This window comes from Gymnoscopelus braueri (genome assembly GCF_963280865.1).
Source record: "Gymnoscopelus braueri genome assembly, chromosome: 18".
NCBI classification, from domain to species: domain Eukaryota; kingdom Metazoa; phylum Chordata; class Actinopteri; order Myctophiformes; family Myctophidae; genus Gymnoscopelus; species Gymnoscopelus braueri.
Window position 1 is genome coordinate 6,768,916 of NC_137618.1, and position 121,896 is coordinate 6,890,811.

At 40.6% G+C, this 121,896-nt stretch overlaps 5 protein-coding genes across 5 annotated transcripts; 2 read left to right on the plus strand and 3 right to left on the minus strand.

Moving 5' to 3' along the window:
* Positions 1 to 37,950: 37,950 nt before the first annotated feature.
* On the plus strand, positions 37,951 to 50,077 carry LOC308105589 (uncharacterized protein). Its single transcript, XM_080456414.1, has 7 exons — positions 37,951 to 38,030; positions 40,447 to 40,988; positions 44,367 to 45,035; positions 45,978 to 46,076; positions 47,303 to 47,440; positions 47,835 to 47,936; positions 48,772 to 50,077. The coding sequence occupies exons 2-7, from the start codon at positions 40,898 to 40,900 to the stop codon at positions 49,647 to 49,649; spliced, it is 1,977 nt and encodes a 658-aa protein (XP_080312540.1). The 5' UTR covers positions 37,951 to 38,030; positions 40,447 to 40,897; the 3' UTR covers positions 49,650 to 50,077.
* A 3,837-nt stretch (positions 50,078 to 53,914) lies between these two features.
* Positions 53,915 to 58,438, plus strand: LOC308105847 (V-set domain-containing T-cell activation inhibitor 1-like; the record flags this gene model as incomplete). The annotated part of the gene is made up of 4 exons (XM_080456771.1): positions 53,915 to 53,946; positions 54,547 to 54,608; positions 56,236 to 56,601; positions 58,176 to 58,438. 4 exons carry the CDS (start codon positions 53,915 to 53,917, stop codon positions 58,436 to 58,438), a joined length of 723 nt encoding a protein of 240 aa, XP_080312897.1.
* Positions 58,439 to 69,100: 10,662 nt separating this feature from the next.
* On the minus strand, positions 69,101 to 70,627 carry LOC308105848 (T-complex protein 11-like protein 2; the record flags this gene model as incomplete). Its single annotated transcript, XM_080456772.1, has 1 exon — positions 69,101 to 70,627. One exon carries the CDS (start codon positions 70,625 to 70,627, stop codon positions 69,101 to 69,103), a length of 1,527 nt encoding a protein of 508 aa, XP_080312898.1.
* A 5,658-nt stretch (positions 70,628 to 76,285) lies between these two features.
* On the minus strand, positions 76,286 to 77,578 carry LOC308073516 (ATP-dependent RNA helicase DDX39A-like; the record flags this gene model as incomplete). The annotated part of the gene is made up of 1 exon (XM_080412449.1): positions 76,286 to 77,578. Exon 1 carries the CDS (start codon positions 77,570 to 77,572, stop codon positions 76,286 to 76,288), a length of 1,287 nt encoding a protein of 428 aa, XP_080268575.1. The 5' UTR covers positions 77,573 to 77,578.
* Positions 77,579 to 87,596: 10,018 nt separating this feature from the next.
* LOC308105849 (uncharacterized protein) lies at positions 87,597 to 98,737 on the minus strand (the record flags this gene model as incomplete). The annotated part of the gene is made up of 7 exons (XM_080456773.1): positions 98,708 to 98,737; positions 91,015 to 93,025; positions 90,749 to 90,912; positions 90,443 to 90,663; positions 90,161 to 90,290; positions 88,644 to 88,744; positions 87,597 to 88,269 (listed from the first exon to the last, which is right to left on the minus strand). Exons 2-7 carry the CDS (start codon positions 93,005 to 93,007, stop codon positions 87,597 to 87,599), a joined length of 3,282 nt encoding a protein of 1,093 aa, XP_080312899.1. The 5' UTR covers positions 93,008 to 93,025; positions 98,708 to 98,737.
* Positions 98,738 to 121,896: the final 23,159 nt, after the last annotated feature.

The following is a 121,896-nucleotide window of genomic DNA, read 5'->3' on the forward strand; positions in this document are numbered from 1 at the left end:
AGCTGGTCTGCACATGCCTTAAGGACCCGGCCTGGAATCCCATCAGGTCCGGCTGCCTTGTGGATGTTGACCCGTGCGAAAGCTGTACGCACTTCTCTCTCCGAGATGGTTAGAGGGTTCTCCTCTGCTGGTGCTGCTGATGGCCCCGCTTGGCTGCCGCGGTTGGGGTTTGACAGGCTTTTTATAAGCTCCTTGATCTAAGGTTTAACCACTTGAACCCCAGCATCCCTATGCTGGAGGGGGGGGGGGGGGGGGGCATTAAACAAAAAAAGCTGAGCTGGTGTAGAAAAACCCAAGTCAACCCTGCTAAACATTAGTATTAGTTCACTTAAGTATTTTTTTCACACTCTCAGAGAATATCTGTGGTCTTAATGGGCACATAATTACATAATTGATAAAGTTTTACATCAAAAGTCCAATCTTTATCACTTCCTGTCAAACTAAAACATAACATGACATTACATTGGCGTGTAAGCAGGTAGGGTTGTGAACCAATTATTCCAGAGCCATGTGACCTATAAGGCAGGAGTTTATCTCCCCCAGTCATGATGTACAAGTACAACCTCTGGACATGAGGCCAGCATGTCACAGGGACTTACCCCAATCCAACCCTTGAGTCTTTGGTATGACCCGGCCGGGTTATTGAACCCAGACCTCCCAATCTCAGGGCGGACTCTCTGACCAATTTTTATATATTATATTAAGCACTTGTCAAGTAGTCTTTCAAGCAGCTATGATTCATTAGCCTATGCTAGATACTAGTTGCCTGGTAAACCCCTCCCTCTGGAAAACTCATTTCCATTTGTTTTCAGAAGTGAGTCTGGCCTACAGGCCTGTCTGGGCGTTTCTCCACAGTTCATAACATGAACTGTCCTATCAGCTTTTTTGAGGCACGGAATTTACTTTTAAGATATCATTTGGATAGAATTTAGTTGTTTAACTTCATATATGTGGTCAATTAATCATATATGTGGTCAATTAATCATGACAGAGCCTATTTAAAAATAAAAGTTCAGAGAACCGGCAGGGGCGGGCAGTGACACGTATGTATCCGAATAAAGCAACATATTTTCGGCATAGCCCCTTCAAAAGTCCCCTTGCGTCATACTTGGCTGGGGATGGGAAAAATGAGCGGCTGAAGGGAAACCAACTGCTGATTGGCTGAAGGGGTTGTCAGTCAACTGTACTAATCCAGCCCAGCTCCCAAATTGCCCATACAGGCTGTAGACCAGACTCCTTCCTGAAATCAAATGCAAATGAGATTTCCGGAGGGAGGGGGGTTTACCAGACTAAGATACTAGAGGGCAGTGCCAATCTGAACAAAGAGGATGGCCGAATGGTGCGTTGGTGCATTAATTATGTTATAAACAATGCATTAACCTGCGTTTCCAAAAGCATGTGAGGTGAGAAATAGCCAATGTAGTAACATACACTCGATTCAGCTCTGCCTTGTTGCAGTGTGCAACGCAACGAGTTAGACATATGTACGCTGTGTGACTGATTTAAACACTCAGTTGTGATTGGCTCAGAGACACCCAGCCCCCGTTTCACTGGGAATTACGTTAAGATATGGTTGCAAAAAAACACATTTCAGCTGGTCTTTAAGTGGTTAACAACATTCAAATAAGTATATCTCCTTCAGCTATTTCCAGATTTCAGTGCAGTTTATGTCACTTGAAAGCTTACAGTCTGCACTTTAACAATCTGTACAAAACTGAAACATGACCATGACTTAAAGTACATTCTATTAGATGTGGAATAAAACTAGCTTGGTCTACTGGCAGCATGCACAAGAAATGTGGCGCTGATAGGTACGGTGGTTTGTGAAACTAGCCCCAGACACACAGACAGACTCACAGACTCATTTATAGACAAACAGGTCATACAAACCAGTTTTTGTAGATTTTAATTTACTACCCATTAACTTTCACCAGACATGTAAAACTTTCATGTTTGGAGGTGCTTCTGTTTCATAACGTCATGCACTTAGCGGCATGAGCTATGATTGGTCTACTTTGGAGGTGACATACATACATACATACATACATACATACATACATACTGTAGATACAGACACATCCAGTTGTAAATGGCTTGGCCTACAGCCCAACTTACTCCCAAATCAGAGCTCACATATGAATTGAACATAAAGACAAACCCTGTTCTATAGGAAACTCATTAGCGTTCTCTATGAATAGAAGAACGTGTATCTGAGCCTGTCTTGCATCTATTATTTTGGAGTGCCGCTTTTTCCACTTTGGTGGTATTGTTTTTAATGTACCTGTTCTATATGGCTTGGCCTATGGCCAAATTTCCTCTTTCGGGAACCAATAACACAGCAAAGACAACACACAAGCCCTTGTAGACGCACAGTCAGAAACTGAGCCATTTTGGGAGTTTCTGTATACCTGAGAGTGTACAAATTGAACCAAATGGTCCCTTACATGTCCATTTGGTTCCATTTGTACACTCCATCGTTAAATTAACGCTGGAGGGCTCCCTGTGTACATTTTATATCTGCAGTATGTGTACAAATTGGGTCCCTGGGCAGTAGACTACAGCTGGCTTAGGGTTAGGATGGAAACATGGCGGATGGAAATGTTTATTTACACTTCAGGAATCCAGTGTTTACTATCATGTAATTTTTCTGCTCCTAGACATCCTGCACATGGTTGTGTGTAAAGAGGAGGTTTCTCCTCAACAGGAGAGGAGCCCCAGTCTGCTCCAGGAGGAACCAGAGCCTCCACAGATTAAAGAGGAACAGGAGGAGTTACTTCAAAGACCAGAGGAGCGTGATGGGTCAACGTTGACATTACTAGCAGTGAAAGGGGAAGTTCATGATGAAGACATCTCTTCACACTGCTTTGAAATTGAAGTTGAGCTTGCATCTGAAGTCACTGAAGACAGTGATGATTGTGATGACAGTGATGATGATGAAAAACCTTTCCACTGTAAACATTGTGACAAGAGTTTCATTCAGTCTTCTGACCTGAAAAGACACGAGAGTATCCATACTGGAGATAAACCTTTCCACTGTAAAATTTGTGACAAGAGTTTCAGTCAGTCAGGTAACCTGAAGATACACCAGCGTGTTCACACTGAAGAAAAACCTTTCCACTGTAAACATTGTGACAAGAGTTTCAGTCTGTCAAGTAATCTGAAGACACACCAGCGTGTTCACACTGGAGAAAAACCTTTCCACTGTCAACATTGTAACAAGAGTTTCATTCAGTCTTCTGACCTGAAAAGACACGAGCGTATCCACACTGGAGATAAACCTTTCCACTGTAAAAATTGTGACAAGAGTTTCACTCAGTCAGGTAAACTGAAGACACACCAGCGTGTTCACACTGGAGAAAAACCTTTCCACTGTAAACATTGTGACAAGAGTTTCAGTCTGTCAAGTAATCTGAAGACACACCAGCGTGTTCACACTGGAGAAAAACCTTTCTGCTGTAAACTTTGTAACAAGAGTTTCATTCAGTCATCTTACCTGAAAAGACACGAGCGTATCCACACTGGAGAAAAACCTTTCTGCTGTAAACTTTGTAACAAGAGTTTCATTCAGTCATCTTACCTGAAAAGACACGAGCGTATCCACACTGGAGAAAAACCTTTCCACTGTAAAAATTGTGACAAGAGTTTCACTCAGTCAGGTAAACTGAAGACACACCAGCGTGTTCACACTGGAGAAAAACCTTTCCACTGTAAACATTGTGACAAGAGTTTCAGTCTGTCAAGTAATCTGAAGACACACCAGCGTGTTCACACTGGAGAAAAACCTTTCCACTGTCAACATTGTGACAAGAGTTTCCGTGAGTCAGGCCACCTGAAGACACACCAGACTAATTGTCACTGTTAACAGTGTGAGAAGAGTTTCAGTCAGTTAAGTGCTCTGACAAGATATCAGTGCATTCACACCCAGGGGGAGAAAAAAACTTTCCACTTTAAATCATCTCACTGGGAGGATCAAATTAAACAGCTGCATGTTGTCAGGGAGTTAGATAGACAAGCACAAATATCATGGAGATTTATAATGCTCCTGTCAATAGAAGTTTCCATTAGGACTCATCTTGTGGAGTCATTCTCCATCTCTTTTGTTTTTATTATTTTAAAACAATACAATCAGTTTAAGTCATTCTCCATCTCTTTTGTTTTTCTTATTTTAAAACAATACAAACAGTTTAGTGTTTATGGTAACTTTTTGTCTTTCTTCTTTTTACTTAAAGGTATTTCAAAGGTATTTCAAATTATTGTGGTGTTATTTATTTATATTATAAATGACCAAGTAAACCATATTGATTGTATAAGGTAGGACTGTTTTTCCAGATTTTGAGTTTTATATCATGATTTGATGTGATTGTGCTGTGTGCTATTACATGCTCAATGACTGGGGCACCATTTCTTTTTTTTTCCTACTCAATTTTTATCCCGCGATTTTGTAACCCTTATTTTTCACCCGGTGCCAATTTTCTAAGTGATCCTGGGCGCTACACTCCCCTCACTAGCCTAGGGAGGCCAGGGCCGAGCTCATTCCCTAGTTTCCCTAGTTGGAAGTAGCGTGTGGAAGGAACACGTTATTCCAACCAGTTCCCTTCCCCTCCATCAAGCGCCCCGGCTGTCATGGGGGGGGCGGTATAGCGACCAGGATTACTACATTTTTTTGTGAGGGTATTAACTACCCTGAGAGACACAGGGAGGACAAACAAACCACAAAAAGGCCCTTTCGCCAACCCCACCTAGGGTATGGGCACTGATGACGCGAAGGAGAAGACACGCCCCCAGTGCCCACAGCGTCCCCAGCGGGAATCGAACGCAGGACCTTCTAGCTGTGAGGCGACAGCGCCACCGTGGGTGCACCATTTCAATTACCTTTCTTATTTAATATCAGTTAACTGAGGCAAAAATATTTTGCATGTTTGTTTTATGAATTATGACAGTTATTGTTACAATTAATGAAATAGCTATGATTATTATTAAGTTGTATTACATTCTTAAATTGTGAATCTGAATCAGAATCAGCTTTATTGTCACATAACAGGTTTACACTACAGAAATAAAAAAAAGTGGGTGAAATAGTTTTTTCTGTCGTTTTTATTTCCATAGAAAAAATGAAAGGGAAGAAGAAGGGGGCAAGGGGGGGGAGAGATCAATCAAAGACACAAACAAATGATCTACATATTTACACATAGTACCTGGGGTAAGATATAAAGGTGTTTGAGCAATGAGCATAGCAGCAGATGTATACTGTATGATATACTATGGAGTGGACATTAAGGTCTGTCAAGTATGTCAATCAATCAAACAAACCATTTCAATAATTTTAATTATATGCTGGTTAACTGAGGGATGTATTTTTTATGATTTATGACTAATAATTACACCTAATGTAATGACTATGATCACTATTAAGTCATATTACATGATTAAGAGTGTGATGTGATAGCAAATGAAAGCCTGTGCAAAGCCTATAGCACACACACATATGTGCAATATGTTTTATTACTATGCTATAAGCCTAATGGATTATTATCAGGAAAGTGAAATATAAGCTATGATCTCTTAACATTACTATTTGGGATGTGTGGAAGAATTTAGTCTGCAGACACAATTCAGAATCAACTTTAGTGTCACATCACATGATTACATGTGATGTAAAAGAGTGGGTGAGATTATTTTTGTACAAGCTCTCAACATCTAGTTACAGGAAGAGTTAAAATAGAGAAAGAATATAGAAGAAAGGAACACATAAGTAAAAAAAAAAAAAAAAGACTAAACAGGAACATCTGTATGCATCTCTAGAAGTATACTGTTGACCAGTGACTCCAGGAAACAACACTGATGATGTGTCCAAGTCTGTGCATCAGTAGATGTTTTGTTAACTGAAATACTCTGGGAGTACCAGTGACCAGTGGGTGACGACCACGAAGAGTGTGGTGACATCTGGAGAGACAGAGGACAGAGGACGATGTCACCAGATGTGGTGACATCTGGAGAGACAGAGGACGGCCGGAGAGACGGCAACCCGGGGTGGAGAGGGTTGTCAGCCCAAACCACTTCTTCTGAGGGGAAGAACCCAAAGCAAGCTACTGTACATACTGAGGTAAAACCTGCAACATTCAAGAGGGTTTAGAAATCCATCAAGGCAGAATGAGATGTTTGAAAGCGGCAACGACGACACAAAGCACGGAAGTCACTTCTGGTCAGACGCAGGATCAAGCCTCAGATATACTCATTCCAACTAACTTCTCTCTGGCTTATAAAGCACTTTCACCTGCAATACCACATTGTCCCGTTTGGCATGGGGCGCTATTGAGCCAGTTTGTGTGCATGTTATCTCCTGGTTCTGTGTGGAAAAATAAAATAAAAAATGAGAAAAATAAATTAAAAAAAAAGAGAGGTAGGGGAGACTAAAAACACACAAAAAAGAAGAAAAAGTTAAAATTCATGGTGTAGTGTAGTCCTTTTAATATACCAACAGAGCCATATCTGCAGACAGGACTGATGACAAAGGATTGTGGGTGTGTTTTTATACCTTCTTGTGGCCCTACATCTTGGCACAGTATAATTTGAAATCTCATGATTAGTCACACTATTTTAGGTCAGCCTGACCCATTGCAATTCATCCATTACAATCAATCTATCTTACTGAACTGTTTCCTGTTTCCCAGAACATTCTGGTTCAATAACTTTGAAATAACTTGTGATAATCTTACTGTGTCACAGTCTGAATATACCATACAGTCTGAATTTATCATAGACATAGTTACATAGTTTGAAAATGATATGGGTAATAACATGTTTAATACAAGGTATGTGTTGCATCCTGTGACATGGTACTGTATATGTTAGTTTATGTTGTATCCTGCATTTCTATGAGACGTGACCAGACCTGTGCAGCATCAATGTGCACTGATGAAAGCTGTGGATGTAGGGCTGCAACTATCCATGACTTTCTAAGCAATTCATCTATATATCGATTTTCTGATTAATCAAATAATTGTAATAGTTTGTTTCTTAATGGGTTTTTTTTCAACAAATTGATTAAGGACATCAGCCCTATGTTATATTATGTTGCACAACAATGTTGTGTAAGACTTGTGAAAATAGCTGATCTACAAGCTCAAAACATGTGACGTGTTGTGAGCTTGTTAGATCTGCTATTTTCAATATTTTTGGATTTTGCCTATAATGAATGACATTATCCAAAATAGGGATTGATTATTGATTGGTTAATGTATTAAATTAATGGTTAACAATTATATATTTTATATATATAATTGTAATAATATATATAAATAATAATATATTATATTTTTTTATAATCATTTAATTTGATTTAGTTGGATGAACTGCTTTACTCCTATAGGTGGATGTTATCTTGTCCATTGGTTCTCAAAGTGGGGTCCGGGGACCCCCAGGGGTCCTTGAGGGAGTTCCAGGGGGTCCCTAGCTAAATGATGGACAGTTAGCGACCAAATGGACCCTTATGGGTCTGTAACTCTGAGAGTGTACAAATGAGTACACTCTCAGAGTTAAATTAACATTGATTTTACAATATGAATTGGGGTCCCAGAGATAGAAATGCCATTAAATGGGGGTCCTTGAAATTAAAATGGTTGAGAATCACTGCTAGAGCCGTAAAAATCTTCTCTTATGGGGGTCCCTGGCACGTCTTTTCAAATGGGGGTCCGCGGGCTAATAAGTGTCAATTTGGGGGTCCTTGACATGAAAACGTTTGAGAACCCCTGATCTACAGGTCAGGAGGTCACATAGTACTGTTACTGTATATAAACAGTGGACAGTACCCGAGACCAACGGTAGGGGGCAGCAACACACCAACTGGCGTCTAGACAAAGTGGTCGTCAGAAGAAGAACATACCCACAATGCAGTAGTGAAAACAACATGGTGTGTTGACTGACTGTTGTTGACACTTTAAAATACCATAGATTTATATCAAAGTAAAACACAAAGACAAGTAAAACGTGTCGTTTCTAAACAGTGTCGTCGTTGAGCAGCAGGAGGACGTTTGTTAGCAGCTCAACCACTGAAACACAGCAGGTAAAGATCAACTCATTCATGATGGCTTTCATTTGTATTTATTGACTCAATAATATGGAATATAAATCTAATTGCTGTTACTTGCTAGATTATAATTCATGTGATCATGAACGCATAACAACCAGTACTCAAAGCAGCTATACATACATTGTTTTGCTACATATGTTGTTGATTTAACTATTTTCAATGTAATGGTTAATCTCCATATAAGCCAGTGGTTTTGAAACTTTTTTCATGTCAAGGACCCCCAAATTGACACTTATTATCCCGCGGACCCCCATTTCAAAAGATATGCCAGGGACCCCCATAAGAGAAGATTTTTTACAGCTCTAGCAGTGATTCTCAACCATTTTAATTTCAAGGACCCCCAGTTTGACATGCATTAGGGCTACAGACCCCCATTTAATGGCATTTCTATCACTTGGACCGCAATTTATATTGTACAAATGGAACCAAATGGACCTGTTAGGGTCCATTTGTACACTCTCAGAGTTACAGACCCATAAGGGTCCATTTGGTGCCTAATCTATCATTTCGCTGGGGACCGCCTGGAACTCCCTCAAGGACCCCTGGGGGTCCCCGGACCCCACTTTGAGAACCAATGAACTAAGGAACCACACTTTGATTTGACTCACCCAGGAGGAGCGAAGTGGATGTTGAGGTTTTGGGCCTCAACATACACAAACACCGAACCAGGCCTGGAACTTTATGTTATAGGCTGCGTCCGAAAATATAGCACTGAGTGCACTGGCCAATACAAACGTATAGCCGCGTGCGCTCCCGGTGCGCATTTCCGAACGCACACTGGCTTGTTGTTATTATTTTTACCGGTTTAGGGTACTGTGTGTGTGTGTGTGTGTGTGATTATATGTGAGGTTGATGAATGATAACTAAATGTTTTATTGTATTGGTGATTTCCACAGAGCACCACAGGGAGAGATCTACGCTATCAAGGGAGATGGCCTCCAAAACATCATTAACATGGTCAGAGGAACAGCGAGAGATGGACCAGAGACATGGACTGTTTGATGCAATGCTGCAACCTGTAGTAAAGTTGTACAGGATAGGTATGTAGTGTTTTATTTACAGGTATTTAAACGTATAACACCTTTCCTTGAACAAAGACATAATTTAGAACGAAGAAAGTGAAGTTACAACTAAATAATGAAGAGTTGTATTGATTGATTGATTACTTTATTAACACCGATTTTTACTACAGTACATGTAGTACAGCCAGAAGTTATGATAAGTCCTTATTCAATTGCTTCAGCCAGGGACATTTCTATTAAACAGGAGGAACCTGAAGACCACCCACACCTCAGTAAGTATTGTCACTATACGATAATCTTGGCAAAAAATATAATATTCATAGCCTTCATTAATTATCACTCAATATTCCTTTTTAACATGTTTTATTCTCATTACAATATCCAAAAGCAGGTCCTCTTTTTCACAAATGCAAAAACGTTTCCACAAATGCAATACAAAAGAAAAACTGCACCAAATCGTACATTTTTCTACAGAGTGGCCGTAGACCAAAGCATCTAGAACAGGGTTTGTCTGTGACACTGCTCAAGCCGCTAAGTGCATGACGTCATGAAACGGAAGCACATGAGAGCCTGACATGCCTGGTAAAAGTTTGCTAGTAGGTGAAAACTATGAAAACTGATTTTATGGCGTGCCTCTGTAGCTGGTGAGAGGTCCAGAAATGGGTCTTTTAGTCACTGTGTGAGATAACAGATCTTTGACAAGCTTTTTAGAAGCTTCTTGATTTGAGGTGTAACCACTTCAACCCTTGCATCCCTGTACTGGGGGGCATTTGAAAAAATGCTGATCTACAAACTCTTAAGAGATTTGGTGTAGAGGGAAAAGAGAAAGGACTAAGTTCAGAGTTGACCCCTGCTCAACAATAGTGTGCGTTAACTAAGCATGTTTTGCACTCTTTCAGAGAATATCCGTGGTTGTAATGGGTACATAGTTGACAATAGATGCCAAAAAACAAATACATACATAATTGTTGAGAACTTCCTGTCAAACAAAAACATAACATGAGATTACATCGTTGGGTAAGTAGGTAGCCTTGAGAACCAATGATTCCCGAGCCATGTGGCCCATAGGGCAGGAGCTTATCTCCTGTTTCTGTGGCGTGAGGTGGCTTGATGTACAAGTATATCCCCCAGCCATGATGTACACAGGGACTTACCCCAATCCAACCCTTGATGCTGAGTGCCCAGCGGGGAGACATTGCGTCCTATTTATAGTCTTTGGTATGACCCGGCCGGGGTATTGAACCCCGACCTCCCAATCTCAGGGCGGACACTCTTAACCATGCCAATGAGCTGGGTTTTTTAATCAGCGGGTACTAACCAATTCTAGCATATTATAATAAGCACTTGTCAAGTAGTCTTTCAAACATCTTTGATTCAGTAGCCTATGCTAGATACTAGAGGGCAGTGTTACTCTGTTGAATCTGAACAAAGAGGGTGGCTGAATAGTGCGTTATTAATTGTGTGTGTGTGTGTGTGTGTGTGTGTGTGTGCGTACAATAAGAATATTGTGTAACTGGAGTTGTTACCTGAAAAAGGAAAACATGAACTATCAACCGTTCCAGACCACGACTGGAGCAGCATCAAAATACAGACAGGAGATCCCCCACGCGGGGACCTTTTAAACAAGCAACACACAGAAGCGTATAACTGTATATTTACTTGTGGCAACGAAAGAACAACCATGTGTTCTCCGTCATGGCGATTTCAGAGCAAATTCGACTATGTTAGCAGGCCCTTGGCCTTCAGGGAATTAACGGCTAATTTTTAGTCTAAGTCTGGTCACCATCCGTGAGTCCTTTAATAACTCGATCCTCTACCATAATACCTCGTCCCCGACTTAAGACAAATTATGGACCTGAGGATAACACGGTTATAAGAAAGGCAGGAGGCAGAGGGGCCCCCTATGCTCACTGGCCAGCTTCAACAGAAACATCCACTTGACCTTCACTCAGTCAAGCGTCCCCACTGAAACAACCTATCCTACTCCTCTGACTAGAGAAAATGCACTGAAGCTCATATGTTATACCAACCCATTACATCCCTATGGCCTGCCACTCAGAACTTCACTCACTCTTAAGTCCAGTCACACATAGGGTCAATGAGCCAACACATGCAAACCTTATCACTCTTTACGCCACCATGCCAATCCTCAGTACAACCTCACAGCACACTCTTATTGCGAAAACAATTCAATTCCCACAATTCATTGCATACCAAACATTGCACTACCAAAAACATTCATTAACACATCACTCCCAACAAGCTCTGTGTCAAACATTGGCATCAAACTTTGCATCAGTTACAAATCTCTACCTGTATGGGGTGTGTATTGAAAATGTGTGTGTGTGCCGTGGTGCAGGTTCAAGATCAACTTACCAGCAGGGGCTTCACGATCTCTCTTGAAGACGACCTAACCTGGTATCGTTTGTTTCACTAACTAAGAAGAAAGGAGAGGCGGACTGGAATGGACTTTTACACGCTTCTTATTTATTTACCAATATAGGCTTACTCTGATTCCAATAACAAAAAAGTTAAAAAGTTGCAAAAATTACAATCAAGTTTTACTTCATGTCATGTTTGATCAAAGAAAGCAAAAGGAATTTAAGGCAGGCACTTAATCAGAAAATATCTGTTATCCTCCTATCATTTCCAAAAAATTGAAGTACACAAACTCAAAACCTGTAAAAAGTTTGAAAAATGCAAAGCTATTCTAAAATAAGATAAATCGGAGGATCTCTGACAAAAAGATTAATTTTAATTTCTCTGTTCATCCCCCCTTACAAGTAAATTTGGAAAACCCAAGTATTTAATACTACCTGCTCAGTCTAAGACTGGCTGTGGATGCAAAGCAGGTTCCCCCCTTTAAGCACTATAGTAATTCATCTCTTCACCTCTCAGATTCTAAGTTTTTCTCCGTAAAATAATATTCAAGCCCGAGGTGTCCAGCATGCGCCCGTCCAGTCCGCAAGGTCCAGCAAAAAGAAGAGGCCGATCCTTTGTTCGAGCCCTTCTTTATACCCTAAAAACCAGACAGATGCCAGACGCTACCTCACAGGCACATCCTTTGATCCTCCTCTTCATCGTTGCTAAACTAATATTTATTACCCATACAAGGCCATGCGTGAAGCTTTCTATCGAACACAGCAAAAATTGTCATTATAAATCAACTTCCTCTTCCTGCTTTTGGGGTCTCACCACTACCCGGCATGACAGACATAAGAAACCATGTGAACACTCGATACATCACTTGTCTCTCAGTCATGTCTGGTCAACAGCATCTCCCTTAATTGTTGCAAAGCACGCACCTCACCCTCACATCTCATGCTATGCATAGAGCATCAGAGCTCACTCCCTCCTTGACAGGAAGGAAATGTATGCTTCTTGGCTCGGTGACAGGAAGGATGAAAGGCCTCTTGGCTCGCATACAAAAAGTTAACACCTTACATGTGGTGGACAGCTGGGCATATAGAAAAGAAGGCAGTCTGCAAAAAAGCATATCATTTGGTTGCATGTGAACAAGATGTAAATCTGCCACAGGTTGCATGCGAACACGATGTAAATCTGCCGACATGCAGAAGTCATATATCGCCATCCCCTCATGGAACAAAGAGCACAAAGCCTCACCACAAACGTCTCCACGCAACCTATCTATTTTTGCGTCTCCACGCAACCTAGGCCCTCTAAACACCCAGCAATTTTACTCAGACTTTGCAGATCGACCAGGTTAAATGTAACCATTCTACGACTATAAAGACCATAGAACCCAGACCGGTAGAAAACAATAGATCCACAAGCCCAAACTCCACACTCCTCACAATTGCCGAAAATAGCCGATCTACAAGCCTAAAAACACAAATGATTCATTTCGGCGAAAAACAGCCGATCTACCAGCTCAAAACCAACCTTTCAGAATTATCTTAAGACCACACTACTTGAGGCCAGTAAGGACACCATTTGCTAACAGGAGGAAACAACAATAATAATAACAATAATTAATTAAATTATTAATTTCCCACTAATAGCAAACAGGTGGAAAGAGAGCTATAAGGACCTCTCAAGCAGGGACATTATTCCTGCATTCCCCTGAATCATGACTTTTCAATGATTCACTTAACATTAAAAGATTAAATCTTTTTCTCGTGAACGGTATACTTAACTCAGACAAATACATTGTCGGTGCTTGCTTTAAGGACTTTCTCCTATTTTTTCTTTTATCGATTTTTAGCATTTTATCTCTTTTGTTACTTTGTTTTGTGCGGAGGCCTCCTAGCCAACCTTAGAGGTCAGCTAAAGTTTCCCTCCTAACAGGGCCTCTTGCTTTACTACTATTGTACTTTGTACATCTCTTCCCGTTACCTTCCATCAAAAACTCCCTCGAGGCCCCACCCCTGAATTTCACAGGAATATTTGGCTTAACGCCATCAATCGGACCTAGGTAGGTTTTGACATGGATTGTCTATATTTAGGACATAGTCAACAGAACATTTAGGATTAAGAGGGAACATTTTCTTTCAGAGAGAGGTTTACATTATATTCATAATATATCCACATAATATGCATGCTGGGCAACTGTGAAAAACGCAACTTGCCCAGTTGAGTGATTAACACAATAAGTTACTCCTTCTCTCATGTCTGTTATTTGTTGAAGTTGATTATAAAAGTTCTTAATTAATCCTAATCTCCTCTGGGATTTTTATTGTTTCTTTCCAGACTCTGTGGAGTCCAGACTGCAAGTGCAGATGAACTCTCCAGACCCAGCTGGACCCGTTTCAATGAAACAGGAGGAACCTGAAGGCCAGCCAGACCTCAGTAAGTTTCTGCCTTTTCCAGCTTTATTTGTCTTTAATTGTCATATACAACAGTTGCTAGCTGCACTATTCGCAGGGAATTATTATTGTGCTTCAACAGTGTGGAACCAGACAAAATGAAATGTGATATAGAGGTAATAGTAGTAACAAATTGGTCATATTGTGTTGTGGTGCACATGTAACATTTGATCTGCGTTGTGTTGTGGATTCATGAAGTTCCAGACCACTTCTCTCTCTTATTGACAGTTTATTCTGGTGAGAATACACACAAGTCTCTGGTCAGTCACTTCTTTTGGTGTTAAACCCGAGCCTCAGCACGTCTACAACAGAATTAACAACGTGACCAAAAGTAGTTTGTTGTAACCAGTATATTGTTCGGTTTGACAAAATGACTAATTGAAAACATGTGCAAAGCATCACTACTTCATGTAGGTACATTTAGCATGTTTAGGACAACCAGTATTCATCACGGTATCACAGTAAACATACAGACTCTTGTTGAAAATATAGTGCACTGAGGAACACATCTTTGGGCAAATCTCATTTAGACTGGCACCGCTCTAACATGGACGCCCATGTTGACCAATGAGGTGCTGCCCACGCCCACTAACCAATAAGAAATGCCCTTACTTAGGGAGCAAGTGGAACCCACTAAAACACACACACACACACACACACACACACACACACACACACACACACACACACACACACACACACACACACACACCACCATAGTACTGTACATCTTGAACAGTATTTCTTGTTGCTCCTCATCTACCCTCTGGAAACCAAAATATTTCCAAACAAATGCATTGCTTTTACTCTTCTTGTTGAGCAAAGGCTCTCTTTCATCATCTTGGCTACATCTGAACTAAAGATGTCACAGTCTAACTGAGATTAAGTTTGGGATTATAGGGAGGAGGATCGCTCATCCGTACTTAATCTACGTATGAACATAAATTGTAGCTTGGGGATGTAATTGGTGAAATTTCTACCGTAACAAATCAATGTCATTATCTTTGCATTCAAGGTTCATATGTTAGATAATATGACCCCGTTATTAAAGTCCTTATTCACTTGCTTCATTTCAGACCAGTGTGTGAAGTCCAGACTGCAGGTGAAGATGAACTCTCCAGACTCAGCCAGGGACATTTCTATTAAACAGGAGGAACCTGAAGACCACCCACACCTCAGTATGTATTTTCACTGTACGATAATCTTGGCAGAAAATATCATGACAATAATAACATCCAGATATTATAGGACCACAATGGAAACAAGTCCCCATGACTTTGTGCCTTTTAGCCTAAATGTTTTACTGTACCTCCATGCTTTTTACATTGTTTGACTAATGAAGTAATCAATCAATCAATCAATCAATCAACATCGATAGCCATCATTAAATATGTAATACTACAGAGTGGCCGTAGACCAAAGCATCTACAACAGGGTTTGTCTGTCACACAGCTCACAGCTCAAGCCGCCAAGTGCATGATGTTATGAAACAGAAGCACATCCAGACATGAAAGACAGAAATGCCTGGTTAAAGTTGGGTAGTAGTTGAAAACTATGACAACTTTTATGGTGTCTCTGTAGGAGGTGAGAGGTCTAGAAATGGGTCTGTGAGATATTTGACAGGCTTTTTATAAGCTTCTTGATCTGAGGTTTAACCACTTGAACCCCAGCATCCCTATGCTGGGGGGGGGGCATTAAACTAAAAAAGCTGAGCTGGTGTAGAAAAACCCAAGTCAACCCTGCTCAACATTAGTATTAGTTCAGTATTTTTTTCACACTCTCAGAGAATATCCGTGGTCGTAATGGGCACATAGTTGGATGCCAATAATTACATAATTGTTCAAGTTTTACATCAAAAGTCCAATCTTTATCACTTCCTGTCAAACTAAAACATAACATGACATCACATTGGCGTGTAAGCAGGTAGGGTTGTGAACCAATTATTCCAGAGCCATGTGACCTATAAGGCAGGAGTTTATCTCCCCCAGCCATGAAGTACAAGTACAACCTCTGGACATGACGCCAGCATGTCACAGGGACTTACCCCAATCCAACCCTTGAGTCTTTGGTATGACCCGGCCGGGGTATTGAACCCAGACCTCCCAATCTCAGGGCGGACTCTCTGACCGAGAGAAATTAGATGAGAGGGGAAATTATGGTGTCACAGCAGCACAGTGTAACAATAAATAAGTAAACAACAGACAAACAAAACACAACAAAACAGATGGACACAACATAGACCAGGGTCGACCACATGCATTTAGGGAGAGTTCTTAAGCATTGTAGAGTCTGATGGCAGTTGGCATGAATGAGAGTCTGTACCGCTCAGTGTGCATGTTCGGGGGGAGAGTGAGCCTCTGGCTGAAGGTGCTCACCCTATCCTGCAGCTCGCCATAGAGTGGGTGGGAGGGGTTAGCCAGGATGGAATTTAGTTTGTCCCTAATCCTCCTCTCTGCGACCGACTGCAGCCCTTCCATGCGGAGGCCAACCACAGAGCTGGCCTTCTTGATGATTTTATTGAGCCTGTTAAGCTCCCTAGCCTTGATGCCCCCACCCCAGCATACCACTGCATAAAATAAGATGCTGGCTACAACGGATTGATAAAACATAGACAATAGCCTACTACACACATTGAAGGACTTGAGCCTCCTCAGGAGGTACAGTCTGCTCTGTCCCTTTTTGTAGACAGCATTTTGTATATGTATTATATTAAGCACTAGTCAAGTAGTATTTCAAGCAGCTATGATTCATTAGCCTATGCTAGATACTAGTTGCCTGGTAAACCCCTCCCTCCCTCCGGAAAACTCATATCCATTTGTTTTCAGAAGTGAGTCTGGCCTACAGGCCTGTCTGGGCGTTTCTCCACAGTTCATAACATGAACTGTCCTATCAGCGTCCTCGCTCAATGTTCTGTGATTGACAGTGAAGTTTGGCCAATCAGGTGGCGAGTTTGAGTGAAACCGAATGGAACCGATTGCAGCCGACAAAAATGGAACGGGCCGCCATCTTGTGGTTTCGGTTTTAAAACTTTAAAACGCTCTCAAACTTATTTTTTGAGGCACGGAATTTACTTTTAAGATATTGTTTGGATAGAATTTAGTTGTTTAACTTCATATATGTGGTCAATTAATCATGACGGAGCCTATTTAAAAATAAAAATTCAGAGAACCGGCAGGGGCGGGCAGTGACACGTATGTATCCGAATAAAGCAACATATTTTCGGGATAGCCCCTTCAAAAGTCCCCTTGCATCATACTTGGCTGGGGATGGGGAAAATGAGCTGCTGATTGGCTGAAGGGGTTGTCAGTCAACTGTACTAATCCAGCCCAGCTCCCAAATTGCCCGTACAGGCTGTAGACCAGACTCCTTCCTGGAATCAAATGCAAATGAGATTTCCGGAGGGAGGGGGGTTTACCAGGCTAAGATACTAGAGGGCAGTGCCAATCTGAACAAAGAGGATGGCCGAATGGTGCGTTATTAATTATGTTATAAACAATGCATTAACTGTTTCCAAAAGCATTTGAGGTGAGAAATAGCCAATGTAGTAACATACACTCCATTCAGCTCTGCCTTGTTGCAGTGTGCAACGCAACGAGTTAGACATATGTACGCTGTGTGACTGTTTTAAACACTCAGTTGTGATTGGCTCAGAGCCACCCAGCCCCCGTTTCACTGGGAATTACGTTAAGATATGGTTGCAAAACAACACATTTCAACTGGTCTTTAAGTGGTTAACAACATTCAAATAAGTATATCTCCTTCAACTATCTCCAGATTTCAGTGCAGTTTATGTCACTTGAAAGCTTACAGTCTGCACTTTAACAATCTGTACAAAACTGAAACATGACCATGACTTAAAGTACATTCTATTAGATGTGGAATAAAACTAGCTTGGTCTACTGGCAGCATGCACAAGAAATGTGGCGCTGATCGGTACGGTGGTTTGTGAAACTAGCCCCAGACACACAGACAGATTCACAGACTCATTTATAGACAGGTCATACAAACCAGTTTTTGTAGATTTTAATTTACTACCCATTAACTTTCACCAGACATGTAAAACTTTCATGTTTGGAGGTGCTTCTGTTTCATAACGTCATGCACTTAGCGGCATGAGCTATGATTGGTCTACTTTGGAGGTGACATACATACATACATACTGTAGATACATTACATGGCATGCAGATTCATGCATGCATACATGCATACATGCGTATGCATACCTACATACCTGCATACATACATACATACATACCTACATACCTACATACATACATACATACATACTGTAGATACAGACACATCCAGTTGTAAATGGCTTGGCCTACAGCCCAACTTACTCCCAAATCAGAGCTCGCATATGAATTAAACATAAAGACAAACCATGTTCTATAGGAAACTCATTAGCGTTCTCTATGAATAGAAGAACGTGTATCTGAGCCTGTCTTGCATCTATTATGTTGGAGTGCCGCTTTTTCCACTTTGGTGGTATTGTTTTTAATGTACCTGTTCTATATGGCTTGGCCTATGGCCAAATTTCCTCTTTCGGGAACCAATAACACAGCAAAGACAACACACAAGCCCTTGTAGACGCACAGTCAGAAACTGAGCCATTTTGGGAGTTTCTGTATACCTGAGAGTGTACAAAATTGAACCAAATGGTCCCTTACATGTCCATTTGGTTCCATTTGTACACTCCATCGTTAAATTAACACTGTGTACATTTTATATCTGCAGTATGTGTACAAATTGGGTCCCTGGGCAGTAGACTACAGCTGGCTTAGGGTTAGGATGGAAACATGGCAGAAGGAAATGTTTATTTACACTTCAGGAATCCAGTGCTTACTATCATGTCATTTTTCTGCTCCTAGACATCCTGCACATGGTTGTGTGTAAAGAGGAGGTTTCTCCTCAACAGGAGAGGAGCCCCAGTCTGCTCCAGGAGGAACCAGAGCCTCCACAGATTAAAGAGGAACAGGAGGAGTTACTTCAAAGACCAGAGGAGCCTGATGGGTCAATGTTGACATTACTAGCAGTGAAAGGGGAAGTTTATGATGAAGACATCTCTTCACACTGCTTTGAAATTGAAGTTGAGCTTGCATCTGAAGTCACTGAAGACAGTGATGATTGGGAGGAGACCAGTGGAGGTCAGTCAGTGTTAAACACAGGGACAGGACTTACATGGGTGTGGGTAAACTGGAATAAAAGAGGTCGATGAAAAATACAATTAAATCAGAAATATTAACAGGGAAGCCGTAATGCTCCTAAACAACAGACTTGTTTGATGATGAAAGCTTTCAAGTTGTATTTGTACTCACCATTTTTAACCAGCCTCTCCCCTTCTCTCTTCCTCTCTCTCTCTCTCCCCCCCCTCTCTCAGCAGTGAGGTTCCAGTCTTCCCAGACTCAGTTCTTCTCCTGTTCTGAGTGTTCATACTCCTTCACATCTCAGCTCTTCCTCCATAAACACATCAGGAGTAAACACAACGACCTCTACCGGCAAATGCTGAGGAATGGACAGATCACCTCATCAGCATGTCAGCAAATAAACAGCCCGAAACAAGGAGATAGACCTTATCACTGTACATATTGTAACAAGACTTTCAGTGAGTGTGGTCACCTGAAGGTACACCAGCGTATCCACACTGGAGAAAAGCGTGTCCACACTGGAGAAAAACGTGTCCACTGTAAACATTGTGATAAGAGTTTCAGTAATCTGAAGACACACCAGCGTGTCCACACTGGAGAAAAACCTTTCCGCTGTAAACATTGTAACAAGAGTTTCATTCAGTCATCTGACCTGAAAAGACACGAGCGTATCCACACTGGAGAAAAACCTTTCCACTGTATAATTTGTGACAAGAGTTTCACTCAGTCAGGTGACCTGAAGACACACCAGCGTCTTCACACTGGAGAAAAACCTTTCCACTGTAAAAATTGTGACAAGAGTTTTACTCAGTCAGGTTACCTGAAGAAACACCAGCGTGTTCACTCTGGAGAAAAACATTTCCACTGTGAACATTGTGACAATAGTTTCTTTCTGTCATCTGAACTGAAGAGACATCAGCGTGTTCACACTGGAGAAATACTTTTCCACACTCAGTCAGGTGACCTGAAGACACACCATCATACCCACACAGGAGAAACACCTTTCCATTGTAAACATTGTGACAAGAGTTTCATTAAGTCATCTAACCTGAAACGACACGAGCGTATCCACACTGGGAAAAAACCTTTTCACTGTAAACATTGTAACAAGAGTTTCATTCAGTCATCTGAACTGAAGAGACATCAGCCTGTCCACACTCGAGAAAAACCTTTCTGCTGTAAACTTTGTAACAAGAGTTTCATTCATTCATCTGCCCTGAAAAGACACGAGCGTATCCACACTGGAGAAAAACCTTTCCACTGTAAACATTGTGACAAGAGTTTCAGTCTGTCAGGTGACCTGAAGACACACCAGCGTGTTCACACTGGAGAAAAACCTTTCCACTGTAAACATTGTGACAAGAGTTTCAGTCAGTCAGGTAATCTGAAGACACACCAGCGTGTTCACGCTGGAGAAAACTAATTGTCACTGTTAACAGTGTGAGAAGAGTTTCAGTCAGTTAAGTGCTTTGACAAGATATCGGTGCATTCACACCCAGGGGGAGAAAAAAAACGTTCCACTATAAATCAGCTCACTGGGAGGATCAAATTCAACAGCTGCATGTCGTCTGGGAGTTAGATAGACAAGCACAAATATCATGGAGATTTATAATGCTCCTGTCAATAGAAGTCTCCATTAGGACTCATCTTGTGGAGTCATTCTCCATCTCTTTTGTTTTTCTTATTTTAAAACAATCAGTTTAGTGTTTATTGTAACTTTTTGTCTTTATTTTTTTACTTGTATTTCAAAGGTATTTCAAATTATTGTGGTGTTATTTATTTATATTGTAAATGACCAAGTAAACCATATTGATTGTATAAGGTAGGACAGTTTTTCCAGATTTAGAGTTTTATATCATGATTTGATGTGATTGTGCTGTGTGCTATTACATGCTCAATGACTGGGGCACCATTTTTAAAAAAATTTGTAACCCTTATTTTTAACCCGGTGCCAATTTTCTAAGTGATCCTGGGCGCTACACTCCCCTCACCAGCCTAGGGAGGCCAGGGCCGAGCTCATGCCTCCTTCAATGCATGAGAGCCAACTGACCTTCTTGTCACCTGACAGGGGGGAGTTTCCCTAGGCCTAGTTGGACGTAGCGTGTGGAAGGAACACGTTATTCCAACCAGTTCCCTTCCCCTCCATCAAGGCTGTCATGGGGGAGGCGGTATAGCGTCCAGGATTACTACATGCTTTTGTGACGGTATTAACTACACTGAGAGACCACCTGATTCGGATGCTATCAATGCATTGAATGGGACATTATCACCTCTTATTAGACCTTTGAATGGGCGAAACAGGCGACATACTGCCCTTACCCGCGATTTATCAGACCATTCATTGGGTGTAATCAAGACATACTGACCTACCAACGGAGATGACTTAAATAGTTCAGTTTTGATTTCGGTTTTGGTTTCGGACCATGACGGAGGCGCGCAGTCGCAGTAGAACTGTCACCCCGTGAAGGACCACCGAGGGAGTTAAAGCGACCGAGTTGCCGTCCTGAACGGTGTGACGTTCGCCTGTGCCTACTCAGCGCCGTTCGAGTTATGTACCGATAGGCACAGAATCGTAAATATTGTTGTGGGGACTGCTCCGCCTCCAAGTAGGTCAGTAGCTCCTGATTACGCCCCATGAATGGTCTGACAAATCGCGGGTAGGTCTAAATCGCGCCTACTCGTCGCCTACTCGCCCATTCAAAGGTCTGATAAAACGTGATAATCTCCCATTCAATGCATTGATAGCATTCGAAGCCGGTGGAGAGACACGGGGAGAACATGCAAACTCCACACAGAGTAGGCCCTTTCGCCAACCCCACCTAGGGTATGGGCACTGATGACGCGGAGAAGACACGCCCACAGCGTCCCCAGCGGGAATCGAACGCAGGACCTTCTAGCTGTGAGGCAAAATACTTTGCATGTTTGTTTTATGAATTATGACAGTAATTGTTACAATTAATGAAATAGCTATGATCATTAAGTTGTATTACATTATTAAATTGTGATGTGAATCTGAATCAGAATCAGCTTTATTGTCACATAACAGGTTTATAGTACAGAAATAAAAAAAAGTGGGTGAAATAGTTTTTTCTGTCGTTTTTTATTTCCATAGAAAAAATGAAAGGGAAGAAGAAGAAGGGGTGCAAGGGGGGAGAGAGATCAATCAAAGACACAAACAAATGATCTACATATTTACACATAGTACCTGGGGTAAGATATAAAGGTGTGTGAGCATAGCAGCAGATGTATACTGTACATGATATACTATGGAGTGGAGTCAGTGGACATTAAGGTCTGTGAAGTATGTCAATCAATCAAACAAACCAACCATTTCAATCATTTTAATGATATGCTGGTTAACTGAGGGATGTATTTTTTGTGATTTATGACTAACTAGTAAAAGTGCTCCTCGGAGCACAGGTCTCCGCCAGGTCAGGTAAGTTATTGTGGCCTCCTGGTGGCGCTATAATAGGCCAATGTGAAAAGGGTGGCATTTCTTCCTCGGCCTAGTGGGAATGTGTGTGCAAATGTTCACGGAAATCGCACGCCGCGTTCATGATTTCAGACATTTTGTTCAAAACGGACCAATCCTGCAAACTTTGGAAGTCAACCTTAGTCAATCAGGATGGAATATGAAATATCGGACAGATGCGTCTTGATCACATGACTATAGAGATACTGTGTACCGATGTGCGTGATGTTTGGATAAAATCTGAAGGATTAATATCCAAAAATGTATTTGACATAAGTCGGCCTCCTGGTGGCGCTGTAAAAAGCAGATGTGAAAAATGCAGTGCAGATGTTTTTCCTTGACCTCTAGGGAGTAGGCGTGCAAAGTTTCACGCAGATCGGTGCAGTTATAGTTAAAAATGCAAATCGGCCTGTTATAGCGCCACCATGAGGCTGATGTGAAAAGTTTTAAGTGCCATTTCTTCCTCGGCCTAATGGGAATGTGCGTGTGCAATTTTATGCAAATGGCAAGCTGCGTTCATGATTTGAGGCAGTTTGTTCAAAACGGACCAATCCTGCAAACTTTGGATGGTAACCTTAGCCAATGAGGATGGAATATGGGAAATCGGACAGATCAGGGTTGATCACATGACTATAGAGATACTGTGTACCGATTTGCATGAGGTTTGGTTAAAAACTGTAGGAGTAATGGGAAAAAATGGGTTTTGCACAAATCGTGCAAAGTTTCACGCAGATCGGTGCAGTTATAGTTAAAAATGCAAATCGGCCTGTTATAGCGCCACCATGAGGCTGATGTGAAAAGTTTTAAGTGCCATTTCTTCCTCGGCCTAATGGGAATGTGCGTGTGCAATTTTATGCAAATGGCAAGCTGCGTTCATGATTTGAGGCAGTTTGTTCAAAACGGACCAATCCTGCAAACTTTGGATGGTAACCTTAGCCAATGAGGATGGAATATGGGAAATCGGACAGATCAGGGTTGATCACATGACTATAGAGATACTGTGTACCGATTTGCATGAGGTTTGGTTAAAAACTGTAGGAGTAATGGGAAAAAATGGGTTTTGCACAAATCGGCCTCCTGGTGGCGCTATAACAGGCCCATGTGAAAAATTTGAGGCAGAGGTTCTGAATTGGCATCCAGGGAGTGTGTGTGCACAGTTTCGCAGCGACCGGGCCAACAGTGCCGGAGATTTGGTGCTAACACACAGACAGGACACACGGACGGACGGACGGACGGACGGACGGACGGACGGACGGACACACGGACACACGGACGGACGGACAGGGGCGAAAACATACTCTCTCGCCATGCCTTTCGGCCTGGCGGAGACAATAATTACACCTAATGTAATGACTATGAAATATAAGCTATGATCTCTTAACATTACTATTTGGGATGTGTGGAAGAATTTAGTCTGCAAACACAATTCAGAATCAAATTTAGTGTCACATCACATGATTACATGTGATGTAAAAGAGTGGGTGAGATTATTTTTGTACAAGCTCTCAACATCTAGTTACAGGAAGAGTTAAAATAGAGAAAGAATATAGAAGAAAGGAAGAAGTAAAAAAAAGAAAAAAGACTAAACAGTTAGGAACAGCTGTATGCATCTCTAGTAGTATACTGGTGACCAGTGACTCTAGGAAACAACACTGATGATGTGTCCAAGTCTGTGCATCAGTAGCTGTTTTGTTAACTGAACTACTCTGGGAGTACCAGTGACCAGTGGGTGACGACCACGAAGAGTGTGGTGACATCTGGAGAGACAGAGGGCGGCCGGAGAGACGGCAACCCGGGGTGGAGAGGGTTGTCAGCCCAAACCACTTCTGAGGGGAAGAACCCAAAGCAAGCTACTGTACATACTGAGGTAAAACCTGCAACATTCAAGAGGGTTTAGAAATCCATCAAGGCAGAATGAGATGTTTGAAAGCGGCAACGACGACACAACGCACGGAAGTCACTTCTGGTCAGACGCAGGAGGAGCCAGGCCCGGAGGCAACCCACAGTGCCCAGAGCCTCCTAGTGTCGCCATCACCTGCTGCCAACAGCTCACCTGCTACCCTAAGCCCCCAAGAGACAGTGGGGGCAGTAGCATGCCACTTGGACACAGGTCGGTGTCTGATCAGCCTCGGTCGCGTTGCCTGAAGGAGGGTGCCTGTTGCAAGACCCAAAAAAAAATAGCAGATCTACAAGCTCACAACGTGTCGCGATGCGACGGGTTGTGAGCTTGTAGATCGACTATTTTCAAACAGCCTATGTATAAAATAGGGCTAAAGTGCTTAATGTATGTTTTATGATATAATAATTGATAATTGTAAAGTAACTAGTAAGTAAAGTTTTCAAATAATTGTAGTGGAGTAAAAGTAAAATATTTGCCTCTGAGATGTAGTGAAGTAGAAGTAAAAGTACTGAAAATTGGAAATACTCCAGTAAAGTAAAAATTCCTCAAAACTGTACTTAAGTACAGTACTTGAGTACATGTACTTAGTTACTTTACGCCACTGTGTCACAGTCTGAATATACCATACAGTCTGAATTTATCATAGACATATTGATATAGTTACATAGTTTGAAAATGATATGGGTAATAACATGTTTAATACAGGTATGTGTTGCATCCTGTAACATGATATATGTTAGTTTATGTTGTATCCTGCATTTCTATGAGACGTGATCAGACCTGTGCAGCATCAATGTGCACTGATGAAAGCTGTGATGGATGTAGGGCTGCAACTATCCATGACTTTCTAAGCAATTCATCTATAGATCGATCTTCTGATTAATCAAATAATTGTAATATTTGTTTCTTAATTATTATTTTTTTCAACAAATTTACTAATCAGGCCTATGTTATATTATTTTGCACAACAATGTTGTGTAAGACTTGTGAAAATAGCTGATCTACAATCTCAAAACATGTGACGTGTTGTGAGCTTGTAGATCTGCTATTTTCAATATTTTTGGATTTTACATTAGTGGGAAGATTTTGCCTATAATGAATGACATATCCAAAATAGGGATTGATTATTAATTGGTTAATTTATTAAATGAATGATTAACAATTATTTTTTTAATTTAATTTATTTAGTTGGATGTACTGCTTTACTCCTATAGGTGGATGTTCTCTTGTCTACAGGTCAGGAAGGTCACATAGTACTGTTACTATCAGGGGTCTTCAACGTTTTCAGGCCAAGGACCCCCTAGCTGAGAAAGAGATGAAGCAGGGACCCCCTCTATATTGTATAAAATTGTGTTTCAGATAAACGTTTGCTGCTTTTTTCCCTCTACACCTATAACTCTTTGCCAAAAAATAGCAGATCTACAAGCTCACAACGCCTCGCGCTGCGAGGAGTTGTGAGCTTGTAGATCTGCTATTTTTGTCTAAAGTTCTCATCAGAAAAGGGATGCTAGGGTCCAAGTGGTTCCTGTAAAAAAAAATATATATCACAAAGATTTGGCGGACCCCCTGTAGTAACTCTGAGGACCCCCTAGGGGTCCCGGACCCCCTGTTGAAGACCCCTGCTGTATGTAAACAGTGGACAGTACCCGAGACCAAAGGTAGGGGGCAGCAACACGCCAACTGGCGTCTAGACAAAGTGGTCGTCAGAAGAAGAACATACCCACAATGCAGCAGTGAAAACAACATGGTGTGTTGACTGACTGTTGTTGACACTTTAAAATACCATAGATTTATATCAAAGTAAAACACAAAGAAAAGTAAAACGTGTCGTTTCTAAACAGTGTCGTCGTTGAGCAGCAGGAGGACGTTTGTTAGCAGCTCAACCACTGAAACACAGCAGGTAAAGAGACACTCATTCATGTCTGCTTTCATTTGTATTTATTGACTCAATATGGAATATAAATCTAATAGGCTCTATTCACAGCAGCCATAATATGAAGACATTCACAGGTGTTACCAATGATACTAATGAAGGCTCTGTTCCATTCTGGTCAAACAGAGTCAGGGTGCTGATATTGTGTGCATGTTGGCTCACTGGAAACACTCTGCTACACCACAGTGGGTCTAAAGTTGGGGTCCAGGGACCCTCATGGGCTTCCAAATGGCCCCTTATGGGTGTGTAACTCTGAGAGTGTACAAATGTTTGTACACTCAAGAGTTATGGGGGTCGTGGAAACCACTGTGCTACACTAAATGGAACAGAGCCTTCATTAGTATCATTGTTAACATCTGTGAAGGAAGTGATAATATGGCTGCTGTGCATAGAGCCTATTGCTCATTGTTCTGATACATATGTTGTTGATTTAACTATTTTCAATGTAATGGTTAATCTCCATTATAAGCAATGAGGTGCAAACGTCGCTTGTACATGAGTAGCCTTGAATCAAGACGGTCATCGGTCATAATGATATGTCTTGTTGGAGTTATTTCAAAATATGGTTCACATGACGCTCGTCTGTCATGGTATGACAGTCATGTTTCAGGGCTATAGGTCCGGTTTCAAATATAAAGTGCTTATCTCATGGCCACGGATGTTGCAATTATGTTCGGGGCCTCAGAAGTTCCCGTATCTTCCGTATTGTTCAATAAATAGCATTTTAATCCGATCTGTGTCACATCTCCTTATTTTTCAACTGCGAGTCCCTATTAGTTGTGAGGTGTATTGCACTCTTAATACATTATAACTCTATGAGAAAAATGGCCACCGATCAGGATTAAAATGTTGATTTCCACAGAGCACCACAGGGAGAGATCTACGCTATCAAGGGAGATGGCCTCCAAAACATCATTAACATGGTCAGAGGAACAGCGAGAGATGGACCAGAGACATGGACTGTTTGATGCAATGCTGCAACCTGTAGTAAAGCTGTACAGGATAGGTATGTACTGTTTTATTTACAACCTCTAGTAAAGTTGTACAGGATAGGTATGTAGTGTTTTATTTACAACCTGTAGTAAAGTTGTACAGGATAGGTATGTAGTGTTTTATTTACAGGTATTTAAACGTATAACACCTTTCCATGAACAAAGACATAACTTGGAACGAAGAAAGTGAAGTTACAACTAAATAATGAAGAGTTGTATTGATTGATTGATTACTTTATTAACACAGATTTTTACTACAGTACATGTAGTACAGTCAGAAGTTATGATAAGTCCTTATTCAATTGCTTCATTTCAGACCAGTGTGTGGAGTCCAGACTGCAGGTGAAGATGAACTCTCCAGACTCAGCCAGGGACATTTCTATTAAACAGGAGGAACCTGAAGACCACCTACACCTCAGTAAGTATTGTCACTATACGATAATCTTGGCAAAAAATATAATATTCATAGCCATCATTAATTATCACTCAATATTCCTTTTTAACATGTTTTATTCTCATTACAATATCCAAAAGCAGGTCCTCTTTTTCACAAATGCAAAAACCTTTACACAATTGCAATACAAAAGAAAAACTGCACCAAATCGTACATTTTTCTACAGAGTGGCCGTAGACCAAAGCATCTAGAACAGGGTTTGTCTGTGACACTGCTCAAGCCGCTAAGTGCATGACGTCATGAAACGGAAGCACATGAGAGCCTGACATGCCTGGTAAACGTTTGCTAGTAGGTGAAAACTATGAAAACTGATTTTATGGCGTGCCTCTGTAGCTGGTGAGAGGTCCAGAAATGGGTCTTTTAGTCTGCTCTGTGTGAGATAACAGATCTTTGACAAGCTTTTTAGAAGCTTCTTGATTTGAGGTGTAACCACTTCAACCCTTGCATCCCTGTACTCGGGGGCATTTGAAAAAATGCTGATCTACAAACTCAACGCGTCTTAAGAGATTTGGTGTAGAGGGAAAAGAAAAACGACTAAGTTCAGAGTTGACCCCTGCTCAACAATAGTGTGCGTTAACTCAATCTGGGAACCCAGAACCAAATGAGAAGGAAAAACAGCGCCCTCTGCTGTTTGTATTATCTCACTTGGCTCTGGGACAATGATGACGTAGCACCAGTGCGCAAGAAAACCGGGGTTTTGGTCTGCCTTCAGCGTTTCACTTCCGGTGGTGCGACTATGTTTTCATTCCCACTAACAATATGTCTACACGGAACACTAACACCACTTCTCCCAGAGAACATGGATCGTTTTGGTTTTAAGCCCACTTGTTTCTATGATAAAAGAGAAAGTTAAAATGTGAATATCTTTTCGTGGTTTTGTCTGCTCCGTGGACGCTATTGTTAAATTAGTTTCGGTTGGTTTCGAGTGGGGAATGATCGGCGGACACGTAAATCCCGCCCACTACATTTGATTGGGTAAAGCGCGGCCTGCTTCCTGATCTGAAGGCACGCCCACTTGTAGCCCAGTGTGTACACGTTATGACGAACCTTCACGACAGATTCCAACGCAGAGCAGAATCTGTTCTTGAGAGATTAGCGTTAACTAAGCATGTTTTGCACTCTGTCAGAGAATATCCGTGGTTGTAATGGGTACATAGTTGACAATAGATGCCAAAAAATAAATACATACATAATTGTTGAGAACTTCCTGTCAAACTAAAACATAACATGAGATTACATTGTTGGGTAAGTAGATAGCCTTGAGAACCAATGATTCCCGAGCCATGTGGCCCATAGGGCAGGAGCTTATCTCCTGTTTCTGTGGCGTGAGGTGGCTTGATGTACAAGTATATCCCCCAGCCATGATGTACACAGGGACTTACCCCAATCCAACCCTTGATGCTGAGTGCCCAGCGGGGAGACATTGCGTCCTATTTATAGTCTTTGGTAAGACCCGGCCGGGGTATTGAACCCCGACCTCCCAATCTCAGGGCGGACACTCTTAACCATGCCAATGAGCTGGGTTTTTTAATCAGCGGGTACTAACCAATTTAAACATATTATAATAAGCACTTGTCAAGTAGTCTTTCAAACATCTTTGATTCATTAGCCTATGCTAGATACTAGAGGGCAGTGTTACTCTGTTGAATCTGAACAAAGAGGGTGGCTGAATTGTGTGTGTGTGTGTGTGTGTGTGTGTGTGTGTGTGTGTGTGTGTGTGTGTGTGTGTGTGTGTACACAATAAGAATATTGTGTAACTGGAGTTGTTACCTGAAAAAGGAAAACATGAACATTTAGGATTAAGAGGGAACATTTTCTTTCAGAGAGAGGTTTACATTATATTCATAATATATCCACATAATATGCATGCTGGGCAACTGTGAAAAAAGTAACTTGCCCAGTTGAGTGATTAACACAATAAGTTACTCCTTCTTTCATGTCTGTTATTTGTTGAAGTTGATTATAAAAGTTCTTAATTAATCCTAATCTCCTCTGGGATTTTTATTGTTTCTTTCCAGACTCTGTGGAGTCCAGACTGCAAGTGCAGATGAACTCTCCAGACCCAGCCAGACCCGTTTCAATGAAACAGGAGGAACCTGAAGGCCAGCCAGACCTCAGTAAGTTTCTCCCTTTTCCAGCTTTATTTGTCTTTAATTGTCATATACAACAGTTGCTAGCTGCACTATTCGCAGGGAAATTATTGTGCTTCAACAGTGTGGAACCAGACAAAATGAAATGTGATATAGAGGTAATGGTAGTAACAAATTGGTCATATTGTGTTGTGGTGCACATGTAACATTTGATCTGCGTTGTGTTGTGGATTCATGAAGTTCCAGACCACTTCTCTCTCTTATTGACAGTTTATTCTGGTGAGAATACACACAAGTCTCTGGTCAGTCACTTCTTTTGGTGTAAAACCCGAGCCTCAGCACGTCCACAACAGAATTAACAACGTGACCAAAAGTAGTTTGTTGTAACCAGTATATTGTTCGGTTTGACAAAATGACTAATTGAAAACATGTGCAAAGCATCACTACTTCATGTAGGTACATTTAGCATGTTTAGGACAACCAGTATTCATCACGGTATCACAGTAAACATACAGACTCTTGTTGAAAATAATAGTGCACTGAGGAACACATCTTTGGGCAAATCTCATTTAGACTGGCACCGCTCTAACATGGACGCCCATGTTGACCAATGAGGTGCTGCCCACGCCCACTAACCAATAAGAAATGCCCTTACTTAGGGAGCAAGTGGAACCCACTAACACACACACACACACACACACACACACACACACACACACACACACACACACACACACACCATAATACATCTTGAACAGTATTTCTTGTTGCTCCTCATCTACCTTCTGGAAACCAAAATGTGTCCAAACAAATGCATTGCTTTTACTCTTCTTGTTGAGCAAAGGCTCTCTTTCATCATCTTGGCTACATCTGAACTAAAGACGTCACAGTCTAACTGAGATTAAGTTTGGGATTATAGGGAGGAGGATCGCTCATCCGTACTTAAAGGAGAATTCCGGACAAATTAAGTGTTATCTTTGATGTCTCGTTACTCACCTACCGATGTGAAAAGTAGCGTTCTTTTTTTTCATATATTCCCCTGTCGTCATTTTTTAAACCCCCTCCGTTGTCATAATGGGAGCGCGTGGCTAAGGGAAATTCGTCTATTATAACCGACGCAAAGTTGTTTTTTTCACTACTAGTATTCATAGTAGAGTCTCATGATAGTCAAACATGCGTTGAAACTATCTGCGAGGCTGCCGTCAATGGCGAACGATTTAACACTGGTTGCTTGTTTCCAGATTCTGGCAACACGAGTTGCCAGGTTCTGGAAGAAACAAGCAACCAGTGTTAAATCGTTCGCCATTGACGGCAGCCTCGCAGATAGTTTCAACGCATGTTTGACTATCATGAGACTCTACTATGAATACTAGTAGTGAAAAAAACAACTTTGCGTCGGTTATAATAGACGAATTTCCCTTAGCCACGCGCTCCCATTATGACAACGGAGGGGGTTTAAAAAATGACGACAGGGGAATATATGAAAAAAAAGAACGCTACTTTTCACATCGGTAGGTGAGTAACGAGACATCAAAGATAACACTTAATTTGTCCGGAATTCTCCTTTAATCTACGTATGAACATAAATTGTAGCTTGGGGATGTAATTGGTGAGATTTCTTCCCTAACAAATCAATGTTATTATCTTTGCATTCAAGGTTCATATGTTAGATAATATTTGCAGACGCTTAGGCGTCTGCAAATATTATTGTTATTCTCCACTAGGTCTCTAGTTATTAAAGTCCTTATTCACTTGCTTCATTTCAGACCAGTGTGTGAAGTCCAGACTGCAGGTGAAGATGAACTCTCCAGACTCAGCCAGGGACATTTCTATTAAACAGGAGGAACCTGAAGACCATCCACACCTCAGTATGTATTTTCACTGTACGATAATCTTGGCAGAAAATATCATCATGACAATAATAACATCCAGATATTATAGGACCACAATGGAAACAAGTCCCCATGACTTTTTGTGCCTTTTAGCCTAAATGTTTTACTGTACCTCCATGCTTTTTACATTGTTTGAATAATGAAGTAATCAATCAATCAACATCCATAGCCATCATTAAATATGTAATACTACAGAGTGGCCGTAGACCAAAGCATCTACAACAGGGTTTGTCTTTCACACAGCTCACAGCTCAAGCCGCCAAGTGCACGATGTTATGAAACAGAAGCACATCCAGACATGAAATGTGTATATGTATCCGAATAAAGCAACCTATTTTCGGCATAGCCCCTTCAAAAGTCCCCTTGCGTCATACTTGGCTGGGGATGGGGAAAATGAGCTGCTGATTGGCTGAAGGGAAACCAACTGCTGATTGGCTGAAGAGGTTGTCAGTCAACTCTACTAATCCAGCCCAGCTCCCAAATTGCCCATACAGGCTGTAGACCAGACTCCTTCCTGAAATCAAATGCAAATGAGATTTCCGGAGGGAGGGGGGTTTACCAGGCTAAGATACTAGAGGGCAGTGCCAGTCTGAACAAAGAGGATGGCCGAATGGTGCGTTATTAATTATGTTATAAACAATGCATTAACTGTTTCCAAAAGCATTTGAGGTGAGAAATAGCCAATGTAGTAACATACACTCCATTCAGCTCTGCCTTGTTGCAGTGTGCAATGCAACGAGTTAGACATATATACGCTGTGTGACTGTTTAAAACACTCAGTTGTGATTGGCTCAGAGCCACCCAGCCCCCGTTTCACTGGGAATTACGTTAAGATATGGTTGCAAAACAACACATTTCAGCTGGTCTTTAAGTGGTTAACAACATTCAAATAAGTATATCTCCTTCAACTATCTCCAGATTTCAGTGCAGTTTATGTCACTTGAAAGCTTACAGTCTGTACTTTAACAATCTGTACAAAACTGAAACATGACCATGACTTAAAGTACATTCTATTAGATGTGGAATAAAACTAGCTTGGTCTACTGGCAGCATGCACAAGAAATGTGGCGCTGATCGGTACGGTGGTTTGTGAAACTAGCCCCAGACACACAGACAGACTCACAGACTCATTTATAGACAAACAGGTCATACAAACCAGTTTTTGTAGATTTGAATTTACTACCCATTAACTTTCACCAGACATGTAAAACGTTCATGTTTGGAGGTGCTTCTGTTTCATAACGTCATGCACTTAGCGGCATGAGCTATGATTGGTCTACTTTGGAGGTGACATACATACATACATACATACATACATACATACATACTGTAGATACAGACACATCCAGTTGTAAATGGCTTGGCCTACAGCCCAACTTACTCCCAAATCAGAGCTCACATATGAATTGAACATAAAGACAAACCCTGTTCTATACGAAACTCATTAGCGTTCTCTATGAATAGAAGAACGTGTATCTGAGCCTGTCTTGCATCTATTATTTTGGAGTGCCGCTTTTTCCACTTTGGTGGTATTGTTTTTAATGTACCTGTTCTATATGGGTTGGCCTATGGCCAAATTTCCTCTTTCGGGAAAACACAGCAAAGACAACACACAAGCCCTTGTAGACGCACAGTCAGAAACTGAGCCATTTTGGGAGTTTCTGTATACCTGAGAGTGTACAAAATTGAACCAAATGGTCCCTTACATGTCCATTTGGTTCCATTTGTACACTCATCGTTAAATTAACGCTGGAGGGGTCCCTGTGTACATTTTATATCTGCAGTATGTGTACAAATTGGGTCCCTGGGCAGTAGACTACAGCTGGCTTAAGGTTTGGATGGAAACATGGCAGATGGAAATGTTTATTTACACTTCAGGAATCCAGTGTTTACTATCATGTCATTTTTCTGCTCCTAGACATCCTGCACATGGTTGTGTGTAAAGAGGAGGATTCTCCTCAACAGGAGAGGAGCCCCAGTCTGCTCCAGGAGGAACCAGAGCCTCCACAGATTAAAGAGGAACAGGAGGAGTTACTTCAAAGACCAGAGGAGCCTGACGGGTCAACGTTGACATTACTAGCAGTGAAAGGGGAAGTTTATGATGAAGACATCTCTTCACACTGCTTTGAAAGTGAAGTTGAGCTTGCATCTGAAGTCACTGAAGACAGTGATGATTGGGAGGAGACCAGTGGAGGTCAGTCAGTGTTAAACACAGGGACAGGACTTACATGGGTGTGGGAAAACTGGAATAAAAGAGGTCCTAAACAACAGACTTGTTTGATGATGAAAGCTTTCAAGTTGTATTTGTACTCACCATTTTTAACCAGCCTCTCCCCTTCTCTCTTCCTCTCTCTCTCTCTCCCCCCCTCTCTCTCTCTCCCCCCCTCTCTCAGCAGTGAGGTTCCAGTCTTCCCAGACTCAGTTCTTCTCCTGTTCTGAGTGTTCATACTCCTTCACATCTCAGCTCTTCCTCCATAAACACATCAGGAGTAAACACAACGACCTCTACCGGCAAATGCTGAGGAATGGACTGATCACCTCATCAGCATGTCAGCAAATAAACAGCTCTACAACCAGCCCGAAACAAGGAGATAGACCTTATCACTGTACATATTGTAACAAGACTTTCATTGAGTGTGGTCACCTGAAGGTACACCAGCGTATCCACACTAGAGAAAAGCGTGTCCACACCAGAGAAAAACCTTTCCACTGTAAACTTTGTGACAAGAGTTTCATTCAGTCATCTGACCTGAAAAGACACAAGCGTATCCACACTGGAGAAAAACCTTTCCACTGTAAACATTGTGACAAGAGTTTCAGTCTGTCAGGTAATCTGAAGACACACCAGCGTGTTCACGCTGGAGAAAACTAATTGTCACTGTTAACAGTGTGTGAAGAGTTTCAGTCAGTTAAGTGCTCTGACAAGATATCAGTGCATTCACACCCAGGGGGAGAATAAAAACTTTCCACTATAAATCAGCTCACTGGGAGGATCAAATTAAACAGCTGCATGTTGTCAGGACGTTAGATAGACTAGCACAAATATCATGGAGATTTATTATGCTCCTGCCAATAGAAGTTTCCATTAGGACTCATCTTGCGGAGTCATTCTCCATCTCTTTTGTTTTTCTTATTTTAAAACGGTACAATCAGTTTAAGTCATTCATCTCTTTTTTTTTTCTTATTTTAAAACAATACAATCAGTTAGGTAGGACAGTTTTTCCAGATTTTGAGTTTTATATCATGATTTGATGTGATTGTGCTGTGTGCTATTACATGCTCATTGACTGGGGCACCATTTTGCGATTTTGTAACCCTTATTTTTAACCCAGTGCAAATGTTCTAAGTGATCCTGGGCGCTACACTCCCCTCACCAGCCTAGGGAGGCCAGGGCCGAGCTCATGCCTCCTTCAATGCATGAGAGCCAACTGACCTTCTTGTCACCTGACAGGGGGGAGTTTCCCTAGGCCTAGTTGGACGTAGCGTGTGGAAGGAACATGTTATTCCAACCAGTTCCCTTCCCCTCCATCAAGGCTGTCATGGGGGAGGCGGTATAGCGTTCAGGATTACTACATGCTTTTGTGACGGTATTAACTACCATGAGAGACACGGGGAGAACATGCAAACTCCACACAGAGTAGGCCCTTTCGCCAACCCCACCTAGGGTATGGGCACTGATGACGCGGAGAAGACACGCCCCCAGTGCCCACAGCGTCCCCAGCGGGAATCGAACGCAGGACCTTCTAGCTGTGAGGCGAAATACTTTGCATGTTTGTTTTATGAATTATGACAGTAATTGTTACAATTAATGAAATAGCTATGATCATTAAGTTGTATTACATTATTACATTGTGATGTGAATCTGATTCAGAATCAGCTTTATTGTCACATAACAGGTTTACACTACAGAAATAAAGAAAGTGGGTGAAATAGTTTTTTCTGTCGTTTTTATTTCCATAGAAAAAATTAAAGGGAAGAAGAAGAAGAAGAATGGGGGCAAGGGGGGAGAGAGATCAATCAAATACACAAACAAATGATCGACATATTTACACATAGTACCTGGGGTAAGATATAAAGGTGTGTGAGCATAGCAGCAGATGTATACTGTATGATATACTATGGAGTGGAGTCAGTGGACATTAAGGTCTGTGAAGTATGTCAATCAATCAAACAAACCAACCATTTTAATGATATGCTGGGTAACTGAGGGATGTATTTTTTTATGATTTATGACTAATAATTACACCTAATGTAATGACTATGAAATATAAGCTATGATCTCTTAACATTACTATTTGGGATGTGTGGAAGAATTTAGTCTGCAAACACAATTCAGAATCAAATGTAAATTTACATCACATGATTACATGTGATGTAAAAGAGTGGTCGAGATTATTTTTGTACAAGCTCTCAACATCTAGTTACAGGAAGAGTTAAAATAGAGAAAGAATATAGAAGAAAGGAAGAAGTAAAAAAAAAAAAAGACTAAACAGTTAGGAACAACTGTATGCATCTCTAGAAGTATACTGTTGACCAGTGACTCCAGGAAACAACACTGATGATGTGTCCAAGTCTGTGCATCAGTAGATGTTTTGTTAACTGAACTACTCTGGGAGTACCAGTGACCAGTGGGTGACGACCACGAAGAGTGTGGTGACATCTGGAGAGACAGAGGACAGAGGACAATGTCCCAGATGTGGTGACATCTGGAGAGACAGAGGACGGCCGGAGAGACGGCAACCCGGGGTGGAGAGGGTTGGCAGCCCAAACCACTTCTTCTGAGGGGAAGAACCCAAAGCAAGCTACATACTGAGGTAAAACCTGCAACATTCAAGAGGGTCTAGAAATCCATCAAGGCAGAATGAGATGTTTGAAAGCGGCAACGACGACACAACGCACGGAAGTCACTTCTGGTCAGACGCAGGAGGAGCCAGGCCCAGAGGCAACCCACAGTGCCCAGAGCCTCCTAGTGTCGCCAACACCTGCTGCCAACAGCTCACCTGCTACCCTAAGCCCCCAAGAGACAGTGGGGGCAGTAGCATGCCACTTGGACACAGGTCGGTGTCTGATCAGCCTCGGTCGCGTTGCCTGAAGGAGGGTGCCTTTTGCAAGACCCGAAACACCCAGTGACTCAGGAAACAACACTGATGATGTGTCCAAGTTTGTGCCTCAGTAGATGTTTTTCTAACCTATATAACATGTGTTAATATACCAACAGAGCCATATCTGCAGACAGGACTGATGACAAAGGATTGTGGGTGTGTTTTTATACCTTCTTGTCTTTTTTTCAACAAATTGATGAAGGACATCAGCCCTATGTTATATTATGTTGCACAACAATGTTGTGTAAGACTTGTGAAAATAGCTGATCTACAAGCTCAAAACATGTGACGTGTTGTGAGCTTGTAGATCTGCTATTTTCAATTTTTTTTAATTTTACATTAGTGGGAAGATTTTGCCTATAATGAATGACATTATCCAAAATAGGGATTGATTATTAATTGGTTAATTTATTACATTTATGATTAACAATTATTTCATGTACGAAAATGAATGATTAACAATATTGTTTTTGTATCATTTAATTAGATTTAGTTGATGAACTGCTTTACTCCTATAGGTGGATGTTCTCTTGTCTACAGGTCAGGAAGGTCACATAGTACTGTTACTATCAGGGGTCTTCAACGTTTTCAGGCCAAGGACCCCCTAGCTGAGAGAGAGATGAAGCAGGGACCCCCTCATATTGTATAAAATTGTGTTTCACTTTCAGATAAACGTTTGCTGCTTTTTTCCCTCTACACCTATAACTCTTTGCCAAAGGGATGCTAGGGTCCAAGTGGTTAATGTAAATATATATTTATCACAAAGATTTGGCGGACCCCCTGTAGTAACTCTGAGGACCCCCTAGGGGTCCCGGACCCCCTGTTGAAGACCCCCGCATATAAACAGTGGACAGTACCCGAGACCAACGGTAGGGGGCAGCAACACGCCAACTGGCGTCTAGACAGAGTGGTCGTCAGAAGAAGAACATACCCACAATGCAGTAGTGAAAACAACATGGTGTGTTGACTGACTGTTGTTGACACTTTAAAATACCATAGATTTATATCAAAGTAAAACACAAAGACAAGTAAAACGTGTCGTTTCTAAACAGTGTCGTCGTTGAGCAGCAGGAGGACGTTTGTTAGCAGCTCAACCACTGAAACACAGCAGGTAAAGAGACACTCATTCATGTCTGCTTTCATTTGTTTTTATTGACTCAATATGGAATATAAATCTAATTGCTGTTACTTGCTAGATTATAATTCATGTGATCATGAACACATAACAACCAGTACTCAAAGCAGCTATACATACATTGTTTTGCTACATATGTTGTTGATTTAACTATTTTCAATGTAATGGTTAATCTCCATATAAGCAATGAGGTGCAAAAGTCTCTTGTACATGAGTAGCCTTGAATCAAGACGGTCATCGGTCATAATGATGTGTCTTGGAGTTATTTCAAAATAGTCTTTGCACTTTCACACTTTGGGTCCGTTAGTACTAGCCTAGCTGTAGAATACAACTCTCGTAGACGTATGATTCTGACGTTTTAAATCTACGAGAGTTGTAGGGTTCACCGGGTGACCCCCCATGGACACAGGGACTTTCAGCACTATGCCCCGTAGACACTCCAAACATGTACAAATTGACAATAAAGGTGCTTACCCCCAAGCCCCAAATGTTAACTGTCTCTACGTGGTAGTAGTTTAATGTAATAATCCATATCTTTCAATAAAGAAGTGTTTTAATACCGTCTGTGGCCGATTCTGTCGGAAGTCTGTGGCGTTCGGCCACAGACGGCATTAAAACACTTCTTTATTGAAAGATATGGATTATTACATTAAACTACTACCCCGTAGCGAGAGTTAACATTTAGGGCTTGGGGGTAAGCACCTTTATTTTCAATTTGTACATGTTTGGAGTGTCTACGGGGCATAGTGCAGAAAGTCCCTGTGTCCATGGGGAGTGAACCCTACAACTCTCGTAGATTGAAAACGTCAGAATCATAAATACGTCTATGAGAGTTGTATTCTACAGATAGGTTCACATGATGCTCGTCTGTCATGGTATGACAGTCATGTTACTTTCAGGGCAATAGGTCCGTACATCTACTTAAACGTTCAGGTTTCAGATATAAAGTGCTTATCTCATCATGGCCACGGATGTTACAATTATGTTCGGGGCCTCAGAAGTTCCCGTATCTTCCGTATTGTTCAATAAATAGCATTTGAATCCGATCTGTGTCAGATCTCCGTATTTTTCAACTACGAGACCCTATTGGTTGTGAGGTGTATTGCACTCTTAATACATTACAACTCTGCGAAAAAAATGGCCACCGATCAGGATTAAAATGTTTTTTATTGAACAATACGGAAGCTACGGGTACTTTTGAGGGCCCGTACACAATTGAAACATCCGTGGCCATGAGGTAAGCACTTTATATTTGAAATCTGAACGTTTATGTAGATGTACTGACCCTAAGTGTGAAAGTACAAAGACTATTTTGAACCTTCTCCAAGACTGTTAGATAATATGTGAATATATGACAGCCTTGTGTCAAGGCTAGTACATGAGCACGATCTTTACTCTGTCCACAGTAATGTTAATGTGATTGTCAAGTGAAGTTACATTTGTCTAAACATTTGTCATGCTGTATACAGTGTTGCCAGATTTTGCGAGAGAAATAAGCAACCAGGTCTATGAAAACGAGCCTAAAAGAAACGATTAGGCCACAGTAAAGTAAACCTATATGCATATGGGACATGGACAAATTCATTAATTTTGGGGGTCCTTGCTTGACATGTTTGAGAACCACTGGTTTAAATAACATTAGGGAAGCAAGCCATAATAAGCAATTGGACTATAGAAAAAAACGACCAATATTTACAAGCGACTTTACAGAAAAACAAAAAGAGACAAAACAAGTCCAACGTCGCTTATAATATTAGCAGACATGGCACCACTGATCCTGTAGTGTGTCAGGCCTAGAATAGTCTCGCGTGGCCAGACTGTTGCCTCCCACAATTTTCAAATGTTTCCGGTCATACAGTCTGGGACTCGGAAGCTCTGATCATGATTAGAATATAAACCGGAGGTGAAGCTTCCTCCCCACTTCCGTTTCGTCTTTACAGTCGCGCAAATTTATCCGACTATAAATCAAAATAATTTAAATATATTTAGCTTGCTGCTTAGCAGAAATGGAAATTAAAAAAGAAAATGTAAAGATATTTTTAAATATATTTTCGTGAACGGAAGTGCCAGTTTCCTCAATCGGATTTCAGGAGTTCCAGACTCTATATAGCATTTGGAGATTGTGGAATAGTTGTCTGGCTACGCGAGACTAGGCCTAGAATGACCCATCTTGCCACAATAATTGACCAGCGCACTCATGGAGTGTACTTGAGTGTATGGGGACAGTCTCAAAGCAGACGCATGCCCCAACTATCTCCACACTTTCCACAAAAAAATCCTCAATATTCTGCCTGGAACACCAGCTGCTTCCCATACCGTTACTGTACTTGCACGATGTACAATTAATATGAAACGCATTATGACCCAATACTTATGCAAATCACTTCCGCAGGTAGTGCAACGTCAAAATCGTCTTTTGGACAACAGATCTACAAGCTTTTGGACAACAGATCTACAAGCTAACAACGCCTCGTTGCCTTGCAGATCTACTCCTAGCAGCCCCTCCCCTTGCAGAGAACACAGCACATCTACACAGCGGTCACAACCGCGAGTGAGGGAGAGAAAGACACACCCGGAGATGGAGAGAGGGAGGGAGAGAAAGACAGAGAGACAGAGAGACAACACAATACCTTTCCTCTACAGCGGCCAGAGCCGCGAGTGAGGGAGAGAAAGACACACCCGGAGATGGAGAGAGGGAGGGAGAGAAAGACAGAGATACAGAGAGACAACACGAAACTTTTCCTCTACAGCGGCCAGAGCCGCGAGTGAGGGAGAGAGAGACAGACAGACAGACAGGGGGAGAGAGAGAGAGTTAGACACGACACAAAACTTTGCGCGCAGCCATGGGACCACGCAAAAAAACTATGCTGGCCAAACGCACACGCAAAGCCATGAAACATCGTGTGGCTCGAGCAGCTGCAGCAGCAGCAACAGGTAATTATTTTCTTATTTCCTTGCTAAGAAATTACTTCAACGTGTGTGTGTGTGTGTGTGTGTGTGCGCGTGCGTGTTCTGATTGTGTCCACATGCACTGTTGTCGCAAAAACACAAAAACAGCGGCCATTTCCTCTGCGTCATCAGTGCCCATACCCTAGGTGGGGTAGGCGAAAGAGCCTTTCTGTGTGGAGTTTGCATGTTCTCCCCGTGTCTCCTAGGGTAGGTACCCTCATAAAAACATGCAGTAATCCTGGTCACAATACTGCCTCCCCCTGGCCAGCCGGGGCGCCTGATGGAGGGGAAAGGAACTGGTTGGAATAACGTGTTCCTTCCACGCGCTACGTCCTACCGGGGAAACTCTCCCCTGTCAGGTGATAAGAAGGTCAGTTGGCTCTCATGCATTGAAGGAGGCATGAGCTCAGCCCTGGCCTCCCTAGGTTAGCAGAGGGAGTGGGTGCCCAGGATTACATCACAATTGGCACTGGGTGTAAAAAATAGGTTACAAAATCGTGGGATAAAAATTTAAGTAGAAAAAAGAAAAGAAAAAAAGACCGCGTCCATTTTGACCAGATTGTACAGGGTCACACATTTCAGTATAACACCCGCCGCAGAAACCGAAACCGAAACATCACTCAGACAAGGTTGCCAGATTGTGCCAGAGAAATAAGCAACCAGGTATATGAAAACAAGTCCAAACGACTATAACTCACATGAGGCTGCCAGATTGTGCCAGAGAAATAAGCAACCAGCTCTATGGAAACAAGTCCAAAGGACTATAACTCACATGAGGTTGCCAGATTGTGCGAGACAAATAAGCCACCAGGTCTATGAAAACTAAAAAAATTGCCCCCCCCCACATCGATCGGATCGGACATCGGTATGTGTGTGTGTGTGTCTGTGTGTGTGTGCAGGGTTGGGAGGGTTACTTTTAAAAAGGAATCCCCTACAGTTACAGATTACTTAAATTTGTAGTCAGTAACGTAATCCGATTACTTATTATTAAAAAGTAACTACTAGTTACTTTTGGATTACTTTTAAGCAAAACAAGTTTTACCATTGATAGCAGGCCTGGAATTTCATCATTTTAGGGGCAAGGCCACTTGGCCTTTGGTGTTGTCCATTTTTTGAGGGCACAAAGGCCAAATATCAGGGCAAAAAGGCCATCAAATAAAACGATGATTTTTAAGTCTACGGAAATAATGAATTTAACTTAAAGTTGTACAATGCAGGTTCACAAATAACGATTTTTAGCAACCTCTGCTGGTCACTACCGTCACTGCATACAATTTTCTGTTGTCATCGATTACCCAGAATTCCATTTGTTTTCACCGGAAGCCGGAAGCGTTTCAAAAAGCGTTCTTTTAATTGTTTTATACTATCTGCGGATCGTTTCTCTTAGCCAGTGGAGCATTAGTTACCATGAGCTGTGTTTTCTTTTTCTGTTGTTTTTCGATCTTCCAATCCTACATTCTCTTAAAATCAGCGTGAGGTTCCTTTTTGTTATTAGCGCGGTAGTTCCTGGCCAAACAGGAAACCGGTGCGGTAGCTCCTGGCCAAACAGGAAACCGGTGCATTTTCCAGCCGGATGACGTCATTTTCGCGGGAGAGTCTCCCCCGACACCGTTCAATAGAAAATATATAAATAAAAGGCTTTCGGGGGTGAAATTCATGGAGTGGGTGTTGTGAAACATTTGCCACTCACAAAGGATATACAATTTAACTTTAGTTTTTGTTTTAAAGTTACCTAGTATTACTTTAAGGTTAAGGATGATTTAATTTGAATATAGTACAAGAATAGTGTAACTATCTGTGAAATATAACCCATTTATTTCATGAAATTATATATTGGGTTATAGCCTATTGGTCTCAATATTTGTCACATTCAGCCCTGGACTTCACTGACTGTAGGGGTCACATTAATCACATTAGAATCACAGTTTAGAAATGTTATGTATTTTCCCCTATTTGTTGTATTTTTTACTATTTAAAATATATTTTTTCTTCATTTTTAATAATTATAGCTTGTAGATTGGCTTTTTTCACCATTTGAAATTGTTTTAAAATAAAAGGAACCGTTTTCCCAACCGACAGTGACAATATTTAGCCTATATATGGTTCTGTATCAGTATATGAGTTAGTTTGAGCAGATTTCATTCTAATTGGCTACTATGACTGCCTATGAATTTCATGGGCCTGGGTAGGGCCACCTGGCCTGGCGGAGATCTGCCCTGTTGCAGCAGCACAGCAGGTGAAGGCAATTAACTTAAACGAGGAGCTGTGCAGCAAAAACGGCTCAATATTTCAAACTGTCACATTCTAGCTGCTGAAATAAACTTCCCATTTGGATCATTGTTGACACACGAAGAGAACACGGATGTTGTTTGCAAAAGGATTATTTATTTATTGTCCATCAGAGCGGTGAGATCACAGCTTCTCTGCTTTTGTATGATATTGATAGCCTAAACTTTGAATCTGTTTGCAGTTTTTTTTTTTTTTTTTTTTTTAAGATCCAAAATAATTTCGCGACCCCCACCGTCAGTGTCCCGCGACCCCAACTTTGGGAACCCCTGTTCTACACGGCTTGACCTAAAGCCTAATTTACCCAAATCAGAGCTGATGTGTGACGTTTTATGGTTTCATAATTTAAAGGTAGGGTAAGTGATATTTTTGGGTTAAAACAAAAGGTATTTTGTTAAAAGGTTAAAGCACTATATTGTGATAGTAATCATTGCTATAGAGTGTTTGTTCAGTAACAGGAGTCTCTCCAGCTCTTTAATAAACAGAAAATAAATTTTCCGGTAGGTGTCAAAATCTCAGCCAATCAGGAGAAAGTACCCATTTTTAAGCTTCATTTTTATAGTGTTCCAGTTCCAATTTTGCCTGCTCATTTCTTAGTGTCATCACTTCCAATTTCACTTGTTTAATCTATATCCTGATTGAGTTCTCTATCCTGATTGGATAACATTGGAAATGAAACTGAAACAAAAATGCATTTTCTGTTTTATAAAGAGCTGGAGAGACAAGGAGACTCCTTTTACTGAACAAACACTCTATAGCAATGAGTAATATAGAGCTATTTAACACTTATTTTAACCAAAGAAAATCACTTACCCTACCTTTAATGATTCAAGTTTGCTGTAACAACATTCACTTGTTTGGTAAAGTAACTAATATTTAAATTCAAATTACATTTCAAATTATATTTAGCTAAAACATGATTTTTCGGAATTTCAGAAACACCTGTAGTAACCTGTAGTTAGTAAATGTTTGGTCAATCTAAGTAGCTCATTTTGTACAGGGAACATGGACAATAGAAAAATAGATGTACATTTTAGGAATCCAGTATTCACGATCATGTTATTTTTCTGCTCCTAGACATCCTGCACATGGTTGCGTGTAAAGAGAAGGTTTCTCCTGAACAGGAGAGGAGCCCCAGTCTGCTCCAGGAGGAACCAGAGCCTCCACAGATTAAAGGGAAACTGGAGGAGATACTTCAAAGACCAGAGGAGCCTGATGATGATGAAGTTGATGCTGAAGACATCTCTTCACACTGCTATGAAGTTGAAGTCGAGCTTGAATCTGACACTGAAGTCACTGAAGACCGTGATGAAAAACCTTTCCAGTGTAAACGGTGTAACAAAAGTTTCAGCTTTTCATCTTATCTGAAAAAACACCAGCGTGTCCACACTGGAGAAAAACCTTTTCGCTGTAAACATTGTAACAAGAGTTTCAATGTGTCAGGTAACCTGAAGAGACACCAGCGTGTTCACACTGGGGAAAAACCTTTCCATTGTAAACATTGTGACAAGAGCTTCACTAAGTCATATGACCTGAAAAGACACGGGCGTCTCCACACTGGAGGAAAACCTTTTCACTGTAAACATTGTGACAAGAGTTTCAATATCTCAGGTAACCTGAAGAGACACCAGCGTGTTCACACTGGGGAAAAACCTTTCCATTGTAAACATTGTGACAAGAGCTTCACTAAGTCATATGACCTGAAAAGACACAGGCGTCTCCACACTGGAGGAAAACCGTACCACTGTAAGCATTGTGACAAGAGGTTCAATTAATCGTACACACACAATGTACACAAGCACCGAACCAGGCCTGAAACTTTGTTTTAGCTCAAAGTAATTTTTTGCTGCCATTTATGCTGGCTTTAGGGGACTGTGTGTGTGTGTGTGTGTGTGTGTGTGTGTGTGTGTGTGTGTGTGTGTGTGTGTGTGTGTGTGTGTTTGTTTATACAGTAAGAATGTTGTGTAACTTAGAGTATTGACCTAAAAGGGGGGCATTTAAGTGTAACTGTTGTGAACCTGAACAGTGTTTTCCTGAAAAAATAAAACTTGAATATTATATTTTCTTATTTTTTCATTTTCACAAATAATTGTTAAATAGAGGATTATTAAAAACAAACATGGAGGAAAGATAAGTATTATTCTACTAACCTTTAATATTATTAATATAAATCATTATTAAATAATTGAGGATTATTAAAAATAAAGACAAAAGTTTGTGAAAATTCATTATTCTACATAATATGCAAGACTTTAAACAAATACTTTGATCCTGGGCAACTTGAAGTGACAAAGGTTATGAATTATAATTGAAGTGTTTTATGAAAAAGTAACTTACCCAGTTGACAAGTTATGAACACAATAAGTTACTCCTTCCTTGTTGTATGTTATTGTTGAAGTTTAGAATTAGATGAGTTTCTCAACACATTGGCTGCCAAAGACGCAGATCTGCGTTCTAAAAAAAAATGTTTTGACCCAAAGACCAAGGAGATATGATTAATCGAAGATTTAAACTCCTATCCACTTCCTTGTTAACTTAAAACTTAAAAATTCTGTATCTCGGCTCCTGAGTACTTTTTTTTTCAATGAAAAATCTCTGCCAGGCAACAGCTAAAATCTGAAATAATTCTGGCTGTCAATGTGTTAATTAATACTAAACTCCTCTGGGATTTTAATTGTTTCATTCCAGACTCAGTGAAGTCCAGACAGCAGGTGCAGATGAACTCTCTAGACCCAGCCAGACCTGTTTCAATGACACAGGAGGAACCTGAAGACCAGCCAGATCTCAGTATGTTTCACTCTTTTTTCCCTTTTCTGAGCTTCAAGGTGTTTATTGTCACATACTAGTGCAATACATTTGCTAGTTGTACTATAATTTGGCTGTGAAATTATTTTCGCTTCCGTGTGGATTGAAATAAAATGTTTTTGCATTTGCAGCTCCATCCAGTCCTTGTTTAACTTAGAACTGAAAAAGGCTGGATCTCGCTTCCTAAGCACTTTTTTTTTACTTTGAAAAAAACTCTGGCACTGGGACAACATAATTCTGAAATAATTCTGGCAATTCTGGCACTCAATGAGTTAAATATCACTCAGTATTAATTTTTAACATGTTTTATTCTGATTACAATATCAAAAAGCACATCCTCTTTTTCACAAATGCAATACAAAAGTACTGGCCGTAGACCCAAAGCATCTAGAACAGGGTTTGTCTGTCACACAGCTCAAGCCCCTAAGTGCATGACGTCATGAAACAGAAGCATGTGACCTGAAGAGACACCAGCAGCTTGTCCACACAGGAGAAAACTCTTTTCACAAGAGACACCAGCTTGTCCACACTGGAGAAAAACCTTTCCATTGTAACAAGAGTTTCAATGAGTCAGAGAACCTGAAGAGACACCAGCGTGTTCACACTGGAGAAAAACCTTTCTACTGTAAACATTGTGACAAGAGTTTCATTCATTCATTTGACCTGAAGAGACACCAGCGTGTTCACACTGGATAAAAGCCTTTCCAGTCTAAACATTGTGACAAGAGTTTTAGAACATCAAATAATCTGAAGAGACACCAGTGTGTTCAGACTAGATAAAAGCCTTTCCAGTCTAAACATTGTGACAAGAGTTTTAGAACATCAAGTAATCTGAAGAAACACCAGCGTGTCCATGCGGATTTATATTATTATTAATCGGTATAGTTTGTATTAGCTCATCAGTACGGTTTATGAGGTATTCAGTGTGAACTGATCACTCTCAGTGCGGCTTTTGGGAAACTCAGAAATACTTTTGTCTCTGACCTTCAAGTCTTGTAGTGTGAGAGTGTGTCAGACTTTAATATTTTAAAAGCCTTTTCAACGTCTTGTAGTGTAAAAAAAGAAAGGAAATAAAAAATACTTTATTTTTTTAAAACACATTTAAAACTGAGATTGTAATGTAGCGCACTCTGCAATAGTTTAATTTGATTAAATGTGAGGTTGATGAATGGTAACTAAATCTTTTATTCTATTGGTGATTTCCACAGAGCACCACAGGGAGAGATCTACGCTATCAAGGGAGATGGCCTCTAAAAGATCATTAACATGGTCAGAGGAACAGCGAGAGATGGACCAGAGACTGTTTGATGCAATGCTGCAACCTGTAGTAAAGTTGTACAGGATAGGTATGTACTGTTTTATTAACAACCTGTAGTAAAGTTGTACAGGATAGGTATGTACTGTTTTATTAACAACCTGTAGTAAAGTTGTACAGGATAGGTATGTAGTGTTTTATTTACAACCTGTAGTAAAGCTGTATGAACTGTTTTATTTACAACCTGTAGTAAAGCTTTTTTGTTTTATTTGCAGGTAGTTAAACTTACAACAACTTTCTTATAACAAAGATATAACTTGTCTCTTTTCCTCTGTTATTATTTTAGAACGAAAAAAGTGAAGTTATAGCTAAATGATGAAGAGTTGTATTGATTGATTGATTACTTTATTAACAAGATTGTTACTACAGTACATGTAGTACAGACAGAAGTTATGATAAGTCCTTATTCAATTGCTTCATTTCAGACCAGTGTGTGGAGTCTAGACTGCAGGTGAAGATGAACTCTCCAGACTCAGCCAGGGACATTTCTGTTAAACAGGAGGAACCTGAAGACCACCAACTCCTCAGTAAGTTTCATGTGCTCTCTCTTTCTTTCGTTTTCTTGTTTCTTCTTCTTTTATTTCTGTTCTGTTGTAGGGCTGCCACAATGTCAATTTTCACCATACGATAATCATAGCACAACACATCTTGACAATGATGATATCCCAATATGTATAGCCATCATTACGATACCTCTAAAAAATATATGTATATATCTTTAACGTCCAAAAGCACATCCTCTTATGTGTGAATCAATGTAAAAAAGAAAAGAGAAAAAAAGGCAGCTTATAACTTGACAGGCCTTTTCTCAACTTCTTGATTTAATGTTCAACCACGTGAACTCTAGCATCCCTTTTCTGGGTGGAACAATAGAGGGTTAGCTCACTAAGTATAGAGGGTTTAAGTCATTCTATCAGATGTGAAAAATACTTCCTTGTGCAGACATTTTGCGATGATCGGTACAGCGGTTTGTCAAGTTCGCCCCGAACACAATGACAAACGGATTCAAAGACTCACAGAACCATTTCTAGATTTTAAACTATGACCCAATTTCATGGGTGGAGAAGTTTCTGTTTCTTGATGTCATGCAGGTAAAGGCACGATCTGTGATTGGTCTACCTATGAGGGGAAACACATGCAGTACGTACTGTACGTACAGGTGAACCCAGTTCTATACGGCTTGACCTAAAGCCTAATTTACCCAAATCAGAGCTGATGTGTGACGTTTCATGGTTTAACATTCTTTCATAATTTAATGATTCAAATTGCAGTAACAACATTCACTTGTTTGGTAAAATAATAGATAGAAAAATAGAATTTAGGAATCCAGTATTCACTATCATGTTATTTCTCTGCTCCTAGACATCCTGCACATAGTTGTGTGTAAAGAGGTTTCTCCTGAACAGGAGTGGAGCCCCAGTCTGCTCCAGGAGGAACCAGAGCCTCCACACATGAAAGAGGAACAGGAGGAGATACTTCAAAGACCTGAGGAGCCTGTTGCGTCAATGTTGACATTACTAGCAGTGAAAAGTGAAGTTGATGATGAAGACATCTCTTCACACTGCTCTGAAGTTGAAGTCGAGCTTGAATCTGACACTGAAGACAGTGATGATCGGGAGGAGACAAGTGGAGGTGTCCACACTGGTGAAAACCCTTTCCAGTGTATCAAGAGTTTCCGCCGTTTATATCATCTCAAGTTACACCAGTGTGTCCACAATGGAGAAAAACCTTTCCACTGTGAACATTGCGACAAGAGTTTCATTCAGTCATCTGAACTGAAGAGACACCAGCGTATCCACACTGGAGAAAAACCTTTCCACTGTAAACATTGTGACAAGAGTTTCAGTCAGTCAGGTGACCTGAAGAAACACCAGCGTGTTCACACTGGAGAAAAACCTTTCCACTGTAAACATTGTGACAAGAGTTTCAGTCGGGCAGATCACCTGAAAAAACACCAGCGTGTTCACACTGGAGAAAAACCTTTCCACTGTAAACATTGTGACAAGAGTTTCAGACAGTTAGTTCACCTAAAGACACACCAGCGTGTTCACACTGGAGAAAAACCTTTCCACTGTGAATATTGCGACAAGAGTTTCATTCAGTCATCTGGACTGAAGAGACACCAGCATATCCACACTGGAGAAAAACCTTTCCAGTGTGAACATTGCAACAAGAGTTTCAGTCAGTCACGTGACCTGAAGAGACACCAGCAGCTTATCCACACAGGAGAGAACTCTTGACACATTTTTAACAGTTTGAGAAGAGTTTCAGTCAGTTTAGTGCTCTGAAAAGACATCAGTGCATTCACACCAAAAGGGGAAAAAATAAAAAACGTTCCAATATAAATTACCTCACTGGAAGGATCCAATTAAACAGCTGTATGTTGTCAGGGAGTTGGATAGAGAGGCAAAACATGAATATTTATACTGCTCCTGTCAACAGAAGTTTTCATTAGGACTCAGCTTTTGGAGTCATCAGTGTATGATAACAGTAACTTTTACCTAGAGGTATATAGGTAAATTATTTTGGTGTTATTACTATAAATGACCACGTAAACCATATCAATTGTATAAAGTCGAACTGTTTTACTAGAATGTTATAGTTGTTATATTATGATTTAGATGATGTCATTTGCACGCACTGCAGACTCTAAGGGCCCTATTTTGCCTAATCTTAATAGGCATTTTTAATTACTAGAGTCGTCGGTCCCATTTATGCATTTCACCATATATGGGCGTAGCTGCTGGACAACCGGATCCTATATGCCTATGGGCGTATCGGGTTTATTTATGGTTAAGTCTGAGTCATAGTGACATGCTTATTTGCCTATAAGCATATACAGCCTATATATATATATATATATATATATATATATATATATATATATATATATATAGATATTTATTTTTTATTTTTATTTTTTTGTGGTTCTCTGAGTTATAGTGACATGGTCGTGATCCTGCCTATACTGTATGCCCGTATCAGGTTTGTTTATGGTTGAGTCAGAGTGACGTGGCCGGAGTCCGCCCGCCCACCCTTCTTTAGCCACTTTTAACATAGGATTTAAAAAAGCATTTTGAAATACTGAATTTAGCCGATCTACATTGATGCATTGTGATCTTGTAGATCGGTTATTGCCTAAGCAATCCTGGGCGCTACACTCCCTCTGCCAGCCTAGGGAGAGCCTACAGCCGAGCTCATGCCTCCTTCAATGCATGAGAGCTAGCAAGCCGCTTCTTTTCACCTGACGGGGGGGGGGGGGGGGCGAGTTTCCCTGGTTAGACGTAGCGCGTGGAAGGAACACGTTATTCCAACCAGTTCCTTTCCCCTCCATCAGGCGCCCCGGCTGACCAGGGGGAGGCAGTATTAGAGACCAGGATTACTTTTCACTGTTTTTAAATGTTTTTGAAAATACATTTTAAAAATGCCTAATGAGATTGTCATAAGGGACATGGTGTTGCGCAAGTTAGAGCCCTCAGTCTTAAAGGGACAGTACTGCACCAGTGGAAAAGTTAGTATGGAGTCCTGTCTGATCTGAAATTACTACTGATTGATTTGATTGGTTCAGTTTCTGCCATATTGCATTTACCTGTCCATGCTTCAAATGACTGTTTAAAATTGTTGAAACCTGGAACCCAATTTGAATCTACAATTAAATATAATGAATGAATTATTGATGTAATATGGATAATGTATGTTCTGTAGTGTTTTACACATGACCAACAGGCAATGGATTTGAGAAGTACATTGTGAGAGAAATGTATGCGCTGCACCACTGGCAACGGTAACCCCTGCAGTAGGCAGGGCCAGGAGGAATTTGGATGGGGCAAGTAGATTAAAGAAGTACTTGAATAAGAAAATCCTTCATGTCAGACTCACTTATACTATATGTTGGCAGAGTTACACTGCAGCGATTTGCATGTGTACCAAAATACTTAGGTGAAATGATACAGACGGAGGAATAAGGAGGACAAGGAGACATCAGGCATCATCTCAACCCATTCACATAGAACTGGGGCATGTTTATTAAATCATTCATATGGGAAAATACGGATTTCAGAAAGAGGACTGTGTTTCAATGCAGGAAAATACCCCAGCATCATTATATAGTGGCTGATAGAGGGGGGGAAATGAAAAAAATATATATAAATATATTTAAAAAATTGGCTTCAAGTTTCCTTGTATATAAAGAGTGGTTTAACTGATTTTTATGACATATTAACACATTAAGGCTGGGGACCCCCTGGAACCCCCTCAAGGACTTCTGGGGGTCCCCGGACCCCACATTGATAACCACAGAGCTAGATGTACTGTGAGCCCCAAACATAGAGTTAAAAATAATAGAGAGGGCACCAGAAATCTCCTCCCATCCACTTGCATTGAGTTGCTCACCCAGCGCATGGGCCTAATTCACCCCTTCTCACCCCTTCCGGGTTGGAAATTTGGTGGGCGCGGCCTATTATGGCCCCAAACGCGTCACAGATGCGTTATGCGTCACAGAAGCGCGCAGCCCCATGCGCAAGCACGTGCGCACGCTCGTGAGTCGAGCCCATTGGTCGAAACCGTTTTCGCTCGTTCATGTTGCAGTACTAAGCTGCAGTACCATGAATGGCCAGCATGTCCATTTGGCTTCAATGAAACCACTGGGTTCTGGGGGCTTGGCCCCAAAGCCCTTATTTTATTGTGACGTGTTGTCAGATTGCCTCATTTTCTGGACCCCCTCGAAAATGAGATGCTACAGTTCACCTCAAGGGGGCGATGCTTTCAATACATTCTATTGGCATAGGCCTCTGTCTGACCTGCAGTATTTGCTTCACATTGTCTTGTGGAATATGTGTAATGTGCCTTTTTAAAACCTTGTTCTATTCTTCTCGATGATACAGATATTGTTGTACCGTGTAATGAGGGATAGAATATAGTAACTTTTAAGAACAGGACACTGGTATTTTACTCTACTTTTAGAGTAGCTACTATGAATTGCTATCCACCCGACACCCAACCGGGAATGCATATTTTATACTTTGGCTATTAAAAAAAAGCAGATATACAAGCTCATGGCAAACACCTACACTGGCATCCGGTTAAGTTCCGCATCACCTACAAACTGCTCCTCCTCCTCACCTATAAAGCTCTCCATGCCCTAGCCCCACGGTACCTGTCAGACCTCCTCGATGATTACTCCCCAGCGTGGAACCTGAGGTCTTCTGACTTGGGTCTCCTCACCATCCCTCACAGCAATAAGCGGATCCTCGGCGATAAAGCTTTCAGTGCATGCAGCCCCTGCCCTCTGGAACTCTCTCCCCATGGAGATTCGCCAGACACCAACATCGACTCTTTCAAGTCCGCACTGAAGAGACACTTGTTTACTCAGGCTTTTGGTAAATAGTTTGTTTATTTTTTGTATTGTAAAGTGTCCTTGGGTTTTTGAAAGGCGCTATATAAATTTAGTTATTAGTATTATAATTATTATAATTATTATTATATCTAAACATTGAATCAAGCAACTTAAAAACAGTGTGGGGCGCACACAAAAGCCTGGGTAGATTACAATGACCCCAGGAGTAAAAAAAAAAAAAAAAGTGAAATATCCCTATAATATTCCTGACATATTCCATCAACAGAATATATAACTCTCAGAGGAGGACGACTAATTTATTGGCATCTAAAGTGTGTGTGTGTGTGTGTGTGTGTGTGTGTGTGTGTGTGTGTGTGTGTGTGTGTGTGTCTGCACCTCTGGCTGTATGCAGAGTCAAAATATCACTCAACATGCTAACATCAGCAGAACACTCATTATGATTATTACACTGTGTGTAGATACCCCCCCCCCCTCCACACACACACACACACACACACACACACACAAATGTGCGCAGGTTTCCTTCTTGCAGTCCCACTCATACATACTTCGAGCATACTCTTTCTCTCTCTCTCTTTCTATTTCTCCCTCTATCTATCATCACACCTTTCTCTCTCCCCCCCCCCACCTGTCGAGAATAGAGCCCTGGGGAGCCCCCGGTCGAGTAAGTATATACGGTAGGTTTTTAAGTGGTTATAAATACAATATTGACATAAGGAGTAGCGTTTCCTCCTGGATGCTGTGGGAAACTCTTCAGGTAGGTTTCAACTCAAACAGTAACAGTAGGTTAGATACGACGATCAATTGAATAACCGAGAAGCACGTTCTTTATATTATTATTATTTTATATACCAATTAATCGATGAACCACTTAAGGGGTATGTTATATTTCATCGCACAATTAATATTCTTTTTGAAAAAACCTTGTAGATCTGCTATTTTCACTATTTTTAAATCTTGTTGACATGTTTTTTAAACTTTCCGTCTATAACGACATCCCCAACATAGCAAACAATTATTAATCGATTATTCTATTAAATGAACAGTTAAATCGATCAAGTTTGATGAACTTTTGCACCCCTCATGTTCAGGGAGACAAGCCGCGTGATCTAGCTGTTGACTGGAGACGGTGCAGGTTTCTCTGAGACCATGGCTTCCCTGGGAGACGTTATCTTCGTCAGGTACGTCTGCATGTGGGCTTTCACTATCATCAGTACTGTCAAATATTGTATATGAATTTGTTGGATTCATAGCGTGTATTTTCAGATATTTAACCTCTTAAACCCTCAGTACTTAGTACCCTCAAACTCTCAATACCTACTCTTTTTCCCTCTACACCAAATCTCTTTGCCGAAAATAGACGTTCTACAAGCTGCTACAAGTTGCAGTGCAATGTGTTGTGAGCTTGTAGATCTGCTATTTTTGGCGAATGTTTCCCCAGAATAGGGATGCTTGGGTTCAAGTGGTTAATGAAAGAAAATAAGTCCTATCACACAAACATTTGGCAGCCCCCTTGTAGTACTCTACAGACCCCTTAGCGGTCCCGGACCTCCTGTTGAAGACCCACGATATAGGCAATAAATGTACCATATGGTGCTAATGTGTGGGCCACAGTTTATACTCAATGAAAGTTTGAGGCGCTGATTAATGGTGGAGATTAGAGTTTAACGTGTTTAATATTATTAAGGGACCATTTGATATTTAATTTGATTTGATGTGACTGTTAACTATCAATACACCTTGGTGGTGAAAACACTGATGATGTTTCTCTATATTTGCAGTATGGTTATCCTCATTGGCATATTTTCAGCCGTCATCATCCTCATACTGGCCCTGGCAGCAGGTAAGACGTTTGTGAACTTGTGGGGGTCTTTAGGTCATTGTGGGCCCAAGCGGGCCCACAAATAATTGGCAAAACACTAAGATTGTATTGATAATATAACAAAACAAATTAAGTACAGGAAAATGACATGGCATTTTTTCTTTTAAACCTTGAATAATTAGTTTCAATTCATTGTGATCCCGATAAAAAGGAACTAAAAGTATACTACGTTGGTTCCATCAATCCAATCGATTGATTGATCATTAAAATAAACATGCTCTGAAAATACACTTTGCATTAATGAATTCCTGTATATACAATATATATATATATATATATATATATATATATATATATATATATATATATATATATATATATATATATATATATATATATATGAGAGACAACATTGGGGTTCAAGTACTGTATATGTTCACTTTGGGTCCTAGAAACACATCAGTTCCCACATTGTGTTCCTGTAACATGGAAGTCAAGTTTTGCAGGGAGTATTTACATGATGTCCTGAGCTATTATATTAATGTATGCATGGAGCTCATTGCTAACAGGGATGACAGTGTGAGTTTACACAGGTGTGTTTGGGTAAGATAATTGCTTCTTGTCAATGGAGTCTTTGCTGACTCTCTTGAACCCATGAAACTCTAGACGTTGCTGTCAGGCAGAAACCTCCTATATCCATTATTTTAATTGTTTATGTTGGGTTTTTCCCCCGGTAAATTAATGCCCCCACTCCGTCATACTGTAGCGGAAATAGCCGATCTACAACCTATGTAGATTGGCTATGTTAGCCATACTTTGAATTTGAATTCTGAAAAGAAACCGTTTTGGACATGTGAGGTTTCCACAAGACGGCAACCATATTGTCTCTGTCGGGTGGAAACCTCAAGTGTCCAAGACTGTTACTTTTCAGGATTCAAATAAAAAAATAGCAGATCTACAAGCTCGAAATGCTACTTTTGATGCTTTTGTGTGACTCTGTACTATGATCAAGTAGGGCGTTAATTTAGCGAAAAACACAAAAAGTTAGAATATGGAGATAAGAGATGCTATTATATTGTTCCTTATGACATTTGTTGCACTCTTAACCCAATTAGACCGGGAACCCCTATACGTAACTATACCTTTCAATCCAGGAACCCCTTTTGGGGTAATTGTTGATGTATATAGCAACATACATTTTTTGTAATTTTTGAATAAATATTTGAAGTTTTTCGGAAAACTTAGGTCAGTTTTTAGAATCAGCCTCAGGTCTAAATTGGTTAAATAATCTGTAATGTTCTATTTTTATGTAAATGTTTGTATGTTGTTTGTTGTAAGTTGTCATAAAAAAGCCCCTCCTGTTTTCTGCGCTACACTAAATACCTTCACCAAAAAATACGCTGAAAACCTAATGTTTGCCCCAGAATGGGGACACACCGGATGTGTGTGTGTGTGTGTGTGTGTGTGTGTGTGTGCGTGTGCGTGTGTATTCGTGTTTGCACGTATTTGTGCATTTTCCAATTAGATAGCCATACTGTATTTTGTCACAGACTTTAATGCAATTGATTGTGCCTGAGATGTTTTTTTGTAAATGATTGAATATTTTGTGTGTAGAGAAAATTCTTTAAGAACAATCCTTGTTCAACAGAAAACAACAGGCAATCCTCTCCTTCTCCCAGAGCTCAGAGCGACAACAAATGGCCCGTGGGCAACCTGGGACAAGACCTCCTTCTGAGCTGCTACCTGCCCTCCAGACCGGCCAGCGATGTGTCGGTCACCTGGAGGAAGGAGGGGCTTAGCGGCCTGGTCTACTGCTTTCGGCACGGAATCGCGGTCCTCAAGGACCAGAACGCCACCTTCCAGGACAGAACGCACGTCTTCCCCGACGCCATCGTCGACGGGAATGTTTCTCTGCTGCTCAGGAGGGTGAGGCGGAGCGACCAGGGCGTCTACAGCTGCCGGGTGGACACCTCCACCGGGGGCAGCAGCGTTGATGTGGACCTTAAAGTAGGAGGTAAGAAGAGTAGAGCCCCGACACGTGACGGATGTTTGGGTTCCGTTGCCGATCCCGATGTTGAAGAGGCCTAGACCATGTGTTTTGACCCATATTTTGTTAAGAAAAAAGTACAAAATCTTGAAATATGTTGGAAAAAACAAATACTTTTTTTGATAGATTAATTTAAATTAAGTAGACCCCAACCTAATTAAACTTTGAATTATGCAATTAACAAGTAAATACAAAATACACAAACTATTTTTAAGCCCTATTTAAACATAAAAAAAGGCAATCTACAAGCTCACAACTTGTAGATCTGCTATTTTAGGAAAAAAAAGAGGAAAACATAGGGACACATCGAATGCATAATTGCCTATACAGATGTCGTCAAAGAAGTCAAATAATGATATATCCTTCAGTTTATTTACTTTTAGCAGCACTTACATCTTTGAGGCAAAGACAACAAGGTCAACCAGCTGCTTTTAATGGTTCTATGTACTGCAGGCACTGAGGCTGAGGGCACATACTGTATACAGTAGCCTAACGATCATCAGAGATCTCTGCCTACTGATGCTGATGCTTCTCAAAGTGGGGTCCGGGGACCCCCAGGTGTCTTTGAGGAGTTAGGGGTCTGAAAGTAGCCATTGCGGCATTCCTGGGCAATCCTATTTAGTTGTAAACTGTACTTCCTTGTGCTTTTTTCTCTGCAAAATTCTAAATAAAGTATTCAATTAAGGGTCCATTTGGTTCCATTGCTACACTCTCAGAGTTAAATTAACACTGAGTCCCAGGTTTGGGCAGCCATGCTGTAGCTGAATGGTTAGAGAGCCCGCCTGGGAAGCCCAAGGTCCCTGGTTCGTCTCCACGCCCCACCAATGTGTCGAAGTGTCCCTGAGCAAGACACTTAACCCCTAACCGCTCGCTAATATTGTTTCCCTAGGATGAGCGGGGCGTGGGAGCGCTTGTTTTCGGACAGCTCCGGCGGTCTGAAGCGGACTTGAGCCACGAGAGGCACCGGCGAGCGAGCTCAAGCGAGCGAGTCGCCGCGCCGAACGTCTCGAAGTCCGCCTCAGCCGACTCGCCACTGTTCGAGTTATGTCCCGATAGGGACAGGATCGTAAATCCTCACCCCCCCCCCTAGTCTTGGCACCTCCGAGACGTCAACACTGCCTCGTGGCACGGTCCAAGCTAACACAGGCCTGAAGTCTTTGCATTGGTTCTGTGGTGTTGTTTTATTTTATTTTTCCCACCTCATTTAGATGTCACCAGATGTACAGTATCATTAAAGGTGCAGTAAGTGATTTTCTTTTGTTGATCTTTAGTAATCAGAAAATACATGTTCAGGTCGAGATACAGATTTCATTCAATCAGGAGAGAGAACTTATACAGGATACAAGTGAAATTGAAAGTGATGAAAAAAGAAATGAGCAGACAAAATTGGAACTGGAACACTAGCTGGAGAGATTGGGAGACACTGAACAAACATTCTATATAGCAATGATCACTATCAGATTGTCTGGCTACGCGAGACTAGGGGGCACAGTGTGCAAGGTGCCAAGCATTTGAATCCCCATTATTGTTCCTTTTCGCAGCCTTTTCCGCGCCCTCGTTCGTCTACTCCTCGGGCGTATTGACGGCTACGGCACAAAGATGGCTCCCCAAACCCAGCGTCACGTGGCTGGACCGCGGCGGGAAGGTCCTGAGCGGCAACACAACGTTTTCCCAGAACTCTGCCGGGATCTTCAGTTTCGTCAGCAGCCTGCAGCCTGTCAGCCACAACTACTCCTACTATACCTGCCGCATCCAAAGCAGTGTGGTGATAGTTGTTGGCGAGGCAACTATAACAGGTACATGACATGCACTGCATGGCGCCTAAACCGTGGAGCCACAGAGAGCACGCTACCATTGCCTGTTGCCAGGCGCCCCTCCCACGGCACCCACATTTTATTGCAAGAGTTTTCGAAAATAGCCGATGCATATGTTTAAAGTGCTCATGTGGCCTAATAGTTGCTTATTTTGGGCTTGTTTTCCTAGACCTGGTTGCTTATTTCTCTCACAAAATATGGCAACACTGCAACATAAACGTATCGACTTCTTTAGATAGATGACAAGCGACCAAGAGAAGGTGCTTATGTATAGATGGATAGATACCGTTATTGATCCCGCAGGGAATTTCAGTCACCCAGAGGCAGCACAGTTACAAAGTTTCAAATACAGAGTAAGGAACTACTAGTACTGTCGGATACAGCAATACAAATATACAAAAGTATACGCACATATACAACTATCCTGCACAACCGTGCAACCACTAATGCAATGCAATGCAATGCAGTTCAATGCAAACTAGACGCGTCGCAATTCTGGGAAATTGCAAAGTGTGGTTGCGCCGACGCGGGTCGCAGGCGGCCGCTGGGACGTGAGGGATACGCCGGGAGGATTACCGTCGGAAGCCGCGCGACGTGCGATTCGAATTCGGTGCCGATCAGATCCCGCGTTTGTGACACGTGCCGTTTTGATTTGAGGAAATAGGCCCCTCCCACTAAAGAAACAGGCCCCTCCCACAAATGTAGCGAGCCAATGACATCGTCATGTCACTCCTGAGATCACTTGCTTTTCTTTTTGAGAGAACTGATCCCCCCAAAAATCATGTTTTTGTGTCAAACGGTTACATTTTGCGCATTTGTGGCGCGCCCTATGGGTCAAAGTGGAAATGCTTTTGGGGATTTGTTGAGTAAACCATCCTCGACATGTGATTCTAATTTGGGATTGATTGGACGTTTCGTTCGCGATTTTAGGCATTTTTTGTAAAACGGGCCCCTCCCGCTAACTTTGGAATCCAATTACGGCCGAACGGTATAGACTATCAAAATTCCGTTTGGATATGTTTATCGCATGGGTCCAGAGATCATGTGTAACGATTTCTGTGAGATTTGGACAAAATCTGTAGGAGGAGGAGATAAAAGTGTGTTTTGAAGAAAATTCAAAATGGCGGAAAATCTATCCAGACGCAAATGGGCGTGGCCTATATGGGGAGTTGTGTTATGACCCAAGGAATTTAGGGGGAAACAAGATTTTTATTCTACGACCTACGGTTCAAGAGTTATAGGCCAAAACGTAAAGTGGGCTGTTATAGCACCACCATGTGGCCGAATGATGTAATTTTTTTTATATAATTTCGCAGGTAAATTATAAACCTCCCCTCCAAGTCTTGTAAGTTTAGCCCTTACGGTTTCTGAGAAAAAAATACTTGAAATCAAGTTTTTTCATTTTCCCATTAAAGTGGATGGGGAAATTTAATGCACTAATAAATCAATATCAATTAAACTATGTAACCAATCTCTTAGCAAAATACAAGCGCACGATTACCGGTGAAGCCGGTCATTTTGACATATGGCACTAAATTGGGGAATAAAAACTGTGGGAGGAGTAGCGGTTTGAAATAAAGTTTATCTAGAAATAAAGTGGGAAGAGTACTATAGTCTAAAAGTGACTGTCAACAGTGCAATCAGTACAATAACCATACCCTAAAGTGTCATTAGAGGTCAGAGTCCCTTGGTACATCTTTTATTCCAAGTTATATGATTAACCGTGGCAGATGCCCCACTATATCCAGGTGGAAGGGGTGAGAGGGGTTTGCCATGATGGCATCCAGCTTCGCTGTACGCACCTCAGCCACCTCCTCCACCCGCGCCTTTGAGGTCCCCTTGAAAGAGCCTGCCTTCCTCACCAACCTGTTTAGGTCTGAGCCTTCTCAAATATTTCTCAAATACTGTAGTCATAGCGTCCTTGTTCTGGGCCTGTCATAACAGGCGATCATTTGCCGAAATGAGCAGATCTATAAGCACACAACGTGTCAGTGTTTTTTACACGTTTTGAGCTTGTAGATCTGCTATTTTCTGCGACGAGATTCGGTTTAGAGGGAAAAGGGCCGGGTCCAAGGATAGAGCTCTGGGGGAAGTGTATAGGGTTTATTTGGTTAAAAGGGTAATACACTAACTTATTTTTGCCTGTCTCTGGGTACTACACAATATTAAGAACTGCTTTGGGGGGAGAGTAGAAACGAATAGATACTGTAGCCACCTGACTCACAGCAGCACTTCCCAGATCAATATATCGTTGCTGTTGGGCAGAAACCTCATATATCTCCATAATTCAACTTAACAACTAGATGCCCGAAACTCTAGTTGTATAAAGTTGCAGATTAAACTTTCTCCCGGACCGGAAGATTTATGATTTATAACAAAAGCAATGAAATGTGTTTCTTTTTTTCCCCAGACAGAGGAGTTGCTGTAAGGAATTTCCTCACCTATGGATCTGCATCACCCCTAGCGACCTCTAAACAGCTGACTCTCATGTCAACATGTTTACTCCTCTCCATCACTTCTCTGATCTGATCACGTTATTATACAAGATTACACACCAGTGAAATGGCCTAAGACAGGGCTGCCCTAAAGGAAGATCGCGATCTACCAGTAGATCACAAGGACTGCACAGGTAGACCACATGACATGCCCCTAAAATAAATTAAAAAAAACCCCCCTCCTTTTGGCATCTGCTACTTGAATTAAGGTGACTTGATTGATTTGCAAATGGCCTATAAGCTCCCTTTGACCCACCATGCAATGCTTTGTTTACAAGAGTGTTGCGCGCGTCAGTAAACAAGCTGAGAATCCCCAACTTCCATACAGAATGGGAGGAAGACATTTTTTATTCACTATGTCCTTATTCCAAGTGTGTTTGCTTATATGTAACTCTAGTGTCACTATTCCAAAGAAAGGACATTTGTAACAGCAACCCTCGGGTACATTTTTGAAGTATTTTCAGTAATGGGATAAAAAACAAAGTTTAAAGTAGCTCAGAAGTCAAAAAGGTGTGGTCACCCCTGGCCTAGTGGTTGAGCACTAATTGTCAATCACTTTCCCCTTAAAATGTAGTGACACACGTGCACAAATGTATGTACTTGACAGAAGAAGGACATTAGGTACAGATACTGTATAGTAAGTACTTACACGCTATATATATTGTTTTTTTTACTTTCCAAAAATAGCTTGTCTTTGGGCGCCAATAGCCGAGGGTTAAGGCGCGTACCACATAGGCTCTGATGCCTGACAGCAAGTCCCGGGTTCAATTCCCGAGCCGGACTCTACTGTACTATCAATACATATAGTGGCCGTGTACCCCCATCTCATAAGAGAAGATATGTCAACCTTTTTTTTTTAAATAGACGATCTACAACCTCACAATTTAGTTATTTTGGAATAGCATAATAGCCTTGGGGGTCCCTGGACCCCACCCCAGAGAACCAGTGCAATGCAGCATGGGCTACATTTGCTGTCAATGTATGTCAGTTTGATGTTGTTACTGTGTAACAGGTTCATGTGTCAACTCGTAGATAGGTGCAAATGTGCAATTTACTGCAATAACGGGCACAGTGGTATAAAGCATTTGGTAGCCGAAAAACATCCCTGTGTACCAAAACAAACAGTTGGCACCAAAATATAGCAAGAGGGCAGTGTGCAGGTACACACCACCACACTACTCCAGTGGCTGATAACTGCTGGTATGGAGGGAAAGAATGGGTACAAAATGTATGTAAGCTTTCAAATGATGTGTCATGCATTGAACTCAGAAGATATTCAAAATAGATATGCTATTTGAATGTTGTTAAACTTTTTTTTGGGTGTAATTTCGGCAAGAGGAAATGACTAAGAGGGGGTTATTGTCATTTTAAGAGCCATATTTGATACATCACCAGAGGGTGCAGTCAAGGCCAAGGCAAGGTAAATAAAATGAAGGTACGGTCATGTACGTCATTTCCGTCAGCTGGGTGGCAAACTGCAGCCGTGGAATATATTGGAGTCTATGAGAGCAAGGTGGACCAGCTTAGAACAAACACTATTTCTGAACGACAGCGACCTTTGTGAAATACTATAATATATAATAATAATAATAATTTTGCCCAGGAAAATAAAAGAAGACATATCAAATATTGTTTTCTGCTGTGTTGCTTTTCGATGTGTACACTGTATAAGATGAGCTATCTAAAGAGCACAAAGTAAGTTTCTGAAAGTGCCAAAGTATCGCGAGACTGTCCATCATTGACTGACCAAATCTTGTGATACTGCTGAGCCAGAAACGATATATGCCGCTGTTTAGATGCCTCAATAAAATTATACAGTGTGCACAAACAAGTGATTATAAAACAACCTGTTGATATGTCTTCTTTTATATTCCTGAACTGATTAACTGAGAAAGGTCCCAATCGTTCAGAAATAGTGTTTGTTCATAAGCTGTCCAGCCGGCTCTCATCACCAAACTTTCGGTTCCAGTTTTGCCTCTATTATACAAGCCTATGAGAGAACATATTACTCCAGTTCTAGCTTACTACACTGGCTCCCGGTTGTTTTTAGGATCGATTTAAAAATTATTTTACTAGTTTATAAAGCTCTAAATGGTCTGGCACCTTCCTACCTCTATGACTGCCTAGAGAGATATGTTCCGAACCGGCCCCTCAGGTCTTCAAGTGCTGACCTGCTCGAGGTGCCTACAATGACATATAAAAAACACGGTGGGGGCGTCCGCTGGCCTAGCGGTCCAGGCGCATACCACATAAGCTGGTAATCCAGCATGACAGCGTGTCACGGGTTCGACTCCCGTTCCCGACGACCTTTGCTGTATGTCTCCCCCCATCTCTCTCCCCATTTCCTGTCAGCCTACTGTCCTGTCAAAAAAAAAAAAAAAAAAACACGGTGAAGCAGCATTCTGCTTCTACGGACCGACAGCGTGGAATAAACTCCCATTACACCTAAGACAGGCAGCCTCTGTGGATATCCTTAAAGCACAGCTCAGGAGCTACAGTACTTCTTCACTCTTGCTTTTAGCAGATTTTTTGGTTGTTTTTTAAATCCTCACTGTGTTGTTATCCATGTCCTCACTGTATTGCCTGATTCACTGCCTTTTGCGATTATTTTAATGTTGTTTTATGCTTCTGCTTTTCTTTTTTGCTTTATTGTTAAATTAGTTGTAACTATAATTGTATTCTTGCTCTGTAAAGCACTTTGAGCTGCATTACATGTCATGAAAGGTGCTATACAAATACAGTTTATTATTATTATCATTATTATTATGCTACTGCAGTTTTCTCTCACACAAATTCAAAGCATTTGAACAGCCCCAATGAGCAGTAACTGTAAATGTTTTGCATGTCAGGGGAGGCTGCTGATCGACGCGTCCGTCCGCAGGCAGGCAGCCCATTTAAAGTATTATCATCATACCCCCTCAACTACTTCTATCATCTGTAGGCCTCCATCGTCTCCAAATGTAATTTGGTTGAAATCATCAACAGTGGCACTGATTTGCCATCAGTGTGTGAATGCACGTTCCACTGCACGGTGACAGCAGTGACAGTGATGTAGCCTAATCAAGAATGGAATCAGTGGCTATATAAACCTAAATGGAGCAAAAAAACCTAAATGTCTATACTGTCCAAATTAGGTGCATATTTTGTTGACCATCATCCTCCACCTGTTGCAACTCCAGATGAAGCTGACGTTACAGCGATTCATCCAACACACTAGCCACATTAACAGGTTGGCACTGTGACTGTCACTGTCTGCAAGAATGTGATGTTAGTAAATTGAAGTTCAATATAGCCGCCTAGCCTGCTTATCATGACCTTCAAATGGTGGCGAGTGGTAGGAAGTTGACTTTGTACTTGATGGATGAAATCAAAAAACATGAAAATGGACATTGGAGTATTTATTGTAAGCATATTTTGATGCCCATGGTATTGTATTTTTACTTGACTCAAGTACAATTTTGAATACAGGCCTTTTACTTCTAACAGAGTATTATTTTTTTCATTGTTGTTTTGTTACTTTTACTCAAGTAAAACATCTGAGTAGGCTTACTTATTCCACCACTGAATAGAATTGACACCACTCTATGTCTCCAGTTTTCCACCCAGTTAGACATCTACCAATGACATATCTGAACATTCCTCCTTTACACAGGAGATGGGCTGATGTGGAGTTTTCATTGTGCTTGTTTAAATAAAAGCTTTTAAATGTATCTCCCTGCCTTCTCCTACTATGTCTTCCTAAAGTTACTTATACTGTGGGCCTACATTGATCTCTATTCCGTGACAGTTACTCACCTCCTCCACCAGGTGGCGAAAGACACGGCAGTGGCAGTGCCTGGATCCCAAACTCGTGACCCAAAAGAGAGATTTGATGTCTCCCCGGGACCCAAACGAGTGAAAATAGTCGATCTGCAAGCTGGGGCGGACGGTCGGGCAAGGCTGGGTGTGCGGCCGTCCTCCGAACCGGGGCCCCCAGGGGCTTTGGACTCCAGGGGCCCGGCAGTCACATCACACTGACCTTTGTGACTTGGGCGCACTCTCAACATGTGGAGCTGTAGCCACTCAACTACTTCCCCCACGTTATGGGGGATTTTGAAATGTGTCCTGCTACACAGCAGCCTTGTATGCAACACATAATACACACCTTTGACATAACACAAAGAAAAGAAAACAAATTAATTACTTAAAAACACAAATACAAGAGCAATGATCCACCGTTCAGCTTGCCCATCGCTAGATTCTAAATCAGCCTCAAAATCGATTTCTGTAGTCTGACCTTAATGCATTTTGGAACTTTATATCTCCTTTTTGAAGGTTGCAGCTTATATTCTCATTCAAAACATTGGCTGGTGTTTCCTTGCCGAACTAAGTAGCCTATATTGTTGTAGATAGGCCTACTAATATGTAGATGGATAGTCTCTCTCTATGCATCTACAGCAAAGCTCCAGAAAAGTGTTTCTGTACACACATCAATGGAAGCATACAGTATATAAGCTATATCTGTTGCAAAATAAATACATATAAATACATAAAAAATAAAACAAAAACAAAGACAATGCATTCACAGGTTATGATTTTAAAAATAAAATAAAACAGACTTAATTTAGAGGATAAAAAATAGCAGATCTACACGCTCACTACCCCACACCATGTGGCACGGGGCGAAACGGAATCTTCTGACCACAGATTGTCTTTGAAAAGATCAGCCTACAACGAGTAGTGCGATCGGCAGAGCGGATAATGGGACTCGAGCTCCCAGCGCTCCAGGAACTGTACAAAAAGCGGTGCGTGGTCAAAGCCAAGCGCATCATCAAGGGCAAGCACCACCCAAGTCACAGACTGTTCAACCCCCTACAACGACCACGACCGGGCAAGGGGCTCTACCGCAGTATCAAGAGTTCCACCACCAGGATCTGGTGTAGTTTCAATCCGGCTGCTGTCAGAATGCTGAATGGGGCATAAGCCTGAATGAGGCATAGGCCTTGTTCAGCAGCCTGACAACAGGCGGCGCAGACTTTTCTGGCTCTTCCTGAACACACCTGTGGATTATACCAGGGACAATGACCTTGGACTTTAGCCCCCCCTCGGACACACCTGTGGACTACACCAAGTACAAATGACTTTTTGTTGCACTCCCTCATGGAGCTACCTGCGGATTATACTAGGGTCAGTCCACTCTAGGTGGACACGCACTGACCTTTTGCACCTTAATCCCTTGTATAACGCACTGACTTTTTTTTATATTTTTTTATTGTGCTCCTTTTCCTCTAAGCACCTTAACGTCCATTGTCTATCATGCACAGTATAAGTATAACATGCACAGTATACAATACATTGCTGCTATGCTCAGGCACCTTAGTTTAGTTTTTTTAGTTTTTTATTATCTCAGGTAATTTGTAAATATGTAGATAACTTGTCTGGCCTTCTGTTGCTCTCTTGTTTTGATCTCCTTCCCACTTGCCCCCCACCCTCTTCTTCTCCTCCCCCCCTCTTCTTTCTATGGAAACTAACGTTGCGATGGGAACGATGTACAAAAAAGAATTTCACCCACTTTTTTTACCTTGTAAACCTGTGATGTGACAATAAAACTGATTCTGATTCTGATTCTGATTGGAGCCATTTTGTGGTGAGGTCATCATTCATCTAGCCGTTCATGATCAAAATAGAACATTTTAGTTAACTGATGATTAAAACGAGGCTTTGCAAAAAAGCGATAACTAACTCAAACTGTATTGTGTTTACAAAACTAACTAAAATAATAGAGAACGTGCACTTTTGTTTTTCTCAAAAATCTTCAAAAATAGCAGAGCTACATCATGCTGCTGTCCCATATTACAATATAAAGCTGAAACTAGCAAACCCACTAATTAAAACTAAATTAATATTGAACTTAACCTTATGCCAACAGCACCTTTGAAGACAATATAAGGCCTGTCAATCGACAGCGGTGAGATGGCTTTTCTGATGTCCTTTGCAGGGTCACTCTCTTTGTACTACTGCATCAATCGTGGGAGTGACCAAATCAAACCAAACTGCAATCACATCCATTGCAATCATGTCCTCTAAAATCTCTCTTAAGCCAACGTGGTCAACGAGCGAAGTCTTTCAGTTAAGTGGATCTCGGGTCTTTCTGGGCCGTGGTGGTGCGACATCAAAGTGAGAGGCCATCGCACTGTAGAAATGGTTTCTAGCCAACCCTTGTTGGCCACACACATCTTGCCTCCATGGCTCCATCACTCACTGTAGGGTACATTTCCATCGGTTTATTTTGTATAGTTTTTTTCTTGATACTCGGTTATGTTTGTCACGCATTGAACGAAGCCTGGTGATGCGAGGTTAGCAGACATCAGCTCAACTCAGTCTTTTGTTAATTTTTTTCCACTACCTGATTCTTTTTGTACCTGTATTTTTAACCTATTTTAAACTTATTTGTTATCTTAATTTTCTTATTATTATTACATTTAAATTGTATTTAAATTGTATTTATTTATTTTTTATTGTCTCCGCCAGGCCGAAGGCATGGCGGAGAGTATGTTTTACCCTCTGTGTGTGTTTGTGTCCGTCTCAGCCAAGCTAACATTGGTCAAGCTTCACATGACATCACAATATGTAATATAAATAGGTAAGACAGGATTAATCAGGAACAGTACTCGCCTGGCGGAGACCTGTGCTCCGAGGAGCACATTTTCTAGTTTTATTTTATTTTATTTTATTTTATTTTATTTATAAAAATTAATTTAATTTAATTTAATTGTGTGTCTGTGTATGCGTCTGTCTGTGTCTATATCTGTGTGTCTGTTTGTCCTGGGAAAACCTCTGGACCGATCACCACCACATTTTTGTAGCTCAGATTAGTACCTCCATTCTTTTTTTGGGCGGTGTTAGCCGCCCCTATAAGTGGGGTTGGGACACCTCATTAGTATTAGTTTCCTGCACTGTGATTGGCCCACTTGGCCCACTTTCCTGTACTGTGATTGGCTGACTCTATTCAGCACTGTGATTGGCTAGCGAGACACATGATGACATTAATAACCTATAAATAGGATTATGCACTTCCAAAAATCTAATTTTTTGGAAGTGAGCTTCCATCACTATGATGACCACTGTGATGACCACACCGCCCACTTCACACTGGGTGTGATCTTATTTTTTTACATTATTGTGATCATTATTGTTTTATATACATTTTAGATTTATTTATCAATGGGGCTCAGATCAGGCTGAAACATGCCCAAATTCAGAGATGACTGTCATCAACAATATGATATTATCAGTCTTGCCCAAATATGGAGTTGCTACTGATGTCATCAATATGATGATGATGATGACATGATGTCAGAGATCCACATGGAAGCTATACGCATCAATTGTACAGGCATCGCTGAAATAAAGCTTGAATATAAGCTCATAGGCCTACTTTATTATCAATATAAACCTTTTCACACTGTTTGCACTGCAAGGTGTCACATCAACACTGCATTTCTGCACTTCCGTCAGTCTAACACACTTTTCCTTCAATGTATCAAAAGTTCTGTTTGAAGAGGTGTAAACCAATCATCAGTCCATGGGCTAGGGAGAGCCATGTTATGTTTTGTTCGCTCTATTCTTTACTATAACTTGATATTTTATTTTATTTTCTTCTCAAAAGTTTGGCACGCTCTCTAGCACCGGCATACTCTAACTTAGAAGCTTCATTCAGACTTAGAAATGTTTGTCTCCTTCCTGAGTAGCCGGGACTTTTTGAATGTTGGGGGAAATACATTTTGAAATAGTGAACTTTTAAAAGAACTACATGTTCAGGCAGCGTTGCGGCCTGAACACCTAGTATCGCAGATCAGACCAACCTGCAAAGCGGTTGGGTTGGCAAATCTAATCCGGATGTTACATTTGTGACTCCCACCGTCCACCCAGCCACAAGGTATTTTTAATATAGGAGGATTTTTGGTCACGGTCGATGCGACATCCACCACGACAATACATCAACTTGGAAGAGTTTGGGAATTAATGAAGACATTGTGCGTTTGTTTTACATGGAACGCCCTGTGTCAGAGACGGCAAGAGATGGAGTCCCGCACTGTTTGTTTCTCCAATACCCACCTAGTCCTTAGAAGTTACAAAGCAGCAGATACTCTATGCATCTATAACAAACAATAAAGCCTATCCTATCCTCTGAGTGGGACCCTGAGCAGTAGTTGCAGAAGGTGCCGGTGACGCGTCACCGAACATTAGCTTCCTGAGAATGCCAGAGTAGAAAGGTCCATAGACACGCTTGTTGTAGTTGACCAGGCCGATGAACTTGGCCCCCAGGGACGCCAGCTCCGGCTGGATGGCTGTCAGGCCGGCAGGTACCTGTTCCAGTTTATCCAGGGGCTTGGGTGCAGTGACGAGACCCACAAAGTACTGCTTTACACGCTCCTCAACGAGACTGCGGATAGGGTTGTCCTCCTGGGCGAGGCTACAGATCTGGCCGGTGAGTGAGGCCTGCAGTGTTGGGGTCAGCGGGGGATACTTCCTCTGTGTCAGAGACTTGTTTAGCTCCCGGCAGATCTGGGCACTGGCAGTCTTTAGCGCCTCCTCCAGGGCGAAGTTGGGACTGTGCAACCCATCCAGGAGAACGCTGATCGTCCTTTTGAGGTGGTCGGCCAGAGAGGACAGGCCTTCGATCGGACCCCCGATGGCACTGTAGACAATAAGCAACACCCCGTTCACTGCCTGGAGTTGCTGAAGCCGCCACTGAATGTCCCACAGACGAATCTCGTCCGTCATCAAGGTCTCCGGCAGTGGGCTGCTGCAGTCCCAGGTAAGGAGACGGAGGAAGGCGTTATCGATGACCAGGAAGGGTGTGGGCAGGGCCGTCTGACCTTTCTCCTGACCATGGGTCTGCTCAGTGGGATTCATGATCAGCACCAGTTCCTCAAGTGATGCATTGATCCAGGAGTTTGTGTGGTCCAAGGCGCTGGGCATAGTGTCTACGATGTTCTGGAATGTGGCTCTCTCATATTCCACGGCTTGCTTCTGTAGCACAGGTCTCAGGTTCTTGATGGTGAAGTTGAGCATGTCTAGCTTCATCAAGTCCAGCACACAGAAGATCTCCTTGAACAGCGTCACTATGTTGTCTGTGATCCCGTAGAGCTTCTTGACTTCCTCGTCTCTGGCTGGTGCGCACAGCTTGCCCATGGTAGTGATGATGTACGAAGCGAGCTCTCGGAAATCCACTGCGTCATTGTCGGCCTGCCGGCGAATCAGGTCAATGTCCAGAGCCTCCATGATCTGGTTCCGCATCCAAATGGCTCTGGTCATGGACAGTAGGGTCTCTCTGATCTCCTTCAGTAGTTGTATGGCAAACTCATACTGCGGTGGGTCGTGGTTCAGCTTAGACTCCAGGGTATCCCAGAAGGCACTGTGGACGATGTCTTTGACTAGTTTGCCCAAACTGTTCTGAGGCAGTTTCAGCGTCTCCAGGGCGAAGCTGGGATTGACGATAATCTCGTGGGCCAGGGTGAGATTGCACAGGTCCCTGGCAGAGGCCATGACTTCATCCATGGTTATGTCAGGAGCGCTGGGGGAGGCGGTGCTGGTGAGGCTGTCAGGGGAAGCGTCCAGGTCGCTGGTGGACGTTACGCTGTCCGGGTATGAGTTCACGTCACTGGAGGTTGACGCGGGATGCTCGTCATTTAGAGGCATGTTTGGTTAGATTCTTCTATGGCTGTCCTGTTACTCCTGTTATTTCGAGCTCAACGTCTTGCATAAGACCCTTTTATGTCCCTTTTATGTCCATAGGCCCTTTTATGCCCATATATGGATGGATACCCCTGATGTCATTAGTATATGCCCATCCATATATGGGGTCTGGGGTTCAATCGACTTCACTGCACTGACTCCTTGGCGACACGGCTTGAAATTGATTAGCCAGACGTTTACGCAAAGAACAAGTACACACTCTGACACACACACACACACACACACACTCACACACACACACACACACACACACACACACACACACACACACACACACACACACACACACACACACACACACACACACACACACACACACACACACACACGCAGAGATTTGTGTCACGTATAGTTAGACTATCTGTGCTTTTATTTTGACAACGGGTACAACGAGTGCAACCGGTATTGCATTAACCGTCGTGGGCATGGATTCCCAACTTGCATCGTTCCCGAGTTGAGCACCGGTCTAGTAACTATATAAAGGCTGACATGTAGAGCCAGTTCTTTCAGTCAAATGGTGACAGGGAACTATTTGTTTTATGTAAGATGATATTAGTAAGTAGCGAGTGTTCTGTCAGTACATATACGTATGAGCTGTTCTAAACTTCTGTCCTGGCAAAGCACAAAGCAGGAAACATATTGTGTCGGTGGTGATGGTAGTTTTGGATGGGGGTTAGGTTTTTAATATTGTGGTGATGAGGAGTTTGCATGTTCCCCCCGTGTCTCCTAGGGTAGGTACCCTCACAAAAACATGCAGTAATCCTGGTCACTATACTGCTTCCCCCTGGCCAGCCGGGGCGCCTGATGGAGGGGAAAGGAACTGGTTGGAATAACGTGTTCCTTCCACGCGCTACGTCCAACCAGGGAAACTCTCCCCTGTCAGGTGACAAGAAGGTCAGTTAGTTCTCATGCATTGAAGGAGGCATGAGCTCGGCCCTGGCCCTCCCTAGGTTGGCAGAGGGGAAGGTAGTGCCCAGGATTACATAGACAATTGGCACTGGGTGTAAAAAAAATGCAAAACTACAAGCCCACAACTAATGCACCGCACAGGTTGAAAGTGATTAATTTTGCCATAATTTCACTACCAGCTAGAATCCAATGTGAGAATGAACTGTACAAGAATGACTATTCAGATCACAGGTTTCTCTCTCTCCACCTACTGTATAAACAGATGTAGAATTATGTACTCAATCTAATCTAACATCTAAATCTTCTCTTATGGGGTCCCTGGCAACAAATCTTTTAAAATGGGGGTCTAACATGTATCAATGTAGGGGTCCTTGAAAACATTGGTACCAAGCAAAAGCTCAATAAGATATTTCCACAAACAGATCATTCATGTGAACGCTGTCGGCTGGACCCAGCATCATTAGCTTATATTCTGGAATTCCCCAAGAACATCAAGTTCTGGAAGCAATATTTATCAGACCTTATCAGGATGGACAGCATGGACCTATCAACTTAGATTCATTGAAGGAATAATTATGGTATAATAAAGTCAGTCTACTGGCAAGGAGATTAATCTTATTCAATTGGAAACAGAAAACTGCATCAACATACTGAATGAAGGATGTAATGAAACACTTTTTCTAATTAAAAAAAAAGTTTTAAAAAAATGAATTAAGAAATCGATTACAGTGTGTGTGTGTGTGTGTGTGTGTGTGTGTGTGTGTGTGTGTGTGTGTGTGTGTGTGCGCGTGTGTGCGCGTGCGCGCATCCGTGTGTGTGTGTGCTCGCACATGTGCGTGTGTAAACTGTACCATGCGGTATGGGGTGGGTTTACAACGCTACAATCTCGAATGTTTTATGAATAACTACAAAAAAAATAAAAGTTAAATTAAATAAAATATTAAATAGCCCCAGATCTATTCTATTCATCTGCCATTACAATCATGCATTTAAGCCCTCACAAAACGTTTTGGGTCTTCTGTGTATTATTCAAGCAGCACATCTACTTCACTCCACTTGGCACGTGCCCAATTTTTGTGAACGTGCGCACGAGAAAGAGCACTCTGTTTACATAGCTTGCCAGTTGTTGTATCAGGTTAGCTAATGCACTAAGGCAAAGACTATAAGACCATATAAGAAAAACATTTTCAAAAATAAGAGGAAAAAAAATTATGAACTTTTACTTGATTAATTGTCACTCAAATAATTGCGATTAATGATTAAATTGTGTTTCTGTTGTTGAACATTATTGAAACATTATTAATACTACATTTCTGTTTGGCTTTTAGTCTTCGTAAACAAAAGTTGCACAGGGCTTTATAAATTCACATATTTCATTACTTTATTCTAAAAAATAAACATTAATAGAGGAAAAAGACGATCTACAAGCTCAAAATGCGCCTTGAGCTTATAGATCTGGTATTTTATTTTTTTGGTCATTTTCTGAAAATATATGACATTTTTAACATGGAAATGATTATGCCGATTATACAAAAAAAAATCGATTATCTCAAATAATTGTGACATAATTATGTAATAATTGTGACAGTCCGTTTAGACAACATTGCCTTTTTTTTCTTTTCCCTACACACACCCATTCTTGAGAATTGGGACAAATCATGTCCTACCAAACATTAATATCAACTTCTTTTTTTAAATAGTTTTTTTTTTTTTAAGTTTTACCCTTTTAAGTTGTGTCCAAGATTGTTGTCAACTAGCTATATTCTAAGGTCCCCTGTCTCACTTCCTGGTTTAAACAAAGTATGGAAAGCTGCGAAAGCTCTGGTAAGCTTTCTATTTAATTCTATTAGCATTAATAGAACATAAGTAACTCACTACGACTGTGCTGTGGAATAATAATAAAAAACATAACATTTTGTCAACTCCGTCAGACTCCGTCAGATGTCAACTCTGTCAGATACAGTATGCCATGTTATGGAGTTGACCTCTAAAAAAACTGTGGGAGGTAGGCCCATTACATGGTTTAAAAGTGGACACTTTGATTTTTTTGAATATATTTTCCTGGCATAATTGAAGAATCTATGAAAAAATAAATACGAATAAAGTGTTTTTTTCCCGATTCTCAAGAATGGGTAGACAATACAGTTCAAATACAGAACAATTCACACCCGACATAAGTGCATAGCAATTCACACCCAGCATAGAGACACTAATGGTACAATTAATTTTGAATTAACAATTAGGCAGTCCAAGCACAGTTGCAACTCAGTTGTCTTTTCTTTTCATAAATTGACGTCCTACTTCATCACAAAAGTAGCGAAAATAGCAAATCTTGTAATCTTGTAGATCGCTATTTACTCTATTTGACATTGTTTTTTAAATGCTTTATATAATTAAAAAAAGTAATAAAAAAAAGGAATGGTTTCCACTCGACAGCAACAATATTTAGAGGTGAAAGTACCATTTTACATTCCTGGTTTTAGTGGACATTTGAAGTGTGTGTGTGTGTGTGTGTGTGTGTGTGTGTGTGTGTGTGTGTGTGTGTGTGTGTGTGTGTGTGTGTGTGCCTGCATGCATGCATGCATGCATGCGTGTGCAATAAGCATAAAATCACTTACAGGAGGTGAAAAAGAGTGAAATGGAAGGAAGGAAGACCAGGTGATGATTAAAGTAGACACATGGCAGGTGTGCAGACGATACACAGCACAATAAAACAAAAATACAGTGTAAATGCAGAATGATTTGTAAAATAAATAACCGTATAAAAATAAAAGGGAAAATGAGACGGTTGATAGTTTTGTTGTGTTTTGTTGTGGGTAGATAAAAGTAAAAATCACACAAACTTTTATATTTTATATTTTTTTTACCAGTATGTATAAATGAATAAATAACATGTGTATCTAATCATCACATCAAAAAAATGAGATTTGGTTCGATTTTGTTTGGCATAATGCTGATTGCATCCTTTTTATGAGCAGGAGAGAGTAGAGATGAGGGCTGTGACAGACACTCTGTAGAACAGTTGTCTATGAGAGGGTCTTGTCTCTGTTCTGTTTGTCCGGAGCTATCTCACAAAAATTGGCACCAAATTTATGTTTGCACACTGTCAGTAGGACAGTTTACTACCACCACACATAATTTTGTTTTTTCACTTTTTGAAATGTTTATCTTAAATTTTATAATGAAGAAAGTCAATGCGGCTTGGATCAGGACCATGTCCACATATGTAAATGACTTATGTCATCAATATGATTTGTGATCAATAAGACATCATCCATACACCGGAAATCAAAGTGCACCTCATTATGGCTCTTCTAAGGGCTAGTTATCTATGGTAACACAATGCCTCATTAATCATGACAAATTCAATCATGCAAAGTGCAGAAAAAGGAGTGCAGAATGTTCCACCTACATATCTCCATATTTGGGCATTATCAATATGATGACAAAGATCCACATTGGAGCCATGCCATCATCACTGGACCCCGTCTAACCACTGATTCTGTTCCTGACAAAAAAAAGAAATAAATGAATAGTATCAGCACTCAGATTGCACTCATTTAGTTTATTTTAACTCCATGTTGTGAGAGCTAGCCTACACACCAGACAGCTTTTGGTTCACATCGATTATATTCGTTATACGCTGAAATTACTAGCCGACACCAACACGGGATCACTGCCCTCCACTCTCCTACCTATCCAGCATCACTGGTGGCTCTGCAGTGCCTTGGGTTGGCTCCCACAGTATCAGTTTGCTTGCCATCAGTTCCGGGTGCATAATACCGTGGCCCTAAGAGTCTCATCCCTCTCTCTCTCTCTGACCTTGTCCATGACCTGCAGGAGGCCCCCGTAGAGGGCCACATTACATTACGAGTGTGGTCCTCCTGTCTCCGACGTAACATCGAGTGCCATTCGTAGCATTCTTGTGTATACGCCATCCAGGACCATTTCCTACTGTACTGGGAAATAACTTGAAATGGTGCAAAATCTAACGATTTATGGGCTGGGCTAAGCCCCAGTGTTTCAAGATCCTAACGATGCCCTTGTGCTGTACATTTGTACATTTGCGCAAAAATTACCAGTGTTCTGACATGGGACATTGTCTTCGTGTCTCTTATTGGTTAAGCAGAGCAGAGATATGACCAGCTGTAAGCATAAACACCCCTCTCATGTTGCATCCTAATCGCCAGAAGGAGTGCAGTGGTCTGGGTTCCTCCATGATTGTGAAGTTATTGCAGTCAGACGTTACTCTTCACTTGCCTGTTTAGTTGTCCTGGAGGGAACTTTAGTTGACCTCCTTGTCTTCTGGGACTGTTTCAGACAGACAGAAGTTATTTGCTGTGACAGGTGTGAATCACCCACTCAGCCTACACCTTAATACCACTGATTTAAGGGCACTCTTTTTGATACATGAGTGATCATGTCCAAGTGATAATGATCATAATATGGAAATAGCTGACGTGGAAGGCATGGTGTCCCCATACCATACTTTATTTACACCGATGTCACCTTTGCTCCATCAAAAAGTAATTACTTTGGTAGTTTTAGACCTTTCTGAGATATGTCATGATTATTTTTGTCGTCTTTTAAAAAGGTTTAATTTAAATTAAAAAAACTTGATAACCCTCCACCACACCCCCTAACCCCCCAGAAAGGCTTAGCATTCAAATAAAAAGCTAAAGGACTGACTACTCATCTGGACTTCTGAAGGTAGGTGGAGATGTCAATCTCGTCTGGAAGTTCAGGCACATTGACCTCGAAGCGCTCCTGCACATCATGCAAAATCTTGCTGTCGGCATCGTCTGACACAAAGGTAATGGCCAGACCTTTGGTACCGAACCGACCAGCACGGGCCACCCTGTGCAGATAGTTGTCGGAATCTTCTGGCATGTCATAGTTGAAGACAATGTTGACCCGCTCAATGTCCATCCCTCTGCCGAAGAGGTTGGTGGCCACCAGGATCCGGCTCTGGAATTCCTTGAACTGCTGATAGCGGGCCAGCCTCTCCTCCTGAGCCATTCCCTTGTGGATGGAGATGGCGGGGAAATTCTGGTCCACCATAAGCTTGGACAACGCCACGCAGCGCTGAATGGATTTGACAAAGATCACCACCTGGTTGAACTCCAAGGCGTCGAGCAGCTCACACAGTTTCTTGTTCTTCTCCTTGTCCAGCACCTTGCAGTAGTACTGCTGCAGACCGTGGAGTGTCAGCTTGGTCTCGTCGTTCACAAACACCTCCAGGGGCTCCTGCATGAACTTTCGGCAGACGGGTCGGATCTCTTTGCTCAGCGTGGCGCTGAACATCATGCACTGCTTATCATGGGGCGTGAGCTTGAAGATGTCCTGGACGTCGCGCCTCATGTCCAGCTGCTCCAGCATCTTGTCGCACTCGTCCAGGACAAAGTGTTTGATGTTCTTCAGGTTGAGGGTCTTGTTGCGGATGAGCACCAGGATGCGACCCGGCGTTCCCACCACGATGTGGGGGCAGTTCTTCTTCAGCGTCTCCTCGTCCTTCTTGATGGACAGGCCGCCGAAGAACACGCCCGTCTTCACGTTGTGTATGTACTTGGAGAAACGCTCGTACTCCTTGTTGATCTGGAAGGCCAACTCCCGTGTGTGGCACATGACCAACACCGACACGTGTCCGTCAGTGGGCGCAATCTGCTGCAGTGTGGCCAGCACAAACACAGCCGTCTTTCCCATACCAGATTTGGCCTGGCAAAGGATGTCTACGCCCAGAATGGCCTGGGGGATGCAGTCGTGCTGGACCTCAGAAGGATGCTCGAAACCGCAGTCGTTGATGGCGCGGAGCAGCTCGGCTTTGAGCAGGAAGTCTTTGAAGCTGGAGCTATGGATGGAGGCATAGGAACCCTTCACTTTTTCCTTGCCGGCCGGGGTGGCACGCCCCGCGGTGGAGGCCTGAGGCTCCTCATCTTCTTCGAAGTCTAACAGCTCGGTTTCAACATCATTGTCAACCATCTTTGTTTTGTCGGTATGTCTCTCAATGGATGTCCGTCTTCACTGTCTCTATCTCTGTGACACTCTGACTATCTCTCAGATGAAGTCAACTTATAAAGGCATTTTCAGCCTACAACACCACCTTATATTGGCGGAAAATGTCTATATATGGCATCTAGCACCATGTGTGGCTAGCAACCGCGATTTGCACAGGTGCCATTACAGCTCTTCCATGTACGCCCACAAGTTTCACATAATGTTCCTTCTTGCCAGTCTGTGATTTAAGTTGGCATTTAAAACTTGGACATTCTCATCAGCACTTATTCCTCTCTTAAATGACACTGGATCCAATAAAATTTTGATGCAGTTCAAAATGACTGGTTCTCAAAGTTGGGTCCAGGGACCACCAGGAGTCCAAATGGACCCTTACGGGTCTGTAACTCCAAGAGTGTACCAATGAAACCAAATGGACCCATAAGGGTTCATGGCCTAATGCATATCAAACTGGGGGTCCTTGAAATTAAAAGGGTTGAGAATCACAGTTCTACATAATGTCAATGACATGCTAACACCATTATGGTACATCACTCTTTTCCATTGACATTAAAGCAGTTTGGATTCATTGATCCTGTGATTCTCAACCACACATTTTTTAAGGACACCCAGTTTGATATTCATTAAGCCACGGACCCCCTGTGGGACCCGTTCATGAAAGACCCGTTGTAATTGTTGTTGTGAGAGTAACCATTGTACCCATCCTCAGAGTCCCCTCTACCGATTGACAAAATATGGACGTACGTAGCCTGATTATCAGACTGAAGCTGCGTGGAGCTTCAGTCTGAAATTGGCTCCAGCGTCTGGGATTATAAAGGGGAGGGGATTAGAAATTCCCTAAACCAATCCTAAGGGATCCCCACGCCCACCTCCGCCTCTCATTGGACAACGCATTTTGTACAGGAGAAGTCCTAGGTTCACATTTACAACTCCAGACCAAGAGGCAGTCCACTCAGAGAGTGGGCGGGGTCTATGGTATGGAACCAGGCTAGGACGTACGGGGATCCCTGATGTCATCAGAAACTGCTGACGTCGCGCTGGTGACATACATGGGTATATGTGATGGGGTTCTTCTGTGCATGCCATTCACTTATATTGGCGCAGCTGCACAAACGTGACGTGAGCTTGTGATGTCAGAGTGTCTGTCAGTGACAACAGCAAGAGCTGTCCGCTCCCCGTGTTAGAATAGTCTCCATATATGGGCATGTTACGTTTGTGACGCCCACTGTCCACCGCCGACCCAATGTCCTAATGTATAGGATAGGATAGAAGATTGATTGATTGATTGATTGATTACTTTGTACAGTACGTGTAGTACAGTCAAAAGCTATGCTAAAAGGATAACACATAAAGCCCTTGTATCCTTCGTGGTTTGATTGATTGATTGATGTAGTTTATTTAGTAAGACATGAGAACAGTACATGACAGTACATAACAGTACATGGAAGTACAAATCCATTGTACTGAGATACTCGCCCGGTGAAACGCACATCTCCTCCAGGGAAACTCTGATGTCATGACTTCATATCGATGATGTCAGTGTGGCACTCCATATTTGAGCAAGACTGATGAGCGGTTCGGCGGAACAGTGGATGTGAGATTATGAATAATTCTTATTATGTGGGGAAATATTTGGGAATATACTCCGCGGCCTACTGACCACGTGCACAATGAATTTGGTGTTGATCGGCCCACTGGTTTGTGAGATTAGCTGCGGACAGACAGACAGACACAGACACACACAGGGGTGAAAACATCTCCTTCCCCTTTGTCTTTGCCCTGTTGGAGTTTACTTGTACACACCCGTTGTCAGTAACCATTATCAGAGTACTTGGAGGTCAGACGTTCAGTCGTATCATATGACACACCAACTTGAGAGTTTGGCTTCGGGAAGCTCCTTACCGTTTATGCAAGAGTTTCAACCAATCAGTGGAGTTTATTTGACACACACACACACACACACACACACACAAACTCAACTGTGAGTGTGTATGTGTCTCTCTTTGGCATATCTCGAGAACTGTTCGACCAATAACTTCAAACTTTTGTATTGCTGAGAAACCAAGAGAGTGCAGAGTCCAAGTGTGAAGTCGGTCAGATCGGCGGTTTTCCAGAACTGCAGTGCGGCAATGTTGTTGTCAGTGTTGGCATTGGACGTAGCTTGAGGCATCTGTCCGTCTGAAAAGCGGAGTTGCCTGAGTGTCTGAACGTAGGCAATAACAGTGGTGGAAAGTCATTGCAAAAGGTGTGGTTGCTGCTTGTTTGGTACTTAAGACAGTATTCAACACTCAATCTACGTGTAACAAAACGGGTTTATACATGGGGTGAATTAACGTTTATTTGAATGAAAGATAAAAATGGCAACGTCCAGCGCTCACAGTTGAGTATTAAGTGGCTAAATCTGAGACCATGGTTCTCAGTAGGAATCTGGAGAATGGTCCACTGCAAGTAGGGAATGGGTGGAGATCAGCCAGAGAATAGGAGCAGCAGGATTTGTACTGCATTCACTGAACTGCACTGCTGTGATGAAAAGAGAGCTGAGCCAGAAGGCAAATCCCAAACGGTCAGTCTTTGTTCCTATACTCCCACCTATGGTCAGGAAACGTGGGTCACCAGAACAAGATTGCCGAAATGAGTTTTCTCAGTTGGATGGCTGGCATCTTCCTTAGGGAAAGGGTAAGAAGCTCAGTCATCCAGGAGACGGGGAGTAGAGCCGCTGCTTCTTTACTTGGAAAGGAGCCAGTTAAGGTGGTTTGGACATCTAGTATCTAGTATGGATGTTTCCTGAGAGTCGTCTCCCCACAGAGTTCTGTGGTGCACGTCCGGCTGGGAGGAGGCCCCTTGGCAGACCAAGGACCAGATGGGGGGATGATATCTCCATGCTGGCCTGGGAACGCCTCGGGTCCCCTAGTTAGACGTGGCTAATGTGACCCAGGAAAGGGAAGTCTGAGAATTGGCATAGAATCTAAGGGCGCACTTCCGAACGCACCCTTAATATATCGCTACATTACGTCAGTACCTTGATGTCAGGCATGTCCATATTTGGGCACATTCCGGTGCATTATTAAATACAACACAGCATGCACACACAGTCGCACACACATAAACGACACTAACTTGGTTAGTAACTAAGTTGGAAAAGCATTAGAGCTGACTCAAAGATGTTTTTGCATGGTGAACTATATCAACCAAATTTTATCTGCACAACATCTACAAACCAGTGCAAAACCTCACAGAAGCTCATAACAATGGCTGTGTATAATTAGTTTTACAGCAGACTGCCCAGATATTATAATAATATATTATTTAATAATTCAACAAAATAACCAAACTCTCCTAGTATCCCTGCTTGCCACATTTTTTTCTCCCTTTGATAGATGCTAGTTTAATTTAAAATTTTATCCCGCGATTTTGTAACCCTATTTTTTACACCCAGTGCCAATTGTCTATGTAATCCTGGGCACTACCTTCCCTCTGCCAACCTAGGGAGGCCAGGGCCGAGCTCATGCCTCCTTCAATGCATGAGAGCCAACTGACCTTCTTGTCACCTGACAGGGGAGAGTTTCCCTGGTTGGACGTAGTGCGTGGAAGGAACACGTTATTCCAACCAGTTCCCTTCCCCTCCATCAGGCGCCCCGGCTGGCCAGGGGGAGGCAGTATAGTGACCAGGATTACTGCATGTTTTTGTGAGGGTACCTACCCGCTAGGAGACACGGGGAGAACATGCAAACTCCACACAGAAAGGCCCTTTTGCCAACCCCACCTAGGGTATGGGCACTGATGACGCAGAGGAGAGAACACGCCCCCAGCGCCCACAGCGTCCCCTGCGGGAATCGAACCCAGGACCTTCTAGCTGTGAGAGGACAGCACTACCGACTGTGCCACCGTGTCCCCGATATATAGATGCTAGTTTGCTATGCAGATACCTCACTTGTTGTTCTCATGTCGCATGTTTTTGTTTTTCTCTGCCACAAATGTTAAGAAAGCAATTTAGATATAAGGTTATGAGAAAAGCTAGGTTCATTGTTTACCTGGTATCCTATAGTTTCTTTGAGGCACTATATTATTGTTCTCTCTGCCCTAGGCGACTACAGTAATTATCTTGTTTATTGACTAGAGTTCATGTTTACTCTACTTATTCAGATTTAACACTTGTAAGTCGCTCTGGATAAGAGCATCTGCTATATGCTTAAATTGTAATAAAATGTATTAATAAGAAACAATATAGTTTTGCCTTCTGACTGATTGATGTGACGTTCTATTCAGACATGTAAAAATGCATAAAGCACAGATGATCCCATGTTATTTACAATAGACCCCTTAACACACTGATAAGAACCAGTATGCGCACGCAGGCAGGCACCAAATGAAACCCATTCTGTCATGTCTTGCTAGGACGCGCCCGTTAATGACCTCCTTTGTCATACAAAAGTAGCAGAAAAAGACAATCTGCTATTGCCACCATTTTTTTTTAAATGAAAGTGGTTAAGTGTGTCTGTGGGCTTCATAAATATTGAACCCATGAAAAGACCATGTGACTAAATAATAACTGCATTGGATCCATTGGAACACAGGTTATTTATTTATTTTTATTTCCTGAAAAGCAAATACAATGTGTCCACCGCCAATATGGAATCTACAGTAAGCTCATCATAAACACAATCATTGTTGAGTTATCATCATCATTGACTGTCTTCCATCCCACGTGCAAGGGTTTTCGGGTTAAATGAAACTTTTCAGTCCATCAACATTTGGTGGATTTCTTTTTGGGCTTGAGCGTTTGTGATATATCTACAGACAATGTTCAATTGAATATAGGGTATAGGACCCACGCACGCGCACGCACGCACGCACGCACCAACGCACGCACGCACGCACGCACGCACGCATGCACGCGCGCGCACGCACACACACACACACACACACACACACACACACACACACACACACACACACAATGACAATAAACATACTTGAAATACATCCTATGTTGTTGGTACATGTCTTTGACCACTTATGGTGCCTGGGTATTCTGGGTATTATAGGCTAACATTCGGCATACTGTAAATCGTCAGGATTTGTCTCCTTGTATTTTATTTTGTAGCGTTATTTTAGTGTGTCCTGTTTTCTCTGGTTACTTACTGTTGTGTTTGTTTTATTTTGTAGTATTATTCCCAGTGTTTCCTGTCTACCCTAGTTACCTTACCTGTCTTGTCTCACCTCCCTGTGATTATGCGTTTTATCCACTTGTGTCCTGTTAGTCCCTAGCTAGTCTCGCGTTACCAGACTATTGCCTCCCACAATTTACAAATGTTTCCGGCATACAGTCTGGGACTCGGAAGCTCTGATCATGTGTAAGGGGAAAGCAGATGCCCCTCCCCTACCCACTTCCGTTTTAGCATTGTGCAGTGGCGCAAAGGAGTCCGACTGGAATCAACGAATCTCATAAACATCGTTTATGTCTACTAGTGTCTTCTTTCACAGTTTTTTCGGCGTTAATTCCATGATACCTTTCTCAGTTTTCTGTGATAAACAATCCTCGCACAAATAACATGAATCTACCGCTCCTATGACTCTATGCTTCCGCCTCGGTTCTGTTTCCACTGGGACTACGGGTCCGCGGGCACCGCGTCGTGATTGGTCGAATGTCTTTCCGGTCTGAACAACTTCCGTTAAACAGCTTTCGGGAAGTGGAGTTCCAGACTCTATATAGCATTCAGAGATTGTGGAATAGTTGTCTGGTGACGCGAGACTAGTCCCTAGCCAATCCCTGTGTTGATTGTCGGTTGTGTTCACCTGTGTATGGTTAGTCCTGTGTGTATTTAAACCCTCAATTCCCTGTTAACCATTGACAATTTTTCAATGTTGTTACTGTTTCAGTTGTTGATTTTCCTAGTCCTCAATATATTTGGCAATTAAATCATCTTGCATTTCACCTGCTCTGCCTGTGCCTCTCTATTCTGCATTTGGGTCCGAGTCTGTGTTGCACCGTGACAGAAATAGCAAATCTACAAGATCTCATTGCGTTGTGTTGTAACACAACTCTATGGGGAAGGGATTTTGTATAGAGAGAAAAAGGAGGGGGTCAAGTAAAGAGCCCTGGGGGACCACTCTAAGTGGAAATAATATCAATGGACCATAAAGTCATAGAACTGCAACACATTCAGATGAATCAATGTAATCTAGTTATTTAAAAAATTGTCAATTTGATTTATTGATATAAAACATATTTTAGTAATTTATTTATTTAATTTAACATAAATCTTGCATGATTTTGTGGCCAAATACATATTAATTTGGGAGTCCTTGACATGAATATGATTGAGGACCACTGCCTTATATAATACGACAGTTTAGGTAGGAACAGTCTAACGTTTTAAGGTGCAAAAAAACACGACTGATTACTTATTATGTGAGCATATTATTGCGCAGTCTCTGGGGTAACACTATAGTGTAATGGCCACAATGAACATATTTTGAGCATCGCACACAGCATGCTGGAGCTGAAGAAGTCTCTCTGCTTCTCTCACTCCCCAGATAAGCTAAAAGAAAACACATCCTGCTATGGCTTTGCTGTCTTCAGTGCCACAAATGGGTACAAGATGATGCCTGATGGAGACCTACATGCTTAAAACATTGCCTTGTGAATACATTAGGGACGTCTGTTCATCATCATCACGTCTCTTGCTTGACGACGGGGGCGTCGCCATGCGTAGAGCCAATCAGCTTCACCAGTCTTCTCCATTTGGGTCGGTCCTGTGCTAGGGGCTCGGCTTCAGCTAGACAAGCCCATTTGTTGTAAGTCCCTGGTGATGGCATCAATCCAGCGTGTAACGTCTGTTAGGGAGCTGTAATCCAGTGTGTGGATATTTTAACTTCTTATTGTTCTTTGCATTGTTGTCCAGCACCTGGCCTAAAACAGGCTCAGATGATGTAAAAGCAAAAACATCTGGCGCCCCCTATAGGTGTAAGTGAAATCGCTTTTGGCTCTGTGTTGTTTAGAGGCCCCTCAATGTGATTTACATTTGGGGGATATGATAAAAATTGTGAAGATAGCTGATCTACAAGCTCACAACGCATCTCACACATTTTGTGTGACACTCTTGTGTGATGAATTAGGGCATTCATTTACCAAAAAAATAAACGTCATTAAAAGTTGAAATACAGAAAAACAAGGTTTATGGCTGATAGCAACAATCTTTTTATTTAAAAAAATGCAGAATCTAGTACACATCATTCTGTAAATATGTGTGTTTTTGTGGTTGCATTCTTAATATTATCAACCCAATCTTATCTGCACAACATCTACACACCAGTGAAAAAGCTCACAGAAGCTCACAACACTGGTTTTAGCGTAACATCTGTTTTAAAGCAGACAGCCCAGATATTGTAATAATATATTATTTAATAATTCAACTAAATAACTGAATCTCCTGGTATCCCTGTTTGCCACTTTCTTTTTCCTTCAACAGATGCTAGGTTACTATGTAGATACCTCAATTGTTCTCGACCACAAATGTTAAGAAAGATATCTAGATATCAGGTTATTAGAGAAATGCTAGGTTCATTGTTTACCTGGTATCCTATAGTTTCATTGAGGCACTATATTGTTCTCTCTGTATTCCATGTAGGTGACTATTTACCCTGTTTATTTACTATTTCATGTTTACTCTACAGAGCAAGTCGCTCTGGATAAGAGCATCTGCTATATGCTTAAATTGTAATACAATTGGACATTGTCCTTAAAACATAATTTATTTTCTGTAATCAACAACATAATACTGACTGATTGATGTGACTTTCTATTCAGACATGTAAAAATGCATAAAGCACAGATGATCCCATGTTATTTACTGTAGTCTTACATGAGTGGGTTCAAGTCTTATACATAATGTTGAGCATGTAGACATCCAGCAGATGGCGGTATAGGCCAAACCAAACCCCATTGTACTGTAGATGATGTTTTGTTAAAGTCAGTAATGGCCAAGTGGTGGAAGAAGTATGCAGATTGTGTAATTAAGTACGAGTAGACTAAACCAATCATTAATAACTCAATTAATAATACAAATCTGCACAGTAACTTGTAACTAAAACATACAATATTTCCATCTGTGAAGTAGTGGAGTAGAAGTTTAGAAAATAGCTACTCAAGTGAAGAAAAGGTACCTCAAGATTGTACTTAAGTACAGTACTTACACCAGAGTAAATTGCCAGTGTTATGTATTGTATATTCAAGGTTTTATAGTGAGTTTGTATTTTTCTATTGCTGTACAGAACCATCAGGTGTGAAGTCTTTCTGCTCTGTTATTAGAGACAACATGTTACTGCTTCTGTTTGAGACCCTGGACCTTCAGTAGATGTGATTCTCAACCTTATTCATTTCAAGGACCCCCAGTTTGATGTGCATTAGACCAGTGGTTCTCAACCTTTTCAGGCTGCGACCCCCCAAAATAATCATATTTGAACTGGGGACCCCCCACCCTGACAAGGCTTGGAGTTGTTGGCATCACATTTAGTTTGACTCCGTTCCGTAGATAAATATTGTGAAAATAGCAGATCTACAAGCTCACAACGCCTTGCAGTGCGAGGCGTTGTGAGCTGGTAGATCTGCTATTTTCACAATGTTTGCCTCTTTCTTGCTTAATATTTGACAATTTGGCCAATTTGGTATTAAAAAGGGTCTTAAAAGTCATTAAATTGTAACTTTAGAAATGTGCAGACACCCTGTATACACTGTTGAGTGAGAAAACAATGTTGCACATTAAGCTAATCATCTGGGGACCCCCCCAAAATAATTTGGATAAGGACCCTGGAGGTCCTGACCCCCAGTTTGGGAACCTCTGCATTAGACCACGGACCCCCCATTTTTATCCCTGGGACCCCAATCTACTGGGTATTTCATAATAATAGGCTAACATTCGGCAGAAATAGCAGATCTACAAGCTCTCATTTTATTGTGTTGCGACGCACCTTTTTGGCAAAGAGATTTGGTGTAGAGGGAAAAAAGGAGGGGGGCCAAGTATAGAGCCCTGGGGGACCCCTATAGGATTTACGTGGTTAAATAATCTAAATTGACCATAAAGTCATAGAGCTGCAACACTTATTCAGACTAATCAGCTTAATCTATTATATAATAAAAAAAGGCAATTAGATTTTTCTTACGTTGATTTATTGATATAAAAAGTATTTTATTTCTATAAAATACTTTTTAATTGATTATTCACTTAACCCTATAAGTAATCAATAATCAATAGAACAATCACTAAGAAACTAAATGTAGCTTCCTTTTTACAGACATCCATTGGTGAGAGTAAAAGTAGAAATACTCTGTTACAAGTCCGGTATTCAAAATTTCACCTAAGACTAAAGTATTGGCATCAAAACGTACTCAAAGAACGAAGTAAAAATACTAGGTAGAACGTCCCATTTCGCATATTTGAAAAAAAAAATTTAATGTATGTTTTGTAATAATAATCTAAGTAACTAAGTAACTTGTCGTGAAGTAAAAAGTACAATATTTGAGGTGTAATGGAGTAGAAGCATTGGAATATGGAAATACTCCAATAAAGTAAAAGTATCTAAAAATTGCACTGAAGTGCAGTACTTCAGTAAATGTACTTCGCTACTTTCCACCAATGCTTTTTACAGACAACACAATGTCAATGACAATTATGTTAAATCATTTTAACAAGATATTGTCCTTCAAGTCACCAGTCAGATCAGTTTCTTTCATGTCATTGACCCCCAAATGTATGTGTATTTGACTGCAGAGCAGAGCAGACCCCCACCTGAAAAGATATTGTGCCATGGACCTCCATAAAGGATTTTTGTTGTAAAACAAAAACTAAAATTGAAATTATTACAAATAACTTCTACTTTCTTAATATTCCGAGATTTTTCCAAAATAGCAGTAGACTGATTTTGATGCTAAATTAACACATTTTGCTCGCCTAAGAATTCCCTCAAGGACCCCACTTTGAGAACCAGTCACTTAAGAGTCTTTAAGTCCAGATTCTTGCACTGGTAGACTGACACTGGTCTGTCTGTCATAGTGTGTAGACGTGCACACAGCACTGACACTGGTCTTTCTGTCAGGGTGTGTAGACGTGCACACAGCACTGACACTGGTCTTTATGTCAGGGTGTGTAGACGTGCACACAGCACTGACACTGGTCTTTCTATCAGGGTGTGTAGACGTGCACACAGCACTGACACTGGTCTTTATGTCAGGGTGTGTAGACGTGCACACAGCACTGACACTGGTCTTTCTGTCAGGGTGTGTAGACGTGCACACAGCACTGACACTGGTCTTTATGTCAGGGTGTGTAGACGTGCACACAGCACTGACACTGGTCTTTCTGTCAGGGTGTGTAGACGTGCACACAGCACTGACACTGGTCTTTATGTCAGGGTGTGTAGACGTGCACACAGCACTGACACTGGTCTTTATGTCAGGGTGTGTAGACGTGCACACAGCACTGACACTGGTCTTTATGTCAGGGTGTGTAGACGTGCACTCAGCACTGCTGCCCACATCTTCTCTCAGGAACATTTTCTTCAGGGTGGTCGTTGAGTTCCAGTCTTGATCTTGGGCAAACTTGTAAACACATCCGAACAGAGCAGGAAACATCTCCATCAGGTCAATGTCAGCTGCATCCTCAGTGCTGTGAACACAGAAATTAAGTCATAAGTCACAATTCTGCAGTGGTGGAAACTAACTACATTTACTCAAGTACTGTAATTAAGTACAAATTTGAGTTACTTTTACTTTACTTGAGTATATACATTTTTCAATAAATGTTTGAGAATCGCTGTTCTAGAACACAAGCTTCAATACATTGCAGCCCACAGTGCCTTGTCAATTTGTGCATGCACCTTTGTATTGCATCCACGAGTCCTGAATTTCAAATTGTGTGGCTGCAATTTGTTAGCCACTGGCCAGCGGCATGAAAGATAAATAGATAAATAATACTTGGATTTACACATGGACAGGACTGACTTCTCTTTGTGTTGTTTTTTTAAATGTAATTCAACTTACTAGTGCTCATGGAGATTGCGTATGAAGCGCAGCAATCCAATTGTGTTCTCAGGGTAGGCCTTCTTCTTGCCATCCATCTTCTGGACCAACTCAGGTGGGAACTGGAATCAAAACATACAACTTAGAGGTCAAATGGACTTGAGGCTTGAACATTACTCTTTATTTTCCTAGGCCTTGCAAGTTTGTGTCTATACTAAACACAAAATTATTCAAATTGCTTTACTTAAGGTATGCAAAGCATTTTAAGAGACAAAAAGAATAGAAGGAATAACATAGAGAAATAAAAACAAAAAACATCAAAGTGCAATTGCAGTTTTATTTCTTCTCATACTATTTGCAACTAGAAAAAGTGCTCCTCGGAGCACAAGTCTCCGCCAGGTCAGGTAGATTATTGTGGCCTCCTGGTGGCGCTATAATAGGCCAATGTGAAAAGGGTGCCATTTCTTCTTAAGCCTTGCACGACAATCAGACACTGCATTCATGATTTGAGGCATTTTGTTCCAAAAATGTGGTTTGCTAAATTAGACCTACTGGTGGCGCTATAACAGGCCAATGTGAAAAGGGTGGCATTTCTTCCTCGGCCTAGTGGGAATGTGAGTGCAAAATTTCACGGAAATCGCACACTGCGTTCATGATTTGAGACATTTTGTTCAAAAGGGACCCATCCTGCAAACTTTGGAAGCCAATGTTAGCCAAGTAGGATGGAATATGAAATATCGGACACATCCATCTTGATCACATAACTATAGAGATACTGTGTACCGATTTGAGTGACTTTTGGACAGAATCTGAAGGAGTAAGAGCAAAAAAATGTGTTTTACAAAAGTCAGCCTCCTGGTGGCGCTCTAAAAGGCATATGTGAAAAATGCAGGGCAAAGGTTTTTCCTTGGCCTCTAGGGAGTGTGCGTGCAAAGTTTGACGCAGATCGGTGCAGTTATAGCTAAAAACGTGAATTGGCCTGTTATAGCGCCACCATGTGGCTGATGTGAACGTTTTCAAGTGCCATTTCTTTCTGGGCCAAGTGGGAATCTCTGTGGAAAATTTCACGGAAATTGCATGCTGCGTGCATGATTTGAGGCATTTTGTTCCAAATGAACCAATCCTGCATACTTGGGAAGCCAGTTTTAGCCAATCAGGATGGAATATGGAAAATCAGACAGATCCGTGTTGATCACATGGCTATAGAGATACTGTGTACCGATTTGCGTGTTTTTTGGACAAAATCTGTAGGAGTAATAGCAAAAAATATGTTTTGTAAAAGTCGGCCTCATGGTGGCGCTATGACAGGCTGATCTGAAAAATGTGGGGCAGAGGTTCTGCTGTGGCATCCAGGGAGTGTGTGTGCACAGTTTCACAGCGACAGGGCCAACGGTGGTGGAGATTAGCTGGTCGCAGACAGGACGGACACACACACACACAGACACACGGACGGACGGACGGACGGACGGACGGACGGAGGGCAAAACATACTCTCTCGCCATGCCTTTCGGCCTGGCGGAGACAATAAGCTCATGTACCTTGTGTTTCCACGTGTTGAACTGTCCCTTCTCACCATACTGGTCTAGTGCCCCCATGAGGTCCATGTCAGCATTTCGACAATTCTCAACTTCCTTTAGATTTCCAATCTTTCTCAAGTATTCTACTTTCCTGTAAACAATAAATAAAAATATTGAAACTATTAGGCTCTTAAAACATATTGGTAGAATATAAGTACATTAGATAAAACCGATTAATATTAGCTGAAACATTTTTTTACATATCAGAATGCATGAACAATAATGGAACAGAAAATGCTTTACTTCTCGTTTGACCAAAAGAAGGGATGAGCCAAGCATTCCTCCACTTTAGGTCTTTTCTTTGGGTCTGCATGGATCATCCACTCAATGAGATCCTTGGCAACCACATCCGGAACATGATCCAGGTTGTAGATTCCTTTGTAGATGTTATATTCACATTCAACGCCTGTGCCAAATGGATGGTGTCCACCAGAAAGGATGTAATATGTCAACATCCCAGCCACCTAAAAAGGAGCAAGAAAATGAGTAAGATTATCATGTTTTCTGTCCTCATTTATTAAAACTTTCTCACAAACATAAAAGAATAACCTGGATATCAGTGCTTCTTTTATATGCAATATCACTGTCTTCGTTCAAAGTCTCCTTTGCCTTCCAGCATTTTGTTCCTGCACTGCTTGTGCGGAGGGTTGTTTGTCCTTTCGGTAATCGTCGGCTTATTCCAAAATCTGCTAATCTTGCCCTTTTTTCAACATCTGCAAGGCAAATTGGGTACATCAATATAATGAACAGTGTTTAAAATGGATGGAAATAAAATTCAATTAAATCTCTGAAACTGTGTGCTCTTAATTTCTTACCAATCAAGACATTCTGGGGCTTGATATCCCGGTGAAGAATTTGAGTATCTCGGTGGAGAATTTGAGGATTCTGATAATGAAGAATACTTAAGCTACTGAGAACCTGATTTGCAAGATCCCTCATTTCACCAAGGCTGTTTTCAGTAAAGTTACATTTGATGTATTCTTCCAGTGTGTATTCACATAACTGAAGCCCAAGGTATCCAAAGTAATCATCCTCTGTAAAGTCGACATATCGTACAATTGAAGGATGATCTAGCTTTGGAAGACGTAAAAAGCCTTCCTCATTCTTCAGCGCTTGGTAGTTGAATTTGGGCATTCTCTTAACTGCGACTTCAGTGCCATCATCCCTTAGCCCCAAGAAGACCTCAGTTCCATCACTTCCCATTGCGATGCGGAATTCATCATGTTTCCCAAACATAAGACTCCCAACTTTGATCACTTTACTTTCATCTATGTTTGCAAGCTTCTCTAACTGTTGCTTCCATCTTTGACTGATTTGGTGCCATTTTCGTGGTTTTGGTGACACACTGGCTACTGGGTGGACAGGTTCCAGATGTGAACTTTCAGTCAGACCAGATTCCTCAACAGGAACAGTATCTGCATCAACATGAACTTCATCTTTCAGCTCCTCTTGCTTTCCTGTTTTTTTTCTCCTTATTCTCTTCTTCTTTTTGGATCCCAGTGGCTCTGTACTGGCAGTAGTGGAAACATCACACTCTGAGCTTGGCTTGTTTAGATACTTTTGCATTTCTCTAAGCTTTTCTTTCAGGTTGTCATTCATCTGCATGTCTGCAGATGTAATTATATCCTCAGGCACATGATCTATTCCCACTGATAGAAAGATGGCACGTTCACATGGAAGCAGGTTTGCCAGTATGCCATATGTATAAACTCTCATAGCAGAGGAGTGCTCTTTCTTCACAAAAGGAACAATCGTTTTGCATAATGTATCGATGAGGTACTGATTCCAGTCATCTTTGACTTTAGTTTTTTGTGCTATCACATAAAGAGTTACCAGAACGTAATGCTTTAATTGAGGAATTTTAGTGCTTTCGGAAAGGAGTTTCAGCAGCTTGGGGATCATAGACAGTGATAACTGACTGGGTATCTCTCTCATTGTGCAGAAAACTGCATGTAGACTTTGAACAATTAAAGTCTGCGCGGTTGCACCTTGAATTTCTGGAAGGCGTTTGTCTGCATTTTCAATGTAGAAGTTCAGCTTATCATTGTCCTTTAACCACTTAATAGTTCTCTGACGATACTCTTCTGCTGATCGTCCGGTAACAGTAAAGAGTCTGTCAATAATGGTCAGATGGGTCTGAGGATCCTCTTCCAGCATATAATGATCAAAAATGCTGAAAACTTCGGTTGGTGTTTTCTGTTTTACAGAAATGTCCAGATCTATAAAAAGTTTTATTTTTGAATAATAGTCACCACCGCTCAATGCAAGCTCATGCATCATGTCAGATATTTTTAAATTGAAAAAAATATGTGCAGGATGTGTAACAGGGAATGGTCGTACAAGCCCTCCAGCTTTGATTAGGACTTTCACAATATCATCCCTCTTACAGATGGCAGCAACCTGAAGTGGTGACATAGCGCGGGGTGCATTTGTGATAACATTTGGATTTGCTCCTGCTTTAATCAGTTTGTGCACAAAATCAAGTGGTGTTTTATAAAAGGAGGCAAAATGCAGAGGATTCCAGTTATTTGTGGAGAACTGATGTGGGTTTGCATGCTCTTTCAGAAGAAAGGCAAAAATGTCCTCCTTGTGATATACCACAGCAGCAGCCAAAGGACATATCTGAATGTTGAGCTCTTTGGATGGGTATAGGCCATTCATGTCTTTGTCTCTGATTGATCTCTTGAACTTCTTGAGGTTTCCACTCATAATGAACTGTATTATGGGATGTGTTTCTGTTGGGGCAGCTGTGGTCCCTGGTGGAACCACTTGGAGCTCATTATTCATGCTTTGCGCTACCGGATCCATGTCTTTGCTTCAGAATAACTGTGGATTGACAAAGAAAATGTGTTCAATACATTTTCTCAAACATTTATTATGTATTTAACTGGAGCTCTACACATAAAGAAGGGACAGTTTTAGAAATGTAAGGTTGTTGTGTAATCATTGGTGGAAACATTTACTCAAGTACTATATACCATTTGAGGCACTTTTACTTAATTTGAGTATGTATTTTTCAATACTTTATACTTCTACTCCATTACATCTCAGAGGCTAAATGACTTAGGCCTACTGAGTTACTTTGTAGCTTTAGATTATTATGTAAATTACACACATTAACAAATTAAGCCCTGTTTTATATTTGATTGATTGATTGAATACTATTGAGTCCTGTGTATTCAATTAATTGAGACATTTAAAGACAAACAATAATATGCTAAACATCATATATACGATTAGTGATCAAAAAGAAAGATATATACAGTAAACAGTTGGGGGGTGGGGGGTCATTTCAGGTGATAAGCTTAGACTTATATACACGCTGTGCGCTGTGATGTGACACATTGTGAGCTTGTAGATCGGCTATTTTCGAAAGATTTTCGAACAAAATTCTGAAAATCTTTCAAATGGGACATTCTGCAGAATGAGTACTTTTACTTTTGGTACTTTAAGTACATTTTTATGTACTTAAAGTACGTTTATACTTTTGCTCAAATAATAATTTGAATACATGACTTTTTCTTGTAACAGAGTATTTCTTCATCGTGGTACTGGTAGTTTTACTTACAGTAAGTGGCTAAAACAAAAAGAAACATAATAATTCTAAATCAGAGAACTTTTTCCTCTACCACTGTGTGTAATCTGCAAGCACCTACAAAAGTTATACTTGAACTTTTAAAATATATGTTATACCAGACCTGTCTCTGTCACTCCAACCAGTTGAGATATACAGTAGGTAATGGTATACCAAGTCGAAATGTTGGTTGCAGCTATTATTTCTGTCACAAAAAATAACCACTTTATGAACATGAATATGAATGAATATCTTTATGGGCCCTGTGTCACAAGCTACTTGGCTACATCCTGAAAGCAGCATGGTGAGTTTAAATGGCTGCAATTTAAATCAAGTGTCTACAGTCTGTTTTCATGTCCATGCATGAACCTACTGTTACAGCAAACAGTAAAAGTAGAAAATATTGTTTGTCCAAATGGTTCAATTTTTATATTTGCTCTGAAATTTTAAAAGCAGTCTTTATTCTGTTTCAATAAAAAAAACGGTGTCCCATTCTATATATGCATGTATTGAGCTCTTCTTTATGCACCTACAGTATTGATGTTATCTTTACTCTGGGGGAGCTTCCTTATCTAATGCTTATCATCAGTGGTTTTGTTCACTACAATTGTTACTTTGCATAACAGGTTTACCGGTGGCGGTGAGCGTGCATGTGACGTCATTAATATACCGTTCCCCTGGGGAAATAATCACCATTACACCACTGCTTCAGACTGAGATCAAGACAGACTGAACAAACACAGCACTCATTAATCAAACTGAATGCGTTCCCATCTTGTTGTACGCAGACATTCTTATACATTTAAGCAGTGGTGGAAGAAGTAAATTCTTTATTTAAGTAAAAGTATGAATACCACAATGTAGAAATACTCAAGAGAAATTCCGGTATTCAAAATTTACTTGAGTAAAAGTACAAAAGTATTGGCATCAGATGTACTAAACGTACCAAAAGTACTCGATGCAGAAGTCCCATTTCACAATGTATAATAATCCTTTGAAAATGGCAGATCTACAAGCTCACAACACACCACAAAGCAACACATTGTGAGCTTGTAGATCGGTTATTTTCAAATTGCCAAAGTATATAGGTCTGAAGTGGTTTTGTACTAATAATCAAAATCTACAAAGTAACTAGTAACTAAAGTTATCAAATAATTTTAGTGGAGTAAAAGTACAACATTTGCCTTTGAGATGTAGTGGAGTAGAAATAAAATTATTGAAAATTGTAAACACTCAAGTAAAGTAAGAAAGTACCTCAACATTGTACTTAAGTAGGCTACAGTACTTGAGTAAATGTACTTAGTTACTTTCCACCACTGCATTTTAAGGCTGTTTGGAAAATGGCCAGTAATTATACTAGTTACATAATGCTGTAACATTGTAAAGGTATAGCCAGTGTTAGGCAGTGACTATTTACTAGGTAATGTATTGCTATAATATTATTACTTTCCCCAGTAACTAGTAGTGTAAATTATTACTATTGCCAAAACAATAATAATATCACAGATATTATTCCAAGTAACTTTGAGTTACTGAGTTATAATGAATGTGATTTGTTTTTGTCCAAGATAGACTATATTAAGCCTATCATTTATTCTCTATAGTAGGATATTGTCACATGTGAAAAAAGAACAGATCTAAGCTATCAACTACATTGTGAAGTGACACATTTGTAGATCTGTTCTTTTTTTAGCACATGCCCATTGCGAAATGATGACGCTACGTTTAAAAGTATATACGTGGCGTGTAATAACTACTCTTGATACCAGGAAATAAGTTGTACTATTGTAATGTTTTAAAGGAGTAATAAGTATCTAGTACCTTATTACTCTTCCAGAGTATAACTTGCACAACACTGGGTGTCTCTCTTTAAAATGCTATGAACATAGACTTAGGGTGTGGCAGATTTAATAGTGTTTAACAGCAGAAACATACTGGGCTTGTTCTGATGTTACTCTCATAGAAAAAGAAAAAAAAAGAATGGGAAAAGAGGATTTCCCATGTCACAACCTATTCATTCTTTAAAACATTTTTACAAAAATATGTTGATAGTAAACAAATAGTATAAGTCACAACTCCTCAGGTGTATTCCAACTGCCTGTAGTGTAACAACAGCATTAAGAATAAGGTGGTAAATTAAACTTGTCTTTCAAATCCACGTCACACCTGTGTCAGGCTGGTTCCCATTCTCTCTCTCTCTCTCTCTCTCTCTCTCTCTCTCTCTCTCTCTCTCTCTCTCTCTCGCTCTCGCTCTCGCGCGTGTGTTTCTCTCTCCTGCGTGCGCGTGTTTTTCTCTCGCTCTCTAGTTCTCTCTGATTGATTGATTGATGTACTTTATTTAGTAAGACATGAAAACAACAGTACATGGAAGTACAAATTCACAATACAAGGTCTACTAAACTGGGAGACTCATTAAGCACTGAGCTTGTTTAAGATGAGATCCCCATGCACACAAATCATGATGACATATAAGAGACAGACAGATATACACACTACTATACAGAATGTCATACAATCAGCTTACAGGCTACTGGTATGAAGAGTGAAAAAAAATGTACAAGAGAAGAAAAAGAAATAGTGGGGGAGGGGGGGTATAGGGGTAGGTTAAAGGAGTAGTTCACCCAAAAAATGTCTTATTTTCTATCAATTGCACACCCCATGAAGCCTTGAATCCATGGATTTATTTTTGTTTTTGTGGCATTCCCAAGCCAATAATTTGATTCCCGTCTCCTACCGGCTAATGTATCCGGTAGGAGACACAAAGTAGATTATTTGTGTCTCCTACCGGATACACACCCGGTCATCAAATTATTGGCTTAGGAATGCCACAAAAACTAAAATAAATCCATGAATTCAAGGGTTCATGGGGTGTGCAATTGATAGAAAATAAGTCATTTTTGGGGTGAACTCCTCCTTTAAGACTTAGACAGGGGCCATTTTCGAATTGCAGCCTCCTGAAGGTGTATCTTTAGAGCAGCTTTGAAAGTGAGTAGGGTTTTACACTCCTTTACTCCTTTTGGTAGGCCATTCCACATTTTTGATGAATAGCATGAGAAAGAGTTCATTCCCTTTGTTGAGCCAAATCTGGGTTGCACATGATTTGTGGAGCTGCCTCTGGTGTTATGATCGTGGACTTCATTAACATTTAGGAAGTATTTAGACAAATACAGGGGGATCCCAATGTTGTGGTGTATCTTGAAGACCAGGCCCATAGCAAGTTGCTGTACTCTGTCCTCAACCCTAAGCCATCCAATCCTAGCAAAATGAGCTCTCTGTTTCTCTCTCTCTCTCTCTCTCTCTCTCTCTCTCTCTCTCTCTCTCTCTCTCTCTCTCTAGGTTGGTGGGCAGGGCATGTATAAAGTCATCTGTAAAGGAATGCAACGATTCCTATCCGATCCGTACATGTTTTTTAAATCAACAACAGTCAAAAGGTCACAGTGAAAACCACAGCAAATGGACTCTCTACAGTGATAACAGCTGTGTTGTTAATATGAAAAGGGGGCCAATATGAGGGAACAAAGTTGTCCCCTCATCAGTTAAAGTCGCACAAAACTCCTCAAACTATACCTCTGTGGAATCAAAGTGCACCATGGCATGTGTGATCATGGATTCCTTATCCTATTCATCTAGGTGAAAACATGCAATTTGATATAATTGTTATTGTCTCTTATTGTAGGCTGCTGCAGCTAGGTTTCATAATGGAGTATATAGCTGACATCTCGCCTACTGTGTTAGAACAGCATTTTAGGTTTGTCGGGTCCATAAAAGAATGGGTGCCGTCCGGGTGCGTCTTTCTTTTTTCTTTTTTTATGTCGGCTCCACTCGGATTTCGCTATGACGGCTATTTCTGAATCGACAAGAATAAAGTATAGGGCTTAATTTGTGAATGCATGTTTTGTACTAATAATTAAAATTTGGTTTGAAATGGGACATTCTGCAGAATTAGTATTTTTACTTTTGGTACTTTAAGTGTGTTTTAATGCCAATGCTTTTGCTCAAATAATATTTTTAATACAGGACTTTTACTTGTAACATTGTGGTGTTGGTAATTTTACCTAAGTAAGTAAGTACTTTTTTTCCACCACTGCGTGTAATCTGGCAAGTGCTTACAAAAGTTGTACTCAAACATTTTATATTAGACCTGTCCCTCGGTTACTCCAACCATCACTACTTTGAAGTGAATATCTTTATGGGCCTGGTGTCACAAGCTGCTTGGCTACAGCCTGAAAGCAGCATGGCTGATATGAATTACCAGCAATTGAAATCACACATAATAATATCACAGATATTATTCCAAGTAACTTAGAGTTATTGAGTTATAATGAATGTGATTTGTTTTTGTCCAAGATAGACTATATTAAGCCTACCATTTATTCTCTATAGTAGGATATTGTCACATGTGAAAAAAAGAACAGATCGAAGCTATCAACTACATTGTGAAGTGACACATTTGTAGATCTGTTCTTTTTTTAGCACATGCCCATTGCGAAATGATGACGCTAGTCGCTACGTTTAAAAGTATAGTGATATACGTAACATGTATAAATACTCTTGATACCAGGAAATAAGTTGTACTATTATAATGTTTTAAAGGAGTAACAAGTATCTAGTACCTTATTACTCTTCCAGAGTATAACTTGCACAACACTGGGTGTCTCTCTTTAAAATGCTATGAACAGAGCCTTTAGGTGTGTCATATTTAATAGTATTTAACAGCAGAAACATACTGGTCTTGTTCTGATGTTACTCTCATAGAAAAATAAAAAAAAAGAAGGGGAAAAGAGGATTTCACATGTCACAACCTATTCATTCTTTAAAACAGTTTTACAAAAATATGTTGTAAACAAATAGTATAAGTCACAACTCCTCAAGTGTTTTCCAACTGCCTGTAATGTAACAACAGCATTAAGAATAAGGTGGTAAATTAAACTTACAGTTTAAACACGTCTGTCTTTCAAATCCACGTCACACCTGTGTCAGGCAGGCTAGTCACAACCTCATGAATATTAAATGGTCCTTAGGACTTCCCATTCTCTCTCTCTTTCTCTCTCTCTTTCTCTCTCTCTCTCTCTCTCTCTCTCTCTCTCTCTCTCTCTCTCTCTCTCTTTCTCTCTCATTTGGTGGTTAGGACATGTAGGGAAAGTCATCCTTAAGGCATGCAACAATACCGGTTTGTACACTTTTTTAATCTCTCTTTTTGTTCTATAGTCTATGCACAACAGTCAACAAGTCACAGTGAAAACCCCAACAAATGGACTCCATTGTCATGGTACAAGTGTGTATGTCATCAAGGTCAGGGTCAAGGTTACATCTTGTCTACAGGTACATAAGAGTAAAACGAATTTGTGTTCAGCTTCCTTCAGACAGTGTAGCAACATAGATAATAAATATACAGGAAAAAATAGCAAAAAAAGCAGTAGTCTAATCCTAATATTATAATGACAGGTCAGCGTATGCACAGTGTATTATATACGCCATTAGCATTTATCAGTAGCTGCCACAGTATATCAATGGTCCCCAAAGTGGGGTCCGGGGTCCCGGCCCCAGGGGTGCTTTAGGAGGTTTTGGGGGGTCCCCAGCAAAATGAATTGATATAGCATCAAAAACCACTTTATCCCTATATACATCAGCTATTTCAAAATAGATTTACAAGCTCACAACACGTTGCGATTAAAGATCTGCTTCTTTTTTTTTAAACAGATCTTGAAAAAACTTGAAAAATGTGGAATATGTTTGAAACATTTAAACAATACAAATCTTGCATGGGGCTCTGCAGCCACATACACCTTTAGGTGTAAGTGAGGTAACTCTGTGTGGTTTAGAGGCCCCTCAATGTGGGATTCAAATTTGGGGATTATTTTAAAACAATTTTTTTTTGAAGATAGCCGATGATCAAGCTCACAACGCATCACATCTCACATGTTGTGAGGAAAACATTTAAAGTTGAAATACAGAGATATAAGGTTTCTACCTGACAGCAACAATGCTTTTTTTAGTTTTTTTTACAGTATCTAGTACACATCATTATGTAAATATTGTGTGTTTTTGTGGTTGCATTGTGAATGTTATCAGCCCAATCTTATCTGCATAACATCTACACACCAGTGAAAAAGCTCACAGAAGCTCACAACAATGGTTGTGGTTTTAGTGTATCATTTGTTTTAAAACGCACAGCCCAGATTTTCTGATAATATATTATTTAATAATTCAACTAAATAACTGAACTCTCCTGGTATCCATGCTTGGCACTTTCTTTTTCCTTCGATAGATGCTATATAGTTTAGTATGCAAATCACTCACTTGTTCTCATGTTTTTTGCGAACGCGGAAGGAGAAGCGGCGAAGCCGCGCCTCCGACCAAGTGGAGCTTACTATGTAACCGTGCTCGGGTTGTGTGTGTGTGTGTGTGTGTGTCTGTGTGCAAAATCTGTGCATGCACTGTGCACTCTGGCCCCCAGAGGGCGCCATAGTGCAGGAATTTAGACAATGCTCTGATTAAAATGCACAACAGCCTGCAAAACACACACACACACACACACACACACACACATACACATACACACACACACACACACACACACACACACACACACACACACACACACACACACACACACACACACACACACAGTCAATGTTCTCTCCCCATCACGGTGAAATAACACGGATTACAAGTCCGTAAATACACAATATTTTCGAGCTGCGTTCGCTTCCAGCGTTCGCGCGTCTTACTTGTGTTTCATAAATGTAATTTTTCTCAACCACAACTGCAGACGCGTTGCTAGGTCTCTACTAGGTTGGGGGCTTAGCCCCCCAGGCAACGGACACATGCACGCGCGTCTGCGTATTAGTGTACTTAAGTACAATTTTGAGGTATTGTTTACTTTACTGGATCTCAGAGGCAAATATTGTACTTTTACTCCAGTACAATTATTTGAAAACTTAAGATACTAGTTACTTTGCAGATATAAATTATTACATTATAAAACTTAAACATACATTAACCACTTTAGCCCTATTTTATACATAGGCTATTTGACGCGTTGTGAGAGATCTGCTATTTTCAAACATTTTAGCACTTTTACTTTTGATACTTTAAGTATATTTTGATGCCAATACTTTTGTACTTTTACTAAAGTTTTTTTTACAAAAACAATAAATAAATAAATGAAATGAAAAAAAAAAAACTTTTACTAAAGTGACATTTTGAACACAGGCCCCTTTGCTTGTAACAGAGTATTTTTATATCGTGGTATTGCTACTTTTAGTCAAATATGTGTGTACTTCTTCCACCACTGACTGATTATAGACTAAAAACACATTTTAAACCAGGGGAATCATTATGGCGGTGCACGGCGCCAGTGGTTCCGGTCATGGGTTCCGGTCCACCTGATGACGTGAAAGGGATTTCCGCTCCGACCAGGAACAGATCCCAGGCTGGTTGTTTAGTGTAAGCCCCCCAGAACTACGGTAGAACAGTGAAGCGGCCAAGCCTGGTGGTCAAATCTGAGAATGCACTTAAATGCTACTGCGCGTGCGTCTCCCGTTTTGTGTGCATGCTCACGACGCGTCACGAGTCACGACCCCATTCCATTGGTTCATATTGGTTCCATATTGGTTCCTATTCTTACTTCCGGGTGCTTCAAAACACCACTGAGCACTTTAATATAAACGAATAGCTGGGGGGCGGGGCAATCCGCCCTCTAGATATATAATAGAGCACCGAAGTCCTGGAGGAGGTTCTGTATCGTTTATGATAGTCAGTCACTTATATTTGATACAGTCTGTTTCTGGCGAAAATGTAACTAATTTGGCGGAAGTAACATTAGCGTTTTCTCACCGTCAGTTGATGCTTCATATCCATAAGAGTCAACACGCCGGGGTCATTTGTTTATTTTTGGAACACAGTTCTTATTTGACGCGATATTAAATACGTCTATGGGATTCAGAACGGGGGTGGAAAACTGCGAACCAGGTAGACAAACAAAGGATGTGTAAATGACGTCAGACTTCGGCGGTCTATAACTCTATGGTTTAGTGATGAACACACACCATGGAAGATGTGTTATGTACTGCAAGCTAACGGTCAGTTAGCTCACAGATCAGCCCCAGAATAATAATATCACAACACACACATAATGTTATGAACATCCAGGCCAGCTATGCTTTAACGGAGGGAATCCACAGGAAGTGACATTATTGTTTCAGTGCCAGACAGACAAGGGAAGGAGAGAGACTGAAAGGTAAGCCATGCCATCAACGTGATCATGTATTAAGTCATTGGTTCTCAAAGTGGGGTCCGGGGACCCCCAGGGGTCCTTGAGGGAGTTCCAGGGGGTCCCCAGCTAAATGATAGATTAGGCACCAAATGGACCCTTATGGGTCTGTAACTCTGAGAGTGTACAAATGGAACCAAATGGGTTATATATAATAGGGTCCATTTGGTTCCATTTGTACACTCTCAGAGTTACATTAACATTGATTTTACAATATAAATTGGGGTCCCAGAGATAGAAATGCCATTAAATGGGGGTCCGTAGCCTAATGCATGTCAAACTGGGGGTCCTTGAAATTAAGATGGTTGAGAATCACTGCTAGAGCCGTAAAAATCTTCTCTTATGGGGTATATCTTTTCAAATGGGGGTCCGCGGGCTACTAAGTGTCAACTTGGGGGTCCTTGACATGACAAAGTTTGAGAACCACTGTATTAAGTTATTATAGCTTTCACATCATCGATCATCATGCCTGCTGTCTTATTGATAGTGCGACTCCTTCCTATTGAGTCATAACCTAACGCTGTAAATATGATTATTATCACTGCTATAAGGTTGTTATTATAAGTTATAACACATCAGATATTATAAGCCAGTGGTTCTTAAACTTTTTCATGCCAGGGACCCCCAAATTGACACTTATTAGCCCGCGGACCCCCATTTGAAAAGATATGTCGAGGACCCCCATAAGAGAAGATTTTTTACGGCTCTAGCAGTGATTTTCAACCTTTTTAAGGACCGGGACCCCCATTTAATGGCATTTCTATCTCTGGGACCCCAATTTATATTGTAAAATCAATGTTAATGTAACTCTGAGATGAAATGGAACCAAATGGACCCGTTACACTCTCTGAGTTACAGACCCATAAGGGTCAATTTGGTTCCTAACTATCTATCATTTAGCTAGGGACCCCCTTGAACTCCCCCAAGGACCCCTGGGGGTCCCCGGACCCCACTTTGAGAACCAACGGCGTAGAGCAGACAGTCAGTCACAGTCAGACAGAGTGAGACCACGGTGCGGTGCAGCAACAACAAACACACAAGTCCGTTCGTCCCTGGGCCCTGCCCGGTTTTTCTCATTCATTCAAGTGCCCTAGTGACGACCAACCACCAGGTAACAAATACAACGTACGTGTGTGTGTGTGTGTGTGTGTGTGTGTGTGTGTGTGTGTGTGTGTGTGTGTGTGTGTGTGTGTGTGTGTGTGTGTGTGTGTGTGTGTGTGTGAGAGAGAGACACAAAGGTATTACTCCATGTAGTCCATGAGCCAGAGCCCCAAAATTTTGCAATGATTATCGAAAGAGTGGGCAAAACCTTACCTATATTAAATTGTTTATAGGGTCAATACAAGTAAATAAATATATGATAACCTTTCCACAGGAGCAGCTTTTTCATGTTTATCACACATTTTGTTATTTTCCCCATACGTACATGACAGGTGATTTTTTTTATTTTTATAGTTATCATAATGAAACTTCCCCAGTTGATTACTTACATGAAGACAATGATTTATTGTATTACAAATTTTCTGAAATTGTATATTTAAATATGCAAATTAGGCATTTAGTCCATGAGCCAGAGCCCCAAAAAGTCTCTCTGTATTCTATGATCCTATAGTTTACTGAGACACTACATTGTCTCTGTATTCTATGATCCTATAGTTTACTGAGACACTACACTGTCTCTCTGTATTCTATGATCCTATAGTTTACTGAGATACTACACTGTCTCTGTATTCTCTGTATTCTATGATCCTATAGTTTACTGAGACACTACACTGTCTCTCTGTATTCTATGATCCTATAGTTTACTGAGACACTACACTGTCTCTCTGTATTCTATGATCCTATAGTTTACTGAGACACTACACTGTTTCTCTGTATTCTATGATCCTATAGTTTACTTTGGTTGGTTGGCTGGCTGGTGCCCTGGTTGGGTCTAGTTGGTTGGTTGGTTGGCTGGCTGGTTCCCTGGTTGGGTTGAGTTGGTTGGTTGGTTGGTTGGCTGGCTGGCTGGCTGGCTGGCTCCACCGCAGTTGAGTGATGTCGACAAACACACTAGTGACTTCATTTGTTGTTTCTGGTTTATTATAGTTGTTGACACCACCATTGTATTGTAAAGTAATTGTAGTATTAGTCTGTAGTAAATTCTGAAGAACAGCAACAATGGAAAACCTGCGATCAGTGTTGCCATTTCTGCTTACCTGTTTTCTGGGTTTGTTTCTGAAGTGTAGTTGCTTATTTGGGCTTCTTTCCTAAATGTTGTTTAAACCAGTGTTTCTCAAACATTTTCATGTCAAAGGACCCCCAAATTAATATTAATATGTATTTGGCCACGGACCCCCATCTGATATCAGTATTTGATACCCCTTTGAGATTTATTTTAAAATGGCAGATTTTTTAAAGGTATAACTTGTCACTTTAGAACTTAAACAATGAGCAGATAGTCTGTTTACAGACTTTACACTTTATTTTCAACCTGTAAATAAGTCAAGAATCAAAAGACGCTGGTATGGAACTCCTGGTTTATTGGGATGGGGTTCAATTCCCTGCGGTGTCTGCTGAGTGATTGCAGGTTAAAAGTGTATTTATACTGTAAGTGTAGTTTAATTTAAAGGTTAAAAGTGTATTTATATCGATGTATAATACTATGGTACTGACTAAACCACTACTTAGTCAGCACCAGAGTGTTAAAGTTCCAGGAATTAGTCATGCCCCGAGTTTTTTATTTCAGTTCCAGGAATTAGTCATGGCCCGAATATTAATATTTTTTTTCTCGGTTCCAGGAATTAGTCATGCCCCGAGTATTTTTTTTCCCAAGTTCCAGGAATTAGTCATGCCCAGAGTATGTAATGGTGTTTTTGGAACCATTACATACTCTGGGCATGACTAATTTCTTGAACTCTTTTTCAGTTCCAGGAATTAGTCATGCCCAGAGTATGTAATGGTGTTTTTGGAACCATTACATACTCTGGGCATGACTAATTCCCGGAACTTTTTTTCAGTTCCAGGAATTAGTCATGCCCAGAGTATGTAATGTTTTTATAGGAACCATTACATACTCTGGGCATGACTAATTCCTGGAACCTTTTTTTCGGTTCCAGGAATTAGTCATGCCCAGAGTATTTTTTTTTTCAGTTCCAGGAATTAGTCATGCCCCGAGTATTGTTTTTTTTTCCAGTTCCAGGAATTAGTCATGCCCAGAGTATGTAATGGTGTTTTGGAACCATTACATACTCTGGGCATGACTAATTCCTGGAACTGAAAAAAAAAATACTCTGGGCATGACTAATTCCTGGAACCGAAAAAAAGGTTCCAGGAATTAGTCATGCCCAGAGTATTTTTTTCTTCCAGTTCCAGGAATTAGTCATGCCCAGAGTATGTAATGGTGTTTTGGAACCATTACATACTCTGGGCATGACTAATTCCTGGAACTTTTTTTCAGTTCCAGGAATTAGTCATGCCCAGAGTATTTTTTTCTTCCAGTTCCAGGAATTAGTCATGCCCAGAGTATGTAATGGTGTTTTGGAACCATTACATACTCTGGGCATGACTAATTCCTGGAACTGGGAAAAAGTTCCAGGAATTAGTAATGCCCAGAGTATTAATGTTTTTTTTTCCAGTTCCAGGAATTAGTCATGCCCAGAGTATGTAATGTTTTTTTTAGGAACCATTACATACTCTGGGCATGACTAATTCCCAGAACCTTTTTTCAGTTTCAGGAATTAGTCATTCCCAGAGTATGTAATGGTTTTTTGGGAACCATTACATACTGGGCATGACTAATTCCTGGAACTTTTTTTCAGTTCCAGGAACTAGTCATGCCCACAGTATTTTTTTTTTCAGTTCCAGGAATTAGTCATGCCCAGAGTATGTAATGGTTCAAAAAAAAACATTACATACTCTGGGCATGACTAATTCCTGGAACTTTTTTTCAGTTCCAGGAATTAGTCATGCCCAGAGTATGTAATGGTGTTTTTGGAACCATTACATACTTTGGGCATGACTAATTCCTGGAACTGAAAAAAAGTTCCAGGAATTAGTCATGCCCAGAGTATATAAATATATATATAAATAATAATACTTGAACTGGAAAAGTTCCAGGAATTAGTCATGCCCAGAGTATTTTTTTTTTCCAGTTCCAGGAATAGTCATGCCCAGAGTATGTAATGTTTTTTTTAAACCATTACATACTCTGGTACTGACTAATTCCTGGAACTGAACAAACTATAATACTTTGGTACTGACTAAGTAGTGGTTTAGTCAGTACTAGTATTATACATCGATGCATAGACTTTTGATAAATAGACACTTTTAGTACATAGATATTACACGTTAATGCATATTTACGCACAACCTTCAAAATACTAAACAACTTGCACTTATAAATACACTTTTAACCTGCAATCAGCAGACACCGCAGGGAATTGAACCCCGTCTGCACATTTCTAAAGTGACAAGACTTTTAACATATTTTTAATACCTTAAAGAAAATGTGACAAATGTGGAATGTTTTGGAAGTATTTTAAATATACAAGTGGGAGAAAATAAGGGAAATAAAATGAACAGTCCTTTCAGGGTTAAACCCTCAGTCTTTAATGTTTCCTTTTAAAATGAAGTCGAGGGAGGGGCTGGGGGGGCTCAACAGCCAATGAGGATGGAGGGATACACATGTTGTTGTGTGTGTGTGTGTGTGTACATGTTGTAGATCTTCGCGAAAAATAGCAGATCTACAAGTGTCGTGTATTTGAGGCAGTAAACTGCGTGTTACCAGGCTGGTTGGTTGTAATAAAGTAGAGGAGAAGAAGGGAAGAGAAGACGTCCGGAGGTCCACAGAGTCCATTAAGCTTCCAGGGGCAGAACCCCTGTCCACCCCCAGCCTCACGGCGTGGTCAGTACTCACTCACAAGTCATTTACAGTCACTCTTATACTCTAGGTTCACATTACAATACAGGCGGGTGCGGTGGGGGTCACCCTGAAAGGTGACCAGATCACCTCCTTTCATGTCCTTTGATCATTGTCTCTATCTGATTAGCAACAGTATGATGTCTTCAGGTTAACAATAGAGATGTAAATCGCCATTCACACCCCTGCACTCTAGGCTACCAGCCACATGCTCTGTAGACATTTGGTCAATATTAACATAGTGTACCTGATTATGCAGGCGCTATGCTGGGTCACAACACACTATTTCTTCTTTAACTTCAGTATCATTTCTATATGGTTTTTAATTGCATACTGTTCATAACTATAAGCCATACGGGCTAACATACCACACAAGCTCACAACGTTACGAGCCTTTTAGATCTGCTATTTTGGACGAATGTTCCCCCCGGAATAGGGATGCAGGGGTTCAAGTGGTTAAAAACTGAAGTATAAAGTTATTTTCAACTCCTCCTATAATGGAGACGACTATTCTCTAGTCTCTCTGTCCTTGTGACAGACAGACAGACAGACATCACTCAACATTCATTAAGGACAGACTGGAGCTGCTTGAATGAGTTACAGATTTTGACGCCAATATTTTTTGGTTAAAAAAAAAAAGGTTTTTGTTAAAAGGTTAAAGCACTATTTTGATAGTAATACTCATTGCTATAGAGTGTTTGTTCAGTAGCAGGAGTCTCACAGTCTCTCCAGCTCTTTAATAAACAGAAAATATATGATATATGTTCAGGTAGGCGACAAAAACTCAGCCAATCAGGAGAGAGTACCCATTTATCAGCTTCATTTATACAGTGTTCCAGTTCCAATTTTGTATGCTCATTTCTTTGTGTCATCACTTACAATTTCACTTGTTCAATCTGTTTCCTGAACTGAGTTCTCTAACCTGATTGGATAAAATTGGTATCCTGACCTGAAAATGCATTTTCTGTTTAAAAGAGGTGGAGAGAATCACTTACCTTTAAAGGGCAAGACCACTTTGGTAGAGGTTTGGGTTGTGCAGTTACCTTGCCTTAATGTAACTCCAAAGATGGACAAGAAATTAAAAAAAAAATGCTCCATTGATTAGAAATTGATCATTCAAATTAAGCTCCTCATTGACTTACATTGTACAGTGAAACAGCTCAGAAAGTTTAGCCCGTAAATGAACACAAACAAAGCTTATTCAGACACTATAGAACATCACCAAACCCAGTACTGTTAGTTGTTTCATACATTTTTTTACTTCCTGTTGATTTTACTAGTTGAAGATCCGGATCCGCGGATCCAGTCCGGGTTTTCTTCCTAATAAAAATAGCGAAATCAACAGGACATTTTTATTAAAAACATAAACAGTACTGGGTTTGGTGATGTTCTATATTGTCTGACTCAGCTTTGTTTGTGTTCGTTTACGTGCTAAAAGAGTGACTTTGAGAGCTGTTTCAGCGTACAATGTAAGTCAATGAGGAGCATATTTAGAATTATCAATTTCTAATCAATGGAGCAATTATTCTTGATCTCTTGTCCACCTTTGGAGTTACATCATGGCAAAGTAAATACACAACCCAAAAAAAAAAACGGAAAAAAGTCGAATCACGACTGCCAATCTCAGTCAAATCATGCAAATATGTTATGCAATAGAGGAACATTCCATTTGGGCTGTAGGGGTGCTTAGTGTCTGATACTTGCTTGGTTTCTCCCAATAAATCATGATGTATGTCCTATTTTTGGCAAACTATTAGTTAATTAATATAACAAACTAGGCCAAACTCTGTCGAATAATTTATTTAAAAAAAACGTTTTCTTCATAGACTAAAAGCTTGGCAGTCGACTCCGACACCCCTCGACTGATTAGTCTACTATTCGAATAATCGAGGCCTACTATGAACATAAAGAATAAAACAGACCACGTAAGGGTAAATACAACACAATGAACATAAAGAATAAACCATGTATGGGTAAATACAACACTATGAACATAAAAAATAAAACAGACCATGTAAAGGGTAAATACAACACTATGGACATAAAGAATAAAACAGACCATGTAAAGGGTAAATACAACACCATGTAAAGGGTAAATACAACACTATGAACATAAAGAATAAAACAGACCATGTAAAGGGTAAATACAACACTATGATTAGGGCACTGCAGGGAATTGAACCCCATCCCGGTAAACCAGGAGAACCACACCAGAGCCTTGTTTTTGTTTTGTTGTCATTTACAATCACATGGTACCATTCACACATTTACATTTCAACAGTAAAGTCACTTCACAATTTACAATGTAGCTATTCATCTATACTGTTTATCCAGAGTGACTTACAATAAACAAGGTAAACACATACATAGAATGCAGAGACAGTGTAGTGTCTCCGTAAACTAGGATCACAGGTAAACCAAGAACCTAGCATCAGTCTAAACAGTATAATAAAAATAATAATCTGTACATAGAAACTATAGGATGCCAGGTCAACTGAACAAACAAATGAACCCAGCATCTGAGCATCAGATTTTTTACTTTACTGGAGTATTTCCAATTTTCAGTACTTTTACTTCTACTCCACCACATCTCAGAGGCAAATATTGTACTTTTACTCCACTACAATTACTACTGAAGTAGCACAGCTGTACAGTTACAGATAATGAGCCTATTGAGATTAGATACGGTAATGTTTAGTGATATAGCGCCTTTTATTAAAAAAATTATATATACAAATAAACAATAAAAAAATAAATCACATTAAAATAAAGTAAATGGAAGTTAAAACAAAACGCACATTACAACTGAAAGTGCTAGCGAAACAAGTCATTTGTTGTGCAAATATTACGTAATTTCCAATGATATTATCCATCAAAGACTAATGCTATTATGTAATTTTGACAGGCCTATGAAGTCATGACGACCAAGAAGAAAACAGGAAAATAGCACAAAATACATGTCAATAATTAACAGTACAACAATAAAAAAGGAGAAACTAAAACAAAATACAGATAATAGATACAATAAACTAACAGATATTCAAATTCATATTTGCACAAAAAAAAAACTCTTGCTGACCTCCCTCATCTATCCCGTCACAGTTCATCAATTTACCAATTTAGTTTAACCACTTAACAGGAAGTCCTGACTAAAATAACAGCCTTTTTTCTACTTATATTGGTTAGAGGTGTGCATTGGCACTGCCCTCATGATTCAATTCGATTACGATTCACCAGGTAACGATTCGATTACAATTAACCTTGTAATAATTCGAGTCGATTCGACGATGCATCGCGATGCATCACACTTTTCTATATTACTGCACAACATGGAAACTTTTTCATCAGTCAATACAAGCAGTCAGATATACTGAACGACATATAATTCTGCCTGCTTCTCTGTGCAATTAGCAACATGATTAAAAAACAAAAAAAATATATATTAAAAAAAAATAAAAAAACATATTTTCTTTTTCAAAATCGATTATTCGATTAATCGATTATTGACATTTGTGAATCGATTCATAATTGTCCATGTCCGCATTGCGATTAATCGATTATTTTTGACACCACTAATATTGATCCCAAATGACTGGCCATGGAAAATTCATGAACAGACCATAAATAGGTAGCCATGATTTCACTCCCCAAAAACCTTAAGGAAAACTCCTTAGACAGAGACTAAGCAAATATATAAGCGTTTTATTTTTTCATGCTCATAAAGTGCTCCAAGTGCTAAAAGTGAAAAGTGCAGCAGCAAACGTTTGGGTCAAAGGACCATCGTCAGTGCCTCGCCTACTGACCGGCGTGAATAATGAAGCTTTACCCGCAAATGACAACACATAAATCCACATCACATACAGGGCCTATGGTCATATGTGATGTGGACTGACGTGATGAAAACTTACCTGCAAATGACTTAAGTGACGTGAAATAAGACGAGACGCAAATCAAATTACGCGAAAATGATACGAGACGTAAATCCACATCACATACTACACTACACTACACACTATGGTCATATGTGATGTGGACTGACGTAATGAAGCTTTAACCGCAAATGATTAGATCTGATGATACAGCACTGACGATGGTCCTATGACCTAAATGTGTTGCTGCACATTTCACTTTGAGCACTTGGAGAACTTTATGAACATGACAAAATAAAATCGATTTTCTTAGTCTCTGTCTAAGGAGTTTTCCTTAAGGATTTTGTGGAGTGAGTCTTTATTTCTGCCAGTTTTCCTTTGTTTTTGAGACCACCTTTTTCCTTTTAGTTTCCAACAATTTTTTTAATAAAAAGTTCTCATATTTCAAAAGAACCTCATACATTTAAGGCAACAAATGGACCCTGGTCCGCTGTTTCCCAAGTTATGGGTCGGGACTCAATTGTGGGTCGTGGACACATTTTCTTGGGTCATGAGTAAATAAACCCCCCCCCCTCCCCGAACCGGTTAATAAAGTATTCAATCAAAGATTCCAGCAGGTAATTGGCCGTGGATTGCACTTCATTGAACAGTGTAATTTATTAAATACATTTGAAAATGATTGTTCTGCATGGAGCAGATATGACATATTGGAATATTGTTGATGTCCCAAAAACATTATGAAAAGTGAAAATAGACGATCTACAAGATCAATGTCACGAAAATAATCAAACATTCAAAATAATGTATTTTAAGAAAATGCTAAATAAGAAATTCCAGAAAAGAAAATAGAGTGAAAATCTCCAAGAGTGAACAAGCTCACAAGCGCAAACACATTTCATAAAGTAAATTGAAAAAAATATTAGCAGACATTTATTTTCTTCATTTAACATACAACTTACATTTAGTTGAAATTTAAACCAGTGATTCCCCACCCAAGTAATTGGCAAAAACATTAAGATTTAATATAAAAAAGTGAAATAAATTTAGTTCCAATGGATTGATTGGTCATTAAAGCATGCTCTGAAAAGGCCCACCCATCTGGGCTGCCATGGCTGCCATGTTAAGTGGTCAGATCCAGAATAAGGAGAAGCACTGATTTACACATTTCAAAGATCTACAACTACGGCAGATGAAAACATAACCCTATCGATTAACGCTCTGTATATGAGCAACATGTAATTAAGTTTCACAATTAAGATCATTTTTAAAGGAAAAACTATTTTATTCAACACTTTTTTAAAGCTCTGTGGATTTTTTGTTTCACTTTTTTTTTTAAACAACCTGATAATGCATTTAATCATCGGGTAAGCAATACATCATATTTTAACAAAAAAACTAAAATATCCACATAACTTACAAGTGTGAAATAAAAATCTTGACTCTTCCAACAAAACAAAACATTAAAAAAAATGGAATAATTTTATCATTTCATCAAGCCATGTTAACATCTTTATACAAAAGGAAAACCGGTAGAAGAAAAGACTCACTCCACAAAAACCTTAAGGAAAACACCCTAGACAGAGACTAAGAAAAATAAATTGGCGTTTTATTTTTTCATGCTCATAAAGAGCCCCAAGTGCTAAAAGTGAAAAGTGCAGCGGCAAACGTTTGGGTCAAAGGACCATCGTACTGACCGCCGTGAATAATGAAGCTTTACCCGCAAATGACAACACACAAATCCACATCACATACTACACTACACTACACTAACACTACGGTCATTATGTGATGTGGATTGACATGATGAAGTTTTAACCGCAAATGATTGCATCTGATGATACAGCACTGACGATGGTCCTATGACCTAAATGTGTGTTGCTGCACTTTTCACTTTGAGCCCTTGGAGCACTTTATGAACATGGAAAAAATAAAATAAAAATATATTTTCTTAGTCTCCGTCTAAGGAGTTTTCCTTCAGATTTTAATGGAGCGAGTCTTTATTTCTGCCAATTTTCCTTGGTTTTTGAGACCAGCTACCGTAAGAAAATATTCCTCTTTCCTTTTAGTTTCCTACAATTCTCATATTTCAAAAGAACCTCATACATTTAAGGCAACAAATCCCCAAGTTATGGGTCGGGACTCAATTGTGGGTCGTGGACACATTTTCTTGGGTCATGAGTAAATAAACACCCTGCGCTCCCCCCCCCCCCCCCCCCCCTGTTAATAAAGAATTAAATCAAAGCTTCCAGCAGGTAATTGGCCGTGGATTACAGTTCATTGAACATTGTAATTTATTAAATACATTTTAAAATGATATGTTTGTTCTGCACGGAGCAGATATGACATATTGGAATATTGTTGATGTCCCAAAAACATTATGAAAAGTGAAAATAGCCGATCTACAAGATCGATGTCACGAAAATAATCAAAAACATTCAAAAGAATGTATTTTAAGAATATGCTAAATAAGAAATTCCATAAAGAAAAGAGTGAAAATCTCCAAGAGTGAAGATCTACAAGCTCACAAGCGCAAACAAATTTCATAAAGTACATTTTAAAAAAAAGCAATTCCATAAAGTAGGGAAAAGAATATTGGGAAACATTTATTTATTTTCTTCATTTGTTTAACATACAACTTACATTTAGTTGAAATTAAAACCAGTGATTCTCCGCCCAAGTAATTGGCAAAAATATTAAGATTTAATATAAAAAAGTGATACCAAATAAATAAGTTAGTTCCAATGGATTGATTGGTCTTTAAAGCATGCTCTGAAAAGGCCCACCCATCTGTCCACTTAACACAGCTGCCATGTGAAATGGTCAGATCCAGAATAAGGTTGAGACGCACTGATTTACACATTTCAAAGATCTACAACTACGGCATATGAAAACATAACCCTACCGATTAACACGCTGTACATGAGCAAAATGTAATGAAGTTTCACAATTAAGATGTTTTTTAGAGGAAAAACTATTTTATTCAACACTTTTTAAATCTGTGGATTTTCAAATAACCTGATAATGCTTTTAATCATCGGGTAAACAATACATAGATCATATTTTTTATTTAAAAAAATATATATATATCCACAGAACTTACAAGTGTGAAATACAATCTTGACTCTTCCAACAATCGTTTTTTTTAATTTTTTATAATTTTATCAAGCCGTGTTAACATCTTTATCCAAAAGGTAAACCGGTAGAAGAAAAGACTCACTCCACAAAAACCTTAAGGAAAACAACCTAGACAGAGACTAAGAAAAATAAATTGGCGTTTTATTTTTTCATGCTCATAAAGAGCCCCAAGTGCTAAAAGTGAAAAGTGCAGCAGCAAACGTTTGGGTCAAAGGACCATCGACCGTGCCTCGCCTACTGACCGCCGTCAATAATGAAGCTTTGAGCAAATGACAACACACAAATCCACATCACATACTACACTACACTACACTACGGTCATTATGTGATGTGGACTGACGTGATGAAGCTTTAACCGCAAATGATTAGATCTGATGATATAGCACTGACGATGGTCCTATGACCTAAATGTGTGTTGCTGCACTTTTCACTTTGAGCACTTGGAGCACTTGATGAACATGAAACAAATAAAATACAAATATATTTTCTTAGTCTTTCTGTCTAAGGAGTTTTCCTACAATTCCATTTACAACATTAAAATAAGAGTAGTGAAAATAGCAGATCTACAAGCCAAGCTTGTAGATCTGCTATTCTCAATAGGTCCCAGGGAGACATCACACGTCTTTTGGGTCTCGAGCTAAAAGTTATGATAATCCTTACACTGGAATGTTCACATCCCAGTGTGTTTTTGCCATTGTTTGTTTATTGTTAATTTCAGATCCAGATTCATTAGTGACCGTTCTTCCTGGGGTCAAATAGTAAAATTAAAATGAATTAAAAGTACATATAAGAAGCAAGCAAGAACATGTGCCATTTCGTGAAAAACAAATCTAAGCAATAAATTAGAAAAAAAAAGAGGTTGTGAAAATAGATTTACATGCTTGTTGTGAGCTTGCAAATCTATTATTTTCACTAGTTTGGGTCCTGAGCTAAAAGGTTTGGGAACCTCTGCAGTGACACAATGCCTGGTAGCTGTTAAATATAGAGCTTACAAATTTTGAATGACATCAGTTATGATTGTAATGTTTAGAATGCAATCACACAGTTATGACTAATGTTCCATTTTATTTTCCAGAAGTAATACTGTCTACAGTGACTGAACTGCCTCTTACACAGTGTCACAGTGGCTGCTAGCTGATGCCCGAGTTCAATTCCAAGTTTACAATTTACATGGTGCATTTATCTATAGTGGCTTTTAACCAAAGCACTTTGTAATGTGCATTACATTCACCAACCTACTCACCAGGGGGAGAGATCGAGAGATAAAAGGGATAGAGAGATAGAGATACTCGTATACTTACGTCATTTGTGGATGATTGACATAAATTATACGAGGCGCATATGACGCAATGGCAGCAGCATTCTTTGCTTCACGTTCTCTGCATCAGTCTCAGTCCAGCATCAGTCCATTTACTTCATTATTCTCCTGCCAAATGACGAGCATTGTCCGCAAATAACGTGAAACGATGTCCACATCACATACTGGTCATATGGTCGTATGTATCGTTTATATTATTTTTTATTATTATTATGTGATGTGGATTGACGTGATGAAGTTTTACTCGCAAATGACGGCACAAATAACGAGTAACTATACGTGATGCACATGCCGACATCCGTCACACACCTTCACATCACATACTGGTCATATGTGATGTGGAAGTTTTATCCGCAAATGACGCAACGCAAAATCAATTGTGCCAATATCAGTAATACAGCAACAGCATGAAGAACATACAACACTATGAATGACATTAGTAAACAACATACAACACTATGAATGACATTAGTACACAACATACAAGCAACAGGAATAACCAAAGTAATTAAATGCATATGATTGATGGCCCTACAGCTCTTCCTGTTCTGACCTAAACAACGGCGTGTACCTCGCCTAAAAGAAAACATTGCCGACCGATGTGAATGACGAGCTATCCGCAAATGTCGTTAAATAATCACACAATCACATAAGTCCACATCACATACGACCAGTAATGTGATGTGGCCTGATGTGATGAAGCTTTACACGCAAATAACCTGAAACGGTACAGCGCGAATTAAATGACGTGAAACGACACGCGACGTAAAGGACGACATGCATCACATACCTCCACATATGTTCATATGTGACGTGGACTAACGTGATGAAGTTTTACCCGCATATGTTGTGAAATGACACAACACAACACATACATCACATCACTCCACATCACATACGGCCCTGTATGGTCATATGTGATGTGGGCTGACGTGATGAAGACTTACCTGCACATGACGGACGTGACGTGTAAGACGCGACGCAAATCAAATATGAAGCGTTACCCGCATATGTTGTGAAATGACACAACAAATAGGCTACATCACATAAATCCACATCACATACTACACTACACTACACCATGGGCTTATGTGATGTGGGCTGACGTGATGAAGACTTACCTGCATATTACAGACGTGAAATCCTGAGACACGACGCAAATCAAATTAAGCGACGCAAATGACGCGCAGCGATACGAGACATAAATCACATAAATGCTGGCCGTCAACCAATAATTAAAAAACACTGGTCCAGTCCCTTCTTACTTAATATTCTTCACGAATGACGGGCATTGGACGCAAACGACGCAAAACGCTGGCCCGCCACCCGTTAAGTGACGCAACGCAAGCGGCGCAACGCGAACGACACTTGCGGTTAAAACTAAAAAATGTTTACTTGATACTATGACAGGGCAAAAAAGCTATATTTTTTTACTTTATCAAAAATAGCTAAAGCACAAATAGGTTTAACTATGTGACCAAGAGCCACATATACTGTACCCTGTCACTATATTATACAACCTAGCATACGTATACTGTACCCTGTCACTACATAAACAGCCTAGTATACGTATACTGTATGCTGTCAGTACACAGGTCCATTTGGTTCCATTTGTACACACAAAAACCACTAGTGGAGAACTAGTGCAATAGACAGGCAAGAAGAAAGAAATGAAATATAGACTTTATAAAGATTGTTATTCTGAGTAATCAAAGACACACACGAAAACAAAAACTAAAAACTTTATTAAAGCAAATAATAGAGAAAAGAGGGAAAGTTAAAGTATGGAGGTCAGGTAGAAACCTTATGTCCAAAACTGTTCATTTTTAATGGACACAAAAAAGAACCTGTGTTTCAATGGATCCAATGTAATTATCATGATCTTTGCGTTGTGAGCTTGTAGATCGGCTATTTGTACTGCTTTAGTGTGTGACACTGTAGTATGACCAAGTAAAAAAAAAAAAAATATATATATATATATATATATATATATATATATGTATATGTATATGTATATGTATATATATATATTATATATACACACACACACACACACACACACACACATATATATACATATATGGAGATACAAGGTTTCTGCCCGACAACCAATGATAGACCGTGTCACTACTATCACTTAAACAGCAAATGAAATAAAAAAAACACTAAGAAAGGAAGCAAATGACAAAAAGGACATCATTTGCTTTCTCTGTTAGTTTGCACAGACATACAGCATAGATGGCTGTAAACACAGTGTTAATGAGGCTACATGCTACCATAATGATACCAGACATAAATCACATAGCTCCACATCACATACATTTGTACACACATAAACCACTAGTGAAGAACTAGTGCAATAGACAGGTAAGAAGAACGAAATAAGAAAGTGTTTTTCTAAGACAAGAAATCGATCAAATAACTCGGACACAAAAGTAAAAACAAATAATTGTGTTATTGCTTTATTAAAGCAAAGAATAGAGGAAAAGAGGAGAAGTTACGACCACATATGATCGTATGTGATGTGGACCTATGTGACCAAAGCTTTTGACGCAAATTACGTGAAAAAATAAATAAAATCACATAAATCCACATCACATAAAGGCACATGGTCCTATGTGATGTGGACCGACGTGATGAAGCTTTACCCACAAATGACGCGATGCAAATGACGTGAAACGATAGACGACGCAAATGACCAAATACATGGTATGGTAGCATGTAGCATCCTTAACAAGCAGCAGCTGCAATCAAAAGGTTCCTACCTTCCTGCCATCTTCACTGCACACAGCAAGCAGCAGCAGCAAGGTGTTCCTACCATCTTCATGTTCTGTAAAGACACAAAAAAGCAAACAAAAACATTGAGTTGAGCAGGCCTTACAGGGTGACATTTTGGAAGCCATGATGGTCTGTAGAGCCATAAGCTTGTCTCTGACAGGGCTGTGTCACCATTATGGCATTTTACTTGAGTAATTGTCAAATAATTTGTTTGGCATTGAACATAAAAAATAATTGCTGGCTTTTAAGCTTCGTAAACAGGGCAGATTTTACTGCGATCGCGGCGCGTAGATCGGCCATTTCCTCCATTTTATGAACATGTTTGAAAATAAATGAACATTTTTCAAACATAGAAACGAATAGCGATTACCTCAAACAAATAGGGCTGTATCCAAACCCTGTTTTTAGGATTCGAACTTCGGGGAGGAATTTCGAACGGACGTTCGAACCATCGTATTTAATTATTTAATTAATGAAACGATGGTTCGAACGTCGAACCATCGTTTTTAATCAATTAATTAACAAAACGATAGTTCGAAAGTCGAACCATCGTTTTATTTATTAATTAATTAATAAAACGATGGTTCGAAAGTCGAACCATCGTTTTATTTATTAATTAATTAATAAAACGATGGTTCGAAAGTCGAACCATCGTTTTATTTATTAATTAATTAATACAACGATGGTTCGACTTTCGAACTATCAAAGGACGTTCGTTCGAACCATCGTGTTTATTTAATTAATAAAACGAACGCGCCTTTAACCAAGCTGCAATTCATTATAGAGCCGACATTGCATAGTCTATTGGTTTTTAAAAAAGTGGTTTCATAATGCCCATAATGTATTGAAAGGATTTAAGGATCAAACAAGACAAGATATTTCCCAAAGTTTAGGATTTATTGCTTAAGTCGTTCGCTCCCAGAACCAGACAGTATACAAGCAATGCAGAAAAATAAAAAATAAAACAGGCGCAATGGCGCATTCATTTTCAGTGTCTTTTTTTTTCTCCAGACAACTCGGTCTCTTTTTGGCCAATATCTAACAATACGACAGACACTATTCTGCACAGGGCTGTTAGTTACATTAAACAACTATAAAACATAAGTATGGCAGGGCGTGGAAGCTTGAAACAGTTAACAAACAATGACTTTTAAAATAAAATGTCTCACTCTCGTCACTCTCGTCTCGTGACGAACCAAAAAAAAAAGTCTTGCCGATTCGGCCCTCACCTCTCCTATACTCTCTTCATGTTGTGTGCCAAGAACACTAGTTTGTCCACATTGTCAGGGAGGAGGCAGCTCCTGGTCTTATTAACTATATATCCTGCCTTGGAAAAGATGCGTTCCGATGCTGTGGAAGTGGCTGGGATACAAAGGCAATGTTTTGCTGCCAACGCAAGTTTCGGGTAGCGGTCAGAATTCGCCTTCCACCACACTAGCGGGCCGGACTTTACTTTGGACCTGTCTTGAAGGTAACGCTCCATCTCTTTTTTAACAGAGTCTCCGTCGCCTTCCTCCCCCTCCTCCTCCTCACCCCCCGACTGAAGCAACATTTCGATCTCATGGTGTTTCTTTTTTTTGGGCAGTGGTCCCGCTGGGGCCTCAGTCTCCTCTCCCTCGCTCGCACCGTCTTCCTCCGGTGCGCCGATACTTACATTTGTTACATGAGCAGCCAGATTTGTTGTGCCACCGTGGAATGCCATATGTTTGTCGCATATTTGACACACAGCCTTTCTTTTATCCTCTGTTAATGAGAAGTATTTCCACACTAGGGATTTCTTCCCACTTGTTGCGCTTGCAGCTGCCATTATTGATATCCTGATTATGACCCAACTCGCTGACTGTGTGGAATCATTGGAGAGACACACTGTGCGTGCGAGCGTGCGTGACTTTCGTGACTTTCAAATTATTGTCAACACAACATAGTAGACCTACTGTGATATTCTGATATATATCACATTCTGATATATATTTTTCATTTTTTTTTTTTTTTAATATATTTATATAAAAAAAAGCGGAGGTTCGAACTCATTAATTAAAATTCGAATGCTGACATAACGAACGAAGGTTCGAACCTTCGAACGTTTGGATACAGCCCTACAAACAAATGTGCGATTTTGTAACCAGAAGATTGGGCACCCGGGAAAAGTGGGCCCTTCAATGTGTAATTGGCCATTTCTATTCCTCAAAGTAAGTAATTAAGTAACTTAAAGGGATATTTCACTTTCAAAAAAAGTTTTGGTAATTTTATCGTCCATTCAGGCTTTAGTGAGCCCCCCAGACAGTTTATAAGTTGCTTGATTCAGTATTTAGATATTTGATATTCATTTTATCAGACACGCCCCCTTCCTATACAAACTCATTATAACTTCAAACTCAATTTTTAACATTTTAGATTCATCAAAAACACCCGTCCTTGGTTCTGGTGACTCATCCTGACCTACTAATACGCGAGGGGGCCGTGTTTTTAAGATTATTTTTCATTTATTTTGTTAAAATGTTTTTTCATTATAATTGTTTTCATTTTCAAAAAACAATATTTAAAATAAATGAAAAAAGTTATCAAAAAAACACACCCCCCTCACATATTAGGAGGGCGGGGTGAGTCACCAGAACCAAGGACGGGTGTTTTTGATGAATCTAACATGTAAACAATTGAATTTAAAGTTATAATGGTTTGTATAGGAAAATGAAATGAATATCAAAAGTCTAAATACTGAATCAAGAAACTTAAAAATGGTCTGGGGGCGGGGTTCACAAAAGCCTGAGTAGACGATAAAATGACCCATATTTTTTTTAAAGTGAAATATCCCTTTAAGTACATGATTTGAAGACGCTTGAACATTTGACAATTGAGGCCTAATATTTCTACAATTGCTACAAAACCTGTCGCCTACAGCCACTATGGGCATAAAACAGTAAGTTAAAGGTACATTTAGGTCTGATAATGATGTACCGTACATGTTCACATCATGTATACTTTACATTAAGGGATAGTTCACCCAAAAACATACTTATTTTCTATCGATTAGTCACCCCATGGAGACTTCAATTATGGACCGGTAGGCAGCGGTTCCGGTAGGAGACACAAAGGAGACTCTTTGTGTCGCCTACAGGAACCGCTGCCGGTCATCAAATTATTGTCTTAGGAATGAGACAAAAACTAAAACATATCCATGAATTCAAGTCTCCATGGGGTGACTAATACATAGGAAAAATAAGTCATTTTGGGGGTGAACTATCCCTTTAACACCATTTTGCAAACCATTTTATCATTTCATCAAGTTCCAGAAACAACTAAAGACAGCGGCTCTCAAAAGTTTTCATATCAAGGACCCCAAAATGAATATCCATTTGGCCAAGGATTGGGCCCCTTCCTTACTTCCTTCACATGTGTTACCAATGATACTGATGAAGGCTCTGTTCTATTTAGTGTAGCACAGTGGTTCTCAAAGGACACCCATAACTCACAGATGGAACCAAATGGACTGTAATGTGTTTCCACCTGTACACTCAGAGTTACACACCCGGAAGGGTCCATTTGGAATAGAGCCTTCATTAGCATCATTGGTAACACCTGTGAAGGGAAGTGAGGAAGAGGCCCAATTTATTTCCCATATGACTCTAGGGTTTTACTAGACCTGTCACATTGACATACATAATGCTCGCAATGTTTTGCACAATCATAATGTTCATATATTTTCAAATGTTTTTTTTTATTTATTGTGTGAATAGCAGATCTACCAGCTCCAAAAAAATGTGTCACGTTGGGCTTGTAGATTGTCCATTTCCACTCCGCTAATTCCACTATTAATGTGTTTTTTGAAAGTATAAGAGTAATTAAATTAT

Coding starts and splice junctions, on each gene's coding strand:
- LOC308105589 (XM_080456414.1), top strand. CDS start 40,898: ATGGGACCACGCAAAAAAACTATGCTGGCCAAACGCACACGCAAAGCC. Junction 47,441..47,834: donor AGTAAAGTTGTACAGGATAG/GTATGTACTGTT, acceptor GCTTCATTTCAG/ACCAGTGTGTGGAGTCTAGA. Junction 47,937..48,771: donor TGAAGACCACCAACTCCTCA/GTAAGTTTCATG, acceptor CTCTGCTCCTAG/ACATCCTGCACATAGTTGTG.